Here is a 144,179-nt window from a genome sequence, read left to right as displayed (position 1 = left end):
TGAAGAGTCATGGCCCATTTAGTGAAAGGTTAAAAAAGATGGCCTATTTTGGGCAAGGAGTGTTTGGCTACCAACCCACCACCATCATTAACAGAATATGGTAACCGTTGTAACAATTAATCAGATTATTTGATCTGAACATATTAACTATGTATTGATCCAGGATCAGGAGTAGCAACTCATTTTCTAGCATATGGCCAATAAAATCATACTTTTTTTAGTATCAGAGTAAAACTTAAAATCGAAATGGAATTAGAGGTCTGTAAAACATGTAAATAAGGTGTTTTTTGAATCATCTTTATCATGGTGGTGAGCGGTTGGTCCATCACTAACAGAAGTGGGGATCGAGGTTCTCTGATGTCCTTTTAACCAGTCAGTAGCAGGAAGCAATCCTTCGGAATAATGGTTTTATATTTTTTGCATTGTCAGCTGCTGCTGGCCTGTAAAGCTTACAACATATTTTGTGCCAGGATGTGTGGTCCTGCTGCATGGACTCTTCATCTGGGGGCTCAACATCTGGGTTGGGACTAGCTTCAGTTGCTTCAAGGCGGAAAATACCTGTGAATGCTCCTTCTCTACAACTGGCAACTGGGTTTGCATGAGAGAAACGTTTGTTATCAAATGTTACCTCAAGACACTTTCCAAAAGCACTTACAGATCTAGACCTGCTAATAAAATCTTATTTTATTGACAGAAACCCAACATTAAGACAAGATAAGAAGCCTGATCTCAACTTAACCCACCATGAGTTCAGAGCTCACGCAGAGACTCACATTAGACAGACATCTGCTCAGACTGTGTTGGGGTTAGTGAGAGATAGAGGCAAGAGTAATAGAAATATTGACAGAAACACAGAGAGACACAGACACAGTCAGTAGTTCAGCATTGTAGTGACGATTATTGTGAATCTGTAAAAAGCCATAGCAGCTGACAGGTCTACATCAACAGGGCCATTTACAGCAACAATCCAGAGGAACCTACAAAACAAACTCAGAGCCTCTCTGAGAGGTGTATGGTCAGTAACTATAACATGACATTAAGACTAGAAGTTAGACAGTCAGATAAAGAGGGAAACAGGAGCCCTGAGTGTCAGTTTCCCCCTGGCAGTCTAAACTTGTAGCAGCAGAATTGAGAGCTGGTTCAGACCTGATCCAGCTCTAACTGTAAGCTTTATCAAAAAAGGAAAGTTTGAAGTCTACTATTAAAGGTTGAGGCTGTGTCCGCTCCCGGGACCGGTAAGTTATTCCAATGAAGAGGAGCCTGATAAGTAAAGGCTCAACCTCCCACACTACTTTTAGAGACCCTAGGTACTACGAGCAGACCTCAAGCTGAGAACGCAGTGACCTAGACGGATAATACGGAACCATTAACTCTGTAAGATAAGATGGCCCTATGCCACTGAGAGCTTTGTAAGTCAGAAGAAGAAAAATTTTAAACTCTATCCTATATTTTGAATGTAACCAGTGTAGAGATGCTAACACTGGAGAGATGTGCTCTCTCCTCCCAGTCCAAGTCAGTACCCGAGCTGCAGGGTTCTGAACCAGCTGAAGAGTCCTAGTAGACTTATTGGGACAGCCGGATCAAAGAGAGCTGCAGTAGTTAAACCTGGAGGAAACCAAAGCATGGACTAGTTTCTCGGGGACAAAATGCGTCTGATTTTCTTGATATTATGAAGATGAAAAAATGCCAACCATGAGACCTGTTGGATGTGAGAGTTAAAAGGCAGGTCCTGGTTCAAATTTGCTATTTCATATTTTTCCTATTACTATTTTAATTTGGTACTGTGTGGGGAATCAAATATTGTTCAAATATTGTGGTTTTGAATATTATGGTTTGGCAAAAATCAAAGATGGCTGCCCATTTTCAAATTGAATCTATTAATTAATACAGTACCACTGCTACACTGAGGAAGATTTTGTCTCATTTAGTTCCTAGCTTTGTACTGTTTCCTGAGCATTGCAAGTAAGGGAAATTGTTTATCATTTATTGTATTTTGTGTACAATATTTTGGTTTAATGTGTGTTAAGAAGATTCTATAAACGTACAAAAACTCCATGTTGTGTGCCTCATTCACAAACTTCAATCAGTCCATGCAGGAAGAGTAGAAAATGTGTTTATCAGTGAAGCCAGAAGAAATGAGACGCTTATCTAAACTTGAAACATGCCTCAATGATATAAGGACCTGGATGACCAGAAACTCAGAGAAGACTGAAGTCATTGTTCCTGGACTTGAACACCTCAGAGAGACTTTCGCTGACCAGATCACCACATTGGACCACATCAGCCTGGCACCTAGCACCACTGTCAGGAACTTAGGAGCTCTTTTAAAAATTAGGACCTTCTTTTTAAAAATCATAGTTTCAATTGTGACCATTTTGGAAAATGGGCCAAAAAACTTTTTTTCTATCTGGTTTCTTGACCCTCAGACCAATTTTTTTCTAAAGACCCTTATCTTCAATTTGGAGCCGAAAACAAAACTTGCATTCATCTGAAATGACTGAGTGCCTAGGCATCCCACTCCTTGCCTCCCAATGGAAAAAAAAAAAACCAACAGCCTGTATAAGCCAATCAGATTGAAGCAAGGCTCATCGTTTAATGGTTAGTGCATCGCCCAAAAAATCTTGAGGACTGTGAACTGTTACAATAAACACTCACACTACACAACTGACCCACCCTAATTTGCAAGCCAACGCAGCAACTTAGCTAGTAGGTCAGAGAATGATCGGAGACAGGATCCTTTCAAGTAAAAAAATGACTTAAAAACTTTGTTTTGTTCAACTAAAAATAAAACAGGATGGTAGGCCGACTCCAAAGCTCAAAAACTCAGGGAAGAGCTAAGGGATGAAATCATTTTTTGATATCTAGATATTGTCATAAATGGGGTATGATTGCAATTATGTGTTGAACGTTCTGCTGTAATGAAGCCACGAGACATTTACCAGCTTTGCATTGACTTTTTCTACCTTCACACAGGTTCCTGTGTGCCATAGCCCTAAGGACACACACAACCTGAAGCACGCCCACGACCACAGCTCACCCTTGCACTTTCCCTAAACACAAGCATGCCATCAGGCATACGCTCGTCATATTGACACCTGATGCGACTCTCAGGCTTACTGCCTCTCAAAAACAGTAATTTTTTGCATAAAAATAACATTTTAACACTGAATCAAATTTGTTGTTCGCTCTGGCTTCCTCAGTAATTTTCGTCAAAGGCCACCACAGCTGGGAGGAGACGGTCCCTGACACAGCTGTGCAAGAGAGGGTTTCATTTTCCTCTCAGGCAGGCTGACAACTCCACAGATTGGGTGGTGTTTAGTGTCAGCTGTTCGCCGTGCTGTCAGCATTCAGTGTCTTCCACAGTATGTGCCAGGCGTGTCATCCTGACAAGGAGCTGACGTGCCACAGGTACATCTCTCCAGCTCGAGGCCGCTCAGGGATCGCTTCCATCAAAACTGCAATCAGAGCGATGTGGAGCGCAGGTGCTCTTCTACTGTCATCAGTGACCTCACCGGTGGATTGTCATATTCACAATATCACCTGACCCCAGGGGTCATCCCCGGTACATATGAAATATGTGATTTAGTGTAGAGATGGTCTCTGCAAGGTGTACATATCCAAGCCACTCTGAATGAGCGTACACCTGCCCACTGTAGACGTCAGATAAGTCAGGAAAGCTGTCAGGTACTTTCTGTTATGTGTGCTCACTATGTCCAACTTCTGCAGTGTTTTTCCTTAAAGTGATACTCCAGGATGGAACAAGTTGGGTTCTATCACAAGGTTTAGGGCAGAAATTACCCCTACAGCAGTGATTTTGTGCAGCAGAAGCCCAGGGCGCACGCACCAAACACCCCCTCCCTGCTCCTCTGCAGGTTTCCTCTGCACTCAGACGGGGCCATATTTCACTTGACCAAAAACACAAATAAACGGACTCCCACCGAAAAAAATCTGATATCGGTCTGCATTCATGCTTTATTCAGAGAATTTTCAGTGCGTTACTTTCACACCAAAACACTGCTAAATAAGGCTCTAGTTCTCATTGTGTCTCTTCGTCCTGGCAGACTACCTGCGTTTGTTTGTATATCTGGCACGCCGTGGACTGATACACTAAGTGGCGAGCGCCTCGTAGCCAGCTGTGGCTTTGCAGCGGAGGTAGCACCGTTTTACTACACGATGAGAACTAGAGCTTTATTTAGCGGTGTTTTTGTGTGAAAGTAACGCGCTGAAAATTCTCTTAATAAAGCGTGAATGCAGACCGAAATCAGAGTTTTTTGGTGGGAGTCCGTTTATTTGTGTTTTTAGTTAAGTAAAATATGGCCCTGTCTGAGTGCAGAGGAAACCGGCAGAGGATCAGGGAGGGGGTGTTTGGTGCCAGCACTCTGGGCTTCTGCAGCACAAAAACACTGCTGTAGGGGTAATTTCTGCCCTAAACCTTGTGATAGGACCCAACTTGTTCCATCCTAGAGTATCACTTTAAGGAGTCATCCGTCAGCTACAGGATTCATTAAAACTTACTAAGTTTCTCCTAATAATAGTGAAAGTTTAGTTTCAGGCCTCAGCCATGTGGATACAGTCAGGAACAGATGTAGAGGGAGACTTTTGTACTGAACAGCCTGGAGAATGCCACAAGGAGACAGATGAATACTAGTTTCATGAAGGGATCTGCATTCTGCATAGATGCTGCACAAAGTCAAAACTCAACTTACGACTTTGAACTCCATCTTATACCAGAGGAGCACTTTGGCTCCAGACAGGGCGTGTTGGGACATGTACTATCTGTTGAAACATATGTTTACTCCAGTCAGGGAGGTGCAATGACCTTAAAACATCCCAAAAAGTGCCCACAGCAGAAGACATGCTATCTGTGGAGAGGATGAGATTCAGTTGGTGTGAGTGGCGGTTTATTTACACTGCCAGGGGGGACAGGTATTTTTGGGGAGCACCTGCCCTCCAGCTTTCCCACCTGACATGTCTGACACTCCACTGAACTGAAGCCCACACATAATTGAGCATCCAGCTGCACCAGCTCCAATACCTCCACTGTTTTACAGGCAATGCCAGAAGATGTCATATCATGTGCTGTAACAAATCCAACAGCTCTTCGTATCTCATAATAGGCGTCAGTCTGTACATGCAGCTCTGCTTTGATTTTTCACAGGGGTGGGGACACTGCAGTTTTTAAGAGGTCAGTTTGAATGTGGGGTCTGATCATTTTTTCCCACTGATAACCTGGAAGCTCATCAAGGTATTGTTTTTTCTCAAGATCATGTTCACAAAGCAGTTCTACGACTCAGTTAAGTTTCCTCTGTCCAGGCTTTCTGTTTCTTTCCTGTGATGGTGCAGTGAAATCTGTCGTTTCATCCATAAAAGCAAAAATACTCCTGTGTAACTTTTGTGATTTGATGATGCATGATGTTGCCTCTACCAGCCTTGTGTTTCTCCATAAAACCAGCAGTAGTATGTGTTTATTGGTTTTGTGTTTTCCTTGATATAAGTCTTAAAGTGGAAGTAGGACGGGTAAAAAACTATGTCCAGTTTGATGTTATTAAAGTGTACTGGTTTTACCCATAGACTGTATATAAAGTGGACAGCGTGGCTCCACCATTTATCATTCTACAGTTTTGCTACCAAAATACCGCCGTCTCAGGCGCCACCATTGGTAGCAGTTGTGCAGCCAGAGTCTGTGCAGTAGAGACGATGAGGGATTCTGGGAGAATCTGAGTGGAGCTGGGTGACAAAAATAATAATAATTTTTTTCTTTTGAGAGTCTAATCACTTCCTGACTCTACCTCCCGACATATTTTACGGTCCCCCCCAAAAATACACGAGAACAGAAGCTGTTAATCATCGTTTAACGTTACCTAAAGCCCCATTTTTTAACCTCTTATAACTAATGAAAACAAATCTTTTCAAAAAAAAAAGCAGGACCTGAATACAAGACAGTCAAATAATATCTTCAAATCACCACAACAGTATGACGTGAGAAACATTTCTACGAGGTGTATTAATTTTCTAAAGTTTGACCACAGCCCATCTGAAATGACTGGAAAGCCATATTTTTAAACCTATACTGCAGCCAGCCACCAGGGGGAGCAGTTTTTGTGGAGACCTCACTTTGGGTCGAGCAAGTGGACGTCCATTTTTTTTTTACAGTCTATGGTCTTACCACTTAGCAGAATTAGTCCTCTTCCTCTTGAACTTCCCCTTGGTGTCTCCAAATTTACCCTCAGTAGCCCATTGTTCCAGTGGAGTCTGTGGAGGAATCTATAGATCATCCTTCTCAGATGTAAACCCTGAGTCCGCCTGGATGGTGGAGCTACAACACTGCAGACCGCTGATTGGTTAAAAGAATCATCACTTACCATGCAACAGCGGCTGCTGTATTTCTCCTGGTGGCACACAGTCTTCTCTGAAACAAAAATGGATTGTGCTTTTTAACAAAAAGCCACATGCCAATCACAGAGAGGTTGAATTGCTGGATATCTCCCATATTCACACTTTTTTTTTACTGTGTTGTGTTTTTCTTCTTCGTTGGATTTATTTGTGTTGTAAACTGTGTTGCGCTGCTATGGCATCACACTGTCATGTTACTGATGCTGCTGTTGGCATCCGGCTGCCTACCACGAGGGAACACAAGCCAACCCGTACCAAACTGTACTGATCTAAACCGGACTGCTAGACGGAAACAGTGCTTTAGTCGTCTTAGTCTTAGTCTTCACTTAGAGTGAAGATGTAATCAAAAAGTTTGAGTGTCACTTAAAATTGTTCCGTAAACTACAAAGGCCCTTAATATTGTTACTGCTGGTCCACCAATCACAGAGCTGAAAGCAGAGAAAATTCAGATAAACTGACAAACAGGCTTATTTTGTAACACAGTCTGAAATGACAGGTTTTACAAATTGATTTTTATTTGAAATTTTTTAACTGATTTTTTTCAATGCTCAGACCCTCTGTTATGAGATCCCTTTAATAAGAATTCAGAGAAGGTTTCCATTGTGCACTACTTGTATTCACTCAGACACAGCCTGACCCCTGGGAGCAGTTCAGGGGCATTGCAGTGTGTCTGCAGCTGCAGTGGGAGCTGCTGTGCTCATCGCTCCATTATTTTTTATATATCTGTTGGTGTTGGTCTCTGGAACCATAAATTGAAATACACCTGGTGTTTGCAATAAAAGTAACACAGTGTCATCCTGATAACACCATAGGATTAATAAAACAAAACTACCTCACCTGTAGTTTTACATCTTTCTCCCACATTGTTGACAGTGCTGCAAAGTGCTGCAACGTGTGTTCAGTGTAAGTCCGGACATTTTCCAAGAAACCCATCAATTTTATCATTATTTAGCTTCAATAAATGTACTCTTTGCTAAAGGTCACATCATTGCTGTGCCTGTAAATACCCATTATTCATGACAGGAACTGTGAGGAAGAGTGTTTGTTGCTGTTAGCCCGCTCCTGTTCAACACAACAACATCCACATTACCATAATCACAGCTTGTTTGGTGCCATGCACATCCTGCATTCAGACTACTCTGTTTTTTTCCCACAGGTAATTGCTCCACCCGCTGTCTCTTGATCATCCGTGATCCTGGTCCATGATGAGAGAGGTGAGGAGTGGATGAGGTGTGGGTCTGGCAAGGTGAGAGGGTGTGTTCACTCATTCACAGCTTGGGAAGTCAAATATCTGGCCTGAGCCAAACTCAGTATAACAGAACATAGACATCAGTCTATTAAAGGTGTAGAGAGGACAGCGGTAGGGAAAGGTCAGCTTCTGCCATTAGGAAAAATAAACACTATGTGGGTTTGAAAAGTGAGCCCTTTGAAAGATCACCAGTTAATGCACTGTGTTCATATGTTGCTTCCTCTAGTCTTCACACCACTCAAAGTGCTCTTACATTTCAAGACACACTTACCCATTTATATGGTGACGCAAGAGGCTGCTATGCACTTATCAGACTGATCCAATCCACACACTGATGGAACAGCCAGTACAGAAGGTTTGGGGCTCAGTATCTTCCTGTAGGACACTTGGTTATATGGACAACAATCTAAGATATATACATCCTAGTTTAATTTTCATTTACTGTATACATATAAAAAAATCTTGTCACATTCAGTGAAAATCTCAAACTGTAGAGAAGGATGCATCTTGCTGAAAGTCATCAATCAACAAGGTCTTAATGCCTCCTTTCAAGTTTCAACTCAATGAATCCATTTGCAGTGTAACAAAGCACAGTAGGAACCAGATCTGGACACACACAAGAGCTCTCAAAGGGGTTCTCCTGCTGATGAGAAGAGAAACAATGAGCAGAAAGCTGCTGACCGCCCTGACACCAGTGAAAATGAGGACCATTCTCCCAGTCCACTCACGCCCAAGAGGAAGATTTCCTCCCTTGCTGTCCTCCTCAGGCAGACATTCAAGGCCACCACGGCACCCCTGGTGTCCCTTACTCCCACAGCTGAAAAAGAGATCAGACAAGATGCTCCACCTCCACTGCTGATAGATGATCCCCGTGTGTGTGGGGGGAAGATCTCTGTGTCCCCACTCCTCACTAGGCTGGCTCAGAGCTGTCTGTGTTTCCAGGGACGAGCGTGTCTTTTGAGCTGCTGCTGATATAATCACTGCTCTGAGAGGTGTGCTCACCTCTGAGTGTGACGCTCTGCTGAGGATTCAGTTAGACTCTTTCTGATCCTACATAACTAAAAACTTTGTAAGCACTGGCTAACTATGCGTTGCATGATATTTGTCCAGCAGCCTTGGTTTTGGGTCATCCTAATCATAAAAAAACATCTTCAAAAGCCAACTTTGATTTATGACATTGAAAAAATTGATGGGATAGATTGACACTAACTTTATAGGGCTATAACCATTTTATGAGTTTAACTGTATAAGACTGAAATTTTAATCAATTTTCCTTCTTGAAACAGAATTCACTCTAAATGTTATTTTGTATTTTAATTCAGAAAAATATTGGTACATAAATGTAATAAAGAAAGTAAGTAAGACAAAAAGACTTAAAACTCACGGTCACACATTATGAAATATTAGATACTCTGTTGGCATCTACACACTTTCAATGTATCCTAACCTAAAAAGCTCTAATTCTACCAAGAAAGGGTTTCTATGATACACTGATGTTGTTTTTGAAGGCTACCTAGAATCCCAACTTCTGTGAAGATTTGAGGTTTTATCTGTTGTGATTTTAGTGTTTTGTTTGTTTTGTTTTAGTAGGTGGCTCAAAAGCACCACCTGCTGGATGTTCTTCTTCCTGGGCATTACCCACAGGCCACAAGTTGACTAAAAAACTATTTACTTCTTCATGCATCTGTTTCACGTCCAGTGAGGGCTTGATCCTGAAACATGTCTACGTGTGTTTTTAAGGTTAACAAGAACATAGCAATCATTTAATTGCTTTCCAAATGTTCCTTATAGAGATTCAAGGATTTTTTTCTTAGATTTCTAAGACTGCACCTAAAAAGTCAATTTTTTTTAGTCCAGGAGGAGCTCTCTCTCCTCTCTTTCTTTGATTATACAAACGTGGACAGTTTTTAAAGAACAATAACAAAAAATCCATAGTAGTGTCACTGATTACCTTGATGTCAGTTAATATAAATGGGATATGCTTTCTGCTTCCTGGTGAATTATCCTGGTACAGCATGCATCTCAAAAAATGTAAGATTTCAAAACTTGGGAAAAAAATAAAAACTTATTTCGTTTTTTGTTTGCGATCAAAATTTTTAAGAATTGCTGATAAAATATCTTGAATTACTCTACAGGGCTTTTAACATAAGCTGAGATTTGTTCAACAAGAAATTTAATTTCAACTCTATATAATCCTTTAATACAAAAATACAAAATCCAATTTCAATTCAGCATGGCACGACCACTGCATTATCTACATCTGCGAGGAAGAGTACTTACATTTTGAATTTTTGAACTTAGGGAATAAAGAGTTGAATTTATGATCAAGTTTAATAAAATTTCAAAGCAAATAAATTTAAATTCAAAACATCAACTTTGAGTTTCAGATCATGCTCTTCATAGTCAATATAACATTTCTAATTCTGTTTCTAGTGGCACAAATCTCAGCCCATATTTTAAAGTGGTTCTCTACTTTTAATGAGCTGTGGAGTGTTCTTCCATCATAACTGATAGTTTTAAGCTGTTCACATCCATGATATGGTAAACGCACAGTTCTGGATCATTGCAACTTGTTGGAAATAAAATATCTCACAGGTTGAGGGTACAAGCAACAACATTTGAAAATAAGTATGACTGTCAACAAAAAACTGGACAGGGCACCTTAGGTCAAACTCCCTAAAAAACAGATTCTGTTTGGATATACTGTTCATAACATGCCTTCAGTATACCAACACACACAGCAGAGGCTCGATCACAGAGATCAGTACACAAATTCGGCTTTATTGACAGGGATAGTAGTGCTAATACAAGGCAGCAGCTAGGGGGGGAAGCTATAAACAGTGCACAACTTTAATACCAAAAAAGAAGAAAAGAAGATTTAAAGATTAGCTTTTCACTGGGTTTGTAGTTTGAATGATCCCTTTGCTCGATACATTAAAAGATGGAATAAAAAAGTTAAGTTCAAAAATGGAAAAGACTAAAGCCCCCCTGATGAGAGCCTAACATGTAAACTTCTTTTTTATTTTCTTATTTTCTTCATATGCAGTACAAAACATGCATCCCATGTTACTCACCAACTATCAGTCTTACATTGTACACTGATTGCACTTAATCAAATCAAAGATCAAATATAAAACCATAGTAAAACAAAAGAATACACTAGCTGTACACACCTGACACAGATGCTACACTCAGGACAAACTTGGCTAATCCTACTTCTCTGACACTTTAAAACATCTCCGAGCTACCGGTACCTTAGACACCACACACTGTGCTCCGACTACTGGGCTATTGTCAAACAGCCTGAGGTATGCTTTAGCACATGAGACATATCTCAATTTGAAAGGCTAAAAAATAAATAAATAAAGTGTGATTTGATGCCATCAATGCTTGAATATCCACCATTACAAGACAAAAGAATATATTTTTATATGCCCAGTGTTGCACAGTTTGACACAAAGTGCCCAAGAACTTCTGATCCCCTTATCTGACTCCGTGTCTCTTGTTCCAATGACTTACACAAGCAACCGTAATATAATGCACCACAACTCAACAACTGATTACAATGAAAAAAGGCAAAAAACTTAAAGGCAAAAAGACCACTCAGTGTTCCCTTTTCTGCTTCCGGCCAACGTCGACCTCGTCCAGCCCCGTGGCCGATCGAGACTGCTGCATTTCTCGGAGCTGAGCGTGTGTGAGAGGCGGCTGCTTTTTGAGTTTCTCTAGATGAACGTCGATGGGGTCGAGTTCAGGCTCTTGGGCAGGGACTGGCAGGTAGCCTCCATCCCTCGGCAGACACATACACCAGCCCGCCCCTGCCAGGTCCAGCTCGCTGTAATTAACCTCAGACTTCTTCAGCTTGAAGTCGACCATGTCGGCCGACTCGCTCATGTCCACCAGTAGATTCCAGAAGACGCAGCTCAGGATGATGCCCAGTAGCTGCACCAAGGGACAGGACAGAGTTACTCTTTTTAAGCTGACACTTAGAGGAGTTAAACATGCTGTGAGGAGGATCTGTTTTAATCAGACTGCCTTGCCAACATCTGGCATAGAGTCTCATGCACACTGTCGTGAAGACGTGACTTTTGGCAAGGCGTGTGTTTGTTTTGGAATTAAATGGAGATCAGATTGAAACAAATTTTCTTCGTTCAAGACAACTTTTTACTGGATACAATGCGCAGATGTGAGGTATTTATCAGTACAGTTACGCAGGGCTTCGGTTCGAAACAAGCAAACTTTGTTTGCTGTATGTGGATTGGAATGAACACAATCACAAACAGTTTAGCTCATGTTTTAGTCTTTAGCTCCATCACTCTACCGTATAGCTTTCCTCTGCTCTTCTGTTGTAATGTGCGGCTTGAAACTGAAATATTGATTCTTTTAACGCCAGCTCTTTGTGCCCTTGAAGTGGTTCTCAGATCAAAATATCCATACTTTTGATACTTCAGTATCAAAAGTTCAGAGGTCCTGCAAATTATTAACAGGAACACAGTGAAAAGTCACCAAACAGTTGTGAATGTATCTAAATGATACGCCGTTAAGTGGGAACTAGTTTTTCTTCCACCCTGGTAAGAGTGTAATGCATAAGCGCACCTGCATGCTGTTCAGTCTGCAGTTTGTACAGGACAGACTGGCAGATAGCAAAAAATGTTGTTTGGAGCTATTTTAGCACCACAAGCATCCAAGATGCTGTTTGTGATATATGCAGAGCACTGCTGCTGTTGGAGTTGAATTGATATGTTAATGAAATAAGTAACATAATAATACATGCTTCAATAAACAGCTGCACGAGTTTGTATGAAGTAATAATATGTGTTAAGGAGAAAAGGCAAAAAGTCTATATTTATTCAAGTAAGGTTTCACAAGGAATAGATCATTTGAAGTGGATTACAAACACCAGGTGTCATCAAATTACAAAGAACTATTACAATAAAACAGTCATGGTGAGTTAAGAAAAATATATTTTTTTAAAGATGAATAAAAAATGATATTTAATCTATATAAAATGTATCCATTATGATTTACAACCTGTCTAACTTGCTTTAACTGTTCAATAGATAATTCAAAATGTGGGTACTGACAAACATTGTCAGTGCAACTATTGTGACATTTATTTATTAAATCAAATATTGTATTGGCAATTTCAATTTAGTGATACGATTCCAAGTGCACTCATTTCTCTAGATATACTTGACACATTACATGTTTTTATACAAAGTATCGGATCAGATCAGGATTACTGATACCAGCCTCAATTTTACTCAGTATTGGATCATGAAGGAAATTGGTGGTATCGAACATCACTACTCTTCTCTGTCCTTTTTCTGTCTGATAGTTAGGCTCCTGTGTCCACCATCACTACAAAATTAATCACAGAAATCTTTTTGAGTAAAGAAAACCACAGATCTCTTTTTTTACTTCTAAGCTTTGTCAGCTGGCGTGGTGCTGTCATGGAGACTTTAACGAGCCATAAATCTATCTGGTCCTGATGCTGATAATCTCATTTTAAAGTCTGGATTACAGACAAATATCTCGTAGGGAGTCTTTTTCACATTGACTTTGAAATTCCTCACAGCCCTTTTAATTGCACAACGAAGATACTTTTCAAAACTCTTGTAACAGCTATGTATGTACTATTAGTTGTTACGCCATGTATTTCAATTTGTGCAAGATGTCTTGGCTTATGTTTGTATGTGTGGCTGCTGCCTGTCTTGGCCAGGGCACTCTTGAAATTTCACTCTCAATGAGCTGTTTAAACAAAGAAATAAATAAAAACATTAGATAATTAGCCAGATGGTTAGTTCCTCCTCCAAATGTTATACTGTTTACTCAAAGCAGCATGAAATTTCCAATTACAAACCAAAAACTTTAATCACATTTTCTACCGCAGGTACAAAATCAACACAATACTCAGAAATCAAGTCATCCCTTAAAAACACAGGCATGTTTTCCATCCAAAGAGGAAAATTCAATCCATCACCAGCACATCTCTCAAATTACTGGCAGCTGATTGCTTTGCAATGCCTTCAATCTTTTCAATTCTGCCATATAACAGAATAAATGACACTGATTTCTTTTGTAGCTTAGATATTTTAACTGCTCTACATCTCTAACTGAGCATGTAATGTGTTCATTGACAGATAAATACTGCTCTCTGTGTAGAAAGGAAACTACTCTGGGATGGTTGATGCTCCAGTTTGTGGCTGCCTTGGGTTGGTGAAATGCCAAATTGTCACGAATATCTTCATTTTTCAATAACTGCTTCTCTCTGTTGTTTATTCACACCCATACCCTCTTATTTGAGTAATATGTAATTATATATTTATTCTGTGAAAACAACATTTCTCTGAATGCTTTGGTTCACCACAGAGAAACGTGCACACACAGAGAAAAGTAGGAATTTGAATTCATTCAGTAGAAAACTCGCTGACTGTGATGTGTTGGAGGTAAATTCCTCTTACACTAAGAACAAGCAGAAATTCAAGTTTCTAAAACTTATTTTAGTGACTCAGTTTAAACATTGGTGTTACAACACAATCCAGTTTGGGGTTATTCTGCAGAGGTCAGAGCTGAAACAGTGAAAATCAAAACATGGACACTAAAGCTACAGTGAGTTTCTTACCTGGGGCAGCCCGATGGCGCAGCAGAGAGCAACAGTTATTCCGATGTTGTCGCTCATCCAGAGGTTGACTGCGTGGATGCAGCCTCGCACGTGGATCAGTTCCTGGAGAGTTTCACGCTGACACACAGACAGACGAAAACAAAAAAACAGGAATATGATTTTAACTTCAAATAATCAGCCATGGACACAAAAATAATGGCAACACCAAATTTTTCTTTTGTCATTTGTTCACTTTTGATGTCTCTCATTAGATCAGACGAAAAAGTGAGTAGAAGTGATGAGGAAGCATGCTTTCAGAATTATTAGAGTATCATTGATATGAAATCAAAAATACATATTGGATGAGAGGAAAATGTATCAGATGATAAAGCTTTTAAAAAGATAAAATACTGTGAGAAGGGATAGATGTCAAATACTGTACATCATGCAGTAGATCATACCTTTATTGATATACCATTGTTTTTCTAGGTTAAGAAAATATGGGTTGTTTTTAACTTGTATCATGAAAAGAAATAAAAAGTTAAATGCAAACCCCAGGGAGAGAATCAAGGGAACAATTTGTCAAGTTCAACTCATTGCTTTTCCCCCTCACCTGCTGACTCAGAGTGTTGTAGCCACACAGGGTGTTGATGACCTCTCCGACCTGTAAAACCAAGAACATGAAAGTCAGAAATGAAATCTTTAGCCAAGCCAAGATGTCACAATGTGACTGGGTCAAAAAAGGTCTTCCAGAAGGGCTGGAAATCTGGAGGTGTGTCAGGTGTTAATGGGAAGTCTCCAGGGGGTTTTAGATATTAGATTGTAGTATGCACAGACAATAGATTTTGTCACTGTATATCAATCAACCACTACTTTATTTAACTCAGGACATATTTTTTACACTGTATGATCATAGACTGTAAAAAAAAAAAAAGGGATTGGCTCGAAGTGAGACCTCCACAAAAACTGCTCCCCCTGGTGACTGGCTGTAGTATAGGTCAAAAAATCTGTCTCTCCAGTCATTCCAGATGGGCTGTGGTCAAACTTAAAAAAAATAATACACTTTGTAGAAATGTTTCTCACGTCTGATTGTTGTGGTGATTTGAAGATATCATTTGGCTGCCTTGTATTCAAGTCCTCTCTTTTCTAAATGGCTCATTTTGATGAGTTAAAAGCGGTTAAAAATGAGGCTTTACGTCACATTTAACAATGACTGACAGCTGTCGTTCTTGTGTAGTTTTTGGGAGGGATTGTAAAATATGTGAGGAGGTAGAGCCAAGAAGAGATTAGACTCTAGAAAGAAATAAATTAGTATTATTGTTGTGGCTGCACAACTACTGCCAATGGCCGCACCTGCGACAGGGGTATTTCACAATGTGAAATGCATTGTTAACATTTATTTACAACATGTCCAACACCTCACTGCTGGTTAAGCATCACATGACAAGGAAGAAAAGTAAGGTTTAGGCGCAGGGATGTCAAACTCGTGCCATGGAGGGCCAAGAGGCTGCAGGTTTTCTTTCCAACCAAAAACTTCACCAGCTGGTTTCACTGATCAGTCCCTGCTCTCTGCTTGAAGGTGAGGTAATCAGTGAAATCAGCTGGTGGAGTTCTTGGTTGGAAAGAAAACCTGCAGCCTCTTGGCCCTCCATGGCACGAGTTTGAGATCCCTGGTTTAGGGCATAAAGGGACTGCATCATGTCCCTGGAGTCTCCAAAGGTGCATAAAAACAAAATTCAAACCAAACAGAGTTTCCTCTATGACTCCATCCAAAGCAATGCTAAACTAAAAGGCTTAGATTACAGAAATCAGTAGACAGGACTCCAGCTTCATGACCTATCCATTCATGTTTATCCATCACACCACTTTATTCATACTTCCTGTTTCTCTTATACGGCATTATGAGTGTGTAGGTAAATTTCATGTTTGTGACCCACAAAAAATGAATGTCCAGCCGGCATTTAATGCATTTAAATAGATTCAAAGCATCAAAGAGAGCTTGGTGTAGGTGTGACCAGCTGTTTTTGACCAATTAATTGCACGGGTTGATGTCTCTCTGACAGAAAGGTGTAAAGGTGACTATCACCTCTGTCATCACCAGCACACTCAGAGCTGAAAGCTGTATCATGATGGCATCTCACTGTCCAGATGATACAGCTTTCAGAAGACAGGAAAATACTGCAACAATAAAGTTGCCCACCATAGGTGTTGCTATCAGCAACCAATATGAAACCGTCTTCCCTCTGCTGTTATTTGTGACAAATCACATTTTTTTATTGAGGAAAAATTCAAACAGGATACAGGATCATTTTACCCCCATGTTTGCTTTGTTTGAGCAGAACTCACCTTACGGCGAACACAGCAGGTATAAGGTACCCCACAGGCCAGCGGACCTGTACCATTGCAGAAGTGGTACTGGTTAACGCCCCAGTCCTTATAATCGTCCCCTCCACAGCATGAAAACTGGAAAACAAAAGAGTTTGATCACAAAACAATGAGGACACAAGCATGTAAAAACAATCATCTCCAAAACAAATCCTTAATCTCTCAGTAAAGCCGGGCATACACTGTGCGATATTTTAAATAGTTTGACACAGCTCCATCTCAAACTGCACGACTAGATCGCAAAGTTCAAAAGTTCGCAGCCCATGAATCATGTTCTCACACTACACGACCAGATGCTCTGATGCGACTTCACTGCTCACACAATACGTCTGTACACCACACGTCGGACTCCATATCATTCTTCTTTTATGGTGTTTTGACCGCAACGTCAAATATAGGCAGGAGAAGAAGAAGACGCACCCGGAAGTGGGATACGCATATGGAAGATGCACGACAAAAACAAACGCGTTGCCTTGGCAATTTGTACCATTCTGTGCGCAGAGACGACCACAAAAAAAAGAGTATAGTAGTACGGTCTGTCAATTCTTCAGCGGAAACTGGAGGTAAGCAGTGACAGCTACATAGCACTTTAGTCCAATACTATCTACACATAACTTTTTACACTCCTTCTTCATCTGTGCATTGCCCATACTCTGTGTGAGAGGTTGAGGCAAGTCGGCTCGTAGCACTGCTTCTACAATTATAGCCATGTTTTGTGAATTATATTTTTTTATGAGTAACACTATTTACACCACGTGACATTTATCAGTTTCACCAACTGACCATGTCTTTCAACCAATCATTTCTTTGCAACATCAGTTTAATGTCACAGTAGTTTTAGTGACAAACTTGCTGCACTTTTTGTTTTCAAGTTAAGTGTTTGTATGAAACTCTGCATCTGACTTTCATTATTTCAAACAATAAAACAGAAAAGTTGTTTTCATTCAAAGAGTTAACCGTGTAGAATATCACAATAATGTGTAATCGTGATAGTATCGTACTGTGATCCAAGTATCATGATGCATATCGTACTGTGAGGTTCTTGCTAATACTCACCCCTACTTTGCAAGCCTCATATTGGTAGACAAGCTCTGCTACACCCTGCCTTCCTGGGATAAAAAAAACACATTTTGGGTCCACAGACGCAGTCAATGGTTGTAATTGAATTGACGCCCATAGATATCAATGACAGCCAGCTTTTAGCAGTTTCTGTCTGATTTTCTCATTAGGTACAGTATTTGAAGGCTGCCAGGAATAAGAATGAGAGATTTTTTTTCCAACAGAGTTTCAAAGCACTTTGTATGAAGTGAAACTCAAAGGTTTATCTTTCTCTTCTGGATCAATCAGGTCATGGTATAAAGGTGTCACAGCATGCGTTTTCCGTGCATGTAAAGGGCAAAGTGCTCCCACTTAGAGAATTTCTCTATAGGTGCTTCTGAATGCAGAGACTAGGGTCTAAATTTAGTTCTGGGAAAACTGAGCCACCTCTTTAAACAGACCTGACTGGGGTTAAGAGGTCCAGGTTTTATTTATTTTTTATTTATTTTTATTTTTTTTTGGGGGGGGGGGGGGGGGGGGGGCCTTCAAGCTGAACATCTCTAATTGGTGCAGCACCCACAGTGTTTTTCCCCCTCCCTCCATCCACAATAAGATGACCTCCAGCTGTGATTGACTTGGTTCAATAACTCCTGTAATAACAATGGTCTTCTTTGAGGCTGATTAGGGATGTGTATTGATAAGACTGATACCAATGCCCTTATCGATTCCGATCCAAATTTTTCATCGAGTGCAGTCAAACAGAAAACTCCGGTCTAAGAATATGAGTCAATGCGGAAGTGCTAAAATCTGCTGTTTCTCGCGTGTCCGCTTGAGGCTGGCTCCGGAAGTAGCGGAAGTCACATACACACCAAGCCAAAAAAAAAGCAGTTTTCAAGGCAGAAATTAACCTATCTACAGCCTGGTTCAAAAACCGTCTCCTGTCTGAGTAGCTTATTTTACTATTGGCACACACTGAATGGGGAGTAAATTTTTTCCTAACTCGGCCATTCAGGGGATATTAAGATTGTGAGCTCACTCAATCAGAGGCCCAGCTCAAGTCACGTGACCAACAGGCGCCCTATAGCTGTAAGCGAAGCCCTTGCCACTACCAATACTGCTGTGATTCCCATAGGGCTGGGGGTAAAAGATTATTTTTAAAACGATTAATCGGGCGATTATTTTATCGATTAGTCGACTAATCTATCAATTAATTGGACGATTCGTCTAACGATTATTTTTCTGTTATTCAATTATTTCAAAACCATAATGTATCCCAAATAAATGCCAAAACGATCTCTCTCATAACAGAGTTTATTAAAAAACACAGTTTTGCACAGCAAAATGCAAAATATAGAATAAAATTATAAAAAATAAAAAGGCCAGTCTGTTTACTCTTACAGTCCAATAGGGCTGCAACTAACGATTATTTTTAAAGTCGTCTTATCTATCGATTATTTTTTCGATTAGACGACTAATCACGGTTATTTTGTGTTTCAACCTAATTTGGCCTTCAAAATGTGCAGACGTTAATAATTCAACCTGTGTGTTGCATTTTCACTGCATATACTAAGGCTGGACAATTAATCGGATTTTAATTGTGATTTTAATTTTGCCATTTGACAATCATAAAAACAATATAATCGAAGAAAAACAATTAATATACCGCACAGTGTAGATGTATGCCAGTTCCTGTGCTTCATAGCTCTTCTGTGTTCCATGTGCAGCCACAGCGAGTGTGTGTGACTTATGTGTATCAGTAATACTGTATGTGCCACTTACTGGTTCTTAAAAGTTCTGTTTAAATCAGTACTGAAGTTTTTGAATAAATGAATCATTGTGTATATTGATCGGGATTTCAATATCACTTAAAATAATAGGGATTCTTATTTTTACCATAATCGCCCAGCCCTAGCATATACCCAGAGTTAGGTTCTCACCTCTGATTGGTCAGCCCTGTGTCATGTTTGTTTGTTTGTTTGTCTTTATTTCATTCATGATGACATGAAAAAATATAAGTAGCCTATTATACAAAATAATAAATCTCAAATGAATGAAGCAGGTAACAGGGAAATGAAGTTGTATGCAGTGTTGGACAGAGCGCTTATTAGTGACTTTGGGCTTATTTTCTAATGTTTATTTGCTTATTGGGGCTTGCTTTGCTCTCTGTATGATCCCGTCTGACTCTCTCCCAGCTCTCCATGACAACGCGTTTAGTTTTGTTTCTCTACATGCGCTACTTCCACTTCGCTCATGTGCACTCCGCCCCTCCTCCTTCCCGCTGAGTGTTACCGCAGCAGTGTGAGCTTGAGAGTGATAAGTGTCCTCTCTTTTCAAAAGTTAGGGGAGTTTTGACACTAGTTTGTGACTCAGATCCTGAAAAAATGTCTGTAACAAAGAGTAAAGGAGACTCTCTAAATCACGTTATCAGACGCTAAACACCGGGAGCTGTTAGGCTGTTTAAGCTGGAGATGCAGAGCCTTCGTCAGCGCACAGAGCTTTCTGGGAGTGGAGAATTTTCCTCATCAATATTCCTCACGTATGAACTTAGTGATCTTTTCCCATAAAAGTATCCAGAAACACAGCACCTCATGCTGTGAACTGAAGTTACAAATGAGTGTTACCCCCTGGTATTTGATTTCACCATGTGACAACGACAATAAAAACAATAATATGACGCGTCAACTATTAAAATTTGCATCCATGAATTTTTACCATCGACATAGTCAATTATGTCGACTAATCATTGCAGCCCTAGATTCCCAATTTGCTTCATTTTCTGTTTCAGAAACAGACAGGTGACATCGGGGAGACTAAGTCCATATTTTATACAGTCTATGGGTGCAACTCAAGACGTACTGTTACAACAAAGGAATAATCTACCAAACACAGGTAACAGCATCAGATAGGTTTAAATGACAGTCTAAAGCCGTTTGAGGAAGATGCATCCTGCTTAAAGTATTCAATCAACAGAATCACGCTTTAAGCTGAAATGTTTCATAGGTCGAAGTGAAAAAAGGCTTTGCTGGAACTTCAAGCCCTAAATTGAAACCCAACAATAGTTCCCAGGAACCATTTCACTCCTGGAAGAGCAGGAACTTTTAGTTCTGGGAACTTCTGGTTGAAAAGCATGAACTTAAGATCAACTGCCAGTCATTTGTGCCTTCTACCTCTCTCTACCTCATGATGAGAACAGACTTGCCAGAATACATTGGTTGTTAACAAGATGTAGATGCTGGGTGTGAAACTAGCAATGCGGTGCACTCTGTCATGAACACGATGTCAGAAAAAAGTCTCCATGTGAGAAAAAGCACACAGAGTCTTCCAGAAGTCCCATTCCCCATTAGTCCATATTTCCTGTATAAGGGGTTATAATACCTTTTGTTGAACATAGTCCAGGATGTTTTTGAAGTCCAGATCATCGTAGTAGTGTTTAATTCCTTCTCTTATGCTGCTCTGGAACAGGGAAGACGTCTAACAAAGGAAGAGGGAGGGGGAACAGAGAAGAGCAGGTCATAAAGATGATGCTGAAATAAAAGTGACGATATGGTGTACTTACTGAGGCTTACAGGAAAGTAATGAAATGTAAGAACATGTAATAGGATTTACCTTCTTTTCAAAGACGAGTGCTGTGGTGAGCGCTATCGCCTGGAGAAGCAGCAACACACAGAGGACACAGAGGAACTGGGGAGGGGGAAAGGATAACACATTAAACAGCTTTAACTTTGTGACTGATGACTGTAGAGCATGCATTCGTCAACACAGAGAAAACTTTTAGACTGCACCTGAAAAAAACAATCTATAACTGATAAATTCATGATGTAAAGTGTCATAGTTTTAAACCAGAACCTCCAGCATTTAAACAAATTAGCTTGTTAGAAACAAAGCCTGTGAATTAAACCAACTTTTCTGACCTAACACTGCTTTGAATTGAATTCTGGTTTGCTCGTGTTTAATCTCTTTGAGGCTTAAATTAATTTCTGTGTAATATTATGCGATCAAACCTCATCAAAATTTCAAGACCAGTTGAAAAATTAAACAAAATTACATTTTGCTGTGTTGTATCTTCAAAAGGTTCTAAGTTGAGCTTTAAAATGCAAAAAGAGGAAGTGGGATTGAGACAAAAAAGTTGAGTAAGCTATTTACTGCAAACAACAATTTTAGTGAAATAGTCTGTTCATCAGCGGATCAAAAGTTCAAGACTACACCCTTTTAAAGACAAGATCTGCACAAAAGTGTGGATTCAATGTTGTTTTCTGTCAGTTATTCACGCTGTCATGACCTCCTGTTGGTAAAGGCTAAAAGGCTTTCTTCCTGTGAATGTGGTCGGATTGTCGAGCTGCATCAGCAAGGCCCCTCACAACGCGCCATCACTGCTGACCGCCATTTTGACTTTCTTCAAAGATCCTGAGGGTTATGGGACAAAAAAAGTGAAGTGGTAGACCCAAACAAATTTCTCAGGCACTTAGCCAGAGGATCTGATTGGCTGTACGTTCGTCAAGTCACGCGACAATTCCTCGACCCAATGTAAGTATGTTACCGGAGCTGACTGCAGACAGCATCTGAGTGAGAGGAGCTTTAAGAATAGGGGCGTTAAACGGCAGCTGGCTCTGTGGAGATGTAGCAGGGGGCCTCCTTTATGACTGAGGGCCCTGGTCTGTGTGGTAATAACTGTTTTTTTCAACAGGACAAAGGACTTCTTCCAGAGGAATCAGCTCACTCTTTGGACCATCCTGATGTTCCCCTGATCTAAATCACTGTGAGAACATTTGGGGATGGATGGAGAGGGACGTTTACAGAAATGGACATCAGGTCCAGACAGTGGACGATCCTCCATTGAGCCACTTTCACCACTTAGAAAAATGGATTACGGAACAAATTCTTATTTCTATTTCAGGTTTTTGAGCTGTGGTCTTCAACTTTTGATTACCAGATAAACAGCCTACTTTATTTTGATTGTTGTTTGCAATAAATTGCTTGCACAAACTTTTTTCGTCTCATCCCCATTATTTTTTAATTCTGAAGCTCTACTAGGAAACTTTTTCAGATCCAACAGAGCAAAATGTAAATTTTTACAATTTTTCTACTGGTCTTAAAATTCTGATCAGGGCTGCATATGAATATGAAGGTTTTCTTTGGCACTCCTGTTTTGGCTTTTTATTTTCAAACCAGAAATTGGTTGTCATACATAAATTAAACAGCTATCTTTTGCAAGTTTAATCCTCAGCGAATGCCCTGTTGTAAAACTGAATTAAAATCTCATTCAATGCTTAGCTTTAATAAAAAGTCGTGCACACAAATGTCTCTAACCCCTACCATGTGTAGCAGCGTCTTGTTGTCCCTTAGGGATCCCACCATGCCCACCACTGACACTGTAAACATCACCAGGCCCAGCAGGATGAGAACTACAGCAGGGGCCAGGAAAAGGCCCTCCAGGGTTCGATTCTTCTGCCTCTCCACTTCAGCGTAGACCCCCACACATAGTACACAAAGGCCCATTAGCTAGAGACAGAGAGAAAAAGGGGTTCAGTGTCTCCTCCTTTGAACCTTACATCATCAAGACTGCTGAGATACATTTGGTGTTATGGATGAAATACCTGAAAATATAAACAAAAAAACAGATAATGCAGCAGACAATGACAACACCCCAAACAAAGATTCAGTGAGTTACTGACTACTGTGTAATCTCTATAAGATCGCTGTCCACAATAAATGAATAAACAACCTCCCCTCGCTCATAACTGTTGTGGATGGAAACTAATTATTAGCCCTGCAGGTGACTGAGAGAAACAACTCTCAGCACGTCCTTCGTGTCAATGCAATGATTTTGTCCGACACCAGTGTTATATATTGATAAACTCATTTAGCTGTTTTCATGGTGTTATGCATTCATATAATGAAGTTTTGTATTGCCACTGAAATTCAAAAACAAAAGGTGAGTAATTGGATGTCTTCATAAAATTATTAAAAACTCACAGACTATTGTGTGTGAGAAGCAGAGCAGAGACACATCGCTGCTGTGTGTATTAAAAGATGAGAGGTGCAGGTATCAGCAGGCAGATTCAGGAGATAGCTAGCTTTTCTGTCAGTGCTTAAGTCTCTGGACTGTCCAATTAGCTAGATTGCTTTGACACCTTTCACCAGAATTGGAGTGATTCTAAAATAAGGGGATACATTCAAGGTATACAAAAAAGTAAAACAATATATGTGCCTTTCTTTGCTTTATATTCTATTTGTTTGCAAATGATTCACCTGAAATATACTAAATTCATTAGTTGGCAAGCTTAAGATGTAATGAATTCTTAAATATTTAAGTGATAAAAATACATTTGGGGCATAATTTTATCAACTGTGATATGAACAAAAGTTGGGACTATTTTTCAACATAAATCCATATTATACTGAATTAAGTTATTCAACATTTCTATGCAAGACTACTCTCCCTGGAAATGTCCTTCATCATTTACTGTATATGGCAGTAATAATTTAAAAGGTTAATTTAATTTAAAAGAATTATAGCGCAAACATCACATTTAACCATATTTCTGTGCATTTTCTTCACAGTTTGGTCTTAATAACATCTATAGTATGAAAAGACCAGAAAATGTTGATAACACAGTTGACGAACAGTTAATGTGCCCCATGTACAGACAATCATTTTGATGAAATATTGATGAGGAGGAGTTAAAATATGCAACTTTTTCAATAGTTCCCACCAACAAGGGTGTGACTTCAATTGATTTGGGTCATGTGACTTTGGAGCAAACCATAGCTGATTTTAAGGTCTTTTTTCAATGGGTAACACAGTAGACACAAATTTCTCAGACACAGACAAAGTTAATTATTTTATCTAAAATAATTGTTTTAATATTTTTAAAACACTTTTGTGATGTTTTAATGATTATTTTGGAGGGACTCTTGGTCTATGTGTTATAAACTTATCCCTGTTCTCCTGGGAAAATCTGACCACAGATACTGAGAAAAGTCACTTAGAAATAATCAGTTTTGGCACTTACAATCTAATTTTAAATTGTGAATTATGAGCAGGCAAAGTTAGACTATTTCAGAACAACTTTTAGTGGTGGCCAAACCTACCGAACACCTGACAGATCTGGAAGTACTGAGCTTTTTTATTTTTATTTCTATTATTTTGGGCCTCTTTATCATGAAACATGCTGATGTTTGCTCAGGTCACAATAAATGTCAGATGAAGTTGATCCTTCTGTTTTTTTTTATCTGCTTTGAACTTTAATATTTGGTTTGTCCACCTTTTACAGCAGTTACAGCAGCAGTTGCTGTCATACTGTCAATATATTTCCTGAGAACTTTAACACTCATATTATCCCATGCCTTCTGCACCTCACACCAAAGGCTTCCTTCAAATGTCCAATGGCTCTGTCCAGTTTATTTTACAACTCACCCAGTTTGTTGGATAGGGTTGAGGTCTGGACTTCAAGAGGGCCAGTTCATTTTTAATGTTCCTTTCTATAAAGACAACAACCTAGATCTCTGTATGATAGCTCTATTCTATGGTATATAGAACATGATGATGACTTTGTAGATATTTAATTCATTTTATTAGTATTTTAACAGCCAGCTCAATAAAAACAACTGAAGCCTTTTAAATACTACTATTACTAATACAGGAAAGAAGGTTCTGCCCATCTGTTGCCCCTGTGTTGTATTACTTTTTAAAGTTGGAAAATATCAGATAAGAAAAACATATAAATGACACTTTAAACTGATAGTGGTTGAGCTCTAACTTTATATTTAAATATTCCACAACCAAATTTAAAACAAGGTAAGTTGTTTTTTCTTAGCCTAAAACCTTTCATGTTTACTCATATGGGGTTTTACAACATGGCTGATCCGTGGAAACCAAATATATACCTATTTATCAGATGATAATCAAAATACAAATGACATCTAATTGATAAATAACTCCAATCACTGTTATGAACAAATAAACAACAAAGCGCCTCCAAGTGCTGTAATTTTCTGTCGGGGATAGAATATACGCTCACTGCTGCCCCTTTAACTGGATCCAACGCCCTGCACCATCACCGTGGTGTTTGTGAGCTACTGACCGCTTTGTGGGCTCCAATGAAAATAAAATGCAATCACAAATTTCACAATGATGTTTCATAACATCTCCTACAGTATCTGCATAAACAGTGGTTTTCAATGTAGATATTACAATGCTGTATTAATCTGGAGGGGTAATGTCGGTCGGAAGCTAACCATTAACCAGCTAGCTTGAATGCAGACATCCCGACCAAACCCCCATAAGAAAATACAGCAGGTTACTGGCCAATTAAAATGGGCTGCTGATCAATAAATAGAAGTCAAAATCACGATATTATGGGAGCAGTTTAACGAATGATATATTTTTCTGTTGCACATGAAAGGCTTTACCTGATACTTCAATAATATCTCACGAATTATAAGCTACGGGCTGTAACGCTATTGAACAGGAATACAGCTAGCATTACATGCTAATTTTGACTTAAAATGAGAATTTTAAATATAACGAGGCCTTTCCATTATTTTGTGTCACAGCCGTAAACAACATTTAATCGTATAAATTGGTAATATGCCTCTTTAAAAGTTCTGAGAGGTTGGTACACGCCTGTAGACAGGGATAAATAAAAATTGATACATTTCCAAGTCACGTTCAGTAACAGGCATTACTGATGCTTCTGGTCGCGTCCACTGCCATTAGCAAACATTGAAAAGGCTCAAATATATCGATACTAGCGCATGGTATACCGGTGTCAAGAAATCTTCCAGGAACTTACCGAAAACAGCATTGAGTATATGTTTAAGGTAAATTTGATGAAGTAGTAGAAGTAGTTGGTTTTCCTCAATTCAGAGTAGGGCGGCATGGCTGCTTGTATGCGTAGAGCCACAACAGGCACGCTAGCTTGGTTCGGTGTAGTAAAACAGATGTGGATATATTTTAAATTTACATTTAATTACAGTTAACAAATATCAAAAATCCTTTTCTATAGAGCTACCCGAATTTTAAATGTGTAGCTGCCCTCATTTCTGATATACTATTGTGGGCAGCTTTCGATACTGAAGCACTTCCGTGCGGCCGGCTGGTCCACGCTTTGTTTTGACTACATTCTTAAAGGGGCAGTGCACACAACCTCAAGATACAGCTGTGCAGTCCATCCTGTTCATTACATAAGTCATTTTGTGCTGAGATTTAACAGCTTTTTAAAAAAAAATTTTTTTTAAAAAGTATAAACCCTAATGCATTCGGAGAAAATGACTATTGAATAGTTGTTCAGTATAGTGACCACTGTGGACCAAAAATGAGTTTAAGTATTTTATTAAAGAGTGCAGCATAGGCCTTTACAACCCTGATTCTACATAGTTAGGATGTTGTCAAATGTGAATAAAAACAGGATTCAATGTTTTGCAGATCACATTAACCCAAGTCTTATTCACAATGGGCATCATATTAGATGTTCAGATTACAAAATTGCACCAAACTTGCAGTCCAAACCTTTCACATTTGGTGAATCACAAAACAAAAAGTCTGACAAAGAAGACCCACGGCAGAATTCTTACAGCAGACATGAATGGGAAACACTCCCCTCTCAAAAAATATCCATAAACTGGCCTCCTCAGTCCCCAAAAATGAACACACTGCCATTCAAAAAGAGGATGCTACAAAGAAGTTAACATGGCGTTATCGTGACTTATTTCATAGGTGTTGATGCCATTCTATTCAAAATGAGCCAGCATTTTGTATGAAAAACTAAAATGTCTTACTTCAAACATCGAATATGTTCTATTGTAAATGACATATGGGTTTATGAGATTTGCAAATCATTTTATTCTGTTTTTATTTTCACATTACACAACATCCCAACATAATTAAAATTGGGTTATATATTTTAACAAGGAGTAACACCAAGGTCCTAGAGAGTGTACCATAACCTAGCTGTTATTGTTTACTTCACCAATGGACAGTCTGTTGTAGTATGTTGCCGAAAGTAGCATCATCAATGAGCCCAATAAGTCATCTGGTTACATTAAATCAATACCTGGAGTCCTTCACTGGACGTTATCCTCTGGTGTAAAATTTCCTCTGATTATGTCTCCTTGAGCAAGGTCTAGAAGCAGATTAAACCCTGACCTTAGGATTGGGGCAAAAACACAAAAGGTCATTTCTGATTGGTCTTTTCAGGACGTGATGTTTTAAAACATTATGTTTGTCTGATAACTTCCTGGAAAGATTCACACAGCTAAACATGAAGTTTCTACAAGCCTCTGATTAACTGACAGATGTAATGATCACAAAACATGGAAAATATTTGATATGTTAACAAAGTATGCAGCATTTTTGCCAAACGAAAGTGACTGTATTCTGGTAAAATCCAGTTTTTGCTCTCTGTTTTCACAATATGCCCATTTACTGCCTATCTACTAAGGGAAGCCTAACTCTGTTCCACACATCTGAAATATATTGAGGTAATACTTTTATGCATGGATCAGATTATGTCTCATAGAAATGTTAATTGAATTCTTCTTAATCATGCCCACATGTAAAGAGTATGAGTTGCTTTTGTTGAGTCCAACTCATGCTGGTGCATGTAATCATTAATTTTGAACCACCCATGCTGTTTTTGTTTGAAAGGCTACACAAGCACTAACACATACTGTGTGACAGAAAAATAAGGTGATTGTACTGAGCAGATGTGGAGCCAGACTTTATTGGCCAGGGTGGCCTTACAGACCCCTGAAAGTCTCAACTGCAAGTTTTAAGGGATCTCTCAAGAATTTCTGATAACATAATTTTTTCAATTGCTATTGTCACTAAAATGCCTCTTGAAAGCGTGCCATTTAATAAAGTTGTTAATATTTTATTCACCCATAAGGTAAAGTGGCCAGTAGGTGTCAGCTGATTTGCAAAAGCTACAACACAAATGCAATAGCTATACCACGAATGCATAAGCAAAAGCACGAATGCAAAAGCCATAACGCAACAGAAGAACAGCCACTATGGAAGTTAAGAGGACAGTTATCCTAACAGACACAGAAAAGTTGTCAAGTAAGTTAATGATTGTTTTCTTTTTTTTCTTGAGCCATGAAAAATATAGCTGAAATGCTAACGTTATTGATTAATAAAGCTAAATATAAGATGACATATCTTTCTGGTAAATAAAGAAATATAAGTACTATGAATGATATTACAAGGTGAGACCTCTACAAAGCTTTATTTATTATAGATAAAGTTAAGGAAGATAATCATTTATTTACTTTCGCAACTTTTTTATGTCCGTTAGGATAACTAACCTTTTTAATTTCAGTTGTGTTGCATTTTTGTTGTCATTTTTTGCATTCCTGGTTTTGCTCTTGCATTCATATTGTGGCTTTTTCAAATCATCTGACACCTGCCAGACACCACACCAGATGAATACTGTCTCTGATAAAGCTCATAGCACATATGCCTGTATGACTGAGGGATGTTTGTTTTAAGTGTGTATTACATATGGTCTTCTGTACGGCATGCTATGTAAGACTTCAGTCATACTGGAGCACAAGTTAGGATGGACACCCCAACTGTTGCCAGTTTTTTGTACACTGGGCCCAGGCTTTTCTTTTAGAGGAGGCAGGTGTGATAAACATTTAGAGTTAGTAATTTTATGTTTCAGCTTTTCATTTTACCCAAAATAGGATAGATATTTGTCTACTGTCACCATATGAACTGAACCACATTGTAATGCACAAAAGCTACTCAGTCTAGTGAAACACAATCTAGTTTCAAGATAAGTGCCGTAAGAAAATAAATAAATAATGAAAAAAAAAAGTTTCAATGTATAAAAAAAGAGAGCAGTATCATTTTCCATTTGAGAAAAGTCATGTGGCAGCAGGATATTTGAGTTGACCCAGACATTGTATTCTCCAACGTATTAATCCTAGGCATTTCCAGGGCAGACAGGGTTAATTATCCCCCCAGCGAGTTCTGGGTTTGGAGTCTGAAGCCATTATTGGTTTTCTGTAACATTTTGAGAACTTAAAGTGGATAAACAAAAACAGTCATGGTGCAGTGGTGCTAGAGAAAAAACTATGAAAAGCACAAAGCTGGGGTCTTCATCTGACATTAAACATACCTTAACACCTCTGCTTTTGCAGATGTTCCAGTCTGAACACAGACCACAGCTGACTAACTAAAAATGTTCCTCCCTGGGGTCACACCATGAGTGTAACTTCAAATGTCATTAAACTTTTCCCTCCTAATCTAAGTGTACACAAGAGTCCAGTGTCCTGGAGGTTGTGATGTACCACATCGCTGCTTTTGGCAGATATCAACATTTGAGCTTTTCACTGTAAATGTTGAACAAACTGTACTGATATAACCCCTTCTCCAGTCTTAAGACCGCTCAAAGCGCTTCTTCACTGCCGGTCACATTCACACAATGACGGCAGAAGCTGCTGTGTAAAGCATCCATCAGTTTAAACTAGTGTCATTCACACACCACTGGCTCATTGCCCGGGTGCAGTATTGTGGTTTGGTGTTTTGCCCAAGGACTCTTCAGTGTGTGGACAGTGAGACCTTGGATCAAAACCCCCAACTGTCTGATTGAGACATGACAACTGGGCCATAGTCCACTGCTCTAACTTAAAAACAACAGTTGTGGGGGTTAAGTTCTGCTTGTTTTGCAGATGTACAGGACAGGATGAAAAGCCATGGCTGTCTCTGCATGGCAGGTTGACTTTGTCTCATTTCAATTAAAAAATAGAAAAATATCTCACTTGGTCTATTTTTCCCCCTCAGAGTTTAAAGATGCTCTGAGGGGGATCTGTTTTAATTGAACTGCCCCGCTAATTTGGCCTGGAGTCTGACGCACACTTATGCAAATGACTTTTAGTAAGGCGTGTGTTTGCTTTGGAATAAAATGAAGATTGGATTAAAACAACTTAGTAGTGGATATCAGTACAGTTATGAAACGCTATGGTTTGAAATGTGACATCAAGCAAACGTTGCAGTAGCTGGTTATATGTAGTGCTATCGGCAGCCCGGTGCTTTGACGTATCTGAAGGCTAACATGACAGCAGGTAAACACTGTCAGTTTGTAAGTAGTTAAGTTGCCATTTATATTAAGCTCAGCTGGCAGTCCAGTGCTCTTAGACATGTCTGTAATGTGTAACGTTAGTGAATCCTGGTTAGCTGCCAGTCATCTACCAAGCAGAGCTAACGTAACCTCACTCTTCATTTTATTGATAGACTCTCAAGTTTGAACAGACCACTGCAAAATGACTGCTGACTGTTGGTTGGAATGAACTTTAGCACAAACAACTTAGCTCCTGTGTTAGCCTTTAGCTCGGGCTATATCACTCTTCCATTTAGCTTTCTTCTGCTCTTCTGTCCTTTTTCTGTCCGACAGTTAGGCTCCTGTGTCCACCATCACTACAAAATTATTCACAGAAATCATTTTCAGCAGAGAAAAACACAGATCTCTTTTCTCACAACTAAACTTTGTCAGCTGGTGTGGCGTTGTCATAGAGACGTAGATCAAGCAATCTGGTCATGCTCAATTTGATCAGGAAGCTACAAAGTAGCATTTCAAAATAACCTATATTGGCTCTGGTAACATAATTTCAAAGTGTCGATTACAATCAGGCATAAATCTGGATGGGAGACATTTTCAAGATCCCTTAGAAACTTCCTTGAATGTAGGAATGACTATTGGAAGATATTTTGTTGAGTAATTTACACAAGAGTAAAAAATGTAACAACCAACCCTGTTCCCCCCTAAACCAGGTACTGGAGAGCAGTTTATCACAGGGTTAGGATTTATACAGAAGGAAAGTGCTAGAAACCAGAAGCAGGTTCCATCACAGCCATTGACCTTTGATCCCAATGTGTTCACTTTCTATGAAGAGCTGATCTCCAATTACAGTCCAGAACAGAGTCTACGTGAGGGGACACTGAGTGGGTGGTCAGGGATGCTCAAACAGTGAGGCAACCTCAACCTTAACCCCATAAAATGACACAATCAGTGAAATTTCAGTATAAGTATAGAAACTACAACCATTGAGCGGTTATAAATGGTAATCATTATTATTAGCCTGCAAAGGAAGTATAAGGAAACCCCATTAAATTCTTCTACACACTGCGCTTACTGTCAGTACGCACGCGGCGGCACGTGCCACAGCTGCTGTGAGTCCGCTCCGCTCAGGCAGGAGAGGAGAGACGGTCACAGAGCTGCTGGAGGAGGGAGCTCAGAGCACAGAGCGCAGGTTCGTCTAACAAGTGAGAGGACCACGGACCTGTGGATTTCCCACGCATTTTTTTTTTCTCGAAAAGTGTTTAGATTTCTCGGAAGACAACACATTGTCATTGAAACTCGTGGCACGGCGGAATTCCAAATTAACAAGTCATAGGTTTCAAGTGTGCACTCCGCGTACTGTTCCAGCTGAGCGCATTGAGGAGAATTTTCCACACACTTTGGGTTGTTGTCTGCGCGCCCTGCTCCGAATTTGGTGCGCAATGAAATAATTTGATAACCAGTCGTTTGGAGTGACATCTGTATTCTCGCAGCAGGATGGATCCTTTATTCAACACCACCGGCGCGCCAGGTTTGACCGCCGGCTCCAACGAGACCAAGAACGGGACCGTGTACCTGAACCAGTTTGTGCAGCCAGCCTGGAGAATTGCTCTCTGGGCCATTGCTTACAGCTCTATAGTCATCGTGTCCGTGGTGGGAAACATTGTAGTGATTTGGATAATCATGGCGCACAAACGCATGAGGACAGTGACCAACTATTTTCTGCTGAACCTTGCCTTCGCCGAAGCCTCCATGTCCGCCTTCAACACGGTCATCAACTTCACTTACGCCGTGCACAACGAGTGGTACTTTGGACTGGTCTACTGCCGCTTCCACAACTTCTTTCCGATCGCAGCCGTCTTTGCCAGCATCTACTCAATGACTGCCATCGCCATGGACAGGTAAGCTGCGCGTTCACAGTCTGCTGTGGAAACTCATAAAGCAACATAAAAATCCTCTTGGGCTTTGTGAAGGCGATGACAACCCCCGGGTTATGCATTTATTGTTGTACATGGAGGAGTTACACAATTTACGCTAATATTATGAAGATGCAGAATGAGTCTAACAGCGTCTTTAGTGGGTGATGGCAAAATAAAGCTTTAATGAAATGTTCCAGTGGTGTGATAAAAAAACAGTAACTGGTTTCAAATTGGCACCAGTTCACAGGGAACTTGATATGATTTCCCTGAATAAATTTCAGATAATCAATAACGTGTTTAAAAATGTGTATCCTTAATTTGTCAGACACACCAGGGTAAAGAAAAACACGATCAAGTCTTTATTTTAAAGCACATCTCTGTACCAAGCTGTATACTTCTCTAAACTGAAAGTTTAGGTCATTAATTGTGCCATCCACTGTGCACTGATTTTCCCCACAATGAACATGTGGATTAACTCTTATTACTGGAATAACCAAGAAAATGATCCAAACATGCAGCTCTGTGTGAGTGTGAGCTCTGTCATTTATGTTTTTTTTTGCGGTTTAAATCATGCAGCCTTAACTTTGATAAATGACAAAAAAGGAAAAGCAGCAGCAAGGACTGTATTTCCTTTATAGCAGCGTGCAGGATGTGTATTATTAACAATGACATGTGAAGGCTGTGGTAACTGAATGCAGCTTGTCCTCCTAATCAAAATGGAAATAGTCAGAAAGTGTTAAACGCTGTGTGAAGTCCTTTGGAGAAAATGTAAGCGTATGATTATTTATGAATGCATGTCTGTTCTCTGAATGTGTAATGTGAAGGCCTGCTTCACATGTTGACACTGTGTCATTGTTATCTCAGACTGAGCACCAACCCTCGGTCAACACGACTAGTAATCAAGTGTCTTCTGGGAGCAAGTCTTAAACTTCCTTTTAAGATTGAAGCTTTTTTTAAAAAGAAACCAGCTGATTAGTGATTCAGACTACAATAAAAAGAATAGATGTCTGATTTGGATGATAATATGTATATTGTGCTAAGGTTTCCACGATGAACCAAAGTTATAATTTTTAAGCCCAGTTGTGCTTCTCATTCTCCAGTAGACCTCTAATCCCTATGATCCTTATGTCAAACCCACAGTAATCAATCTGAGAGTGAAAATGGACTGTGATTTTAAAACAGATAAACAGATAAACTCTGTATTAAAGCTGAGCTTCTTCAGCTGAAGCAACAGTCTAAGGTGAAGCCTTATCTTCCTTTAATGACTTTGAGAAGTAGCCAAGACTTCCGATGGTGTTAGCCAGGCCTTCCTGTCTCGTCTGCAGCTAGTCTAAAATGCTGCTGCTCGCCTCCCAACGGGAACTCGTAAGTGAGAGCATATCACTCCCGTCCTGGCCTCGCTTCATTGGCTTCCTGTCAATTTTAGGATTAATCTTGAGATTTTATTGTTTGCTTACAAAGCATTAAATGGGCTGGCTCCATCCTACCTCTCTGACCTTTTACAGCCTGTCACAGTCACTGAGGTCTGCAGATCAGGCACATCTGATTGCACGTAATGCTAGGCTGCAGAGCAGAGGAGACCAGGCCTTTGCTACTGTAGCCCCTGAACTCTGGAACCAGCTGCCCCCACAGGTCAGGCTGGCTCCCACGCTGCCCGTGTTTAAATCCCACTTCAAAACTCACCAGCATGCACTGGAAGAAGAGTTTGTTTGTTTCTATTATTTTATTATTTTGTTCATTTGTCTTTGCTTCTCAGTTTGTTATTTTTGTTTGTGTTTGTGTATATAAAGCACATTGGTGAACTCTGTTGTATTTTAAATGTGCTCCATAAAGTTGGGTTGAATTTGAGGATTTACTGAGTTTGAACAAACACCAAACAATTGAGTCTACTTTTTTTTTTTGGTTTGGAAAAGTTAACAGGGCTCTGGAGTTTGGTTAAACTCAAACCACAAGGTTGTGGAGTTGAATTGGGTTGTCTTTATCACAGGCTCATTCAGAGAACCATCCTTGTTTAGTCCACGTGTGTCAAACTCAAGGCCCGCGGGTCAAATGTGACCCGCCGTGCATTGTTGTTTTAATTGATGACTATTGTTTGCTTAATGATATACACAATTTAGTGGGCCAAAAAGGCAAATAAATAAAAAAAATGTCCTCAATCTTTTCACCTGCAGGTCAAACAGTTCACCTGCCTATCTACTATCTATATATGTACTGTCTGTAGCAGCTAATGCTAATGTTAGATTAACCCTTGTGCACTGCTAAAGTATACTGTACGCTCGTACTGTTAAGGCTGTTTTCAGCCACTAACTTCCAACTGCTCCAAAAACCCGTCCAATCAGTATTTTTTTCTACTTTTTTCACACAAATCTCTTAATCCACTTCTGCCCTGCTCAAAACTACCAAGCATTGAAAAATAATCTACAAATTTTAATACCTTAAGGGCAATTAAACTGATAGAACATCACTGATTATGGGAGGGTTAAAGACGACATGACCTATATTCTATATAAAAAGCCATCAGAAACCAGAGATTTTTTACGTGACATCATAGTCTTAGATATGTCAAAAATTTGTCGCATCATTGATTTTTAATCATTTCTCATTTTTTTGTAGCATCAATTTTTTTTCGAAAAGTAACGCTGGTGCTGTTATGGCTGTTTTCAGCCACTAACTTTTAACTACGCCAAAAACTCATCCCATCAGTATTTTTTTCTACTTTTTTTTGCTAAAATCTCTTAATTCACTTCTGTCCTTGTCAAAATTACCAAGCATTAAAAAATTAATAAATTTGTTTTACCCCTATTCTAAACGAGATTCTTTTCTGTGTGTGGTTTTTCTCTCATCCCCTTTCGGTACCATTACATGGCAGTAATGCACCAATTCGCCATTTTCTTTTTCTGTGTGTGTGTGTGTGTGTGTGTGTGTGTTCTGTGTTCTGCCATTATTCCTGTGTTCACCTGTTTCCCTCACCTGCCAGCTCGGCTTCTGCTCCGTCACACTGATCTGTTTACATGTGATGCATACAGCCCCACAGCCCAGGTAATCTACACTTCAGTCAAGTAGGTGGCGGTAATGCACCTTCAGCTAGTTGCCAACAGCTAAATAATCTGACAAAAAGAAGGAAGACAAATCAACTGAAGAGAAACTAACACAGTAATTACCCAGCACAGTGCATCAATTATAGAAAAATGTCAACGCTTTTACAAATCGATTTTTTTCAATTTTATCGATTTGTCGTTGCAGCCCTAGTTTCAAGAAAGATGGAAAGGTGAAAAGATGTTAGTGCTTCAAGGAGAAATGCCGATATGTTTTTGTGCCATAAGGCTGTGGCGGTTGTCAAAGAGAACAATCTTTGTCGGCATTTTGACATCAAACACGGAGCTAAGTATGCCTAAGTGAGCCTTCAAGAAAAACAACAAATGGTGCAAGATTAAAAATGCAAATTGCAATCAGAGCAGGAAGTGTTTAAGAAAGCCACAACCAAAAACAACGTGGCAGTGAAAGCTAGCTTTATTGTGGCTGAAGAAATTGCCCGCGCTGCAAAGCATTTTTCAGAGGGTCCATTTTTGAAGCAGTCGTTGCATTTATTTAACATTACATAGTTACATTTTATGTGTCTTCCAGTTACATCTAACCCTTTGAGGGCTGCCATTATGCTGATGTGGCCCTCAGTGAAAATGAGTTAGACACCCCTGGTTTAGTCCATCATAAGAGTTCCCACAAACCAAACAAACAAACAGACAAAAGCATTATAAATAAGCTCATGGATAGCAGTCATAGTACAGTTCAAAGTTCAAGTTCACCTTTATTATCAAAATAACAGACAATGATCCTTACTTGGATCAATTTTCCTTTCTATGTTGTACAAACCAAATCTCTTCATAAAAACAGCTAATTTAGTTTGGATTGAATTCATTTTAGGTTTAATTTTACTCTCAATAAACATAATGAATCACAGTTTCCTTTTTAGAGTTTCCACACGTTATTACACACAGAATTTATCCCCCTCAAATTATCACCAATAATAACAATAAAAATAGATGAGACCATTGTCCCTTTGATGGGAACACTTAACCTTAGATTAAGTGGATTTGGTTCAAGTGCCATTTAGAGAAATGGGTCCTGACAATCAACAGTGTGTGACAGCACAGCACAGACTACACAAATATTTAGAGCCATTTGCTGTATTTAATTTTGGGTGTGTGAGTTTGTAAAGCTGTACTATTTGTGCCTGTCCTGTGCCACAGCAGGTGGCGTGAGCTCTCATGTGTGCATATAGATGGAGGAAGACACAGTTAGTGGCAGTTGTGTGTAGAAGCACACAGTATTTGACCGTTGTATTTACTGTCTTCATTGTTGTTTACTTTCGCTGTAGTTTTTTTTCTTGACCTTATTTTTAGTAAAAGGACAAAATAAACAAATGAGACGTTTCCTTCAATGAACTGATTGTATGTACGCTGGGAAAGCAAGATGTGTCAACTGGATATCTTGCTACAAACACCTCAGTGGGGGGTAGAGTGGATCGTCTCTCAGGCCCTGTTTAGACGACGTTTCATCCAAAAACGCTAACATGCAGTGAAAAAAAAATCTGTTTTTACACAGAAACGCTGAGGGACTGAAAAGGCTGTAGTGAGCATGCCAGGCCTGCAGTTGGAACTGTAACTGTCTTGACCAGAAGCGGCTTTTGGGAGATCTCCACTGAAGTAGAGTTGGGCAGATCATCTGGGCTGTTTCCCAAAGCCCAGGTACCTTGCCTTGCCTTAGTCTGATGTGGGCGTGGGGTGGGCGTGGGCAGGCATCCACATCATGAGTCGTTGCCCAAGTGCTGTTCCAATGTTCATGTCCTCCAGAGGCATATGTCCTCCGTTTGGTTAGCATGTGGCTAATTGACCAAGGATACACAAGTGTATCCTTCGCTGCCTTGCCATGGCTTTAAATACCCAACATGCAATGCGTGAATCTACAAAAAAGGAAAAAAATGGAAGGAAAAGACGCACCAGCGGAGGCGCGTGGTAAATTCCAATTTAAATGTAAGTAACAAAATACACCTCTGAAAATAACAACTTATACCATGTCCAACACTTAACTCTTTTGTGTGTCACTCACGTAACTATAATTACTGAGAAGCTGCACCTGCAGAGTGTCAATGATGTGACAATAAAAAAGCAAAAAGTGTAGAAAAGTGGCAAGCTATGACAATATTTGTAGCTGTCTGAGCTCCTCCCAAAATATGCCTTTGTAGGCTGTTCCATTAGCATCTCCTTTTGAGCAGAGGCAGGACACTTGCCTTGGATTGGAAGGAAGTGGCTTCGGAGGCACTGCCTTCAAAGGCAAGGCAAGGCAAGGTACCTTGGCTTTGGGAAACAGCCCTGGTGTACTGGCCAACATTAAGTGCAGAAGTTTGCGTTTTGTAGAAAGACAGTCAGCAGATTCAGCAGATTGAGCAGCACAAACACGACATGGTAGTCCACGATGAGCGCAACAACGGTACGGTTGTACTGTTGTACTGTTGTATGAGCTTGTGTGAAGCAGAGCGCAACATCATTGTTTCCACTGATAATGCTGGCTTTTATTGTGTACATGGCAACGGCTTCAGCAGTGTTTCAGAAAAATTTCACTCTGGAGGCATTTTCAAAAGTTTCTGTTTTAGGGCGGCTATAACACCATTTTCCATGTTTTAGCCGTCGTCGTGGTCTATGATGTTGTGCTTTTGCTGCTGAATCTGCTGACTCTCTTTTAACAAAATGTGAATCTGTTGCTCCACTTCTGTACTTCAGTCAGGACCACTTTGTCAAAATAATCTTTATTAACTTGCACAGTTTTATTTGGCGGTATGGTTCTGTTCTGGGACTACCTGCTCTTCCACGTGCTTGCGTGGAAAGCCTGAGGCTGGAAGAGCACACCTTCCTGCCCATCCCGAGCCATCATAAACGGCATAAGAAGGGAGCACAGCAGCAAAATAAAAACCCAGACAAAGCAGAGCAATAAAAATGAATACATTGACAGGAGGAGGTGGGGTGGAGGTGGGTTGCAAAATGCCAGCAGAGGGAGCAGGAAAGAGGCTGGGCTAGAGCTGTTTAAATAGCCTGCTCTGAATGCAATTTTCCAATAGGAAGTGGACACAGGAGTCAGCCGAGCAATCAGCTGATCTGCACCGATGATGACAGCTAAGCTGTTAGAGCTTGGCGTCATGGCCTGCCTGAACTAACGCTACGCTTGATTTAGTAATCCCCAATACACCAGATGATTGGCTCTACTCTAAATCGGTGGAGATCTACCAAAAGCCTCTTCTGGACAAGAGATTGTCCAGATCTGCCATGCTTCCTGCAGCGTTTTCAGTCCCTCAGCGTTGTCGTCTAAACACAGATTTTTTTCACTGTGTTTTAGCCTTGCTTCTGCAAGACTGAACCCTAGCTATGGTCCTTCACTGTAATAGCTTTTACCATCAGTGTGTAAGTCTGGTGTTAGAGAAGTTAAGTACAAGTCCATTTACCATTCACTTACACCTCACTGCTGTTGGAGCTATAACCCTCACTTACAGCATTTAGCAGCACTTTAAACCAACTGCTCCGTCTCAAAAAACAAAAACGAATGTGAGCTCTGCAGAGTAACTGCACCGCCGACAGTGTGAGTGAAAGTTTTACCGGACGAGAAGTTGGAGTAGAGGGGTTTCAGAGAAAAACAAGTGAAAGAAAAGAGACTCATTCTAACAACTCTGAGCTTCAAAATGTCACTCTCTGCATTTATCACTGGCTTCAGGCTGGAAGCATGTTGGCTCCGTGACGGCTCCAATTCATGATGACATTCACTCAAGCTTCTGTTGGCTGGATGAGTTCGCTGCTGTCAGTCTCTGCCACAAGTCTAACCCAAAATAAGTCCATAAACCCATGATTAAAATGTCTTTGAATGTCATCATGGTGGATTCTTTCCAGGAAGGATGAGGACAACTGATCTCCTACAGACTGTGATTTACACAAGTAATTTGGTAGTACCTTTATACCATTAGGGCTAAGCTGTTAGAAAATGATAAAAATTATATTGAAGACAGGTTTTCTTTAGCTATGAATGAAATACATGTAGCTATGAGCTTAAACAGAGAGAAGAAAACATTGCTCAGGAACAAATCTTGAGTAACCTGTTGTGCTTAAAGACTACATCTTTGTTTGATGTATGACTCTCACATTGGTGGATGCTGTTTTAACGCGTTTAGGGTCGATTTTATTTCAGAAAACAATCCATGCACTTTATTTATACACAGAGGCCAGCTGAGCAGAGAGAAGGGCAGACAGGTAGGGGCGCAGAAACATTTTCTGTGACTCGATGTTATTTAATAATCAACACAGCTTATCGACTGCAGCCAGTGTTGGTTACAACAACTCTTTTCTGTAAATAAAAGTTCAGCAGGGATATGGAGCTGTGTAAAAGATTCAGCCACAGAATAACTCCTGGAAAAAAGTATGTGGAAACAAGAGAAGTCTCTCAGAGGAAGTAAATATTGATAAGCCTTAAAAAGCTTCTTGAGTACCCTAACTCATCAATTCCCTGGTGATGTTGGTCGAGATCCAGATGCAGCTCAGGAGGAAGTCTTTAATTGACAAAGGGAATCTTAAAGAGTATATTGCAGGTTAAGTTTTCTTTGTAAATTTACACTTGAAATTCGCTGATAATGGCTGTGGAATAAGTCAGTTTTTATTTATTTTTCTTTTTTTTTCCAACATGGCGTCATTTGACGTTGCAAAGGGGACTCTTTGGTGCTCTTGACTAGGCATAATAGGTGGTAGTGAGTGAAAGCAGGCGTTTTGGGTTGTGTGTATTGTGTTAGTTCCTGTGTATTACTCTGTTAAATTACACTAACTGTAAACAAGTTATTATTTGCTCTGTGGAAATCCTCTGTTATGTTCTCTTGTGGGCGCGTGATGGTCACAGGACAATGTGTGTAGGCTTTTAAGACAGTGTTGGTAAACAAACAGTAACAGGAACAAAAGCTTTTTGTCTCTCAGGCCTCTGTCCCATTAAAACACAATTCCATTGTATCAGGAAATGCACTGATTAAACTGTGGAGTATGTGCACTGTTATGCATCCTGTGTGTGTGTGTGTACATGTTGTCAAGTTATATTCTACTCTCAATTTCAGGAGCATATTGCCCCATTGACTTTAAACATTAATTTGCTTTTTAAAAAACATGAGCACTAGGCTGCAACAGGAATACAATACAAAGACACTGGTGCTGCATTCACACCTATAGCTCTTTTTCTTTTACATTCATAGACTATGTATAAAAAATGGATGTCATCTTGCTTGTCTTGTGGTGAGGGCACCAGAAAAACTGCTCCCCCTGGTGACTGGGTAACCAGGTAAAACCCAGGTAAAAAAAAAAATCTGGCTCTCCAGTCATTCCAGATGGGCTGTGGTCAAACTTAAAAAGAAATAATACACCTCATAGAAATGTTTGTCACGTCCGATTGTTGTGGTGATTTGAAGATATTCATTGGCTGCCTTGTGTTCAGGTCCTCTGTTTTCTGAAGAGTTTCATTTTCATTAGAATAGAATAAAACTTTATTGTCATTGTAACAAGTACAACAAAATTGAAGTCACAGCAGCAATCAAGAAAACATCAGGCCTTACACCAGTGTATAGAAAGTGCAAAAAGGTCCATTAGAAAATAGATGATGACAGCTTGTCCATCATTGTCTAGTTCAGCCAGCCTCCACCTCCACAGAGTCCAGGACTGAGCTTCTTCAGCAGTCTGTTCAGTCTCTGTCTCCTGGATCCTGTCTGCTCACAGCAGGTGAAGCTCTTCCAATGTGGCGTTGGTGTCTGATGTTAGCTCTGTTAGCCATGTCTGTGAATAGCATGATGCTACTCTGCCTTCTAGTATTCCCTCTGTTGCTGGGTTAGCATGGCTAGCTCGTCCATCTTATTGGAGATAGATCTTACGTTCCCAATAACGATGGATGGAAGGACAGGTCCATGTCGTCACTTCTTAGCTCACACCTGAGAACCAGCACGCCGTCCTCACCTCCTTCTCCTCACCTTGTGGGAAGACATCAGGCCTTACACCAGTTAGCATTGACATGCTACGGCTGCTAATAGCGTTTAGTTTAAAGAGGTTAAAAATAAGGTTTTACAACACATATAACAATGATTGACCGCTGCCGTTCTTGTGTTTTTTTTCGGAGATTGTAAAATGTGTCAGGAGGTAGAGTCAAGAAGTGACTAGACTCTAAAAAGAAAAAAAAAACATTATTTTTGTCACCCGGCTCCACTCAGATTTTCCCAGAATCCCTCACAGTCTCTGCTGCACAGACTCTGGCTGCACAACTGCTGCCAATGACTGCACCTGCAATAGGGGTATTTTGGCTTCAAAACTGTACAGTGGTAAATGGCGGAGCCACGCTGTCCACTCTTTATACAGTCCATGCTCACACGCACATACACACACAACGAGGTAAAACATACTTCAGGTTTGGTGTTTTTACAATTAAATGGTTTATATTCAGCACTTACACTCACTACTTCTTTTTGAAGTCAGTGTATCTGATTCCATACTTTAAATACGCTGATGTGAAATCAACATTAGGCCACACATCACTGGCTAACAGCACTCACTCACAGGGACACGTGCTCTGTTCTCCTCTGGTCTCCTCACACCACAACTCCTCTGCTCTCCTACGGATTTTATTTCTCCTAATCCTTTCCTGATCCTGGTCTCCAACTCTCCTAACAGGCTCATTATTATAACCCTGAGGACCATCATATGGATAGGAAAACAGATTTTCATCTCTTCATTGACAGGAGTAATAGTGGGATCCATGTTTATTATGTTAAGTAGAGGCAGAATCAGCGAGACCCCCCTCTGTGACACCGTGTTCAAATGCCAATTTTTAATGCGACATTTAATGCAGGAGTGAATGCAAACAGACTAAAATGTCACCAGGAGATCCTGTGGTTTAATTTCAAAATCTCTTTCAAACATTATTTTTAAACTATTTTCCTATGAATTGTTGTATTTAGCCTGTTATATGCCCTTTAACAGTCTGATCTGCCAACATCCACTCTCTCAAACTTTACAGACAGCAGTGCCAGAGACTGGTAACCCCCAGGACATTTCAAAAACAGAAACCAACAAAAAAGGCCAAAAATTCTAAACTTAGTCGAACAGTAGCTAAATTTGTGCACATATTGCTGTTTCCTAAATTAATCTGCCTCGACCGACACCGTTGTTCTCCTGGTTCAGTAGCTGGGAGTCTTCAACAAAGAAATGTGAAAAACAGATCAAACATTATCTGTGTGCAGGGTTTTATAAAAAAAAAATACTCTTTTTGTTTATATTTTCCAACAATTGGTGAAATTTGCCATTTCAAATAGTTGATGATTTTGACTTTGATAGGCATTGCGGGACCTTGAGGGTCCCGGTCTCCACTTTGGGAAGATGGAGCCAACACATCCACAATGAAACAGGCCTTGGGACAGGGTGACGTACACTTCATGAACAGCATCAATTAAATTGATTTTTCAGACGCTCGTTAGACTAGAGCGACCCTTGATTGTACTAACTAAACAGGAAAAGTTCAGATTAGCATTTCTCATGAATATGCAGCGCATGCAAATAAGCAAAGTGTCATCGGCCACGTTTAAGCCATTAACTCTGAGCCAATGTTGAAACTGAAGTGACAGCGCTGCTGCTTGGCGTAACTAGAAGCCTCTGTCTCATTTCCACCAACCTGTAGATGTACCAGCACCCTCTCTGGTCTGTGAAGAGGAACAACAGCTGGAGGCTATCTGTAGCACCCATAGTCCTGCCAAGAGAAGACATCATCTGTTTAATGACACAGATAACAGCAGTCAGTGAATCAAGACAGATGATGAGGGGTAAACACACACGCGTGCACGAAAACATTCAGCTGAAGACCACACCTGATCCGGTTCCCCTCCGTCTCCACTCAGTCACAGCACCAGGTCTGAAGAGTTTCAGCTCTAGCCAGTGTGTTAGGGTGCAGTTGTTGCACAGACACGCTTCAGCAGGACAGCTGCATGCATATGCAAACACACACACAACCACACACACTGATTTTCTGTTCTGGCTCATGCCTGAGATAATGAGTGAGTAATAAAAAGTGATTGGTTGATACTGGAGCAGGCCAGCTGAACTTTTGCAGTGCTAGACCATGAAAAATCACAGAGGCTGGAGCACTAAAACCAGCCAAACATGACTGTGGCAGAAGACTGTACAGCTTACGATGGCCATCTCTCAACTCCTTCCTCCAATTTCCACTTCCCTCTCTGCCGCCTCCACAGGTTAGCCCCCTGGGAACCATGATAGGAAGTTATTCTGGTCTCTGCTGTTTTTCCTGGCTCTGTATGCTCTGTATGTTCTGTACATTCAAATATTTCCCCAGTATCAAAGGATTTTGCTACATTAAACTGCCTGCAGGTTGAAATGTAACAGAGAAGTAAACACAACCCCCGTGCCCTAAGAGTTGTGCGTAAACGCTATACAAAATAAAAAAAAGAATAGAAGAAAAAAAGTTTTGTAAAGGAACATTGTGTGTATGTAAAAGGTTGGTAATGTAACAGTTTTAAAAAGAGCATTCTCAGATGTAAAGATGGAAAGACTTTCACCTCATTCCACTGAGTGAGGACATAGTTTATTGTCTCCAGAGAGTATTTCTAAGCACAAACTGCAAAGATTTTGAGGATTTTATTATCTACATTTTATTATGTCATTAGAAGACTCAAAATCTGGAGAAACCTTTAAACTCAAGAGACAAAGCCCGAAACATCCATGAACAGGCCTTCAGATGGCACTGAATTTAAAGAGAAGCATGGCTCTGTAGTAGAATTCACTGCATGAGCTCAGAATCATATTTAAAATCACAGATTCAACAGCACCCTGCTGGCCTCTTTGTATCCATGCTTATCATAAACCAGGGGTCATCAACTTCATTTGGCATTTTGTTTTTTCGGCAGATGCTGTGAGGGCCAGATTCTCTCATGAAATAAATAAAACTAGTATTGTATCCTCAGTATTATTGTATACATTAATTTTCATTCCAAATTTATGTTATTGTTTAGTTTTTGTCAGTGTCAGCCACCAGAGGGTGATTGCAATATTTTGGGTTTCATATTTTTGAGGCTGTTGAGCTGCCCATCAATATCAAATGCAGTGTCATAGGTGGGGATAGGTACTTTTTACATTTGAAATGATACCACTGTGGGTATTCAACGGTACTAATTTTTTGGTACTTTTGTGTGTTAATGTTGTAATAAATATTAATATTAATTTAATCAATGGCTTTGTTGATGTGTGTGCACATGTGCACCTGTCACCAAATTAAAGCTGTGGAGGGTGCACTCTGCTTTGCGCCGAGGATAGACCAGGTTGGAGCTGGCGAGCTTTCAGCGCACTTTCTGCACTGTTTTTGGCACGAAATCGTCCCTGCGGCAACATGAATCTGCCGACACCTCCCCCAGGTGCGCCGTCAACTCCCCCTGGCGCGCAGTCACACCCATCTCTGCACAGACGGTCTACCAAATTGTCAAATTGGCAGCGCACGGTGGTGCGCCACACGAAATTAACACTGTGCGAGGTGCGCCAGGCTTTAGAGCCCTTTGACTTTAAAACCTTAACACTGCCATAAAGAGGAGTTACTGAACCCAACTACAACTGAAGAAGAGAGGGACACAAGTGTGTCTCTGCATGCAGCAAGTTTGTGGTTATTTTTGACTTAGGCTGTGGCACATGATACTTTTCAGAAGGTGTTTGCTTCATTTGATTAAAAAAATGAACTAACAATTAGTTCTTCTCACCGGGTGTTTTTCAGTAATACTCTTCTGGGAGCCAGACTGTCATGTGTCATCCGTCATGTTAAGTTTCCACTTTTTATTCTTTTCTTTCATGTTGACACATCTGCTTTTATTTCATGGTCATGTCTCTCTTCCTGTTTCAGGTAACTTCACTTACTGCCCCTCATTGTTTCCCCCTGTGCTCTGTTACCTCTCATAATAAGCCTGTGTGCCTCCCTTTGTCTCGAGCTGGATTGTCATGCTTCATTCCTGTCTTCCATGTACCTTGTGCCCTTCTTTCGGAGTTTGTGATTCCTTTAGTTGTAAAATTCTAGTAGAAACTGTGTTTTTTTGTTACTTCTTAGTTATTCAAGTTTTGTCCAGCTTAGATGTGATTTTCAGTTTATCCAATGTGTGGAAAGTGGAAAATTGTCTGTTTTTAATTGTACTTTTTCTGTGCTGCTTAAGATTACATTTGAAATTCACTTTCAAGTCATGTCTGAATTTCTCTCTCAGTTCTTTATGTTCTGAAATCTTGGAGGATATCTAGAGAGCCATTTGAGTATGTTCCCTGGAAACTTCTTATAGTAGAGCCCAATTCATTCCCTGCACAAAGACTCAATTCTACGTGGAGGTGGCTCTTTGGTGGCCTTCATGTCCTGGCCTAATGTGGAGCGACATAATACCTCTCTGTCTCATTGTGCAACTACAATGTAGCCAGAAATTCTCTCCCTCTTGTCATCAGGTACATTTTTTAGGTGGCTCAAGAGATTTGGTGCAGAAGAAGACTTTAGTGTTTTGACTTTGAGAACTCGTTAACCAATGAGTGATAAGGTTTCATTACATTTCGAATGGCAGACAGTGATTTGATAACTAACTTCATCCATGCTCTCACTGTTTTTTTTCTGAAGCAGGATTAATGTATGGTAATTATAATAAACTCAACAACAGTTTTTAAGACTGTGTGTGGTGCAGGAGCATTTAGCTTAGAGAGCGTGTGGACAGCATGTTTTTCATGCCTGAGTCCTCGGTCAGGCCTTGTTGGGTTTGAAGTATCAGGCTGTTCAGCTGTTTCTCTGTCACTGTGGATTGGATGTAAGTCTTAAAATGATGGAGACTTGAGAAACTCCTCTCAGCTCCAGCACAGAGAGGTACAGACGCAGTAACTTGCCCACTTCCCTAGAAGTACCTGCCACTGCCAAATCTGCTGCAGCGGCCAGGAAATAAACAACTGTTATGGTTTTTGGTGAAGGCTGTAGAGCTGAGCAGGGAGATATGGGACATTTGAAGGTTTGGGAGCTTTTACAACGCTATCTGGAGTCTCCCCACGTCCACATCTCTCTCCTGTGCACTGAACTGCGATGTCTTTTGAGAGTGTGACTACACCATTTGAGCTCTCTTTGTTATAAAAAAATAGTTTTCCAGGCTGAAATATGCAAGGCTGCAGTAATCACATCATAAAGTACATGCATATGTAACAGAGTGATATGGAGGAAAAGCAAAAGTGAAAGAAGGAATAATGAGAAACAGTCTGTGGTAACTTCAGCACCACGGACAGCGCTGCAGCTCCATCAGTACACAGCTCAGTGAGGCTGTCTGTGTGTCAGAGCTACGTTTACCAAGAGACGTCCTGTTCAGTCAGATCTGAACTGAATAGGGCTGACGTAGTAAGCTTGTAACTGTTGAACTTTCTTTTGATTCTTCGATTTTAATGGAAAAGTGGACACTTTAAGAACAATTCCGGTCTTAGCAGTAGATTTATGTGATTTTTTTCAGTTTAGGCTCTGAACGGGATGCAGGTTTTAGTTCTTTTCTGTGAGCCATTCTTGGGAACGATAATAGATTACAGATTAATTAATACCAAAGCTGTAACTTGATATTTAACAGCTACGGATCATGTAAACCAAGGTTAGGCAACCTTTTCCATAACTTGAGCTACTTTAAAATACACTCATGCCCAAAGTGCCACAACTTACTTCTTTCATAAAATCATTTGCAAATTATCTGTTTCTACAGTGTTTTTGCCATATTTAATAGTGCTGGGACAATGTGCTGTTTTCTTGCAAGTCTATAGTCTTCAATATTTACGTTTTTGTGACTTTAAACGCCAGACTATGTAAAAAAGTTAAACGCTGATGATAAATTCTACAGACTACACCAGGAGCCATATTTTCCCATAAAATGCACATCACCTGAGCCAGAGAGAAACATTTCGTCTTCTGCTGGTGAAAAGTGCACTGTAAAAATGAAAACTTAAAATTGTTGGCCTGACAATGTTTTTTAGTCAGGCAAACATGAAATGTTTTGTTGTGTTGAAAACAAGGTAAAAGCAATTTCAACTACCTTTTATAAGTTTGTTGTGTAAAGTTGGTCTCATATAAAAACTTAGGTTGACAGAACTTAAAATTGTAGGTTTGAGGCTATGACTAAATTCTTTGAGTTGGCTCAGAAAGAACAGGGTTTCCAACTCAAGACTGCAGGGGTTTTTCACTGCACTTTCAAGTTCCCACATGTTCTGCCATTTTGTCTTTGCACTTGCACTGGGTGGATGTCGTCCCCATAAAGGTGAGTATTTTATTTGAGTATTTATTAAAATCCAGCTTTGCAGTTGGTAAGTAATTTTAACTTGATTGCCGATTAATGAAACCTTATTTATTGTTAGTTTAAGACGGCATGGTTAATACAGATATGTTAGCCACCTTGAACATTAATTAGCTACCATGCTAGTGGTTGACTGTGCTGTAATGAGGTGCTGCTTCACCAAACCACTAACCCGGGTGAGGAGGTGTCTTTAAAGTGATACTCCGGGATGGAACAAGTTGGGTCCTATCACAAGGTTTAGAGCAGAAATTACCCCTACAGCAGTGTTTTTGTGCAGCAGAAGCCCAGGGCGCACGCACCAAACACCCCCTCCCTGCTCATTAGCTGGTTTCCTCTGCACTCAGACAGGGCCATTTTTTACTTGACCAAAAACACAAATAAATGGACTCCCAAAAAATCTGATATCGGTCTGCATTCACGCTTTATTTAGAGAATTTTCAGCGCGTTACTTTCACAAATAATTAAATTAATTAAACTAATTTTGACATTTGTGTGGCACAATTAAGTCGGTGGAGCAGTTGGATAGTGTGCTTGGTTAAAATTCATGAGATTATAAGTTCAAATCCAGCTCTGGGCAATACATGGTGACTTGTAACAACTTTTTTTTTTGTGTGTGTGCAACTCATAATTTTAAGTTACGTTACTCATTAATAAGTTATCTCAACAAAAACTAATATGTTCATTCAAACTTAATATTTCTAGTTGGACTCAAAACTCAAAAATTCTGTGGAGACTGTTGCCTTGAAATTTTAAGTTGACACAACTTTTTTATTTTTACAGTGTGGTAACTTGTTTCCAATCCAGTTTACAAACAAAGACTGAAAGGAAGAATTTGAATTTTAAAAAAAGTTGATTCTTTGACAAATAATTACGATTTTGATAGTGTCAAACAAAAAATCCTGATATATCCATTTTCAGTTTTTTCTCCCACCCCTAGTATTTAGACACGTTCACAGCAGAGTTCCTCCCTCATCTGTCTTCCATCATTAAAACTCTGGACATCGTTGACGTTCTTTGCTTTCACCAACAACCACGCTAAAATCCTGAGAAAGTTTTAGACTAACACTCAAACTAACAAGCCTTTCCACAGCTCTGGCTGAAAGAGGCATTGTTTTGATTCTGGACATATTTGTGTCTTCATTTGACAGTCCATCAAATAAGACATCAGCAGTTGATAGGAAAGTCTTCCCATATGTATCCTCCATTAGTGAATGTTTTTTCATTCCACTCATGCTTTGCTGTGCAGTGAGGACTGGTATGACTTACCTTCGTTGCCTGGTTTTTAACAGTACAGAACCTTTTGAGCGTGTTGCTCTCTTTGGCAAACTTTGCCAATGCTGTTTTTACTGACTCTAATTTATTTCTGATTTCTGTTATCTTATTTGTATTATCTGATATTGTTTTTTTGTGTTTGCACACTTGATGTCAAACATATCACATATTCACAGCACTCCATCTCCTCTGGCAATAAATCCACACTCCCTTGTGCAACTTTGTTGGAAAGGATGACTGGAACTTGGTTTGCTTGCCATGATATCACCACCAAATGGATACGATTGTGAGCTAGCAGACTTAGCTCCCCTGAGTTTTATATTAATTCTTTAAATTAGTTTTCCATATATGTTTTGTACAATCACAATTATATAATCACAGTTGTGCTCAATTCTCCAAAAACAGGTAGACATCATATATACAAAAACATCCAAGGCAGATTATAAGTAAAAAAAAAAAAAAAAAAAAGTGAGACATTATATTAACAGGAGGAGGCCCATGTAGCAACTTTTGATGATAAATATACCAATGTTATTGCCGCCAGCCAATTTATAACTCCCCTGAGATTTGCAGTGATGCAATTATAACACACATTCCCACACTTATAACGTCATGATTTACATTTTTTATTTTCAACATTATTTGTTAAATTTTACACAAGAACGTTTATAGTGTGCTCAATATCTTGTGAAGTATTTAAAAGAATATAATACAAGAGTTTTGTTAGTTTTTTGTTAGTTTTCATTTATTTTTTCCTCTGCTTCATTGTGTCTATTCTCTGCATGCCAACATAAACAGCCTCACGTTGACCACCTCACCATGCCACCCTAGGTTGCCTGATTTCAACACTTCATTTTAACACTGAAAATCAACATGCAGAGCAGACTAAAGAAGATTAAGATAATCTGTGAAGACATATCCTCACACAGAGCAAGGCTCAAACAACTGAAAGTAGATTTTCTGTAACAAGAGAACCAAACAGAAACACATTCATTGTCCAGTTTTCTCCCTCCTCACTGGTATTGAGAAAAATAAGCCTGTCCTCATGGTCAGATGTCTGTCAGGGACACAACCAGGTCATAATCAGTGATGCAGAAGAAAACAGGCTCAGGCAGTCTGGTGTTTCTAGTCTGCATACGTATGAGCATTCAGCAACAACTGTGCCACCCACTCCTCTGTACTTTGCATCATGACAGTCAGTGACAAAATGTAAGTTATACACTGCTGAGGTATAGTTTGTTTTTTGGTAGACGAAAGGAAGATTTTATTTTCTATGGACAGGTTGTAATATTAAGGAGTCATAAGAGGTTGTTGCACACTGGTAATGTCTGGGGTTCAATCCCAACTCTAAAAATCACATGCTAAAGTACTCTAACTGGTTCCCGTACATGTTCAGTAGACTGTGAGTGTTTGTGGGTGACGCTGAAGCCTTGAGAGGTCAGTGTGACAAAAGAGTGCAAACAAACTCTCAATAATACAGTCCATTATAATTAATAAGGGATTGTGCTTTTTTTTCAGATGAGCCAACATGTGTTTAGAAATATTCTTCTCTCTTGTCGAGCTAAAATTAACAATACAAAATGAAACAAATTAGAAATTGTTGCTTTTATTCAGTATATTTCAATTAATAACGTTTCTCTGGAAGTTTTCAAGTATCTTAATCTAAAATGTAGAGCTGGGCGATACTGGGAAGTTTGGTATTGGTCCGATTCCAAGTAAATACAGGGCCAGTATTGCAGATACTGATACTTTTTGATATTTAAGGTTGATGTATCATCTAACTGCTGACCTTGAGGTGTTTTTGTGATTTTTCTCTTTTAATTATGTTGTGAAAACCTAGGAAAGAATTTGGGCAAAGTTTAAAAGGTGACTACAAACTACTTGAGTGTCATTATAACCATTTATGTTTGTAAACAATACAACAGTGACAAAACAAATTTTCCCCAAAACATTGTTGTGTGGAATTCTTTTCATAAGAAAACAAAAAGTTATAACTTTAAGGTGAAATTAAAACATTTTTTTTGGATGTACAGAGTTGAAGACTTCAATACAAATAAATAAATAAAAGTTTTCCCATTATTGCACTCATTTTTTTTTTTTTTCAAAAGTGAAGTTTAAAGAATTACCACACCAGAACAAATGTTGTAAAAAAAAAATTCAAACAAAATTTTTTTTTTGGAGTTTGCTTGCTTGTTTCCTTGGTGCCACTGAGCCATGTGACGGTGCATCATCAGCAATCAGGATATCATTGATATTTGGATCGATCTGCCCACCTCTACTAAAATCAGCATTTTCTTCTTCTTTTATCACTTGGGAATACTTCTTTAGGCCCACTTGTGTCGAGATTTAAAAAAAAAAATCTTATTTCAAGATTTGAAAAATTCTTATTTCAAGATTTTTTTCACATAAAATTATCTTGCTACATGGACAGCAAGACATTTTCTCATCAAAGTTAGTGTTTTTGTCTTACTTTTAGGCTCCCCTTCTTTGCAGAGCAGCTGAAGCCTCCAGGTGAGCGTCTCAGCTGTGCTCAACACCTTTTGTGAGCTGATTCACGTTAAAACTAAAACACCTCCCTGTTAAATGGATGTGGTACTAGATCACGTTGTATTTAAAGTATTGGAGTAAGTTAACAACCAGTTAATCCAGACTCAATTTGGGTTTTTATTTTAAACCCTTTTAAAGCAGGTTGAGATCTCTCTTGAGTGCATGTGTCTCCATGTGTATATCAGAGATTTCCTTATCATGTAATATGGCTTTTAGGTGAAGCCCTTTGTGTTGCCTTGTGCATGAAATGTGCTGTTTAAATAAAGTTTGAGTTGGCTTAAGTCTTTGCATACAGGTCTGTTTAAACTCAGTTGTTGATTGAAGCCAGATGGACAGATCTTGTTAGTGACAGGAGATGTGAAGTGGGCTAATTAAACCTCCTGGAAACTCCAGATGTAAACGCACCTGAAAGAGGTTTGCCAGTGACATGGGACAGCCCCATTGTGAAGGCTGCTTGGTGGTAGATACAAAATAAAGCAGTGGATCAGTGCCTCCTTCTGCGTGTCCTCATATATTCACTGAAAGAATGCACTGAGCTGAAGTGTATGAGAGAGAGCATGCTCTGTGGATTTCTTCCTTTTCTGAAGGACTCATACTGCCCCTCTCGAGACATCTGAGGTAAAGGTCATCCGTGTCTTTACTACGTGGGCTTTCCTCACTGCCTCCTGTAGCTCGAGCTCTGATTATTTCATTTAATATGTGAATCACGGCCTCAGAGCTTGGCCAGCAGGGAACTCAGTGTTGCTGTTCTGCAGGTCCAACGTGTGCAACGTCCAAACACCTTTTCAGAGGTGTCCAGCGTTTGTGGTTAAACTATCACGCAAAACAGACAGAGCTCAGCCAGGCTGACACAGTGTAGGAAAACAGCTTTTGGGTTTTCATCCTTGATTCTGTTGTTTTCCTCTACAGCATGAAGGCATTGTTAAACTTCTGACCTTGCATCTGCATGAACCGAGGCCGCTCTGGCAAAGGATTTCTTCAATTATACCTGATATAGATTTTGTGTCAATATGAGGGCAGTTGTGCATCCAAATGAAATCCTTGCGCCGTCTTTGGAGACCCTGTGAATGGAAACAGAAAACCCACTCTCCGTAGTTCCCTTCACCCCAGATGGTGACCAGGGTTTTGCAACAAACATCACATGCTCTCTATAATTCCATGAAAGTCTGACCCTTATGCCCCCTGATGTCTAGTCCTTGACAAAAAGACTCCTCCTGCTGGGCAAAACTGCACACATGATGTCTCAGAAGCTTTCACGACCGCAGAGAAAAAGCAGGTACCTGGTGGTTCATCACTCTGGGTTGCAGCAGCGCTTCCTCTCGCTGTAATTCCTGGTCCCAGTCTGAGCTGGCCTGTCATCCGCAGCAGCATGTGGCGACACATATTGTAGCCACAGTGGCATCTGTAACCCCAACTGCTGTCCCATTATCCTCCCTCTGTCTCTGTCAGAGCTGTTTTAAAAGGTGCACTCTCTTATCAACATAACATCTGGCAGATCCACTGACAAGGACACTTTGAGCCTTTTCTTCAGGAAAGTGGCTCATCCTGACAGTCATAAACTCAGCTTATTTAAACCTTCTTATCTTAAAGTGCAGTTTGCAGGTTTAAAGCCCCAGCCAATCACTGAGTAGGACCATCATGTCAAACAATGTTATTAATCAGAATTTATGAATCTTAAGTAGCTTCAGGGGTCAGTTTTACAAGTTCAACTTTACTTTTCCATTATGGAGAGGCGTAGGGAGTCCAGCTGGTTAAGCTCATATTTAACGTTGAATCATATTTATTAGAAGATAATGTTTAAGAGCAAATGACGCATCTCAAGCTTTTAATGAGACTCAACACCTGACAAGTCCAGAAAGATGCCTTTTTCAAGGTATTTAAAGACAAAAATGGAGCTTGAATGCCTTGTAAAGAGGAAAAAAAATCTACCAATGGCGTAAGAAAAATGACCTTGTTAAGTTTCTTCTTATGTTGAGAAAATTGAAAAGCATTTTTTCTTACCAGATTGTCAGATTTTTTTTCTCTCTTCAAGCAATTCAGGGATCGTTTTTGTCTTTTGTTTTCTCGAAATAATCTGACTTCATGTGAACTGAAAGTTATCTGAACTTGTCAGGTGAATTTGGCTCAAAAGGTGACTTGAAATTAGTACTTGCTTTGATATAGTTTTTTTTTAAGTTTTTTATTCTTTACAGTTCTTTTCAAAGTTTATCACATTTCAAGGGTTTGCGTTCAAAAATGTTATTACAAAATGCAGCAGATTATTATGAAATTCGGTATTAATTCACAATGAAGGCAAAATTTGTTAAATCACTGTCATAATATGGCGTTACAATGCGTTTTGGATAAAAACCTGTCCAATGAAGTCAGTTTGGTCCTCGCTTTCAGAATCTTTCTATAATGAGTTTCCTTAAAGGGGCTGAGAAGAGTTTGAAAGTTATCTTGAAGAAGTCTCCCTTCTAAATATATGCCAGATACTTATCCACAATTTAAAATGAGATTATCAGCACCAATATTACAGGTTACAGGTTATTCCTTCTTTTCACTTCTTAGCTTCCCGATTGGGTCGTGTATGACCAGATTGATTACGTCTAAGACAACACCACGCCAGCTAACAAAGTTAAATAGAGAGAAGAGAGATGTGTTTTTCTCAGCCGAAAATGATTTCTGTGATTAATTTTGTAGTGATGGTGGACACATGAGCCTAACTGTCAGACAGAAACAGGACAGAAGAGCAGAAGAAAGATAAACAGGAGAGAGATAGAGTGACACAGGCTAAAGGCTAACACAGGAGCTAAACTTTTTGTGCTAATGTTGATTCCAACCCACAGTCAGCAGTTATTCTGCAGTGGTCTGTTCAAACTTGAGAGTCTATCAATAAATGAAGAGTGAGGTTACGTTAGCTCTGCTTGGTAGATGACTGGCAGGACATAGCTAACCAGGATTCACTAATGTTACACATTACAGACATGTCTTAGAGCACCAGACTGCCAGCTGTGCTAAGTATAAACAGCTAATAAACTACTCACAAACTGACAGTGTTTGCTTGTTGTCACATTAGTCCACAGAAATGGAGCACCAGGGTGACGATAGCACTACATATAGCCGGCTATTACAACGTTTGCTTGTTGACGCGTTTCAAACTGCAGCACTACATAAATGTTCTGATAAATACCTTATCTCACCTAACGTAAAGCTGCTTTCATGCATTGGAGGAAACATCAGAAAAACACGTGGAAAAAACATTCGCTAAAGTTGGAATAACCACCATTAATGAATCATCATCATTTATCGTTGTCCTCACAAAGTGCCCAAGACTCGTTTCAATAGTTATTTATGAACACTGTTTTGGTACCTACCCTTAAAAAGAAGTCAGGTGAGATAGTTTAAGTAATGTTTTAGAATAAAAAGGGCCGGTAAGAATTCTACTTGATTTCACTGTATTAAATCAAACAATTAGATGTCTTTAGACTTGACTTTCCTAATTGAAACTATGTGAATGAACCATTCAGAGATAAAGCACAGCACTGCAGCCTGATACAATGAGGTGAGAGGATATAACATGGATCTGTCTAATTTTTATTTTCATGGTTTGTTTTTAACTCAGTCAGAGGCTCGATCCCCCAACATGGTCTGTGTCTCTTCATACTATAATCTTTAACCATCTATGAATGTAAGATACAGCTATTTACGGTGTTAACCTGTATGTTTATCATACAGATCATTATAACCAGAGACCTGTCTGTGCAGTGTCTCACTGATTAATAGAAAAGCTGTGGAGGAATCATGGTGACGAACAAAGTTTTATTTCACTTTGTCTCTTCAGCTTTTAATTAGCCTCCATGCTGCATCTCAAGCCCCTCTCCCTGTGTGCGCCTGTCTCTCTGTCTTCTTTCCATGTTTATTTTTGGCTGATAAAGGCAAAGTGAGAAAAAGAAACAGACAAAAAGAAATACAGAGACAGAAAGAGAGACTGAATATGTTGAAATCCCTTGGACTGAAAAGTCAGCCTCTACTTCCAGCCACCTACACTTCTCATTGTGCGAAGGCGGACAGGGAGCACCAGAGTCCCTGATGTGATTTAAAAATGATGGGCTGTTGGAAAAAATGTTTGAGTAAATAAGAAGAATTAAACAAAAAACAAAACAGCCACTAAATCTTCAAAGTCTTTGGGGCTTGTGAAACGTCGGAAACACAATTAATTTTCTCTGCAGTTATTTTAAGAATTAAGGCTGTAAAATATCTGAACAGCAGCTGCCATTTATTTTATTTTATTTCTTTTTTTATTCATTTTGTCATCCCTCTTCTGAAATAAATATTGAAATTATTCTTTTATCAATACGGACATTTTAACTGCATTTACATAGCTTGTTTGAAAAGTCTGAAACCTCCTCTCTCTGTTAAAAGGGATGCTTTAATACTCATTGTACAGCCTTTCATGGCACAAGCATGAAAACACGAGTTTGGTAAATATTTATAATGACATGATTTTTTTAAGCCCATATACGCTGACCAAATGTTTGCATCAAGATCCTTGGTTGTAGTTTCACTTTCAGTGTTCCTTTGACTAAGCACATCCTCAGTGCAAGAATCTCCTCTGGAGCTGATCTGATGTTTTTATGGCTCTAATTTCGTGGCGCAGCGCAGGGGGCTCAGTGCTAATTTCGTGTGGCGCACCACCGTGCGCTGCCAATTTGACAATGTGGTAGACCATGTGCGTAGAGATGGGTGTGGCGGCGCACCAGGGGGAGGTGTCAGCAGATTCATGTTGGCGCAGTGACAATTTCGTGCCAAAAAAATGCGCTGAAAGCTCGCCAGCTCCAACCTGGTCTATTCTCGGCGCAAAGCAGAGTGCACCCTCCGCAGCTGTAATTTGGTGACAGGCGCACGCATGCGCACATGTCAACAAAGCCTCAGAGGCAGGTTTCCAGAGTGTCAGGCACATTTTGATGCAGTAAACAATCACAGCAATCACTATTTAATGTAACCGTCTGAACCAGCATATACATTTATATCTATATTAACTGTCCCGTCACATCTGATGTCAGATTAAAGCCGTTTGTCATAATGGAAAGTTAACCTGACGGCAGCTGGAAGTTTGATGCACATCTTACAATTAAACAATAAACAGCCTTAACATCTGATACTGAGTATATATCTGGTTCTCTCATTTCATTTAATTCAAAGAAAAGAGGGAGAGAAAAGACGAAGAAAAAAGAGACAAAATAAATGTATGTCACTCAGGATTTACCCGTGATTTCCCATATTTCTCTGTTTTAGTCTTTATTTTTAACGTGATCTAAAAAGATAGTGTACATTATTGTAAGGAGGATGAGGTGGAGACACTGGGAGAGTATACAGTATATCACCAAAGGCTCTGCTATTTGGCGATGTCAAACCAGGAGTGCAGGTGGATCAAAAGTATTCTGAATGGATAAGCCAGCTGTGTAACTGTCTCTTAATTTTTACTCCTATTAATGACAAAGAAACAGATTACATCTGTCCCGGGAGCTGGCCCACATGGTGACGTGCTTCATGTCCTGCTGCAGGCACAGCGGCTCTGAGCGTCTCCACTACCAGCACTCTCTCCGCGGTGCTGGAGATCACTCAGACCAATCAGATGCTGCGCCTCGGCCGCAGGGCATTTAAAGGTGAGGAGAGGCGCTCATTTGATTGGTGAAAACAGCGCTCGGCTGTGTCAAACCCACTCACGGCTTTTCTCCTCCCTCTCTGCCATTTGTGCGGAGGGAGGTGTGGACACGCAGCTCTGCCCCCCTCTGCACTCCTCTGCACCTTGACTGTGCCTTGACTGCGCCTTGACTGCGCCTCTCTTGGCACTGCAGGAAATTTGCAAAGTGCGCTGGTCACGCCCTGTCCGCACGGCAAAGGCCGGCGCAGGGCAGGTGCGCCTGCGCTTGCGCCTGGTCTACAAAATTAGAGCCCTTTATGTCTATGTAGAGTAGCTTATGTGAAAGTGATAAAAACTGCAGTTCATTCACTCAATATTGAGTGCCCACTTAAGGCTGGCTACAGAAACACATTCAGTCTGGACTGAAGAAGATTTTACAGCCTGATTTGAAAACCAGTTTTTGGTCTGAGTACCTCTTTTCATTATTAGCACATTTTTTATGTTTTTTTTTTTAAATAACTCATTATTTTTTCAGTAGTTGCAGTCACAAGTTTTGCTCATATAAGGTCACAGCTGGCTTGACTGACAGGTGGTCACCCTGTAGCTGTCTATGAGGAGGCTAAAGACCTGCCTCTTTACCTTGACCTAACTCAAACAAAGCTAGGTTGAGCTCATCTCCAACATGACCCCTGTTAGCAATAGGCGTGGTATCAGAAACAAATGGTGATGTCACAGAGACTATGTTTGTTTATACAGTCTACTGTGCACATGATACTGCAATCATCTACAGTTAAATGTCTGCAAGGCAGTGATGCCAACTTAACAACTTTGCAACTTTGCTGCTTCAGACCCTTCTAGTGACTCTTTCCTAAAAGCAACTAGCCATATTACTAGCGATCTTTACCTGGAGTTTGGAGGCTCTGACATGAAGCATGTATCATTCTTACTCTTCTCAACAAGCAGCAGGTGCTTGTTGTGAAGAGCCCCTCCCCTGTCCCTAACCACTCACAGGTGGAGAAGTTCTCTTCTCTGCTCAGCAGTCTCTCCCAGCTGCAGCCAGAGCAGATGAATACATGCAAATGAATCATGCATGTACTCATGTCGTTTGGATCGTTTTTGGAGGTCCCGAGCTCATATATTGTTGACATTAATTAACAAAAACAAAAACATATAGTAGAATGTTCATTTGTAGTTATACAGTTAACATACTTACACTTTTTTACTCACTTTTTGTCTCTTCCACTGTCAGTTATACAAAAAAGGTGATGACAAGTTTATCAACTTTCAGGGACTTCTCAGACAGCTAGTAGTTACTTTCCTACTGAGGAGCTGGCAACAGTGCTGCTGATGTTAAGGTCAGTTGGACATATTTGAGAACAGTATGTGATTTCAGGATCACTGGATGACATGACAGGATTAATATATGTTTTTTAACTTTTAGCAACACAACCATACAAACATGTATGCTTTGACACTCTTAAAGTTACCTTAGTGAGGTCAGTATCCGTCTCTGGAAATCTACATTTATTAGTCATTGCTTACCCATGTGGGTAATTCTTTATTTTTTTTTCATGTAGTGTTTTTTTTTAGAAGTAAAACTTGTCTGGCATCTACTTGTAGCAATGATAGTGATGATAGATGTGTATTTTACCTTAATACATTATTTATTGGTGCTTTTTGTGCAAAACAGGAAATTTGACCTTTATTAAAAAATATATTGTGATTGCTTCATTTTGATAAAATGCCACATTTGTCATTAGGGAGGTCTGTTGTATATTAATATGCTTAAAAGTATGTTTCATAGTAATCTTTGGAAACTGAATGAAATGTGTTTTTTGGGGGAGAACAATTAAAAAAAACTTAATTGAACATGTGACAAATCCTGTCACTAAAGCAAGTGATGACCCATGGTGTTTGGTAAAAATGCCAACCCACAGTATCCAGTTTAACCCAGTAACTAATGGCACAATAATGACTGCTGCTAATTCCTCTATTGTTAGGCTGCAATCCACCTCTGTCCACTTTCCATCACCGTCTTTTTTTTCATGACAATAGAAAGCAGAATTAAACTTGCTTTGCTTGTTTCAGCCCACTGCACAACAGAAGATAAACATGGATGAACAAGTGGTAACAGTTTAGCACAGTTTCTGAAAACATGTATTTATTCAGCCCAGGCTTCCAGAGAGAAATGTGTTCCTGCTTGGCGAGCATTTTGACTTTACATTCGAAGATATCTCTGTGCTTTTCTCTTTTAAACACTCAAGTTGACTGTGGGAGTGAGGTTTAGATCGGTCTACTTTCTTACATAAACAAACTGAATGTATATAAACCCAGCATGCCCTTCTGCACTTCATGTCACATTAACATTATTCATACTTTAGTAGAAGAAGCCTCTGAGTCCTGTTCCCATCAGTTTTAAAGTCACTGCGAGGACTTCATCTGTGACCTTGAAAATGTCTCTCTATAGATAGTCTTTTATATTTTTGCCTGTTGATAATTGGCAATTTAAAATGAGCTTATCATCGATTTAATTAGTTATTTCCATTTCCCTTGGACATCATAAATCGATTTAAGGCAAGTGGACCCTTAAAGTCCCTTTGACGACACTATGTCATGTCCCCTCTGAAGGAAAGGTTAGAATTTAACTTTATAGAGACAGTTCACGATATAAAAACAGAGTCATTTATAGTAAATTAATACTGACAAATAAAAAAACATGTTGTTGTCAACAGCTTTGTGTCGCTGTTGAACACAAGCACGGTGTTCATATGGCAGAAGTGCGATCATCTTCCCTCTGGCTCTACTCGTACTTACCATCACTGGCTTGTGAGAGCAGTAAAGAGGAGATCAGCAGCGTTAAGGGATTAAGGGTTTTCAAACACATTACAGGGCTGTGTAACAGACTGTGTGTGTTGTATGTATCATCTACAGGCGAAAATGAGATGTGGGATTGAGTGGCTGGCATTTAAATGATCACTGTCGCACACATACACAACTTTGATGTGTTGGGAATGAGAGAAGAAAGCTGGAGCACTGTTCATTAAAAGAAACTAACATATTCATAATCACTATATTACTTCTGAGTGTAAGTCCCTGATTAAGACATGATTCTTAAAGAAACATGATTAACTTTTCATTTTTTCTTAAAGAAAGACCTGACTCAATCTGAAACACACAATGCAGAACGTTTTTAAGGGGAAATGAGGAAATGCCTGACTTTATATCATTCTTTTTCTTCCCCCTGTATTCTTGTTTATTTTATTCAGGGAGAATGGTTTGGTTGACACACGTTTTCAGACCACAGGCTGTTTAATGTATAAATGTGGTCTCCATGACATCACTATCAATTTCTGACACAGAGTTTTGAAGGCTATCATTGCCAGGTACTGTATCCAAAAATGTCGAATTAAAGAGGGGGTGCTCTGCTTTCCTCGTACTGTAAACATGGATACAAAGTAACAATGCTGGATTTTCAGACTAAATGTGCAGATTTTCAAACATCTACTTATTCATTTGCTGTAGAAATCCCCTAACCTGAACTGATCAAAATGATCTGTTCAAAATAGGGATTGGTACCTTTCACATTTGAAACAATACAGTACCAATGCCAGTTACCTGGCAATCGGTATCGGTACTCAACCATACTAACTTTCAGTACTATTGGGTTTTTATGTGGTTCTAAATATCAATTTGTTTAGCAAAGAAACAAAGTTTCAATTCAACATATTAGTCTTCAGTGTATAACTTTACAGTGCTGTGTTCATGTCCAGCATGGAAACTACAACTCTTCCACTTCCTCACAGACACAAGGATGACAGATAGAATTCAGTCAGTACCCACTAAAATACCAAATTTGGTACCCACCCTTAGGCCTAGGCTGATAACACATTTTACTGGACGATATGTTGTCCCACAATTATTGACCATAAAGGATATTATCCACAAAATTATTTTGAGACCAAATTAACTTCTAATACAAAGATATTTCATAATAATGCAGTACACCCTTTCAAATGCAATAAACTTTTATTTCTCGTGAGCATTTTTTTTACTAATATAATTGGAATTACAATAACGTTTTAAATATCCTAAAAAAACAAACAAAAAATAATAAAATGAGCTCTTGGACAAAAATTTAACTTCAATAAAAAACTGTATCAAAGTGCAGCATTTCTTTTTAAACTACACTTTCTGTGTCCATGTAAATTCTCATCATCCAGGTCAGAGTTATTCTGGACTGTTCAGAGTTAGTGAAGACGTTTCTCCTCTCATCCATCATCAGCCTTATCATCTTCCACCACAACAGTCCAGTTGTCTCTGTTTGAAGTGTTCAGAATACACTTTATGTGAGCACACATCATTTTGTGCTGCTCTGTTTTTTTTCAACTTGTCGATCAAACTCCTCAGTGAGTGTTGACAGTCGGGACGAAGGCTCAGCATCTGAAGGTGCAGTTTTTTTTCAGCTGGGAAAACTGGGTGGATGTGTTTCAGGTGGATAAGGATGGGGACCAATTAAGTGCTTCTAAAGGTACCGACCAAATTCAGTCAAAGTGACTGTGAGTTTACACAAGCCTGATGCTAGCAGCCTCAGAGACAAAGATTCTAGATGACTGACAAGAGGGTTCACTCTGTTCATTCAGCTACAGATCAAACTCGCCCAGGTGCTGAGAGCGATGCACAGAGTGAACCCTCTTGCCAGCCTGTTTGTAGGCAAGAGACGAGGAAAACAAACATGCATGCACATAGGGATATATTAAGCAAAAAAATCATTGAGTTCATTTAATTTATTGTGTGATTACTTGATTGATTGACTATCGTCCCAGGCCTACCTATCACATAAGGATCTCTGAACTGTTCCATGACATGTTAGAGAGGTGGGCCTCAAACACCAAGGTCTACCCATACCTCTGGCTAGGGATGGGTACTGATTTAGGTACATTTATAGGTACCGACCCAATTCTATCAAAAGTACCAGGTACCAGTTCACGTAAAATCAAAACGTACCATGTTTAGATATTTAAACTCATCCTTGTGACTGTGAGGGAGTGGAAGAGTAGGTTATTTTCCATGCTGGACATGAACACAGCATTGCAAGGTTATATATTAAATAATAAATATGTTGAATAAAAATAAATAAGCTTTAGTTTTAAACATATTGATATTTTTTACCACATAAACACAAAAAAGTACTGGAAATTGACACCGTTGAGTACCGTTACCGATTGCCAGGTATCCGGCATTGGTACCATATCGTTTTAAATGTGAAAGGTACCCATCCCTAGCTCTGGCCCCCGCAAACCTCAAGAGGCCTGGCCAATCAGAGAGAAGGGGATCTTTGGAACAGGGAGCCTTAAAGAGACAGCAGCTAAAACAGAGTGTTTTAGACGTGAGAGGCTGAAATAAGGGTTTTCTGAAACACAGTGAGAGAAAGAGAGGGATCCTTTGGAGCTGTGACTCATTGACTACCGGGGCAATAGAGGTATAAAATTATGACTAAATAAAAGTGCAGTACAAATATATTTAACATGTGATTGCTGGCTACACAAAAAAAGTCCCAAACTTTTCTTCTTTCTTTAAATCCAAGCTTTTTAACTGTTGAAAACTTCACTCACTTTTAGGTTGAAATAAGAACTCATGGTTACTTGCGAAATTGGGTTTATCTGAGGCACGCAGCAGCATATCTGTTTCTATTCGTTTATCTTTAAATGAAACCTTGTATTTCTCTTTGAGTCTTCGATTCAGTCCAGTTTTTTGAAAAAACACATTTATTTTCATCATTCCTGAAAAAAAAAAACAGAAGAAGGGCCTATGTCTGTGCCTCCTCTGTTTTCTGTGCTGCTGTCCACAGAGTATGAAATCTGAGTGCTTTTATATCAGCAGGGGAGATGATGATTTGGGTTTCTGAGTGCTGCTGTCATCTGCAGGTGTCTTTTTGATTCTGACATCAAGAGCCTGACCACGAGTCATCTACACAAAGAAACGCCACATGATTCCTGTCCTTTTTGAGGCTGAGCCAAAGTACACCACAGGCTGTGATCTCCCATTTGAAGCCCACTGTCCAGAGATTATGCTTTAGAAGGCTCTCGCTTTTTTCTGATGGGAGCAGAGGAAAAATAATCAATAAGGAATTTTTTTTTGAATGACAAGTTAAGCTTTCACAAAACCAATTAGAGAGAAACATCTAGAGATCTTTGGACGAAACCAGCTGCTGTCACTAATGCAAGACTCCAAGATGAGGTTTTACTTCCCTCAAGCTGCACTGAGAAATGTCCCTTCCCAGAAGTATCTACCAGACTGTGAATATTCTTCAAACCTCAAAATAACATCCAGCCAGAGGAACGGAAATTTATCATCAACATTTTCTGAGTTATTTTTTCCTTTTCTGTCGTTGTTTTCCTCGCTGTGTGCGCTCATGCTCTGTACTGTGTGTGGACCTGTCACTCTGAAGGCTGAAGCAACATGGAGGACTGAGTACTAATTGAGCAGCTCAAGCAGCTTGCTCCAAAGAAAAGGATCGAGCCTCAAGTGAAGACAACGCCATTAATTGAAGAGAGGGAAAAAAGTAAACACATGAGAAATCAGCAGTAGAGTTCCACCAATCTGTTTCAGCACATGGCTGGCACAGCAAAACCATGTTAGCGAATGCGAGCGGTGCCGGGCTCAAAAAGAAAGACAGAAACTGGCAAGCACCCAGCAACGAGAGCCTCCACATAGCGGCTGTGGATAACACATGCTACTACAAACACTACACAAGATGAAAGGGAAGAAAATGACAATTTTCCTCTGCATGCTGCTTGATGTTGCATCACTTGGTGCTGATGCCTCACAACAAGTTTTGATTCTGTGGCTGGAGCCTTTTCTGTGTGGAGTTTGCATGTTCTGTCTGTGCATGTGGTGGTTCTCTAAACTAAGCCCAGACCAGAGGGACCGAGCTGAACAATTTCGGAAAATAATCTAATTGCGATATTTTTTTTAAACTAATATTGCCATTGTGATTTAGCATGCTGTTGTGTTCAAGAGACGTTTATCTTCCACATTATTTATTTAACACTAGCAATAAACCGCTCTATGGTATGACCAACAAGACAAAGGGTACTGATAACTAGGGATGGGTACTGAATTAGGTATTTTTACAGGTACCGACCGAATTCTGTCAAAAGTATCGGGTATCGATTCATGTAAATTTAAAAGGCACCATGTTTAGGTACCTAAACGCATCCTTGTGACTATAAGGGAGTGGAAGAGTAGGTTATTTTCCATGCTGGACATGAACACAGCATTGCAAGGTTATATACTGAAGAATAAATATGTTAAATTGAAAAAAATCTGTACTTATAATTAAACAAACTGATATTTTTACCACATAAACACAAAAAAAGTATCGAAAATTGGTGCCCATTCTTACTGATAACATATAAACAATTCTTTCCTGTTGGCCAGGCCTACATGTTATGATGAAACGAGATGAATTGATGCATGAATTGATAAAAACAACATATCTTTATTTAACTTCTACAATCACAGCTGAATATTGACTGATTGATTAAACTTCAAGCCTTGTAGACATGTAAAAAATATATAAAATTATTATTAATTACCCAAAATAAAATCAGAGAAAGGAACAAAGCACTGCAGAACAACACACCTGGTATCAACAGAAATATAAAAAAATAAACATGAATCCTCTCTACTATGAATCTTACACAAAATTAAGTGAAGAAATAAGACCAAACCTCTGGTTAAACCATTGAAATATGTCAACATGTGAAGTGCACTTTTTAATAAAATGACAAAGAAACATGTGTGAACATATATATATTAAATCTTACTGATCTCTAATCTGTAACAAAACACAAACTAAAGCGTAGAAATAAAAATAAAATCAAATTCTCAGCTCAACCACTGAAATATGTAAACGTGTGGATTGCACATTTGCCCAGTCAGCTCAGGACCCCACAGACCATGAATGCTTTTGAGGGACATTCCTCTTTAAAGAGGTTTTTAACTTACACCAGCTCTTTTTGCCCAGTGCTTAAAAAAAGACTTTTTATTTTTTTTGTAGCACTTTGAGATTTCCAAGAAATGAAAAGTGCATAAAAATAAAATTTTCTACTTATTGTTAAATATAGTATTCTCTCCTGCTTCCTCCCACAGCCCAAAAACAGGCTCCTCAGGTTTCACTGGTCACTCTAAATTTACATCACTGCTCACTTCATATACTCTGATAACATAACCATAATTTCTCTTCTTAATGACGATGGCTGAATCTCAATATCCCTTTAAACCCTGAGCCCTGAGCCCTTTAGGTCTTCATTAGCATCAGGTGGAAAGTGATTGAGAGCAGGAGGCTGTGAGGGATCAAAATGGTATTACTAGGTATGGGACAATTTGCCACTTCTCACGTAACCTGCATGTCATTATGTAGCTCACCATAGTAGCTTTAGAAATTTTCAATGAACACTTCTTACTTTCTGAGGTCCTAAAGGGACCGACACCCTGATTTTCATATAATCAAGAATTACTTTATATCAGCCAATAAACTCTTTTTTTTTTGTTTTTGTCGAAAAGGTTCAACCACAAACTGAAAGAGAAAGGTTAAACTACACTTGTGGACATTCTTAAGCTACACATACACACATAGTTTTGTGTATAGATGTACGGATTTAGTTTATTAAAAGTAGGCACACTACATGGATAACATCCTACATCATATTTACCACCCCTCTCCTTTAGTATTTCTATGTGCAACTATCTTGCTCTAGTTGCAGGTTTCTCTGAGATCCTTGGTTTCACAACACATACAGTGGAGGAAATAAGTATTTGACCCCCCCCCCCCCCCCCCCCCCCCCCCCCGCTGATTTTGAAAGTCTTCATTCTAAGAAATAAATGAAGAGTGTCTGATTTTTATGGCAGCTTTATTTTAACAGTGTTAGAAAGAATATCAAGGAAAAAATTGAGCAAATTACTTGAAATGAAAAATTAAAAAAATTAATTTGCATTGCAATTAAGTCTGCTAAAATGACCACTCATGGAAAGGGTGCATAGAAGGTTTAAGAGGTCAGTGCTGGATCCCACATGCACTTTATGATTTGACAGTGGGACAACTTGAAGACCTCACAGACTTGTGCTGTGTTCTCGATAACTCAGAGGTTGGGATTTTCCCGAGTTGAATATTTCGACCATTGAGTCCAGAGCGTTCCAGATGTCATGAGTTGGACATAAAAACAAATAAATTGTCTGTAATGTTGTGGCTAGCGAAAACTTCAGCCTGGTATATGAAATGGAGTGAATGATGAGTGAAAGCTCTTCTGAAAGATTTAATGTCGGGTATTGTTTGCAATAACTTGCTGCTGAATGAAATTACTTACATATAAGCTAATCCAATAAGCTACATTCATAAACTCTACTTACATACAGGACCAGTTCTTCTGTATAACTGAATGGAAAAATGGAAAATGTCAATAAAAGGTAGGTTTTTTTTAAACATTTTACCATTCACTTTTGGCTTTTCTGTAGAGGCTGCGATTGTTGTGTGACGCAGGATGCACCAATATCAGTGAAGTTGGGATGGATTTGTTTTTCTCTGAGTTTCTGAGTCAGAGCTCTTGACTTGAACAGTGGGTGTTCCACTGCATTTTTTCAAGACTGAAGTTGGAAAATCTCAACGTCTGGGTTGTCTGGAATGCAGCACAAGAGGGGGCACGCCTCAAAGTCATCAAGCGTGGACATCGAGACTAGGCTGCTCCTGAAACACTCATAATATGAGCTGTGAAGATAGTGGAACAATTTAAGTGCCTTGGTTGATGAAGTAGTCACAGCAATAACATCCATGAAAGCTGCTGTTACATTCCACATTGATGATTTTGGGAGAAAGAAGAAATAAAAAAGAGACTAAGTGTTAGTAAAAGGTAATGGATTAATTTACAACAGTTGGGAATGATGAACACCTTCAAACAAGCCTAACTTTTAAAGAAACCTGATCATTGTTAGCCAAATAAACTGAAACTCAAAAATCAGAGGCCCAAGAAAACATGTTCCTTCTGGGTGAATCTCTAAGACACATCAAACACACAGCTTCTTTCTCTTGATTGTCAGTCAGGAACAGGTGAGCCCAGTCACCTGCTGCTGCTGCAGTGACTGGGCTCACCTGTTCCTGAAGGTATAGATCAGTGAGAGAAAAACTCACAACAAACCACGACACGCAACAGCTGCCAGCAGTCCTATCAGCTGTCTGCAAACTCTGAGCACTGTCTGCGGCCCCCCTGCCTTGGGCTGTCACTTTAAAAGACGATTACCCATTCCCATTCGCCCCTACTGCTCCCAGTCTAACTATAACATGATAACGGCCTCCAATAAAAACAAGCTCACATGCATCACAAACAGGGCCGTCGAATTATGCTCAGCCCCCACAGCAGAGCCTTCCCATGCAGAGCACGCACCATAACACTTGACCCCAGACACCCCCCGCTCTCATTCTTCACACTAATCCCATCTGGCTGCAGATACACATCCCAGGCCTGGAAACGAGCTCCGTTTGTCATTAGCTGTCCCCGCTGCTATTGCACTCCTAAACAAAAAAACACCCTGGGTGCTGTTTGTCTGTGTGTATATACGTGTGCTTTAATAATGAATGTGTAAGTAGACATGGACTTTATGGCTGTAATGTAGTTTTCTATTTTTTTAAGCTCTCTATCTATCTATCTATCTATCTATCTATCTATCTATCTATCTATCTATCTATCTATCTATCTATCTATCTATCTATCTATCTATCTATCTATCTATCTATCTATCTATCTATCTATCTACAAATTATCTATCTACCTTTGAAGTCCTCATTGACATGTTCACATAATGTTAAAAACAGCACTTAGAAACACACAGTTAAGGTTTAAGAAACCACAGATCACAGTCTTCACCCAGTTCTCCCTTTGCTTAAAGCAGCTACATGCTACAGGATAATCAGGCTGATTTTTGTCCCGATCTCCCCCTTATGGTCAAAGCCAGCACAGGCCTGATTGTCTGATGTCTGCATATGACATCATGTGTGATTTTCCTGTGGTGTGTGGTGTGTTAACAGTAATTTTTTCCAGTGAGAGCTGCTCAGAAGGCCTATGGGCTCTAATTTTGTGGCGCAGCGCAGGGGGCGCAAGCCTGGTGCAGCCTGCGCAGTGCTAATTTCGTGCGGCGCACCGCCGTGCGCTGCCAATTTGACAATTTGGTAGACCGTCTGCGCAGAGATGGGTGTGACGGCGCGCCAGGGGGAGTTGACGGCGCATCAGGGGGACGTGTCAGCAGATTCATGTTGGCGCAGTGACAATTTGGTGCCAGAAAAGTGCGCTGAAAGCTCGCCAGCTCCAACCTGGTCTAGTCTCGGCGCAAGGCGGAGCGCACCCTCCGCAGCTGTAATTTGAGGCGCTCATTTGAATGGTGAAAACAGCGCTCGGCTGTGTTAAACCCACTCACGGCTTTTCTCCTCCCTCTCTGCCATTTGCGCGGAGGGAGGCGTGGACGAGCAGCTCTGCGCTCATGTGCGCCTGTACTGCGCCTCTCTTGGCACTGCAGGAAACTTGCAAAGTGCGCTGGTCACGCCCTGTGCGCATGGCGAAGGCAGGTGTAGGGCAGGTGCGCCTGCGCCTGCGCCTGGTCTACGAAATTAGAGCCCTATGACTGAGAGATCATAGATAATGAACATGTTTAATATTTGTGACTAAAAATCCTGTAGTGTTTGGGGCCGAGCAGGTACAGCATGTAATGTCACTTGTACCAGAGCAAAGCCAATCAAGATGCGAGCTGACTCAGCTGACTGACCGAAGAGGAAGTAAGAAATCTATCTGTAAAACTTCTGACGATTACTCACCACCAACTCGCATTGTTATTCATACAGCCCATGTTCCCTTGGTCTCTACAACTTTTTCTACAATTGTTTTCATTTTGTAGCTGTTTTTTTTCTTTTTGAAATTTAACAGGCTGATAACAACTATCTTTGCTTTTTCCCTTTCGTCCATTCACCATGTCTGTTTACACTGAAGACACATTTTACTACCAGACATTTGGAATACTGAGCGTGAAGAAGCTGAAGCTCTGCTGAAGAATCTGTTAGTGTGTGGTGTCCTTGGAGTGCAGACCACACACTGTAAGATCAGGAGAGAGAAATCTGGTGTGATCTGTCTTTTGTTATTATAAAGTGTGTGCTCTCTAAATGTGTGAAGGTTTGAAGAACCCTGTAATGTGTGCCAGCTTTTAGGTGATTTACTGCATGCAGGTGGCGTAATGAAAAGGAGGAGTGGCTGCCATAACTACTGCTAAGTTGAATCAGTGTGCCAAATGTAAACATAAAGTTCGCACTGCTTAAGGAAAAGGTCTTTTTTTATCTTTCCTTGTCAGGAATTAACTTCTAAACGCAGCATCGGTCTCTACTCAGAGTCTAAAATGGGACTGGATCCCATTCAGTCTTGATGTTGGGTCTTAGTCATCAATATTACATAGAGTACAGGCTTGACCCTCTTTAGGTACCATTTATGTGCTTTTTTGACCACAGGATTTGGGATTGTAATCTCCAAATGTTGGATAACTTTAAGAAAAAAAGGCAGGGGCGTTGTGGTAGTGGGAGGGGGTTGTAGGATGGACTACAAAGGACCCCATTGTGGACTGGGGCCCTTCATGGGCCTGAAATTAAATGTGTTCTTCACCACACTTTCTCTTTGTTTTGTGTTGTAACTGCAATAATATAACTATAATTATCTGAACAAATAAAAACTGGATTGATCTTTCAGCACAGTTGCCAGGTCTGCTTATTATTAACGACTTTGGGCTTGCTTTTCTGTAAAGTGACTTGCCAGTTATTTTTTGGGTTTTTTTATTAAGTGTAGTTGCTTATTCACTTATTTTTATTTGTTTTGCTGACCGTATGATACCTGCCTGATTGTCTTCCAGCTACATGACAAAGAGAAACAGAAACACAAGTTTCATTTTTCATAGAAATCATACCCATAAGGCGAAGAGTTTCCCTGTCTTCGTTCATTCATTCATGTTCTGACCCGCCGTGAAGCATCAACAACGTGTGTGGCTAGTTTGAATAACAGCATTTATCTGGCTCATGTACCAGTGTGCGCTATATGGACAACATGTGCAGTTTTTTCAGGAGTCCTGGCATGTCTTAAGACTGTATTTTCATGAGTAGAGTCCAGCATCTGACCGATGTGCTCTTCTGCCCAGATTTCAATAAGGCATTTTATTTCCTCACTTTTCCATGTGAGCCCACAACTTATTTTTTCTGTTCTTCAGGCTTCTGTACTTCTTCTGCCATTGTTGATTCTTCTACTCATTCTTCTTCTACTGTTTTGACTGTGCAGTTGTCATTACTGCCCCCATTCGAGCTACAGGGCTTGAATAGAAGCGAGCCGAGACCACCTGTTTTTAGCGATGTCAACCCTCTTGTTTTGTCCCACATTCGAGCGTGATTGCTGTTTTTACACATGCCCAAACAAACCGGGGTTTTAGGGGGGGCTGCCCACTGTTTTGTAACAACTGCCCCAAACTTTCCAGGTGTGAATACACCCTTAGTTTACTTTTACAAACACGTCAAAGTGTTCTCTTCAGATGAATATTTACGCAATAAATAAATATTTTTGAGGGAGATGCATTCTGCTAAAAAGCGTTGCTCACCAAAACCACTAGTCAATCTCTACCGTCTTCATGTTTTAACCTGTTAACAGGCTTTGGCCCACCTGCGGTTCGCTTTGATGTCGATTTGAATATAAACCCTTTGAGATGCTGTGAGGTGTTTCAAATCTCAATAATTCAGTGTCAACTACATGTCCTTTTGATTGTCACCTCATTTGACCAAGTGGGTTAGTCTATGGTCTCTACAGAGCTAGAAATTTCCCTGAACATGAAATGATTCCATATGGGGCTGCATTAAAAAAGGAAAACATAAAACCCACAAGCCACTTGGGCTTATCCCCCTTCAAGTGTCAGTTCCGGCCCTGTTTACACGATAGTGTTTCATCTGAAAATGCTAAAACACTGTGAAATGCAGTGAAAAAAATCTGCGTTTACATGGAAACGTAGAGGTACTGAAAACGCTGTAGTGAGCATGCCAGGCCTGTAGGTGGTGCTATAACTGTCTTGTCTAGAGGAAACTTCGGGGAGATCTCCACAGAAGTAGAGATTTACCGGTCATCTGGTGTATGGGGGAATGCTAAGGGCAAAAGTGGAGCAACAGATGCACATTTTGTTGAAAGTCAGCAGATTCAGCAGATTCGAGCAGCACAAGCACAACACAGTACTTGCAGATGATCGTACCAACTGTACTGTTGTCCTGTTGTTTGCATGAAGCGTTTACTCTTTACACGGCAACGGTGTCGGCAGCATTTCAGAAAAATCCCACTCTAGAGGCCGTTTTCAAAAGTTTGCATTTTAGGTCAGCTAAAACACCGTTTTCGTGTAAACGCGAGGCTAAAACACAACAAAACTTTTGCGTTTCACCCTAAAATCGTTGTTGTGTAAACGGCCCCTCAATCAGCACATTTAAAACCAGCGCAGGCTGAATCCCCTCCATGCTAACAGGCTAAATATAGTGTTGCACATAACAACACTGCAAAAAAAACTGAAATCCTATCAAGTGTTTTTATCTTTTTAGGATTGAGTCACATTGGTATGACATACCTAGTAAAATGCCTTATTTCAAGTTATTTAAAGACAGAAATGAGGTGTGAATTGCTTGTAACAAGTAAAATAAAAATCTGCCGATGGAACAAGAGAAAATTGATTTGTATTAAGACAATATTCTTGTTTTAAGAAAATTTTTGAGCAAATTTTCTTGTTCCATTGGCAGATTTTTTCCTCAGCACCCATTTTTTTTAACCTGACACGCCAGACGGACAGTTTCATATATCCGAGACAGAAATATTTCTCTTGTCCGTCTGGGTAGCAGCTGTTCTGATTTGTTTTCAGAGGCGGGACTTAAAAAAAAATCCGCAGCTGGTGATTGGACGACCGTTCTGATTAACACACTCACCACGGACCAATCCACATCAAGCCACAGTATGACGTAGCTTATGTGAGCCGAAGAAACAATAGATGAACAACTACTGAATCACGAGAAACAGCTGTGAAAAAGGCGTTAGACAGTTTTATAAATTTAACTTAAGAATCAAAGGAACGCTGACAAGCATGGAAGTCTGCTGACGTCACGTCTGCTCCCACAGCTCCCGCCTCTCTTCCCTGATTGGGCCGGTCAGAATTTAGCCGAGCGAAATCGTTGGTCATTGGAGCCTGGCAAGATGGACCTGCAGGAGTTCAGAAACTGAATCAGGCAGGTCCGTCTGCTCTACAAGGTTACATTTTTGTCTTTAAATTAATAAAAAAACAAGACATTTTTCTTAACTGATCAGTTGGATGTGGCTCATGTTGAGTATACAAGACAATTTGTACTTAAAATAAAACAAAAACACTTGATAAGATTTCAGATTTTTGTATTGATTGCTAGTTGGCCTGTTTCCTTCTCTGGTGCCGTCTTTGCAGAATGGACTTTGTTGTCTTACTTCCCTCTACTGGTCTGGTGGGGTAGTGCAGTTACTTTTATTTTTTTGCTTCCTTCCTCACTGGCCTGATTTGCATAATTTTCCTAGAACTTCAGGGTGCTGAGGAAACACAGACAAACAATAGGGCACAGGAACCATTTAGTTCCCAGATGAATAGTTCAGGAACTAACTTGTCTCAATAAGTTGACCAGTACACGTTTTGAAAGTTAAAAATGTTTTGCTTGTTTTTACTACACAGCTTGGAATCAGAACATAAAACAAACAGCCCATACAGTTTCTTCACCTCCTCTCCTTCCCTGTATCTGTCACCTTCTCCTCTCTTGCTCCATTTCTGGCTGATATCTCTCCATCATTTCCCGCTCTTAATCATATAACATCTGTTGTTCTTCCTTCTGAGCCCACATAGTCACACGCTGTGTGATCACACTGTAACAGCGCTGCATTTATATGATCTGGAGACCGTCATCCATTGCCGTCACTGGTTCCTCTAATTTCCTCTCTTTTCCTCCTCTGTAATAATTGCAGTGTGAGTAGCTGCTGCTGACCATCTACCAGCACCAACTCTGACGTAGTACGTATTCAGTCGCCATGGTTTCCTCCACATAAACAATCAGAGAGCACAGTGGAGACCTGAAACTGGAAATCACACTGTCGAGTAGCATTCAGACACATTGCTGCAGAGATCCAAAGAACAGTGACACACAAAGGCTCAGCACAGGACTATGAAGCAGGTCTGATCAAAAGAGGATGGGGGTTGGATCCTTCAAATATTCCTGAGGTAATGAGCCAAGATATGTATGGATGAGAGGAAAAATGTTTTCAGCCTTGATGTAAAGTATACACGAGTCACATAATATACGTTATTTGGTTGATTTTCCCCAGACAGGTCTTTTTTGACACATCACTCCTGAAGACGTTTCAATGGCTAGCCTCTGCTGTGCCCCTCATCCCAGTTTGTTAAACCAGTTACTGTCATTCTTGTCCCTGTCAAGTCTCTCCTGCTGCATTGAAAGTTGAGAAATTATAAAATCTTCTGAACAATTGCCATTAGTCAACAAATACATTCTCTTTCTGAGTAAATGAATCTGCTCAACTGTTTGGTAGAGCACATTTTGAGTCACTATATCTCATATAGAACTGAACTGAACTGAATTTCACCTGACTGAATCATCTTAACAGCTAAAAAACATTGATTTTTGTGCTTTCTAATTTTAGTGCTACAACAATATATATATACAAAAAAAACTTTAAAAAAAAAGCCTTCAGAGAACGCAGACCTCCACCGAGCATATTGTGATTGTCACCAACACTTGAGTCTTACTTTAATGTTATACTTTCTTTCAGCAGACTGTCTGCTACAATTTGGTGTTAGTTGCAGGTTTGTACGATAATTTGTTTCCTGACAGTGTTGAAAATTATGATGACCCAGTACATATTTCATATTCCAGATCTTAGTATCCAGAATATTTCCAGGATCTGGATCATATCGGTCAGAAATGATGGTGACCTTGTCTTGTATTGTTGCGCAAAGTCAGCCCGACCATTTAACGTGGAGTTATATACACATATGGTGAAAACAGCCCTATCCCACAATGATAAAGAATCCTTTAAAGAAATCCTGGATCCAGACGGTGATCCAGATCACCTCCACAATTTAATCACTTCTTCCTTAGACAATTTTGAACATTTCCTGAAAATTTCATCAAGATCCGTTTTTACTTTTTGAGTTATGCTGTTCACAGACAAACATGCAAACTCTCCCAAAAACAAAACCTACTTAGCAGAGGTAATAGACACCAAAAAATTGACCTTTGTTTTCAGTGAACATTAGCGTGCCAGAGGGGTAATGATTCCATACTTCTAATGTATAGAGGTATTATTGTTTTTTTGCACTGTGCAAACCTGACAGTGCCAAAGGTTTTGTCTCGAGGCTGCAGGTAACACAAGAGGTGGAGGACTCAGGAGTAGACTAACTCAAAATGACTTTCATATATCCAAACTCAGGAATCTGAAAACACAGAAAAGAAATCCAAAAATCCCAAACTGTTACAAAATCTACAAAGACACCAGAAACACTCACAAGGACCTGGAGACACCGATGAACGGCGACCATGACACATGACAATAAACTGACAAAAAAACAAGGAAATACAGAGGTCATATAGACAGAGGTATTAAAACATAGATGTGAAATAAGACACAAGTGAAACACGAGAGGGACAACCAAACAGGAGGTAACTACAAGGCCAAGAGAAAAATCTAAACCAAACACAGGGAGCAACAAAGTGAACAGGAAACAAGGGAAAACACAACAAGAATAACTAAGATTAACTCATGGGTGCTTGAGAGGAACAAGATAACTCAAAAAACAAAAAATAAATAAGTAAATGTAACAAAAAGTCGACACATGACAGAACCACAACAGAGCCACAAGAAACAAGAACTTAGACTAAAACAGGAAGCAGTGAAATACAAGACAAGAATCACAAAGAATAATAACAAAGAAACTCCAAAACACAAGAACACAAGGAAACCCAAACCCAGAATTCAACAAAAAAGCAAACTAAAAACCAAATCATAACAGGGTTAGAAAAAAAATATATAATTGATGTTTTGGTTGGCGGATAAACATTGGCTTTTTCAGTTGAATAACAAAGTGAGTTTGGATTAAGACTTCTCAGGGAGTTTTAAAGAGACAGCTGCTATAATGAAAGGAGGAAATAAAGACACATCAGCCTTTCAGCTGATAACAGCTGAGCCTATGATTCCTTCATCCTGCATGACTTACACAAACTGCAGTTCCATTAACTTTGAACAAATCCTTCACACCTGCTTCACACTTTTCAACCTTTCCTCAAGATGAATCCTTATGTTTCAGTTATTTGTTTATAAGAGGTTATGACCCATACGTGTTTTTTCAAGGTCAGCGCTCATCACTTTATCCTCTCCTCTTTACCCCGAAAGGTATGTGGCCATCATCCACCCCCTGCAGCAGCGCATGTCGTCCACAGAGACCAAGGTGGTGGTGGGAGTGATCTGGATGCTGGCTTTGCTCCTGGCCTTTCCTCAGTACTACTACTCCACCACAGACCAGCTTCCTGACCGCGTGGTGTGCTACATCGACTGGCCTGAATTCACCGTGTGCGACTTCAAAAAGATGTGAGTTCATCCCATAAAGCTGTGCTGCAAACGTCACCAAATGATGTTAATTACATTTGAATCGACAGTAAATGTGGGAGGATGGGGTTTGTATTCAGTGTCAATAAGAGAGGGCTGTGAAAAAGCATGGGAGCTTTCTCTGCTTTGTGCTGGATGAATTGAAGGCACATCACAGGGAATGCGTTCTTTCACCGCTGAAAGGCAGACAAATCGAGTTGGAGCGAGGAAAAGCAATTAGACTAAAGGCTTACTCTCCTAGTCATTTTCCTACACGGGATTTTATTACAGCTTCCTCAATAGGTTACATACCATAAACCAGAAACCAGAAAAACAGCTTGTGAATCAATTTTTGGGAAAGAGAGAGCAGGTAAAAATGTGGATGTTTGTGTTTAGAAATGAATTTTACAAGCAAAATAAATGGAAAAATTACAGAAACAGTAACACTTTACTTTTACCCCTGAAATTTCATGATAATTTGGTGAAAATTAGCTCATAACTTCTGGCCAGATTCTGTTTTGCAGTGCGCCTGTACTCACAGTGTCTATCACAATTGGGTAAGACCAATTTACAACCCCACTCTTGGTGAAAATCACATCTGAAGCCTTCAGTTTTATCATGTAAAACATTACAGGCCTAATCATAAAGGTTTATAATTTTGCATCTGATCTCAATTATGCATATCAACAAACTGGGTACTAAAGAACTTGGTGAAATTAAATCACAAACAGCAAACTATCAACTGCTTATTGGTAAACTGAATTATTCACTTAACATTTCAAAGGTAATTATCAGAGGAAACAATGAACCTAACTTCTATTTTCAAGAACTGAACAGCTAATTATCAGCTGCTTCTCTGGAAATAGCAGAAATGTTGGGATACTTCTAAAAACATTTTGTGGTGGGTTGTGATTTACTCTCAAATTAATTATTTACTAATCGTCACCTACTTACCTTGCAATTTGAAATAAATTTCAAAGAAACTGGAAAAAAAACAGTAACCAACCAATTGTGACTTGCAACAACAAAGTTGGACACAATTTTAAAGACGTTATGTGCTAATTTAAAAGATATAAGAAAAAACTTTCTCTAATTATTACCTAAGTGTGATGAAAATTGCGGACTTCTAAAGTAAAGTGTTACCAAAAAAACACAAATTCAGTTCAAATGATTCTTTTTAAATCTTATTCTCCCTTTTATTGCAGTTCTTCAGCTTTCTAACAGGAATATTTAAATGTGAGGTTTCATATATTTTTGGTGTGACAGGAAGAAGAAGCGTTATTCACCTTGGCTCTTCCAGTTCCACCTGATTCAGTGTAAGCTGTGCTTTTTGTCACAGGGCAGATCAGAGACTCAGGCACAAACAGAGAGACAAGACAGACCAGCAGATACTCCAAAAAAGTTTATTTACAAACTCAATAATACCTAAAGACGGCTATGGCAGGAAGAGGAAACTAAGAACGAGAGCTGCACTTATAAACTAAAACTAATAACCCCTGAACGAAACAAATTACCATTAGGGAGACAACAACTGAAAGACTGCAGCAACCTAAAAACACTCATACTAACTTTTAGGGATGGGTACCTTTCACATTTGAAACTATGGGCTCTAATTTTGTGGCGCAGCGCAGGGGGCGCAAGCCTGGCGCAGCCTGCGCAGTGCTAATTTCATGCAGCGCACCACCGTGCGCTGCCAATTTGACAATTTGGTAGACCGTTTGCGCAGAGGTGGGTGTGACGGCGCGCCAGGGGGAGGTGTCAGCAGATTCATGTTGGCGCAGTGACAATTTCGTGCCAAAACAGTGCGCTGAAAGCTCGCCAGCTCCAACCTGGTCTATCCTCAGCGCACCCAGCGCACCCAGCGCACCCAGCGCACCCAGCGCACCCAGCGCACCCAGCGCACCCAGCGCACCCAGCGCACCCAGCGCAGCTGTAATTTGGTGACAGGTGCACATGTGCGCACATGTCATCAAAGCCTCAGAGGCAGGTTTCCAGAGTGTCAGGCACATTTTAATGCAATAAACAATTACAGCAATCACTATTTAATGTAACCGTCTGAACCAGCATATACATTTATATCTATAATAACTGTCCCGTCACATCTGATGTCAGATTAAAGCCGTTTGTCATAATGGAAAGTTAACCTGACGGCAGCTGGAAGTTTGATGCACATCTTACAATTAAACAATAAACAGCTTTAACATCTGATACTGAGTATATCTGGTTCTCTCATTTCATTTAATTCAAAGAAAAGAGGGAATAGAATAGAATAGAATAGAATAGAAAATACTTTATTTATCCCCGAGGGGAAATTCAGGAGTCACCGCAGCAATCAAGAAAACAAAAGTAAGAAAGAATATAGAAAGTGCAAAAAACGTCCATAAGAAATTAGATGACGACATCCCGTCCACCACTCGTCCACCACTCTCCAGCCCAGCCAGTCTCCACCTCCACAGGGTCCAGGACTGAGCCTCCCCAGAAGTCTGTTCAGTCTCTGTCTCCTGGATCCTGTCTGCTCACAGCAGGCGAAGCTCCTCCAATGTGGCGCCGGCGTCCGATGTCAGCTCCGTCAGCCACTACCGTGAACAGCACGATGCCGCTGGGTTAGCACAGCTAGCACGTCCATCCCCCGGGGCTAGATCCCACGTTCCCAACAACGATGGATGGAAGGAAAGGTCCACGTCGTCACCTCCCAGCTCACATCCGAGAACCAGCACGTCATCCTCACCTCCTCCTCCTCAGCTCGAGGGAAATCATCAAGCCTTACACTAGTTAGCATTGACATGCTACAGGCTTCTAACAGCTAATTTTGCATGTAAACAATGCAGCCATGGTTACATGTAGGATCTCCAGACAAACACAGGAGAAAAGTAGTAAAAAATATTGCCGAAGCCACAAAAAGTTTGGTGTCCGTGACCGACAATGAACCACACAAAGTGATGATCCACTCCAAATACAAAGATTACGAAAAAGAGACAAAAAAATTACAAGAAACGGACAAAGACGAGAGAGCTGCTGCAACAGGCAGCTACTTGGGTAGCGCCTAGCAACCTAGACAAGGGAGAGACAAGACAAAGAAAAAAGAGACAAAATAAATGTGTGTCACTCAGGATTTACCCGTGATTTCTCATATTTCTCTGTTTTAGTCTTTATTTTTAACGTGATCTAAAAAGATGGAGTACATTGTTGTAAAGAGGATGAGGTGGAGACACTGGGAGAGTATTCAGTATATCACCAAAGGTTCTGCTAATTGGCGATGACAAACCAGGAGTGCAGGTGGATCAAAAGTATTCTGAATGGATAAGCCAGCTGTGTAACTGCCTCTTCATTTTGTACTCCTATTAATGACAAAGGAACAGATTAAATCTGTCCCAGGACCTGGCCCACAAGGTGACGCGCTTCGTGTCCTCCGATGTGTCCCGCTGTCCATTCTCCTGCTGCAGGGACAGCAGCTCTGACCGTCTCCACTGCCGGCTCTTTCCAGCACACTCTCCGCGGTGCTGAGGATCAGTCAGACCAATCAGACGCTGCACCTTGGCCGCAAGTTCTGTTGATTGTTAACTACCTGAACCTGCCTGCTCTCCACACACCTCACTCACACCCTGAGGAAAAAAGGAAAAAAGGAAAAAAGGGAGAGGCTGCCACTCAACAGAACTGGAGGTCCTGACACTTTTATCAATCACTGCTCCTCGAGGAGTCAAACCTGATTCCACAGATTACAGCTCTTCACAGACTTGTTGGCCCACTAATCAATATCTACAACCTTCAGGTTTTTTTTTAATCAGACACATTGATAAAACATGAAATGGAGGGAACCTGGGTGACTTGGAAACAATGTGGTGGTGTAAACAGTGTGTACTGATTTGGTCAAAGTTCGTAGACCTCCAGTGAGTTGGCCAATCAGATGGCAGGAGGGTTTGTGGAGTGAGTAGTCTTAAAGCGACAGCATTTCAGACAGGGACTGAAACAAGAAGGGTCCAGCTGGAGACCTCCACTCTCAGTGGACTCTCTTGGCGGCTCCACTCCTCCACTGTCTGCAGGAAGTGACGTCAGGATGTGTCATTTTGAAGTTATTTATTTAGTATCCTGACATCACTTCCCTCTGACAGTGGAGGAGTGAAGCATCTGTGAGAGTTGTCTGAGAGTGGAGGTCTGCAGGTGGACTGGCTTGGGGGGAAATAAGGGTTTTCTAAAACACCAGTGAGAGAAAAATTGGGATTTTCTTTCAGCTGCAAATTATGTTAAGCTACAACAGAGGCACACAGAGAGAATAAAGCCTAAAATACAACAATACCCCTCTTTAAAAACAAGCAGGGGAACATAATGAAGATGGTAATGTTGAAGATGTTTCTAAAGAAATACTGTGCCAGCTGATTCAGAGAGTGTCTCTGCACAGACTGTGCTGCAGTTGAATTTGTGGAGAGCAGCCTTGAGGTCAGCGTGGTTGAGATTTCTAGCAGCAATGAAAACACCGTGCAGACAGGCTCCAATTTATGCTGCCATGCTGCTAGCCTGGAGTCGGCGTATAGAGGATGGTCACAGCGCAGATATGGAGGATAATGTATTCCTTCAGAAGAGCCTCCATTTACACAGCGTGAATTCCAGGTCAGCAGCACAGCGTTGATGATGATGGAGGTGTTTTTGCACTAAAAGTTGTTTGTGTGGATTATGGAGTGCTGCTGATCTTATCAGCCAGCTGTGATACTGACTCAGTGGCCCGTGCAGCCTTAAAGTTCACACAACCTGGAGTAGTGCTGTCCAGATTCATCGCTGCAGCAATCAAATAAAGTCCTCCTGGTTGTACTTCAAAGTCAGATTCTATCCATCTTGATCTGATCTTCAGCTCCTGTGTCCACCAGTACAACAAAATGAATCCAAGAAATCTTTTTCAGTAGAGAAAAACACAGATCTCTCTTCTTTCTGCTGAGCTTTGTTGGCTGATGTGGTGTCATAGGGACTTCTATTGTTCTGATTGATCAGGTGCTTTTTTGGAAAAGGGTGTGAGTAAAAAACTGTTAAAGGTGGTTTATTGGGCTTTATGTTATTCTGGGGTTTTAAAAACAACAATGTACACAGAACCAAACTGAAAACCGTGACCACAAAACCTTGATAAGATCTGAACTGTGGATTTTATAAACTGTTCCATCCTTAGTCCAAATACGATGACACATGCACAAATGACCACAGCCATTTGTGGGTAACGCTGTGCCACTTTGCGCCTGCCTTTCAAACATGCAAAATACAGGCTCAAAAACAGCAACCACAATTAGTTTGAGGCTTGACAAATCAAGGGAAAGCTTCTTCGCACATCTATTTTTCGGGACAGGTGATTTGGAGGGTCAGGAATCCGGCAAACAATTCCAAGTTTAACATCCGCACACAACTGGAAAATAGTATAAATATTTTTTTTACGTGTTGTTACTAGACCCTTCATTAGGCAAACAATTTGATTAAGGGGCGGAGCATGTTAAACAGGAGGTGGTGGCCTCACACCCGCATACACTTTCGTAAAAACGACGTAAAAAAAGTCAAAACAGACAATAAGGGATAAGTTACCTGACTGAAAGAGTGACTATGAAGAAAAGGAACTAGAAATACAGTTTACATCCCACAAATGCATTCAGAACAATATTAAGAGGTTAAAAATTCCAGAAAAATAAATCAAGGGGCTGCACAGTGGCGCTGCAGCCTCACAGCAAGAAGGTCACCGGTTTGATTTCCACCTCAGCTGGTGGGTCTTTCTGTGTGGAGTTTGCATGTTCTCCCCGTGCATGCTTGGGTTCTCTCCGGCTTCTCCGGCTTCCTCCCACAGTCCAAAAACATGCTCACCAGGTTAACTGAGCACTCTAAATTGCCCCTAGGTGTGAGTGTGTGAATGGTTGTCTGTCTCTGTGTCAGCCCTGCGATTGACTAGAGACCAGTCCAGGGTTTACCCCGCCTCTCGCCCAACGACAGCTGGGATAGGCTCCAGCCACCCGGGACCCTGAATAGGATAAGAGGTTCAGAAAATGGATAAATGAAAATAAAGCAGAACATCTCAAAAGGAGTGAAAATAGTCTGAGTTGTCTGAGTTAGTTCTACATTCAAATTTTCATCCTGGTCATAAAAATGTGTGTATTTAACTCAACATGTTTCATATGATGTACTCCCTTTGAAAGTCTGTTTCTGGTGCTACTTTTATGGCCAGGATGAAAATTTGAATGTAGAAATAACTCTGACAACTCTAACTTTTTAAAAAATCTTTTGAGTTGTTCTGGTTTATTTCCCTGGGATTTTCATCCCCTTAATATTATTCTGAACGCATTTATAGGATGTAAACTGTATTTCTGGATCTTTTCTTTGCACATTCACTCTCTCAGCCAGGTAACTTAATCCATATCTGTTTTGATCAACTTTTTTTGTTTATGTCATGCTGAGAGAGGGTCTGCAGGTGTTAGGCCACGACCTCCTGGTTAACATCCTGCGTCCCTTGATCAAAGTGTTTGCCTGATGAAGGTCTAGCACCAATATATTTATTCTGTTTGCAAGTTGGACGGTGTGCGGGTGTTTATCTTGGAATTAGGTTTGATAAATTACACTGCGGGTGCTAAATTATTATGTTTGCATCTCCTCCTCCCACTATTTTTCCAATAATCGGCCATATTCTGCATATTCATGGATGCAAACACGCTGAGTGGATAAAGCATGCTATTTTTCTTGTTTGACAGATGCAATCATTGTTGCACCCGGCTAGTAAATCAGCTTTGTGCCCGTTATCAAGTTTCCACATGTTTTTATACACGCAAACCTCAGGCCCTTGTTTTCTACCGTGGTTTAGTTATTGACCATATTTAGACGTTTCTGTAACTTATAATGTTAGTTCCCTATCTCTCTCTACTGTTTATCTTTTGTCTGCTCTTTTGTCCTTTATATTCTAATGGTTCAGCACCAGTGTCCACCTTCACTACAAATTAAATCCAAGACATCCTTTTCAGCGGAGAAAAACACAGATCTCATTTTTCTCTGCTGAACTTTGTCGGCAGGCGTGGTGTTGTCATAGAAACTTCTATTGTGCAGTAAATCAGTCCCTCCTGGATGACCTGACCAGATACTGAGAAATATCATTTAGAGACAACATACTTGAGCACTGATGATCTTACCCTAAAAAGTGGATAAAGATCAGGTATAAATCTAGAAGTGAGGCCTTTTCTAGATCACATAGAAAGTCCATACCATCCTGGTTTTATCTGATTCCATTAGCAGCCATGTGGGAGGCTCGTTCTTCATTCACAGTATTTTGCCTCTCATGTCTCTCCATTTGCGGGCTGATGAAAGGTCAGTCCTGCGGCTGGCTGCTGCTGTCGTATCCTGCGGTGTGGCTGCTCCTGTGAGTTCCTGCTGTGACGGGCTCATTGTAAAGGGTCAGGGTTAGTAGGGTTTCCTTTTATTCAAACTCACTTTCAGACTTTTCTCTCTGCTCTAAAATGATTTCCTGCGGCCTTTTGAGCGGGGGAAGTTCTCGCCATCTTTTAACTCAAATAAGGAGCTGGAAGTGCAAAGCTATTCATTTCTTGCACTGCACCCTGAGATTGCGTTTGATTCAGAGTGCAAGACACGTGTTCAATGTGCTGGAGTGTGAGTGTGACCTGGTGTCACGCCGCAGGAAATGTAACAATGTTAAAACCTTGAGCAGAAAGATGAATTCACACATGCTCATTCTCCTTACTTCTATTAAACCTTGACTTTATATTTAATACAGGCCTGCAGTGTAAAGTCAATGACGTTAAGTTTCTCTTTGTGTTTTCTTCTCATATAATGAGCCAAAAAAAAAAAAATGACGAAATTAACCTTTTTTTTCTTCTAGTAATCACTGAAATCTGTCTTATGGGTGTTTGAATACCTTAACAACTTTAAAGGAGACTCATTATACTCACCGTGACTGTGCTATGATGCCAGTCTGGGACACTGAGAGTAGCTTGGCATGATTTGCAGCTCCAAAAACTCCTCATCTTTCTAATAGTAGCGTCCATGAAAAGCCTTTTTTCAGCAGCCCTCAGCCTCTGACTGAAACACGTTTTCTGTCTGCTTTTCCACGGATGTGGAGTTAGACACAGCTCATCAGTGAAACTTCTCACACAGCTTTGTCATCATGTAAAATCAAAAAGCTTCTGCCCCGGGAAAACTTCTGTTAGCGCCAATTATACATGAACTTTTGTTACATCACCTGCTGTTATAATGTTAATTACAGCTTATGTCAGAGCCCTAATGGAGAGTTTTATTTTTGGAACAGCTCGGTAACATTTGAGACCATTGACTTTATAATAAATGGACGTAGTCTCTGAGACGTGTTTCTAAAACAGAGACACGTTTGACGTCAGAGTTGTGAAGCCCATTGTTAGAAAACAGTGACTCATACTGACTTTCAAATAAAGCAATTCACAAGAAATACCTTTAAGGACCCAACAAAAATTGTGTTTATTGAAGCAAAAAGTAAGAACAAAAAACCCACAGTAATCTCTGACAAAATTAATCAAACAAAACCTCAACAATGCTGGGAAACTGTGCTCAAAGGTAACAAAAACACAGGAAACCTGACTTATAATTAACAAGAGAACAAGCTTGTCTTGCACAGTGCCTGGTTTTAGAGAAAAACACACCACTTCTGCACTGGCTTCATATTTTAAGACCTGAGGTTGCTTCTTGGTTGATGAAATTCCAGTCGACAAAGGAGTCAAATTAAAGCAGTTTTAGTCAGATTGATTGGATTACTTTTACCATCCAGACCAGCGCAGCATCTTTAGACCGACTTTTTGCAGAGTAAAATAAGAATAATATCTCCCAGTGTTTACTTTTCTCTCTTCAATCTGGCATTATCAGCTTCCAGCAGGTAGCACCCTGAGATGAGGACAAATAGATGTTCTGAGTAAAGCTGAGAGCATCAGCCTCAGACCTGCTAAAGTCTCTGAGTCGAACAGCTTTTTACCTCTGTCAGAAACATAGAGGCAAGCCAAGGAGCTGCTGGACCCTAAACTCACCACATTTGTCTCATTTACTGTCTGTCATGCTGTGTATGATAAAACTGTCCATCCATAAAAAAATGTACCTTCAGGTGAAAAATTGAGAGTAACAGGCTCGGCTGAAAGAGGAGGTATCATGTTTCCCCATATTTTGAACATGGATATGATTTCACAGTGCTGGATGTTCAGACCCAACGTGTGCAGATTTTCTAACCTCTACTTACTGAGTTGTTGTTGGAATCCCTGAATCTGTCTCTAAACTGAAATGCTGAGGTCATCACACAAGGATCTCTTAACTCTTGTGTGGTATTAGTATTGTTGTTACTTAGCCAGTGTTTATGGGTCTATCTATGGGATAGTGTACGAGAAAAAAAAAGTTTGGTTCCCGCAAGACAAAAGGGGAAAATATGCAGGAATGTTAGAGTAGTTGATGTATGTTGAATTTTCAACAATGTTTTAACTTTCAAGCATGCACGCACAAATACACACAGACACACAGACACACAGACACACAGACACAGACACAGACACAGACACACACACACACACACACACACACACACACACACACACACACACACACACACACACACACACACACACACACACACACACACACACCTTGTGCAGGAACAGGAGGGCAGAAAACACTATCAGGAGGCTCAGAAAGGAGGAAGACAGAGTGGGGGTACACAGGACCTACACGTTAGCCCCGGGTCCAGTGGAACCGAACACCATATATGTAATATAAATGCGTAGGGTGGGTGTATAGTATGTGGTCAGAGAAAATGTGTTTTGATTTATGTTCTTCACAGAAAATAAGCAAAAGTCAATGAATTTCAGGTTGAAAAAATAATTAATTGTTGCATTTTTCTTTCGATGAAAACAGTTCCACAGACCCGAATACCATACAAGGGTTAACTAGTTGATGACACACTGGAGGAATGGGGCCTCAAACACCAAGGTCTGCCCATACTCTACCTCTAACAGGCCTCCAGAGAGCTGACCAATCAGAGGGAAGGAGGTTCATGGAGTAGGTAGCCATAAAGAGACAGCAGCTAAAAGAAAGTGTTTCAGGCAAAAACTGAAATAAGAGTTTTTATAAAACACCGGTGTGACATTGGACATTTTAACTAAGTAGAACAAAATAAATTAATTGCAATGAATTTTGAAAAATTAAAACTTAAAAAGGCTCAGAGAGTCTAAATGACAAACACTGCCTTACTGGTGATACATGTGTAACAATTCTTAAGGAGTGTCACCTTAATACAAGATTAACTCATTGTCTGCCAGACATTTTCAGAGCATCTTGACTGATCTTTCAAGACCCAAATGATATTGTTTTCTATGACTGTGTAAACACCAAAGGTACTTAAGAAAAGTGGATTCTCGTCTTTTACTTCTCTGATCCAAAAAACAGAGAAAACATTTATTTTTTAAAAATGCGTTCATCTCGGGCCCTCCATCCTTTGATCCTCTCCATGATTTCTGTCGTCTTTTGTCACGATGGCGCCGCTCTTTCTCTCTAAACTACTCCGACACATCCTCAGTCTGAGCGTGAGCTGCCTGAACTTTTCTGACTTGCAGCGTCTCGCTGTGACTGTCATCTCACATCTTCTCATATCCATGCTGATAGCTCATCCAAAGAGCACACCGCTCTCACCCACAGTGGTTAACGAGCATGATTTTGATTGACAAGCTCTCACAGACCCCGCCCCCTCCCCACGCTGAAAAACACAATTTACTTCTATAGACGCAGCAAACGGTTGCAATTGAATTGAAAAAATGTGGATTTCCAAGTCTTCTCTTCTTCTTGTATTCATTTGATTAGTCATGCACGACAATTTTGTAATTTTGCAGAATTCAAATTCTTTTTTGGGGGACCTTAGACAGATATGAGATTAAAATGGGATTTATTAGATTAATTAATTACAAAGTATATTTTAAATTAATTATTTTAATCGCCTGTCCCCCACTATTTTTTTTAATTCAAGGCCACATATGGAAGGAAAGCAGGAGGCATAGTTAATCTAACCTATATATCTAACCTATGTCATATCATTGTAAATTTATATCCAGTTTTATATCCAGTCGATTATCTTTAAATCTTGAACATCACGTTAAAATAAAGTTTCATTGCAGCGCTCTTTTGAGCTCTCACCAGCAGTTATCTCATATCTCAGCCATACAGTTTAATTCAAAGGTGGTAGTTTAATCAATTTATTACAACATTAGCTGACAGGAATGACAGAGCGACCTCATCGGTTGTTCAAACTGATAAATTCTTAATGAAGAGAAGAAGTGTGTGAAGGCTGCTTTCTTCTGCATGTCTGCTTCTGGTCTGTTCCAAGAGGAGAGGGGGGCTGGACTCTGCAGACAGGGTCCACTTTCAGCAAACACAGAGTGTGACACCAGGCCTCAGGATGACAGCCACGATACATTCAGGGCCAGTGGAGCTGACCTCACACTCGTCAGATTCACAGATGACTATAATTCACATTTTGGCTCTGACTGACTCCACCGTGACGCCAGCGTTTTGGCTCTGACCACACACTGCTCTCAAAGATGTGTCTTTATTCAACACTAAACCTTAAAAAATGTTATCTCAAGGTTTTACTGAAAGAAAAGTATCCACTGTATTATTTAAAAAGACCCAGCATACTTTCCTCGTCTTATCCTTCACCTTTTTCACCGTGAACAAAGCACTTATCAGCATCAGCAGTAACTGTGGCATCATTGGTCCCTAAATCTCTCAGGTTTGATCACTAAAAAGCCTCATAAAGTCTCAACAGCTGAGAGCCATTGGACTGTCTCATTCTAATATATGGCCCTCCTGTTAAAGAGGCAGCTCATGCAGACTGTGGGGTCTGATATTTATGAGGACTATCTTGCCAAAGTAAAGGAGCTTTATCCATTCTGGAGGAGTGCCACATTTTTTTAAGAGTCTCCTGACGTTAATTACAGCGCTGCAGATTCAGTGTTATACCACAGAGATAACCTCTGTCATCTAATAATCATCTCTTCAGAATGAGCAATCAAATCAAGAGTAATCCTCAGCTGACAACAGGGACTTTCTTCAGTACAACTTCTTTTTATTGTGTTCAGGCAAAGCAGCTGCTTCTTTGAATATGGTCACTGCACAACCAGACAAAGTTTGAGTGAAACACGTTTTTAAAGTAGTAAATTCTGGTTGGAAAATATTTTGAAAAAGTGACTTAACAGTGGATTGATGTTAATGGATTCTTGTGGGAACTGTTAAGTTTTTGAAGGCTGTTTGATAAAACTAGGTTGAGGCTGTGGTTAAAGTCACTTTGAAGACTTTAAAAGTAATCTTGAGAAAGTCTCACTTCTAGGGCTCTAATTTCATAGACCAGGCGCAAGCGCAAGCGCAGGCGCAGGCGCAGGCGCAAGCGCAAGCGCAGGCGCAGGCGCAAGCGCAAGCGCAAGCGCAAGCGCAGGCGCAGGCGCAGGCGCAGGCGCAGGCGCAGGCGCAGGCGCAGGGCTTCGCCGCCCAGACAGGGGGTGACCGGCGCACTATGCAAGTTTCCTGCAGTGCCAAGAGAGGCGCACTCAAGGCGCAGAAAGTTACAGAGGAGCGCGTCCACACCTCCCTCCGCGCAAATGAGAGGCGTGAGAGGGAGGAGAAAAGCCGTGAGTGGGTTTAACACAGCTGAGCGCTGTTTTCACCAATCAAATGAGTGCCTCTCCTCGCCTTTAAATGCCCTGCAGCCGAGGCGCAGCATCTGATTGGTCTGACTGATCCCTGCCACCGCTGTCCCTGCAGCAGGAGAATGGACAGCGGGTCGCATCGGAGGACACAAAGAGCGTCACCGTGTGGGCCAGCTCCCGGGACAGATTTAATCTGTTCCTTTGTCATTAATAGGAGTACAAAATGAAGAGACAGTTACACAGCTGGCTTATCCATTCAGAATACTTTTGATCCACCTGCACTCCTGGTTTGTCATCGCCAAATAGCAGAACCTTTGGTGATACACTGTATACTCTCCCAGTGTCTCCACCTCATCCTCCTCACGATAATGTACTCCATCTTTTTAGATCACGTTAAAAATAAAGACTAAAACAGAGAAATATGAGAAATCACGGGTAAATCCTGAGTGACATACATTTATTTTGTCTCTTTTTTCTTCATCTTTTCTCTCCCTCTTTTCTTTGAATTAAATGAAATGAGAGAACCAGATATACTCAGTATCAGATGTTAAGGCTGTTTATTGTTTAATTGTAAGATGTGCATCAAACTTCCAGCTGCCGTCAGGTTAACTTTCCATTATGACAAACGGGTTTAATCTGACATCAGATGTGACGGGACAGTTAATATAGATATAAATGTATATGCTGGTTCAGACGGTTACATTAAATAGTGATTGCTGTGATTGTTTACTGCATCAAAATGTGCCTGACACTCTGGAAACCTGCCTCTGAGGCTTTGATGACATGTGCGCACATGTGCGCCTGTCACCAAATTACAGCTGCGCAGGGTGCGCTTTGCGCCGAGACTAGACCAGGTTGGAGCTGGCGAGCTTTCAGCGCACTTTTTTGGCACGAAATTGTCACTGCGCCCACATGAATCTGCTGACACCTCCCCCTGGTGCACCGTCAACTCCCCCTGGCGCGCCGTCACACCTATCTCTGCGCAGACGGTCTACCAAATTGTCAAATTGGCAGTGCACAGTGGTACACTGCACGAAATTAACACTGCACGGGGTGCGCCAGGCTTGCGCCCCCTGCGCTGCGCCACGAAATCAGAGCCCCCAGACATACGCCTGATTGACATTATAAAATAAGATTATCGGCACCAACCAGCGACACTCTGGTTACAAACCCAAGTCCCTATGGACTGGGTTACTGCTGCCTCCCATACTTTCAAAGAACGTGTTTACAAAGACACACAGAGACCAGATCACAGGCTGCACACCTTCTCCTCTGATCTCTTTCCCTAAATTGGTGTTTCCTCAACAGGAGCATGTGGTCACTGACAGTGAGGTAGAGTAAGAAATCACTTTCATCCGCTTGAAGGTTGAGTCAAGGAAGCAGCTGTTCTCCTACTTACACACACACACACACACACACACACACACACACACACCGACACACACACACACACGTTCATTAATTATGTATACTGATACACACTCCCATTTAAAACAGTGGGCTGACACTCATTCAGATTCTGTGTACTAACCTGTTAATCTTTCACATGAGCTGAGCTTTATGGTTCACATGATATGAAATAAATGAAAACACAGTCCATTATAAATGAACAAGGAGCGTACAGCCAGAGCCCAGCTCTCTCTCTGTGGTCATGCATTAAATATTAGCCTGGCGTGTTTGCATTTTCTTCATATATTAAAAGGAGAAAGACAATTAAAGCATGTTTTTTTTCAAAGAGGAAGAGGAAAGACAGCTGTCACAGAAAATCAGCTACAATAAACATCTTAAGGTTGTGGTTGGAGAGGTTGCAGAGAATAATTTATCAGCAGGTCTGTGGTGTGATCCAGTTTGTATAACATGAAGGTGACAAAGCACAGCTTCTGTTGTTTGAGGTTTCATCCATCAAATTAGCTGCCTCTTATTTGTTAGGAAGCTATCCATCCATGTGATGCAGTAATGGTAAATTAGAATTAGTTAATAGAATTACTGTACATTTATATTAACAGTAACAAAGGATGTTTTGTACTTTTATGACAGTCTGTGCCTGTAGAGACAAGTGTGCTGGATAAACATTAAGTTTACTGCACCCTTAAAGAAGGGGTATTGTTTCTTTTTTACAGTCCCTCTGTAGCTTAAGGTATTTAAAGAAAAATCATATTTTTCTCACTCTGTTTTTTAAAAAAACAAACAAAAAAAACAACCCTTATACACTGCCTGACCAAAAAAAAGTTGCCACCAAAGAAAAAGCTCACACACTCTAATATATCGATGGACTGCCTTTAGCTTTGATTACGGCATGCATAGACACTGTGGCATTGTTTCGATAAGCTTCTGTAGTGTCGCAAGATTTGTTTCCATCCAGTGTTGCATTAATCTTTCACCAAGATCTTCATTGATGATGGTAGAGCCTGACCGCTGCACAAAGCCTTCTCCAGCACCCCTGAAGATCCTCTATGGGGTTAAGGTCTGGACTCTGTAGAGGCCACTCCATGTGTGAAAATGATGTCTCATGCTCCGTGAACCACTCTTTCACAATTTGAGCCCGATTAATCCTGGCATTGTTATCTTGGAATATGTCCGTGCCATCAGGAAAGAGAAACCCCATTGATGGACTAACCTGGTCATTCAGTATATTCAGGTAGTCAGCTGACCTCATTCTTTGAGCACAGACTGTTGCTGAACCTAGACCTGACCAACTGCAGCAACCCCAGATCATAGACTTCCCCCATAGGCTTGGACAGTAGGCACTAAGCATGATGGGTGATCATTTCATCTGCCTCTCTTCTTACCCCGATGGCCCATCACTCTGGAACAGGGTCAATCTGGACTCATCAGACAACATGACCTTCTTCCATTGCTCCCTAGCAAATTCAAGCCCTTTTTTTTCAGTTAGCCTCACTGATTGCTGACTGACAGTGGTCAGACTCTACCGTTATCGATGAAGATTTTGGTAAAAAGTTAATGCAACACTGGATAGAAATAAGTCTTGTGACATTGCAGAAGCTTATCCAAAAATTCCACAGCAAGTGCGTGCCACAATCAAAGCTGAAGGTGGTCCAATAAAACATCAGAGTGTTTGACATTTTATTTTGGGTGGCGACTTTTTTTTCGGCCAGACAGTGTATCAGCATTGGTCTTTGTTTTACTGCTGCGTCTTTAAGGCTCCCCACTCCACAAACCCCCTTCCTTCTGATTGGCCAACCCTCTGGCGGCCTATTGGTGTTTGAGGCCCAGCCCTTCAACGTGTCATGAACCAGTTAGAAGACCTCAATGTGATAACCTCATCTCGTGAAGATTTTGTGCCGTTCTTAGTACGGTGCATTTTGAGCAGTTTATAGGGGGACAAGAATTTAATATCTGAACATGTAGCAGTTTGAAATCTGCACATTTTAATTTATTTTAAACATCCAGCATTGCTACCCTACTGTATATCGATGTTCAAAACATGGGAAGCAGAATACCTCCTCTTTACTGTGTTGTAATTTTCTTCGATTTAGAGTTTATCTAATCTGTGGACTGTCTCACTTAATTTGCTCCCTAATATTTCCCCCAACTCAGAGAAACAGAGGCTTTGACAAAGAGATGCTGAAGTTGTTGGGGTAGTGTGACATTGCCACTGACATGCATGAGGAAAACTCATCAGTGAAAATGTGAAAGATGCATTTTGGCAGTGACAGTTTGTTCCCTTTGGGACAGCTGTTGTGGATGAGTGACAAAACTAACTCTGCACCCCTCAGCTGTCCCAGAATGCACTGCTCACTATTTAATAGAACATAAAGTGGGAGAAATATGAACACTTTTTTTATTCTTTATTTATGGTTTTTTATATATAATCACGTAAAATTGACAGACAAAAAAAAAGAGAAACTGCCAACACCAACGAATGAAAGAATGTATACAGAATCATAAATAGGCATGTCAGCCCATTAATTAACACAAGAGTACTGAAGAGGGCTGTGTAGTCAGAAATAGAGTTCATGAGGCTGAGATCAAGAGAGGTCAAGGAGGGCTGAAGTACGGTCGTTCAAAGCTCCAGGTGTTGAGTATAATACAAGGGGATACAGTTCAGTGCAGTTAAGTCCTGAGGTTGCTGCCTGTTCCTCTAGATATAATCAATAAAGGGGCCCTAAATGTCCAGGAACCTGTGGTGAGTGTCCGACAGAGTATACTGGATCTCCTCCAAATATATACAAAAACCATGTCATTCAACCTTCGTTTCTAACATGGGGGGGAAAACGATTTCCACTCTCTCAAAATAACCAGTTTAGCCTCAACCATATCAAACATAAAGGGCTTGTTGAAGTGGTAAGAGAAGGATGAGGGAAAAATTTGAGCTGCCAAATATTTTAAGAAGACTGTCAGGAATCAGCTGCATAGCACATAAATCACTGTATAGAAGAAAAATGTTATCTCAAAAAGTCCTAAGCTTAGGGCAGGACCAAAAGAGGTGCCCCAAGGTCCCGTCAGCAGATCTACATTTCTCACAAGTAGGAGAGGAGGAGGGAAAAATTCTATTCAGTTTGGTCTTGGAAAAGTGTAGCCAGTGAACAACTTCGCATGGCAGCCAATCACATGGCAGCAACTCAATGCATTTAGGCATGTAGACATGGTCAAGACAATCTACTGCAGTTCAAACCGAGCATCAGAATGGGGAAGAAAGGTAATTTGAGGGACTTTGAACGTGGCATGGTTGTTGGTCTGAGTATTTCAGAAACTGCTGATCTGGATTTCTGCTCCACATTCAGATGGCAGGGTCAGAATTTGGCGTCAACAACATGAAAGCATGGATCCATCCTGCCTTGTATCAATGGTTCAGGCTGCTGCTGGTGGTGTGATGGTGTGGGGGATATTTTCTTGGCTCACTTTGGGCCCCTTAGTACCAACTGAGCATGGTTTTAAGTCCACAGCCTACCTGAGTATTGTTGCTGACCATGTCCATCCCTTTATGAGCACAGTGTACCCATCTTCTGATGGCTACTTCCAGCAGGATAACGCTCCATGTCATAAAGCTGGAATCATCTCAGACTGCTTTCTTCAACATGACAATGAGTTCCCTGTACTCAAATGTCCTCCACAGTCCCCAGATCTCAATCCAATAGAGCACCTTTGGGATGTGGTGGAACGGGAGATTCTCATCATGGATGTTCAGCCGACAAATCTGCAGCAACTGTTTGATGCTATCATGTCAATATGGACCAAACTATCTGAGGAATGTTTCCAGCACCTTGTTGAATCTATGCCACCAAGGATTAAGGCAGTTCTGAAGGCAAAAGGGGGTCCAACCCAGTACTAGCGAGGTGTACCTAATAAAGTGGCCGTTGAGTGTATCTGAGAAAGCATCACCTATCCGTTACCCAGGCGTCTTTAATATACAGAGAAGGGTTTGCCAAGCTGAAAAGATCAGCAAATTGAGAGATCAATTGTTTAGAAGTAAGAGGTTTTGTCTTAAAATGAAAAAACTTGTTTAGAGAAGGATTCAAGGATTGTGTCAGATAGGAGTGTGTCTAGGAGGTACATTCAGTTTGGTGTATAAGATAGCTTCTAGAGAGGCACTGGCAAGTTGTGACGCAGTTTGAGCATATATTGGAGGCCAACTGGGAAAAAGAAATATAAAAACTTTTGTGTGAGATGGTCCACTATTTAATATTCATTGCTGTTACTTACGTCTGATTACTTGAGATGCTCTCACGGCACAAATCACCGACACCTTCCCCCACGCATTTACACACTGATGGCTGCAGCAGGATTTAGTGGCTCATATACATGAAGACTGCAGGACCTTCATTGGACTGATGCCTCACTCTGTCTCTGAGCCACAGTGGCCCAAGCAATGGCCACTTACATCCTACATGTGAGTTTTTTAATGAGACAGGCCTGAAATAAATCCTGATTACATGAAGAGGCTTCCGTTTGTCTGACTCTTCAGCCCCTGTGTTTTTACAGAGAACATGCCAGCTTCATTAACAGTGATTGTACGTCTTGTTCCAGGTACTTCGTGAGCGTGACCATCCTGCTCTACTTCCTGCCACTGATGGTGATGGGCTGTGCTTATCTGGTGGTGGGATTGACCCTCTGGGCCAGTGAGATCCCCGGAGACTCCTCTGACCGCTACAAGGAGCAGCTCAATGCCAAACGCAAGGTAACCTCTGTTGGGATGGCATCTGATGGATCACCAGTCTTAGTGAGCTGCAGCCCTGATCAGGACACAACTGTTCTGTCTGCTTTGATTTGTTTATCCACTTATGGGATATCAAGAATGATGATATTAAAGACTAAATGTTTCTGTTATTTTGCACCAGGTGGTGAAAATGATGATCGTAGTGGTTTGCACTTTTGCAATCTGCTGGCTGCCCTTCCACGTGTACTTTCTGCTGTACCAGTTTTTCCCCGACATGTTTCAAGAAAGGTTCATCCAGCAGATTTACCTGGCCATCATGTGGCTCGCCATGAGCTCCACCATGTACAACCCGATCATCTACTGCTGCCTTAACGACAGGTAGGCCTCATCCCTCTCAGTATGTTTGACTTTAAGCTGTTTGAGCTGTGAGAACTAGTTTTAGATCCCACAGTGACTTGATGCAAAGAAGCTACTACTCCCCCAGTCATCATCCCCTGTTAAATGTAAGATCGGTAAATTAACTGTGGCGACTCAAGCATGGAATGTTAATTCTCCGAACTCATTCCTCATTAGTGCTTTTGCGCATTAATTCATTTGCTGTAGCTGGTGCAAAGAAGTCACGAAAGCTGATAGCCCCTCAGAGAAAACTGCAGGCCAAACCTGGTGTGGTATGGTGGTGAATTCGCTTTCCTAATTAATGATAAATTATTTATCCTTCCTGCCAGTACTATGCGAGTCTCCTTTCCAATGTTTCTCTGAGACAGATAGTTTGGGTATGTTTTTTTTTATTCTTTAAAAAGAAATCAATGTAAAAGTGTTTCTTGCAGCTTTTGTTTATTGAACCTGACAGCCTGTCAGCTGTTTTCTGCTGCGCAGGGACTGGATCAGACTATGAGGCCGATTAGGCACCAGGACAAAAAACAGTAATGACAATGAAAGAGCCCGAACAGTCCATAGATCCAGTGCCTCACCTCCCTACACACAGAGCATGTGCAGTGTGTAAGGCCCAACAGTCCATAGGAGCCCCATTTTTCACAAGGGGCGCATTATCTGCAAATGTGCAGGAGGACACAAAAAGTGGATGGAACACACATGTTGAGGCAATGATTGACGGCATGCAGCATCTGACCAATTAGCGGTCAGATGTGCCACAGGCAGTTGGACGCAGGCGGAGAGATGGCATCTGTGGTTCCCTCCAAACACAGACACAAGTGGCTTTCCCTATTCTGATTTATTTGCAGCTTTATCTGCAAACACATTGTAAAAATGTGTAAGCTGCTATCTACAAGTGATCCCAATCTTCACACTTCTCATATGCAAGCACTGTCTCTCTTTTTGCTCCTCGCAGTGCTATAAGTGAAGGCAATTTCACAATAGGAGTGTCTTCTTCAAAATAAAACTGCTTACAACCATAGACTATAAAAAAAAATTGACATCATCTTGCTCCGTTTGAAGTGAAGTCGCCACAAAAACTGCTCCCCCTGGTGGCTGGCTGCAGTATAAAAATCAGGCTCTCTAGTCATTCCAGATGAACTGTGGTCAAACTTTAAAAAATTAATACACCTTGTAGAAATGTTTCTCACGTCCAATTGTTGTGGTGATGTGAAGATATCATTTGGCTGTCTTGTATTTAAGTCCTTTTTTTCTGAAAAGTTTTGTTTTCATTAGTTATAAGAGGTTAAAAACAGAGTTTCACATCACGTTTAACGATGATTGACAGCCCGAGCTTTTTTTATTTTTTTTCGGGGATTGTAAAATAGAAATAGAAATAGAAATAGAAAATACTTTATTTACTCCCGAGGGGAAATTCAGGAGTCACCGCAGCATTTAAGAAAAAAAAAACTGAGAAAAAGTATAGAAAGTGCAAAAAGGTCCATAAGAAAATAGATGACGACAGCCCGTCCACCACTCGTCCACCACTCTCCAGCCCAGCCAGTCTCCACCTCCACAGGGTCCAGGACTGAGCCTCCCCAGCAGTCTGTTCAGTCTCTGTCTCCTGGATCCTGTCTGCTCACAGCAGGCGAAGCTCCTCCAATGTGGGGCCGGCGTCCGATGTCAGCTCAGTCAGCCACGTCCGTGAACAGCACGATGCCGCTGGGTTAGCACAGCTAGCTCGTCCATCCCCCGGAGCTAGATCCCACGTTCCCGACAACGATCGATGGAAGGACAGGTCCACCTCGTCACCTCCCAGCTCACATCCGAGAACCAGCATGTCGTCCTCACCTCCTCCTCCTCAGCTCAAGGGAAATCATCAAGCCTTACAATAGTTAGCATTGACATGCTACAGGCTGCTAACTGCTAATTTCGCATGTAAACAATGCAGCCATGGTTACATGTAGGATCTCCAGACAAACACAGGGGAAAAGTAGTAAAAAATATCGCTGAAGCCACAAAAAGTTTGGTGTCCATGACCAACAATGAACCATACAAAGTGATGATCCACTCCAAATACAAAGATTACGAAAAAGAGACAAAAAATTACAAGAAACGGACAAAGACGAGAGAGCTGCTGCAACAGGCAGCTACTTGGGCAGCGCCGAAATATGTCAGGGGGTAGAGTCAAGAAGTGATTAGACTCTTGGAAGAGAAAAAAATATTTGTTATTTTTGTCACCCGGCTCCACACAGATTTTCCCAGAATCCCTCATCGTCTTTACTGCACAGACTCTGGCTGCACAACAGCTACCAATGGCGGTGCCTGTGACGGGGGAATTTTGGCTTCAAAACAAACAGCAACCTCCGGTCTAAGAATATGAGACAATGTTGAAGTGCTAAAATCTGCTGTTTCTCGAGTGTTCACTTGAGACTGGCTCCAGAAGTACCTGAAGTCACATACACACCAAGCCAAAAAGGCTGTTTTCAAAGCAGAAATTAACTTATTTACAGCCTGGTTTAAAAAACGTCTCCTGTCTGAGACGCTAATTTTGCTATTGGCACATATTGAATTTTTTTTAACTCGGCCGTTCAGAGGATATTAAGATCGCAAGCTCCCCCAATAAGAGGCACGGCTCAAGGTCATGTGACCGACAGGCACCCTATGGCTGTAGGCGAAGCCCTTGCCACTATAAATACGGCTGCTATAGCCGATGTGCTTCACTTTCCATTTCAGAAACAGACAGGTGACGTCGGGGAGGCAACGTCCATGTTTTATACAGTTTATGCTTCAAAACTGTACAATGGTAAATGGTTGAGCTATGCTGTCCGCTCTGTATACAGTCTATGGTTACAACGCATCATATACAACACAAATATAACTCAAATATCAAACTTAAAACTTAGATATAAAAAAAGGTTGGCTAATCCATCACAGTCATATAAGAGTAGATGATAAAAAATAAGATATTACTTTAATTGACCGAGAATGAAGAAGTTTTAAGTAGGGATGCACGATATTGGATTTTTGCCGATATATCGAAACCCCTTTTGGCCGATACTGCTACCGATAATCACAAGCTTGTTTGTTTTTTTCACTGTAAAGAAAGCTAAGTCTATCCTGTACTGGAATTTATATGTTACTGTTATTGTGATGGTCTTTTTTGTTTTAGAAACACACATAAAACAAGACAAAAAACATTTGATTTTACCATAAATAAGAAATGTATTATTTTTTCAAACTCAAGACATTCAGTATTGAAATACAGAAAAATAATTTCTTTAGATCACATGAACTTTAAATGTACAATGCATTTTTAAACATGACCAAGTTGCATTTGATTATTTTAGAGCTACTGTAACAACCTGGTGACAGACACAGAGCTCTGCTGCGCAAATAAATGAAGTGCTACATTTTATTTAAGGAGCTTATTTTTCAGATGGAAAATAATAATAATCCTAACTGAATAGCACCTTATCGGCTGTGCATATCGGCAGAAATGTTCATATCTGCCGATACCGATAAACGTGTTTTTTAGCTTTTATCAGCCAATACCGATATTGTGCTGATAATATCGTACATCCCTAGTTTTAAGTGTTGCAGCAGCAAACAGAAGTATAGGAATATAGAAACTTGCCTAAAAAAGTAAAAATAATCACAAAATAATCATCAAATCATTTCCTAATGGTTATTTTTAGTAGTAGTCACATTTGCATTAATTGCAATTTATTTTTTGTGAGGCTAGTATTAACATTGATGACTTTGCATCAAGAAATTGCAGATGTGTTTATTTGTTAAAGGCTTGTTCCAACGTTGAAAGAGGCTGTTCATTTGATCTGCTCTTATTGGTAAAGGTTGTACATCCAAATGGCATTTTGTGATACAGTCATTTTGTTATAGGAAGAGGGGTCTCAAGATAAAATTCTGCTTCAGGCCCCATTTTGGCCAGGCATGGCCCTGCATTGATTCCCTACTAAAGTCATCTTAAATACCAGTCGTTGGTATTATGACACTAATCCAACATGTTCTTTTTGCATTGTGCTACAAATCTTGGGAGTAACAGATACGTGTGAGAGTGAAGGAATGCTCCTTCGTCTGGTTTATTCTTCTGCACGGACTCTCCACCACAGGGGCTGGAGACATCATGAGCACTGTGTGGTAGTGCATTAGAGTGTCCACAGTCTAAATGCTTCGACCACAGTGCAGCTCTTATACCGGTCAGATCCCCTGTAATGACTTTGAGCATAATATAATCAATAGGAGCTCACTCTACTGCATCTATTACACAGAAACAGGAGAGAAGATGGCGGAGGACATGGGATGTACAGCTGATGGATGTGTTGTTGATGGATGGTCCAGTCGGTCAATGTAGAGTCAGCGTGCAGCCCATTTATGGTGGATGTGTGCTCCATTTCCATTTGAGGCAGGATACATGACGGTGGTTGTTGGATACACAGAGCTGTCCATGGTGCTGATGCAACTGTCATGATGCCACCACGTTCATTTGTCCAAGTGACGTTTTTTTTTGGCACTTTTTTTTTTTTGTTACCCAATAACATCTTATTATTTTTCTTTCACAGACGCTTGTCTAACTCTGTGACAAGCTGTCACATATTCTGCTGACAGCTGAACAGCTAACAAACTCATACTAACTGTACAGCAGCAAGCCACTAGGGGCCAATTGAAGTATTTTAGGTTTTATATTTGTGAGGCTGTCAAGCTGTCCATCACTGCCAAATGCAGTGTGGTAGGTTGTGTCAGGGGAAAGGCCTCTGTGAGGTGTTTCAAATCTCAAAACTACAGTGTCAACATTGTAGTCCTTTTGATTGACACCTTATTTGACCAAATGCGTTGATCTATGGTCTCTCAAGAGCCGATGATCTCCCTAAGTGTGACGTGGTCTGAACAGACACCTGCACACGCTCAATAAGTTTGACTGCTGAGGATGAAAGTTCAGAGTGTTACCTTAACAGAGAGATCAGACTTTTGCATTGCATCTTATTTTGCATCTTATTTAATTTGGTAGGCCTTTTACAGTCTTTTTTGGCAATTTGGGGGGATGACTAAGAGGTTAAAGCTTGGAAAATATCTCTCTCTAAAAACTTTAAAGGAAAAGTTGATGTGTTCATAGTGCCATCTTGTAGAAATGCTGTACCCGTGAGCCCTGTTTCTAAACAAAAACCGTCTCTGCTGTAAAAGAAAATAATCTGAGGCATCACCACAACACAAAGCATGCAAGCTTCAAAGAGTCATATCCTGAACAGTCAGCGACCCTTCAGCCAGAGAAACATTTCGACTTTATATCCACAATATTCCCATGAAGAAGAGTTATTGATCTAACTATAACTGAACAAGAGAGGGAAACAAGTGCAGCTCTGCATGCAACCAGCACAAGATACTTTTTCAGAGGGTGTTTTTTTTTCATTTGATTTAAAAATAAATTCAAAAAGTATCATATTTTGTTATCCTCCACCAGTTGATGTTTATGGCTTTTAAGGCCTACCTGAACCATTTGAATCCAGTCTAAAGCTCACAGTGCAAAGTGAACTGGGGCTACTTAGATAACATTCTACTCATTGTGGTGCATGACTTTATACTTAACTTGTTTTCCAGGTATGTTTTTGTTTTTTTAAAGAGCTGAGGATTTTAATTCACTTCTGTAATAAATTCACACTTTGCTCCAAAACCAGATAAAAAAAACAACTAATCTGTAACCGTTTCAGAAATAATATTCAGCTCCTTTTTTAATTTAAAGTTTCTATTCAGAAGAGTCAAAAATAAAGCATAACAATAGCAGCAAAAAAAGCTTTGGCACGGATCAAATTTCACTCAAGAAAGATTATTAATGTGCTGACAAATGAGCAAGAATGTCTTGTCTCTTCTGCATTTAATGGCCTTTTTAAAATCTTCTAATCTTTCTTTCAAAATTTTCCTAAAAACCATATGAAGTTATGCCTTCCTTTCAGAATGTTCTGGACATTTGAGGGTTGAACCCTTTGTACTTCACTTCGCTTCACTTTAACAGTGACATGCTTTCAAACACTAACTTGGGAGTACATTTCTTTCCTTTTTAGAGAACATGGGTGCAGGGTGTAAAATAGCACAATGGAAACCAAGATGCTTTGTGCTGGGTCTAAGTTAAAGCCTTTGTCTTGTCATACTGACTGACTGAGTCGTCAGAGGGTTGGGCATCAACTGTAGCATCTAATATTATTGAGAGATGACAAAGGCTACTTTGACATTCTTGTATAATAGGAAGCACTGCCAGGTTTGTCACCATGCTGGAATGATTAACTCGTTGGGGCTCGTTCACTCTGAACATTTCACTGAAAGGTGTTGCTATAATAAAAAGTCCTAAAACTGGCTTGTAATGTCTGGACCGGCCCATAATAATTGAATGCCAGGCAGGTCACTTGCCTCTGGCGCTGGAAATGCAGCAGGCTGTTTTGATGAGAAGACTTTTTGTGTCTTGGAAAAAAAACAGCAAGTTAGCCATGTCTACACACTCTCCTAACTACTCCTGTCAAACGAAGGGAGCTAATGTGCTAAGTTATTTCCTTAAAACTCCACTTCCAACACAACCAAGGTCATGCCAACCAAAATAGCCAAGAAGTTGCCAGAACAACAAGAGCAAACATAAGACACGTTTTTATTCATCCTTTTCTGATTTTTTTTCTTTAAAGACAACTTTTTTTTCAGGCTTTTATGCCTTTTAATCAGAGAGGATAGAGCAGAAAACAGGGCAAGTGGCCAAAGGCTGGACTGGAACTTGGGCCTCATGGGGCACGCAACCTAGACCACTAGGCTATATGGGCACCCCAAGACTATAAATATTGTCATAGCAAGGAAGTATTGTGCTTTTTTGGCTTTATCATGTCTCTCTTGAACCCCAAAGTAGGTTTACATGATTTACAGTTTAACCCTCCCAAGCACTTTCTGTGCTTTACGTTTTTGGCTTTTGTCATATTTTTACTCACTGTGGTCTCATTTTTCTCCGTAAAGCGAAGTCCGGCACCTTCAGAGATTCAGCAATGTAACAGAACCAGAATGCAAGAAACTATCCAAAAAAGACACGTGCACATTGACATTTTCAGAATATTTACCCTCAAACAATGAAAACTGTGAATAACTATGTACAAAACACTTCATTCAAGTCTTGGATCAAAGTAGAGGGAAGTTTTTTCATTTTTAAAAGCTCTGAACACACAAACTGTTGCTCATTGGTGCAGAGCCCTAAGCTTAAACATGAGGATAGGGAGATGGAAGACAAATTTCAAAGAATTCTTTAGATTTAAACACAAGACATATATTGATCATTAAGGGCTTGTTCAAAGCAGTAAAAGGTGTAGAATTATCTGTTTTTTACAGAATTGAGCTAGAGCAAATGGTTGATTTTCTGCAGATTTTCAAAAAGTATGTGTGGATAAACGAGATGTGGACAGCAGATTCACAAAAATCACCCTCCTTTCCCGTCGGTTTTCAGTATGTTGCCGTCATCACGTGTGATACCTTCAGGAGCCGTCGGAAATTTGAGAATCTGACCATAACTCCACTTTTTACAGCTTTTGAATTGGACAAACAGTTTGAGATGACCTCAGCAAGTCTTGTGAATATCTTATGATCAAACTGGGAGATTGCTGTGTTACTGCAGCAGTTACCAGAGCAAGTAGAAAATGAATATACACAAGCACTCTAATTAAAACAAGTAGGATTGTAAGACTTATATACACCAAGACTTAAATTAAAACACCTACTGGTTTTAAAATGGAAAATTAAATACAGCATTAACTTAACTAAGAAATGTCAGCTGAAATAATGCCTTTTCATCAGTTTACAGACAGCTTGTTACAGACATTTTTACAGAACATGAATATATAGCGGTTTGAACGCCTGCACACCTTTAGTGGGAAAATTGAGCATTTTTATTTCATATCAAAGCTGAATACCTCATTTTTATGGCACAATCACAGCCTTGTAAAACGTTTCCCTGCTGCTTTAGAGACAGGCTGTTTGAAACCCCGTCCCAGCGGACAGATTATTCACCGTCACGTCTCATATCTCTGGTACAGAAATTATCTTTGGAACACACTCACTGTGAACATAAACAGTTTACCGTCAAGCTGTGTCAAAATTATTCTCTACTTTTACAGAAATGTTATTGTCTGATGAATTAAAACTAAGAAGGCCTGTGCAGCTCTTAAATCAATGATTTCCTGCAGTCTTCCTCTGTATTTGTGTATTGTCTTTATGCTGTTAGAGTCAGGGGATTCACCCTGCAGTGTTTTCACCTCTAAAGTCAAAGTGTGAATGAGGCTGCTGTGAGACAGGCTTTGGTTATCCCCCTGTACAGGACGTCAGGTTGCTTTTGTTTCTTACTTTTTCCTCTTGGGGCCTGTGAGATGCCAACAGCTCATTAGCACATTTCTCATTGATGTTACCTCTCCTCCAAACACCAAGTATAAAACCATGGTAGCATCTGTTTCTATTTCAATGGACTCAACTTGCAGCTTTTGCTATTTAACAGTAAGTAAATACCGTGATACTTTCATGTAATACTATTTGCACTGTACAACCTTCCGTTGGATACAGATGCACTAACTTCTGACCCTTTAGGTTTAAGAAAACAACACGTGTTAACTAGACCACCACAGAAAATCTCCAGAGAAACCAGAATGCATCTCCCTCGAGAGGCAGTAAGGATGTATGATAATGGAAGAGGGATGGTTAGATGAGCTCTCTGCATTGTTATATCCTCTGAGATTTGATCTGTTGAGGCTTGACGTGTTTCAGATTGCATGACCCATGAAAGCCTCTGTCACTGCATGGAGTAATAAACAGAGTATGATGCTGTGCTATGTGTGCAGATGTGCTTGGGTATGATTAAAACACATTGCAACACACACATAGAAAACGCCACATGACACTCAGCTAAGCCATACAATAAAGATTACAAGATCTTCTCGAGATCTTTCCAACGTGTCCTCATAAGGCTTGCTTGGTCATCGCATCGGGACCTCATAACTGGTTCATGACACATTGAAAGGGGCAGGCCTCAAACACTAAGTTCCTCCCCTAACAAGCCTCTGGAGGGCTGGCCAATCAGACTGAAGGGGGATTGTGAAGCAGGGAGCCATAGGCCCCGTTTACACAACGTTTCATCTGAAAATGCTAAAACGTAAGGAAAAAAAAAAATGTGCGTTTACATGGAAACACCAAGGGACAGTTTGCATTTTAGGTCGGCTGAAACGCTGTTAACGTGTGAATGTGAAGCTGAAACACAACAAAATGTTTGCATTTCAGCCTAAAACTGTTAACGGGAAATGGCCCCTTAAAGAGAGGGCAGCTAAACAAAGTGTTTGAGACAGACCAGTAGAAAGCTTTGGTTTCATAATAGACTATTTTGTGTTTTTGTTTTCTGTTTTTTTTTTTTTTTTTAATCTTTTCATCATGCAAAGCTACTGAAGGTGTATCGGAGAGACAGCATGCACATTTTTAAATGAGTATTCAATGTACTTAAGGGACAATACCATGACTTTTTTTTTACCTTTCATTTTGTTAATTTTGAAACATGGCACTCACAGGGGCTGGATACTTAATACGTAATGGGAAACAGAGTCATAATCCCAGAAAAAACCCTTGTTTTAACAGGTTTTCCTCACATCCCATTTAAACACATTAAATCAACACAGAGAACCTCTGTCACAACACAGACGTGTGTTGTCAGTGTTAATGTTAAAGTAATCAAGTGCTCAAGACAAAGTAGAAGAAACAGACAAACCTCAGTTTTCTTTTTTTCATGTGGCTGCAAAACTTTTTGTAAAGGTCACAACATCCTTAAACCACTGAGTGTTAGAAGGCAATTTAGAGCTTCCAGTGAAAATGGAGATCTCCCAGTGAAGAAACTTTTCTTTTTGAATTAAACTCCTGAAGATAAACTTGGATTAACCTTTTCACTATACTGCAATTCATAGATAGATGTTTTCCATGGGTTAAACAGAAACTGCAGATGAAAGTACAACAGTGTTCTTTGAATAATGTCAAATTAGAGATTGGAGAGTAAAAGCACTTTGCTATATATTTATTTGATTTATTTTGAATATTCTTAGAAAAACTTTAGAATTAAGTACCACTGTTCCTAAACTTCATGGGTCACTCACACTGAAATGTAATGACCTAACTGCTTTCCTCAAAATGTTAATAACATGATTTCCTTCCTCTGCCATTTCTTAACCTCTCACTCCTCTCCTCCTGCTTCCTCCTCCCTCCTTCCTCCACTCACTCCCAGTCATCTACATGTTTTTGAAAGAAGTTCTGAATAGAATAGAATAGAATAGAATAGAATAGAATAGAATAGAATAGAATAGAAAATACTTTATTTATCCCCGAGGGGAAATTCAGGAGTCACAGCAGCATTAAAGAAAACAAAAGTAAGAAAGAGTATAGAAAGTGCAAAAAGGTCCATAAGAAATTAGATGACGACATCCCGTCCACCACTGGTCCACCACTCAGTCCCAGCCCCGTCAGTCTCCACCTCCACAGGGTCCAGGACTGAGCTTCTTCAGCAGTCTGTTCAGTCTCTGTCTCCTGGATCCTGTCTGCTCACAGCAGGCGAAGTTCCTCCAATGTGGCGCCGGCATCCAATGTCAGCTCCGTCAGCCACATCCGTGAACAGCACGATGCCACTGGGCTAGCACGGCTAGCTAGTCCATCTCACCAGAGATAGATCCCTCGTTCCCAACAACGATGGATGGAAGGACAGGTCCACATCGTCACCTCCCAGCTCACACCTGAGAACCAGCACGTTGTCCTCACCTCCTCCTCCTCACCTCGAGGGAAATCATCAAGCCTTACACTAGTTAGCATTGGCATGCTGCAGGCTGCTAACAGCTAATTTCACATGTAAACAATGCAGCCATGGTTACATGTTGGATCTCCAGACAAACGCAGGAGAAAAATAGTAAAAACATCGCCGAAGCCACAAAAAGTTTGGTGTCCATGACCAACAATGAACCATACAAAGTCATGATCCACTCCAAATACAAAGATGACGAAAAAGAGACGAAAAAAAATACAAGAAATGGACAAAGAAGAGAGAGCTACTGCAACAGGCAGCTACTTGGGCAGCGCCTAGCAACGGAAAAAAAAAAGAGAGGGATTCATGGTTGTTCTGTATTAAGATATCTTGCATGGATGATAACAGGAGTGATAGGTCAGCAGACTGAAGTGAGTTGAATTCACTTTGGAGAAGTTGTTGTGTCAAGTGGCAGGAATTAATCTAAGGATCACTGCAGCATGTTGTCAGGCTTTGATTTGTGAGAGCTGAGAGTCTGTAAGTGGAGAGTCTGCTGGGAGTTGTGTGGTATAGACTCATTCACAGGGACTATCACATACTTCACACCTCTTTATGGGATTCTTGCGTGTGTTTCCGGCAAATGTGCCAAAACAGAAACTGTTTGCCAAATCAAAGAGCAGTCCAAATTGACTGATTTGTTGTCAAGCAAAGTTATACGTAGGAGTGTGTTTTTTTTGCCCAGGAACAGGACAGTTATATTCACACCACACGTCAGAACTGATACTAACCAAAGCATCTCCTGAACAGGTTTCGCGCTGGTTTCAAACAAGCCTTCCACTGCTGCCCCTGCATCCCTCGAGGCTCCTATGAAGGCCTGGAGCTAAAGTCCACTCGCTATCTTCAGACCCAGACGAGTGTCTACAAGGCCAGCCGGATGGAGACAACCGTGTCCACTGTCCTCCAGGTCGGAGAGGACATGGAGCAGCCCAAGGACAAGGTGACGGGAACTACAGGGTCAGGTGAAGCTTTGATTGACTGGAGGAGATTGGAGCCAGACCTCATAGCTCCTCTCTAGATCTCACCTCAGACAACTTGTCATCCAGGAGCATCTCCAAAAGCAGTGAGAGAGCTGTCCACTTTCTACTCCAGCAATAACCTGCAGGAATAGACTCCAAACACAGGCTGCATTTTGACAGGAGCAGGTGGAGAGGAGGCAGACTGTTTGCTTAGCTGCTTTTACCTTCATGCATACGTAAAAAAGTTCAGTATGAATCTGTGAGAAAACTTATAAATCATTTGATGATGTGATTAATTGACTGGAAGATTATAACAGATCATTGGTTGCATCATCACCCATGAGTTATCTCGATTGACACATATGACAGGTTTGCTTTGTGCCAAATATAGAGGAGAAACAAGCAGCGCTTCAGCAGCATCCTCTTGCAACTCCTGTCAGCCTCTGCTCATCTCACCAGTTTCTTCTCAGCACAGAGTTGGAGTTCACACCTCATTCACACAAAATGTGTATTTTCACAGTTTTTTTTAGACAGCAAACCTCTGTGGTGTCGACACAATTGATGTCTTCAGGTTTCAAGTAGTTCTCCTCACCCAAGGAAGGGGACACACAGCTTTATTAGGAGCTCTCTTACAAAATATAGCTACTTGTCAAATTACAGGTATTAGAGATGAGATGAGATGAGATGAGATGAGATGAGATGAGATGAGATGAGATGAGATGAGATGAGATAAAAAATTAATTTGTCCCACAACAGACCCTAATTCCCCGGTCAGTCACCAACTCCACAGGGTTCTCCCACAGAAGGTGAAACTCCAATGTGGTGTTTGTATCTGGTGTTAGCTCTGGTGCTGGGTTAGCATCGCTAGCTCATCCATCTTATTGGAGATATATTAAATTCCTCATAACAATAGATGGAAGGACAGGTTGATGCTATATCCTTGCACTGCAATGCCCCTTCTCCTCAACTTGTGAGGAACATCAGGCCTAGCACCATTTAGCATAGACGTGCTACAGGCCGCTACGAGCTGATTACATGTGTTAACAATGCCCCTTTTGCCTAAAAATGTGCCATACAAAGTAATAAAAGCCACCAGATACGCAGATAATCAAAAGACAGGAAGAAAAAGCAAGGATTGAAGTAATAACTGCTGCAGCAAGCTAAAACAAAAAAAAAAAAGCTAACTGTATCTCCTTATGTATGATTTTCTTTAAAATGTCACAAAGAAGAGGATTATCAGCCAATGATAGCCTTTTAGTGTTGTGTAAAACTCCTTGTGGACATGTGCAAAATGTTAAAATTTTCAAAGAAAGTGCCTCAAAAGAAAAAAGAAAAAAATGACAAGGCAGCAGCTAACCTTTGGTGAAAATTTATTTAAATCATAAACGTTGAGTGGTGCTGAATTAAACTCTCTCCAGTTTCCCCTACCATCAAAGCGCTCAGCACTGCATGTCACAAACATTTGGCAGAGTTAGCATGTTAGCTTCTGACCCGACGACCACGGGACCTCTTGCATTCGTTCACAAACACCATAGCATCACCTCGACGAGGCACTTCATGGTTTAGTTTGTAGATTTAACATTTTCACACAAAAAAAAACCTGCTTGAGAGACAATATGTGTTTGAATTTGATCTGAATTACAGGCGTATTTTTTCAGAGTGTAAAACATTTATCCAGCTTTTACTTATCAAGCTTGCATACTTATAAACAGGACAAGCTTTTTTTCACAACACAGTTAAATTCTCTGATTTATGTGACTTCTCTGTCTTAAATCAACACTTTGAATGTGCTGTTGCTCCATCAGTTATTTATACTGACTGGCGATATCATCTTTATTGTTGATCTTCATTTATGTTACGGCCTAAAACAAACACAGGCAGCCTGTTTGTTGTTGCCCCTCATTGTGAAGTGGTGTGCCTTGCTGAGCAGCATAATGTCTGTAAAAGGGCGACGGAGGCAAAGAAAGCTCACTCTGCTGGGTTCCAGGAAATGAAGGAGAAGGTAACGGGCTGTAGAAGGCCATAAGAACAAAGTGGGTTCACCTCCCACGAGGGTAGAGTCACACACAGACAAACACACGCACATGTGTTAACCGTAAGAGGAAGTATTAAGCTTGGTGAGACATTTTTAACAAAGGAAGGAAAACACCTTGATCTCATAGTACTCTATTTTATCAAATTTTTATTCTGATCATATTAAACATAATTTTCCTTGCACTCACTAAACCTTGGCAACAGACTTCAGCTGGCATATTTATTGTCAAACATCCTGTCCTATTATCTCACAAAGGAATTCATGTTAATCAAAGAAAGACAGTTTTTGGAACAGATTAACCAAAAAAGGAAGACCATACACTGCCAAAAATGAAATCTTACCAATTGTTTTTGCCTTATTTGCAGTACAAAGTGTCTTTTTAGACTTAATATGAGCCACATTCACCTGAACAGTCCAGAAAAATGTTTTAATTCAAGTTTTTTTAAAACAAAAAGTGAGGTCTGAATGGCTTGTAACAAGTGAAAAAAAAATCTGCCAATGAGATAAGTAAGAAGTTAAGTGTATTAAGAAATTATTCTTTAAATAACTTGAAACAAGACATCTTCTGGACTGGTCAGATGAATGTGGCTCATATCATGCATAATAAGACTTTTTTTTTTACTAAAAATAAGACATAAACACTCAATAGGATTCCAGTTTTTTTTTTTTGCAGTGAAAGAAAATAATTGAACTACTATTTTCATGTCACTCTGAGTTGTGCTTGCAATGTGCTCAGCTGCTTTAATGAGACACTGCTGGGAGAAACAGCACGCAGGCTTGGCTTCAGTTTCCTGCAGACCGGGCCAGTTCTGACACTTAATTTAAAGTTTAAGAGACTCTGACCCGAGCACTCATCTCACTGTGAGACAAGTCTGGACTGAGGAATTACTGTGATCTACAGCAAGAAAGCCGTCTGCTCTTTGACTTATTTACTGATACAGCTGAGACGTGCTCTTCCCCTGTGTACACTGATCAGCTGTACTGTCCGCAGGCTTCAGAGATTAAACATAATGTTTGCTGCAGACATGACAAGAACATCTTTAGGAGCCAAAATTTGCAAAGGGAGAATGGGCCCCTGGTGGTGCAAGTGTGAACTGTGAACTAATGCAGACCACAGCTGAAAAATGGTAACATCAGTACCTCTGGACCTTTGGGAATCAAAGTAAACCAGCAGTTCACAAACAGCTGCAGTCTGAGAAGCTCAACAACAAGAGTCCACTGCTGTGCGTCAAAGTTTGTGATCAACTTTCTTCAATGTTCAGAGGTTAAATTGAAAAACCAGAGAAGTCGGATGGCAGGTCATCTTCAGAGTAAGTGTTCAGCTCTAAGTCATTTTTCTTTTATTGCATAGAGACACAACCCACAGTCCACACCATAGGTTTATATAATCAAAATACACTGTTAGCTGAGGGGTCTAAAGGGTCTAAAAACACGAGGTAATGCAGAAGTGCTAAAATCTGCAGTACCTTAAGTGTCCACTTGAGGATGGCTCCAGAAGTACCAGAAACCAAATACACACCAAGCCCAAAAGAAAGAATGAAAGAAAGAAAGAAAAAAGACTATCTAATTTTCACTACAGAGTACAGCACACTCTGTACTGGGGTTAATGTATGCTTAGTAGATATCAAAACCAAGACTTTACCCAATCAGAGGCACAGCTCAGCTGATCGACAGGCAGGCACCCTTTTTTTTAGCGAGGAGGTTCAAAGCTCGTCCTATTTTCAATGTGGCCGCTGTAGAGGATTTACTTCCAAATTCTGTTTCAGAAACACACACATCCACTCATTAGGCAGTCTATTAGAAACATCCATGCTAACCACTAAAGATCCCAAGTTACCTGGTGGTGCAGGTGTGTGAACTGTAACTTAAGTGGCATCATCTCTGTGTCCGGACTTTTAGGATTTAAAATAAACCAGAAGTTTAACCATTTTATATTAGCAATTAAATGTTCCATATTTTAGCAAGCTGAAAGTCAGAAGTACAGTTCACGGTTTATCAGTGGCTCGCGCATCATGGACTGAATTGCTGGATATAGTGCAGGAACATTAATGTGGTGCATCAGAGATTATACATAAAATGATTAGGCTTTTAGACAAAAGGGTAAAGGAGGTAAAAAATCAAATTAAAGTATTCTTACTCTGTAAATAGTACATTTGTTTAAGTTTTGTTTGATTTACTGTGTGGTGGACCTGGACTCATCTGTAGCTTCAAACCCTGACAGGTTTCTCAACGAAGAGGTCAAGCTGACCGACGTCAACTGTGGCTAAACACTTATTATTAACAGGTACACTACAAAAACTGAAATCTCAGCAAGTGTTTATTATCTTACTTTTAGTTTAAAAAAAAACTTTTTTAGTTAATATGAGCCACATTGACCTGACAAGTCCAGAAAATGTTTTATTTCAAAACATTTTCAGGCATTACAAATGAACTGTTTTAAAGAGTGAAAAAACCCACTAACAAGATAACAAATAAATAAATCAATAATTTCTGGACTTTTCTGATGAATGTGGCTCATGTGAAGTCTAACAAAACAATTTTTAACTCTTGTTTATTTTTTATTTTTTTTGTTGTGTATTCCAAACAACCCAATTCTAAAAACATACAAAAAATTCATTGAAAGTCTAACATATCTTTCAGTTTTTACCTTAAATAAATGAAATGCTCTTTCTTTTCTCCACACTATCCTTTGTTTGTGGTGGGAGAGCGATCACTCTCCTCAATCATTAACTACATGACAGAACGGATATTTTTAGCTGTCTGCATAAACAACAGATGCAGGGACCTGTCACCCGTTGACACCATCTTTCACATTCACACAGTCCCTGTATGCAACACAGCTTTATTCTCTAGATGCTGTGTTATAATTAATGTGAATAAATCTCAGTTTGTTTCAAACAGTGACACGAGAGAACTTTGAGATGCCACTTTAAAATTTTCTCCTCACCCTCCCACCACGATGACGAGACTGAACGTTCAGAAGGTCCCAAAACAGTCACCGAGGTTCATTCAGAGAGTAGTTTAGAGAAGATCAGGTGCTCTCCTTGTAATTAGTTCAAGACTTTAGCCTCACCTCGGGCTCAAACACTTCTTATATTCAGTTTTGATTAATAATCTGACTGTAAGGTGGTCTGGTGACACAGTGAGCTCCTGCAGTAGGTTTAGTGTCTTTTTTGATCAGATTGTCAGGAGACACTTCTGCACAGGCCTTTTCGATATGATCACAATATGTCAGCACATGTAGAGATGGTGTTTTTCGTTTCAAATAACATGAACTTAAGACATTTTGTTCCCTATATAAACAGCCAATGAGTGAATCAGTCACAGTGTTTTGTTGTGGGCCCGTTATCTGCATTCTCAGGCCTGTTTGTATGAATGAAGGAAAATTCTCTCACCTTGTTAAAACACAACATCAAAACACATTTTTATTTCAGTTGAACCTTTATTTAACCAGGAAGAGGCTTTTTGAGATTAAAAATCTCTTTTCAGACAGACAGCCATGCTTACACTGTGATCTCTTGATGTGTTGGTTCACACTACAGAGCTGCCTAACGTGTGTGTGTGTAAGATGAAACACTATGATATGCAGTGGATTAGTTAAACTGATGTAGAATTACAATCAGATTCTCTGACTTCATCCTAGCAGTAAACCTCCTCTACACAATCAGACTGAATCAGATAAATCTGAATTTGCAAAGACATCCAAACCTTTATCCCATTGTGGATTTCCATGCATTCAAAGATATAATGGAGCCTAAAGCATATTGTAAAAGTAGCTGCTGTGTAATTAAAGTGGAAAAGAGGGAAAGGCAGCAGAGCAGCTCAGTATCTTACATCGCAAAGCCCAAAAGAGTGATTCTGGGAGAAGAGGAGCATTAGTCTGATGTCATTAGAGCATAGTTATCTGATTACAGTATAATCGAGACCTGCTCCCTTGATGTCTCCTGCCTTGATATGATGATTTGGAGACGGTGAGCTGGGTAGGAAAATGCTCCGTGTCTGCTTGGACTCCTGCTTGTAAATTAGCTTATACAGTGAGACAAGCAGAGTGTAAATGAGTTTGCTCGGGGTGATGCTTCCTAATGAGGACCTACAGACATGTATAGGGTGAAAGAGAGGCTTAAGCACTATACTCTGCTAAATTAGCCTTTTACATGTCACACAGCATGTGTTTAGTGATATAACATCAGTAATATGTCAAAGCTGTTCAAATTAAAAATAGCCAGGATCTATACTTTGGCTTATTTGCATTGACATAGAAGCTACTAGTCCCTCTTTAGTGTCTGAGGAAAGTCTGGAGAGTCATTAAACTTTCACCCTGCTGCTAAGATAAGTGGACAGAAGAAGAGTGTTCACATTAAAAACACCACAAAGGCTTCGATTCATCTTTGACACTCATTCTGCTTTATTTAAGGATTCTCAGCGTACTTCATTTGTGTTTTGATTTGTTATTTGTTTTGCAAAAAACTGAAATCCCAACAAGTTTTTTTCTGTTGTTTGTAGTAAAAATGCCTTTTAAGACTTGATGTGAGCCACATTCCTCTGACCAGTCCAGAAAAATGTCTTATGTCAAGTTATTTAAAGAGAAAAATGAGGTCTAAACTGCCTGTAACAAGTAAAAATTGTGCATGAATTAAGACATTATTCTCAACTTGACAAGCACATTTCTCTTACCCCACTTGCAGATTTTTTTCTTAATTGTTACAGGCAATTTAGACCTCATTTTCTCTTTAAATAGCTTGAAATAAGACATTTTCTGGACTAGTCAGGCAAATGTGACTCATATCAAGTCTAAAAAGACATTTTGACTGAAAATAAGACAAAAACACTTGATAAGATTTCATTTTTTTGCAGTGTAAAACGTTCATTTATCAAAGTATAGGTTGAACCATTTATAGTGAAATGACTCTGGGTGAATTTTCAACATACAAAATCACTGCCAAACTTTGCACTTTTGATGAGAAGGCTGAATGATGGGCTTTCATCATTGTGAGTATCTACAAGATTCATTTAGTGGGTGGAAGACCTGATAAATGATAAATGTCCGTTAGTGTTACCAATGTTTCTCATTAAAAAAAAAAAATCAGATATTATGCAAAAAAAGTTACTCTGAAGATGACTTTATCAGTTGACTACGCCGTAAAAATAAAATTTGAAAATAAAATTTGACAATATTTTAAACCAACTGACACAGAAATGGGGAGTCAAAAAGTACTGGCACAACTTCACCAACTTCCAAGGTGCTTGAAGAGAAAGAGTCTTGAAGAGGTCAAAAAAGCTCCAGCAACACTTGTAGTTTAGGAAACAACTTTATTTGACCAACGCGTTTCGGCTTGTGGCCTTCATCAGGGTCAACAGAAATGGTGAGAAAACATTGATGTCTACAGCAAACTGATATTCCATAAAATCCATATTATCAAGTTGAGAAATGAAATGTTTTAAATATACTTTGAGATGATCTTTCAAAAGAAATAACTTATTTCATCAGTACACTTGCATAACTTCTATAAAGGTGAGTTATTTAATCCCTGTCATGCTTTAGTGGTTACACCATTTAACAGTTTGATGTGACTGATTCTATAATTGGTTAAAAATTAGGGCTGGGATGATATGCTAATATTGCAATTTTTACCTTTTTTTTTAACACCAGACCAAGTGAAAAGTTAAATGATGATAATGTCTACAGACTATATCAGGAGCCATATTTTTCCATAAAATGCACATCACGTGAGTCAGAGAGAAACATTTCACCCTCTGCTGGAGAAAAGTGGTAACTTTTTTCCAGTCCAGATTATAAACTAAGACTGAAATGAAGAATTTGAATTTAAAGGTCCCGTATTCTGCTCCTTTTCTGCAGTTTAATATGGATCATTGATGTCTTCATAAAATGGTAGTAACATGTTTTGGTCCAAAAAGACAATAAATCAAGCACAGCAGCATTGTTTTCAGGCTCTCATAGCCCCTCTGTTCAGAACGCTCTGATTTAGTGGGCGTGACCTTCATATGTTAATGAGCCACCGCTGATACCGCTCTACTCTTCCGCGTCTCTGAGAGCGGCGCCACACCGAGGGGAGTGGGCGGGTATCTGCTTCGGTGGACCAATCAGGTCAGACTTGCTCCTGATTGGTCAAAAAAGAGAATCGCTGACGTCGGCAAATCCCTGAAATTCCAACCAGCTTGTTTCAGGTCAGAATTTTACATTCACAAGCACTACTAAGTAAAGGTTTTTGTTATTAAATATCACATTTTGTGGGCTGAGAGGAAAGCCAAAGACCCACAAATTTCACTAAAATACTTAATAAAGGGATTTCTGCAAAATATAGGACCTTTAAAAAAATAGCAAAGAGTCACAATTCTGACATAGTCAAACAAAAAATCCTGATATATCTATTTTTGATTTTCTCTCCCACCCCTATTAAAATGTTACAAATGTTTTATAAAATACTGTGACACCAACAGAAATGCAAACTTCACATTTAAACAAACATAAAAATGTTGTTTTAACAAGTTCAAAGCATCGCATTCGTCACTGTTTCCAGCAGAAAGTCAAAACTTCCGTTCACTGTGGATTAAGAGGAGTTAAGAACAAACACTCTAAAGGGATCTTGTATACCTCCAGAATCTTCTTCCTCGGTTGCTTCACTCGAGTCCAGCAGGAAGTCAGGAGTCACCCACACCTTGCTTTGAGCTGTTTCCTTATCCGCCCATCACTTGGAGGGGTCAAGTGGAGTCTATATGGGACAGGCTGGAGCTTAAATGAATATATAATCATCTTTGGTCAATGAACGCTCCTTCAAATGAGCATGTGGCAGACTCCCTTTTTTCCCAGGCAAACACACACACACACACACACACACACACACACACACACACACACACACACACACACACACACACACACACACACACACACACACACACACACACACACACACACACACAGACACTTACAGACTTGGCTGATGAGAGCTGTTGCGATGGAGACAAAAGATACCCGATCGTTGCTGAGGAGAGGCAGCGAGCAGACTACACAGCAGGGTGATTTGCCTCATCATCTCTTCCCGTGTCACAATCCATCTCTCACTCTCCAATCATACTAATTACAGCAGAGATGCACAGAGAGCAACCAGCCTGGAACAGAGCTACACATACATCTGATCCAACATGAACAACTCCAAAAACACTGATACCAAGTGATTTACAAGCTCCAAATATAAACAAAATGAGGCTTTAAGTTTATAAAAAATCCTAGAAAAAAATTATCAGTTTTAATAACTTTTTTTGTTGCCACACCACCCCCAGTGTGACAAAACCAGGATAAAGATGGTGTCAGTAGAGGAGGATTAATTTAGGAAAATCAGCAGTATGAGCACAAAGGTAGTGATTTTAAACACATTGGCTGAATTTACTATCACATTTTTGTCTGGCCTATTTGTGTATTACCTCTGCAGGAGGTCTCTGGTCTTTGGCACTGCTATTTATTGAGCAAAAGTTTGGGAGCCCCTGCTGGAGATAACAGACATCACAAGCTTCAGTACAAAAGAAAGGAGTTTTTAGTTGTCAGGGTTTAAACCAAACACCCTGCAAATATTTGATATTTTTTTCCCTTTAGTTTTCTCGAGGCATACGACTGAACCACTGGGCAAAAATGAAAGAATCAAATAGATTAGAATAAATATTGTTTTCCCCTAATGTGAAAAAACTATCACCACCTTCAAAGAAAAAACACACAAACAAGACAATATTCAAAATGGCAAAACATTAAAGAGGATTTTTTTTTTTTCTCATAGTCTGAAAACAGACTAAAAATAGTCACTATTTAGAAATGGCTCTGAAAATAGCACAAGATCTCATTCAGGCTTGCTGTAATGATAGGATGATTTTAAAACGGTCTTCTAGCTGATTCATGACACATTTCAGGGGTGGGCCTCAAACACTAAGGTCAGCTCAAAGCTCCACTACTAACCGGCCTCCAGGGGGCTGACCAATCAGAGGAAAGGGGGTTTGTGGAGTGGTGAGCCTCAAAAGAGACAGCAGCTAAAATACAGCAGAGGCTGACTTGTTTTCTAAAAAAAAAAAAAAACAAGGTTGAAAAAATAGGGAGACACCAGAGATACAGTATAAAGAGAACAGGAAAAAGCACAATACCCCTCTTTAAAGTCAGACCCAAAGTGTTGCTTTGAGAGTTTTCTTTTAGCCTTTTGTTTTTTTTTCATATTGAATTGATGCCAGTGTCTCTGGTGGTCTGTTTTGAAAACTCCCTGTACAGTCTTTTTTTTTTCCAGTGGCTAAAAAAAGGAAGTCACCCTGAGCAGCAAAATTGAATTTCCTGTACCTGTGTTGTGTTGTAAAGTTAAGTGTTTCAAGTTGCTTTTTGCAGTCTCAAACATAGAGCTTTGTGTGTGCGCGTACTTGGAGAAAATTGAGTGAGCTCTTGAGGTGAGCTGCCAGCTGTGTGCCAATATCAGATTCTTTCTTTATAACCAGTGCCTGCCGCAAAGTGTCACATATCTCACTCACACTTTCTTGTATCTGGAAACAGAAACATACTGCCACTGTAGATGTGTCACTTTCACCATGAAGCTGTGACAGCTCTGTGTCCTACACTGAAACAGACTGTTCTCTTTCTTTAACCATAAGAAAAGGAACAAGAACAACATTTGTTGTTACTTCTGACTCCCAGCTTCAAGTAAAGAGTGTTTAAATTCATTCACAGTCATTACTCTGCCTTAATTTAGAGAGGACAGGACAGTGGTTAGAGCAGGAAAAAGGGTGATAGTGGACAGTGACAGAAATGGGAAAAGGCTGAAGGTTGGATTTGTACTCAGCCGGTTGAGTCGAGGTCAAACTTCATGAGGGGGTTCACCTGAGCCCTCACTGCTACCTGAGTGTTGAGCCTTTTAAGGGTGTATTCTTTCATCAAAGCTTCAAATACAGCGGTGCCTTGACTTAGGAGTTTGATTCATTCTGTGGTGGGGCTTGTAACTCAAATTACTGGTGTCCCAAATCAGTTTTCCCCATTGAAATGAATTGAAATGCCATTAATCTGTTACGAGCCCAACGGTCATATCTTGGAGATCAGACAGCTTGAAGATGCTGATGGGAGCGGAGGAGAAAGGCTGAATCGTATTCATTGATTTTTGCCCTTTTCACCACACTTTCCTCACTTTCATCTGCAGGTCTGTAGCACCACATTATGTCATAATGAAATAAATGTTCACTTCATTATGTAATAATGCTGCATTTTGTTATAATATGACGTATTTTGTAACAAAATTCTTTAATGCAATATGTAATAAGTAATTACACATGGCAAGTTTATTACACGTTGTGTTCAATAGTTTTAGTACAAAATGTGGAACATTATAACGAAATGCAGTGTTATTACATAATGAAGTAAACATTTATTACATTATTAAATAATGTGGCATTACAAGGTGTTTTGGATATAAACCTGTCCAATGAAGTCTGTTTTGTCCTCCCTTTCAAAATCTTTTAAAATCCAAATCCAAATCCAAATCCACTTTATTTATATAGCACATTTTAAAAACAGACCAACGTCTCCAAAGTGCTGTACAAAAGCAAAAACCATAAAATAAATAAAACATTAAAAAAAATAAAAACATGAATTAAAATGATAAATAAGATAAAATAAATTAAAAGACACAGAGGACCACACAACTCACGCGGTGTTAAAAGCCAGAGAATAAAAGTGGGCCTTAAGACGAGACTTAAAACAGTTCACTGTGGGGGCCATTCGGATGTGGAGGGGCAAAGCGTTCCAGAGTTTGGGACCGACCACAGAGAAGGCCCTGTCCCCTCTGGTTTTAAGTCTCGTCTTAGGCACCACGAGCTGGGACTGGCCCTCAGACCTCAGAGCGCGCGCCGGGATGTAAATTTGGAGGCAGTCTGTAATGTATTGAGGGGCCAGTCCATTCAAAGCTTTAAAAACAAACAAAAGGATCTTAAAATCAATCAAATTAATCAATTCTCAAATAAACAGGCAGCCAGTGCAAAGAAGCTAAAACTGGGGTGATATGTTCGTGCTTTCTGGCCCCTGTTAAAAGTCGTGCCGCAGAGTTCTGGTCTAACTGCAGCCGCGAGAACGCATTTTTGCCTATCCCCGTGTAAAGCGCATTGCAGTAGTCCAGGCGAGAAGAGATAAAAGCATGCACGACCTGTTCAAGAAGATTAAAAGATAAAAAAGGTTTTACCTTTGATAAAAGACGAAGGTGATAAAAACTCAATCTTAAAACCGCATTGACCTGCTTATCCAGTTTAAAATCGTTGTCTTTGGTGACGCCAAAAATGAGCGAGGCAAGTTTCATTAAAGGGGCTATGAGGAGTTTGAAAGTGATCTTGAAAAAGTCTTCCCTCTAGATATATGCCTGATCGTAATCCACAGTTTAAAATGAGATTATCAGACCAATATTACTGGTTACAGGTTATTTTAAATAGCTACCTTTCCAATCAGGTCGAGCAGGACTGGATTGATTTACGGCACGCCTAAGTCTCTACACCAGGGGTCCCCAAACTTTTTCCTGTCAGGGCCAAACAACTTTTCCCTTCTCTGATGGGGGGCCAGGGTCCGTTTGTTCAAAAAAAAAAAAAAAAACGTGTGACGATCGCAGAGGTGTCCAAACGTTAATATTTATTGTTTCCCAAAAAGCCACGCATAACCAAATATTAATAAACCCCTTTCTGGGATCTTGACAGGAAAAAAATCAGAAAATAAATAATAACACTGTTAATGAAATATATAACACCATTTATGAAATAAATAATAACTAAATAACCCTTTTCAGGTTTTTCACAGAAAAAAAGACCATCAAATGTTAACTTTCTTGTAAACACCACTGTTTGCAGCCCTCTCTTATTAACTTCACTGTGAAAACCAGAAAGCAAGCAAGCTAAGAAACTGAACTAAGTGATACAACACCTACAAGCAAATACATTTCACTACCAGTATGGTTGTATAACAGGTTTTTCTTTTTTTAACGGAGGGGTTTCAGATATGGCACAAACTGCAGAAGGGTGGAATAGAAAGTTACGTTCTATGCATGTGTAAGTCTCGATCACATGGCCAGACTGAAAAAAAAGAATCATAATTTGCCTCTGGTATTGTTCAGGGGGCCGGCAAAATGTGGAGGCGGGCCATATCTGGCCCCCGGGCCATAGTTTGGGGACCACTGCTCTACACCAACACCACGATGGCTGATGAGGTTTAGTAGTGAGAAGAGATAAAACACAGGGATCTGTGTTTTTCTTTGCTCTCAAAGATTTCTGTGACTAAATTGGTAGTGATGGTGGACACTGGAGCCTGACTGTCAGACAGAAAAAGGACAGAAGAGCAGAAGAAAGATAAACAGGAGAGAGATACAGCTTTGGCTAAAGGCTAATTAGCCTTTAACTTGGGCTGTATCACTCTATAACACAGGGGCTGAACTGTTTGTGCTAATGTTGATTCCAACCCACAGTCAGCAGTTATTCTGCAGTGGTCTGTTCAAACTTAAGAGTCTGTCAATAAAATGAAGAGTGAGGTTATGTTAGCGCTGCTTGGTAGATGACTGGCAGGACATAACCAGGATTTACTAACGTTACACATTACAGACATGTCTTAGAGCACAAGGCTGTCAGCTGCGCTAAATATAAATGGCTACTAAACAACATAAAAATGTCAGTGTTTACTTGTCACATTAGCCTACAGAGCATCGGGCTGACAATAGCACTACATATAGCTGGCTACTACAACGTTCACTTGATGACATGTTTTAAACAGTAGTGCTACGTAACTGTACTGATAAATACCTTACCTCGGTGCGTTGTCTGGAACAAAGGAATTTTGTTTGGTTACGCTTAGTGCTGTCAGGCGATTAAAAAAATTAATCTAATTAATTACAGGATTTGTAATTAATTAATCGAATTAATCGCATTTTAATCTCATATCTGCTTAAGGTCCTAAAATAAAGAATTTGAATTCCAGGACATTAAAATTACATTAAAAGACATTAAAAAACATTTAAAAATAAGGTGGGAATATATACAACACATTTTAGGTACCCTGAGGCATAAGGAACAAATGAAAAAAGTTTTATGGTTCTATCTTTACAAAATCCACACAGTCCTGCACCTAAGGTAAGCTGATTTGATTTTTAGGACGTTTTTTTGGCTCTGTTCACATTTTTACTCGATGTGGACTTAATTTTCACTGTAATATGAACTTCTATACTGCTATGAGGTCAGGAGAACCAGGGCTAAAGACTAAAAACTGTGAGGAACAATATACAAAACACTTAATTTAAGTCTTGGATCAAAGAAAAGTGAAGTATTTTCAGTGTAACATGCTCTGAACACACAAACTGTTGCTCATTGGTGCAGAGCAGCCCCAAGCTGAAACATGACACCAGGAAGATGGAAGGAAATTTTCAAAGAATTCTTTAGATTTAAATACAAGACATTTTTTTAGTCATTCAGGGCTTGTTTGATGCAGTAAAGAGTGTAAAATTACCTGTTTTTTACAGAATTGAGCAGAATTGAGATTTTCTGTAGATTTTCAAAAAGGACGTGTGAATAAACGAGATGTGGACCCACTCTCTCTTCCCCCGGTTCAAGCATGTTGCTAGGTGTGATACATTCAGGGACCGTTGGAAATTTGAAAATCTGACGAGAACAACACTTTTTTTCATGTAGGACAAACGGTTTGTAAATGCTAGACATTTGAAAATAAATGCTTCTTTGAACGCCTCGCGGGTTTGGGATCCAGATCAATCTGCATTAATTTTTATGACGCGTTAATTTGCGGTGTAATTAATTAATCTAATTAACACGTTAAAATGACAGCCCTAGTTAGCTCTGCTAGGTAGATGACTTGCAGGACAACGCTAACCAGGATTCATTAATGCTACACATTACAGACATATCTTAGAGCACCAGGCTGCCAGCTGTGCTATATAAAAAATGAATATAAACAGTGTAACTTGTTGTCATGTTAGCCTACATCTGAGCACCGGGCTGCCGATAGCACTACATATAACAGGCTACTACAATGTTTGATTGATATCAACAGGGCTCTCAAGTTTTAAATGCAGACCAGAGTATATGTAAGCTACTGTTGATTCCTGAGTCAGTAAAGCCCTGAAGCACTGTCATTCCCTTGTCCCATACACACTTTACACACCTGCACCACCAGGTAACCTGAGATCTCCTCTGCTCCTCCCTTCAGATCAGTGTCTGATCCGTTTATGATCTGTCATGTAGTCAACTCACGCTGGCTCCACTCTGTTGTGTTCTGGCTACGTCTCAGGTCTGGAAGGTTGGGGCCCTCTGGATCAAACACACAAGACCTCTTTATTTTTTCTGGATGCTGAAGCAGCGATGCATCAATTAACACTGAGCAGGTGGAGCAGGACAGGAAGTCAAGCATCAAAACAACATTTAAACATCTGTCAAAATATTTAAATGTTAAAAATAAGGTTTCATTTACTTTACAACAACAAACTGACAAAATTAGCAGAGCCTGGCCTGGACGGAATACTTACAGTCACTTGATCCCAGCTGTCCATGGCTTTGTCCTGCATTCTAACAGGTGTGTGTTGACAGATGAGGGGCTGAATCGCATCAGATCGGAGAAACACTTGACATGGTTCATGTTCATGTCCAAGCCCAGGAGTTTCTCCTCTCTCTGATTCAGTCTCATTCACTGCATCTTGTTTTCTGTTTTCAAAGCCTGCAGACCCAAACAGCTGATTATTGCCCATCAGAAGAACTCAAACATCTGTGAAATACTGCAAAGACAAATGTGTGTTCAGATGGCACAGATAAGTACAGATGAGATGTCTAACCGAAACATTAACATCAGTTTAATTATGTGTGGTGGAGATGACCCCGTCTGCAGCAGTTAAAAGCCCAGCCATGACGGTTCTTTAGCTGGTTGTTTAACAGCAAGGCCAAGCTGAGCGGGGCCCTGTTACTCTGACTCCTGAGTGCCTCATTAAACCCCACTTTAAAATGAACCATCCCTCCTACTATACATCTCTCTCCAAATTATGAATCTTAATTACTTTTCTGTGCAAAAATTGTTTCATGATGATATATATATGACTGAATACTGCTCATTTCTGAGAGATTCGTTCAGCTGCTCTGTACTTATGAGATTGTTTGTTTATTAAAGGGATATTCCAGTTTTTTTTTAATGGGGTCGAACTGCTGATCATTGCACTAAAGGCTGAAGAGAAGTGTTGCAGCTGACTTACAGTTGTTCAGCTGCTGGGTGAAGCTTTTCCTTTTGTGACACGTCCAAAAAAGTTCAATAAAAGTCCAGAGATCAGTTTAAAGGGTTTGTCGTGCAAAAATCCAAAATCCAAAATGAGCCAATAAGTAATTAAGGCAAAAATGTGAAAATAATACTCGAAATAATACTCGAAAAACAAATAATGATGGTGGAACTGAGGTGAAAAAGATGAAGATGACCAAAAGTGACGATGAAAAAGTGACGGTCAACAAAAACATCTGAGCTCCAGACTCTGAGATTCTGCTCTACCTTCGTTTTAATTCCCGCCACCATACAAGATAAGTAGAAAAAAAGAATAACCACACCTATGGATGGATACAGGGCAATGACGTCATCGAAGAGACAACATCATTTAAACTGCAAAGTGAAAGAAACCGGCTAAACTTATTTTAGTTTCTGTAGTGCATCTGCAAATAATGCAAACAATGCAAATAAACAGGCTTTCTGATGGCAAAGAAAAGTGCTGATAAGGTTCCTAGCATATTGTCAAAGTCTCTTAAAATAAGCTGAATTACATGGAAGGCTCGAAGCTGCTAGTGTCATTTTACTCATACAACTGTTAAAAAAAAGTGAAATATCCCTTTAACCTTGCTGTACGTGTTGGTCTAAATCTTGTGCTGTGATGGTGTTTCGCTTGCTTTATAATGCTTCTGCTCTTGTGAAAACTGTGGATGAGAACAGCTCTGGTTTCTATTCAATGCTCTTGTGGTTAATCAGTGAAAATGTAGCTAAGCCTGTGGCTCTTTCCCTCACATCTGTAAAATCCTGTATGTTCTTGCTGTCGCTGTTTTTACTTGACATTTGTCCGTATTATTTTCTTTAAAGTGGGTTTTATTATCTGTGGTCTGTACACAGGAGTGACTTGTCCAAATCAAACCTCTTCTATTAAAGTGAAACAGTCATGGCAGTGTGTGCAGTGTTTGAATCGATTTCCCCACATCAGACTGAGACCAAACAAGAATGGAACCATCCGGCACAGAAAGCGCCACACAGCTTCAGTAATGAAAACGCCCAAAACAACAGAATACTGAGCAGATGCTGAGGCACGGTCCTGCCTGTCTCTTTGAATCCTAAACTGCAGTGGGGCTGCATATAGATACTCCAGTTAAGAGTCAGAGGAGAGGCAGCAAAGGCAAGAGGTTTACTCTGAGTATGTTTTACTATGGATGCATGCGTGTGTGATTGCACATGTCTGTAGTGTTAAACAGGGGAAATAACACATGGTGTGTATCTTGTGGATGTCATATTCAGACGTGTGCCTCACGGGTCCTCAAGGCAGAGACTCATACATACTAAACAAAAACTAAGCTGACTGAATGTGCAGTGATTACAATCCAAGGATGAAATGTACGGTGGCCGGTGAGTGTCAGACGATTTGCTAAAGCTACAACAGGAATGCAAGAGCAAAAACCATAAACGCAAAAACCACAACACAAATGCAAAAGTGACAAAAAAATTGAACTGCAGCCACAAACAGAAGCTAAAAGAGTTTACATATCAAAAAGAACATAGAAAAGTCAGCACAGAACAGACCAGAGTGACCCCCCCCCCCATCACAACAACATTTTGCCTTGAAAAGACAAATTTTCAGGTTAAAATTTCAATAGCTCTCTCATTTTTAAATTTATTGAAACCAAATCACCTCTTGTGTGTCCTGGACGTCCTCTCACAACTTTTGCATCTCTTAGTTTGTTTATAAACGTTCATAAAAAAAAACCCCACTGAGACCATAATCAGGGGCCAGTTGCTATAAATGCGCTTTTTTTCAACTTGGAATTTCAGTGGCTTTGTCTTTTTTTTAACTGATGGACAAGAAATCACCTTGAATGTGTCCTGGACATCCTCTCACAACTTTTACAGAAAAAAAGGTGGACGTTAAAAATGAAACTGTCTTCACAAACAAACTGTATAAACAATACGTGATGCAGGATACCTCAGGTTGAACTTATCATTTCAGTGAGTGACTAAAAACAGTTTTCTGTCGGCATCTTGACTCCCACCAGCACAGGGTGCGCGCCCTCAGATATTCACACGTACATCGGCTGCACTGTTAAGTGACATTACTGTCAGACAACAAGGGTAACAGCCACATGTTAAAGGGAAGATATTGAGCCTATAGTCCACAGAGCGGATCGTGGCGGCATCCGATGTAGTAATGTGTGGGACCGCCAGACGTGCGTCATATCTATGATGCGCCATAGCTGATCAGACATTTCATAGTTTTCCTAATGTTTATACGCCAGGAAAAGAGAGGTCATAATGATTGTTCATGAGTCCAAGTCAAGTCTTAAGTCTCTATTCGTGACACTAGGAAAACTGTCCTCTTAACTTCTACTGTGGCTTTTTGTTGTGTTGTCTTTTGCATTACTGTTGTTGCTTTTGCACATCAGCTGACACCTATTGGCCACTGTAAAAAAAGTGGTCCAGTGCTGCAAACAGTGGGTAAAGAATCACCAGTTTTATGTGTTGCTAAAAGCAGGGATGGAAGAAGTTACATACATTGACTCTAGTCCCTGTACTTAAGTTGCTTTTGTGTACTTATACTTTTTTAAGAAGAGTTTTTAAAGCCAGCTCTTTTACCTGAGTGGTTTTGAGGGAAGTGTTTTACTTTTCTACACATTACATTTCATTAGTTACTAAGGACACAGTCACACTGGCCATCCAACCATGCCGTGCTTAGGCACAATTGCCCCCCCAGCGGAGCTGTTCCCCAGCTGGAGAGTACGGCCAGCAGTCACACTACCCCAGTATGAACCAGACTTTAGCGGGTATCACACACTCATGGCCCTCCCACGTCATTGTGAATTGTCTGTTTACATGAAGTGTGATCTCATCAGTCAGCACAATGAGACACAGAGAGCACTGCTACAACTTTAGAGACTTTTAGACTAATGGTAAGTTGTTTTGGCCCGACACAGCCCTCCAACACCCAGCTTCTTTTAAAATAATTTTCAAGAGATGCGCTCGCGGTGATCTTACATCATGGATCACACGCGCTGTCTGCAGGCCTGTGCTCGTGCATGAAGTAAACCGTGCCGAAGCCCACCTCTCTGAAGCGTGCCAAAGTGAAGAAGAGAAGTGAATAGTCTCAAGCACGGCACAGTTGCGGTCACACTGGCCATTCAAATGGCGCTTCAGGGCTGAAGCCTGCTTAAGCACGGCATGGTTTGCCAGTGTGACTGCGTCCTAAGTAAAAAAATCAGAAAGGATCCAAGCCGTCCTGCAATCCAGACACTTTAGGGACTGTCTCCGAGGTGCAGAACATAAACAGTGAGGAAACTCAAATATTCAGGAACTTCAACCCTTAATGTGTGTTGTTGTAACATCAATCCTCTCCTGTTGGTTAGACTTTAACTATCAGCACAGGAAGAAATGTTCTGACTGTATTTAGACCTCAAATCTTACTGACATTCTTTTAGCTCCCCTCTTTCCACACCTCGTGATTCCTGTATCCTTCGTTAGTTTGGAGAAAGAACTTCTTATTTTTAACAAAGCAGGTTTGTGCACTGCTACTTATACCTGCACTTCAGTAAAATATCATCAGAGTAACTTTACTTGTCCTTAAGTCAAATATTTTAGTACTCTTTACAGCACTGATTAAACAGACTGTGGTTGACTTGTATGAAGAGCTGCAGCTCTGCAGCTCGTGTCACTCAGCACTCAGGAGGGGGTATGACTGAACCTTTTGTCATCAGCACGACACAAATCTGTGCCTCTGAAACTTGACACACGGATGAAGCACTATGATGTCTTTGGATAAAAAGTTGTTTGTTTCCTACCATTTGTAAGAAAGAGCACAGGATAAAGCCTGAAGCTTGAAGAACTCTGTGTCCTTTCGTCTGAGCAGAAACTGAAGAAGGACAGAACCTGATCCAGGTAAGAACAGACCAGCAATGAAACGATCTCACTTGTTCTCAGCTCAAAACTGTTGAGGAACTGATCAAACCAAAAAGATTCTTGTCAGATGTCAGTGTGACTTTTTTTGATACCTTCAGAGTGTCTGTTATCCATGTTTTCCTTCTTTAAGCTAAGCCACGTTCGGTTTTGGTTTCACATTAATCATACACAATATTGAGTGCTAAAGTGGTATTGGTTCCCATCTGCTCTAAAGTCGATGCCCCCTGCCTGAAATCTCAAATAAACAATTTAACCTGTAACACATACACGCCTCATTGAGCTACCTGATTCTGCAGAGCTTCATCGATTTCCAGCCAGGAGCAGAAACATCTGTTTGTTAGAAACACAGGGAGGAGTGAGGCTTTGGCTCCTCTTGGCCCTCTGCTCCTCTGAGCTGATTCTTTTTCTGCTTAACTTACCAGCTGTTGGCTTCAGCTGCCATTGGGTAGTGAATGTCTCTCCTGGGACAAAGCAGCTCCATAGATCAATGACAGATGTAATAATTGAATGAAATAATGGCCAGCCACATAGAACAGAAAAACGCTGCCATCTCTGATCAGATGAGAGATCACCTACAGCATATCTCTGATTATTAACACAAGGTTATATCAACCAGATCTGATCTCAGTCCTGCACAGCACCAAATCTGATTCCAAGTATTTTTTAGAGCTGCAGGTCTGCAGTAATCATACTGTCCATCTGGTACCTCAGCAGTAGTTTTACGTGATTTACAGCTAAAAAAAAAAAAAAAGAAAGAAAAAAAAAACACTTTTGGCCTCACACTAGTGTTCTATAAAAACTCTTAATTCAGACTTTTTTTTTAGATGCTGTCTCTTTAAGGCCCCCGTTTACACGTAATCTCACTCTGGAGGCCGTTTTCAAAAGATTACATTTGGGTCGGCTGACATGCTGTTTCTGTGCAACAATACTTTTGCGTTTTACCCTAAAACCGTTGCCGTGTGAATGGCCACTAAGGCCTCGTCCACACGTATTTTCAAAAACCAGTATTCCCCCGTTTGTTTTTAAAAATACTTCTGTCTACATGCAGCAGGTAAAACTGCTGATGAGTGGGGCTCTAAGCATGCCAAACCCATGCCCCATGTAGTGAAGCTGTGACGTTTAAGACCCGAAAACTCTGTTTACTGGCGACCGCACAAAGCCATGAAACCAGACTCTCCTAAAATCACTTTGGCCAGAGTTAAAAAAAACAACCTTTTTTTTAGTGACGCAAAACTGAGGTTTCGTTTGGACGGCAGGTGTAAACATATAAAAATATTTCCCAAATACCCAGCTACGTGTGGACATGATTTTAGGCTCCTTGCCCCACAAACCTCAAAATTTTAGAAATTGTCTTTAAACCCATCAAATCAGGTTAAAAATCTGGGCGCCATCTTTGACGCTGAGCTCAATTTTATTCCACATATAAAAAACATAACTCAAACAGGATTTTATCATTTAAAGAACATAGCCAGAGTCCGCCCGTTTCTCTCCCGGGCTAACACAGAGACGCTAATGCATGCTTTTATCTCCAGTCGTATTGATTATTGTAACGCCCTGCTTTCTGGTCTTCCAAAAAGACACATTTCAGGTCTACAACTTTTACAAAACTCAGCAGCACGTGTGCTGACAAAGACCAGGAGGCGGGCACATATTACACCGGTTTTAAAATCGCTACATTGGCTCCAGGTGTGTTTTAGGATTGATTTTAAGGACCTTTTAATGGTTTTTAAATGTCTTTGGGGTCTTGGGCCTTCTTATCTTTCAGAACTGCTTTTACCATATGAACCCTCGCGGACCCTGAGATCCTCTGGCACTGGCCTTTTGGTAATACCCAAAGCTAGAACACGAACCTTCGGTGAGGCATCTTTCCAGCACTATGGCCCCCGTTTGTGGAACAGCCTGCCAGAGGACCTGAGGGCCGCAGAGAATGTTCATATTTTTAAAAGCAGACTCAAGACCCACTTATTTCACTTAGCTTTTAACTAAAATGTGATTATATTTATTCATTTAGATATCTATTTGGTTATTTATTTAATTTATTTCATTTTACTGTTTAATAGATTAATTTATTCATTTTATCTATTTATTTATTGAATTATTGAATTATATTTTTAGCACTTTTTATATCTATTTATTTTCTTAGTTAATATGTTTATACATCTTATCTTATAGTGTTATGTTTTGTTTTGATGTTTTTATCTCCTGTCTCCAGTGTTTCCTCAGCAGGGGGCCCTCTGCACTGGGGGCTGTGATTGGCTCTGGCTGGGATACTTCTGTCTAGTTGTGACCATTGACTTGGTCAGGTGGGGGGTTTGCAGCAGTGCTTTGCTCCTGTGGGCCCCTCACAGGACCTGTAGCTCGGTGGGTGCCTGGGTGGAGGTGTCCTGGCCTTTGAGCCGTTAGCAGCGCCCGGTGCAGATGACCTCCTAGGTGCGTTTCCTGACCTGGCTCCTCTGCTCTCAGCCACATATTTCTAAAATATATTAACCTTGTGTGTGTGTGTGTGTGTGTGTGTGTGTGTGTGTGTGTGTGTGTGTGTGTGTGTGTGAATGAATGTGTTTTTGTGAGCTTGGGGCCTGGGTGGGTTGGGGGGTGGGAATGGGCAAGGGCTGTTTTTTTAATCATGTAAAGCACTTTGTGCTACATTTGTAATGTATGAAAAGTGGGTTATAAATAAAATTTGATTTGATTTGATTTGAAACCTCCTTCCCTCTGATTGGCCAGCCTCTGGAGGCCCGTGAGGGGTGGAGCTATCTGTAGACTTTGGTGTTTGGAGACCCAAAAGTAAGGAGCTCCTTATGTGATGACCTCATCATTTCAGCAGGTCTCATGAGGATCTAATGAGGGTCTTGAAAAGATCTCGTTGTGAGGTTTGATACAGATGTGCTTTTACTAACTTGGTTGTACATGTGCTTATTGTTGGGGTATGTATTGCAGGACACTTGAGGGGGGCTGGGGATTCCTGGGATTTTATGGAGCAAGTAGAGAGTGACCACAAGTGAAGTTAATGTTTATTCCCAATAATAAAAAGAAGTAACTGTGTAACACTAATAACGCAAGTCAGCAATTACTTTTTTAGAGTCGAGGTGTTTCAGTCGAAGTGAGGAAGGTAAACAATTAAAGGAAGGAAGGAAGGAAGCGAGATTTGTGTTTCTAACAGTTTCTCTACAGATAAGTGAAGGGGGGCTGATCACCCACTTGATGAATGCCAGTCACAGACAGAGACAGAAGACGGCCAGCAGCCAATCAGAGGGGGACAACACCTGGAGAGCCAATAAGAAGATGACTCAACCTACATTCCTTAGAGAAACTCTGTTAGTGACTATATATTGGTGCTGAGAGAGAGAGTCAGGGTCAGTCTCATGAACTGTCTCTGCAACATGTAGGGAACAGGGAAATGAGGCTGCACCAGAGATCTCTGTAAATGCATATTCTTGACCTATTGTTAATAAATTTGTGTTCAACTGAGAACCAGGACGTCTCCTGATCCTTCCCCATCAGCGAACTGCGCGGAAAGAGGTGAGAGGAGAATGGAGTCAGATTGATCATTTTAAGGTATTTTGGTCAGATTGATAGCATCACATTTCCAACAAGAAGTAATTTAAGTATTTGGGGAAGTCAGAACGAAGACATCATTTTGAGTGACAAACGATATCTGTGAGGTACCCTTCATGGTTTGAAAAGCAGCAGCGTGGGAAAATGGCTGAACCTACAGTGAAGAGTACCCTGTCAGGATAGCAGTGTGGGAAAATGACTGAGCGCACAGTTAAAAGGTACCCTGCAAGGCAGTGTGGGAACAGTAGCGGAGTTTACAGTTGCATTGTACACTGTTCCTGTTCCTTCTAACGGACATTGAAGTGTGGGAAAACAGTGGAATTGACACTTAGATGGATGCCGCACACCTCACCTCATTTCCAACAGGTTGCAATTCAAAATTGGACCCAAAAGCAGGGAAGCAGTTTAGAGGTTGTTTAATTGAGCGCATAAGGTAAGTCCAGTTGCTGAGAGGGGCAGTGAATGAGTGTTTGGGCTGCTGGCAGGGGGGTCAAGAAGGAAAAGAGACCAGGGTAAGTCCACGGAAAAATCCAACAAAAAGAAATACTCTCAAAATACGAAGCAGAGTCGGCCACAATATCCCTTAGAGAGCAGAAATACACTTCAACAACATCTGAATACGTAGAAGTTTGGAAATCTATGCACATTCAGAAAGGGAGGGCAAGTTTATTTTTAAAAAATATGAAAAAAGCAGATAAAAAACAATATTTTAAAAATGACATTGCAAAAAAGAGAAGATGTTTAAAACAGAATAAAAGCAAAAAAGTCTCAACGCAGAGTTGTGCATTTAAAAAAAAAAAAAATCTTTTGCATGATCATATTGCAGCACAGCGTTGTTTCTTTACATCCAAGTCTAAAATATAAGACAGAAGAACACCCCTCTTTAAATGTAAATTGATACTGGTATCCTCAGCATTTACTAATGTTTCATTCATACCCAGTTAATCTTGATTAGTGCATCAGCAGCGCATCAATAATGGATATCACATCACCAAGCCATGAAAAGTCTGTATGATTAGCAGACTGGGAGATTCATCAATTGTTATAATTAAATCTGCAAACATTGATTGATTTCCTATGATTACTGCTAATTTGTGTGTTGATAACCACATGAAGACAAAGCCTTGGACTTCAGCTGAGACGTCCTATACTTTATGATGAGTTCAAAAAGTGGAGATTAATCCCATTTCTCATTTCACTTTAAGCCAACGGACACTAGCAGCAAGATCACAGCAAGTTCAGCTCCCCATTCACAATCACACTGAGGTAGAAAGCTGCACATCATTCATAAACTGAGGAGTGATTTCATGTTGTCGTTTCTAAATAATGATGTTTATATGAAAATAAATATTTTTCTTTTTTTGTGTTGCGGTGAGGTTGGGTATTCAGGTTGGCTCCACTATTTCAAATCTGTGGCTCATTCAACCAGAAGATGTTGAAGTTAGTCAACAAGAAACACAACTCCTCAGCAGCTTTGACGCATGATTTCTAATAAGATCAAATAATCAGAGGGATCAGAGTGTGAGTGCTTCAGACGAAGGTTCATGGAGTGCTCAGCAATTAGAAAACAAAAAATCTTCAGTTATGAGTAAAGCTGCGTTTCCACCAAGCAGTTCGGGTCGGTTCAGTATGGTTTGGGACGGTTTGGGACAGTTAAGTCTGATCCCGTTTGCGTTTCCACAGCAAACTGTGCCGTCTCGTGGTGGGCGGCGTGTAAGCCGGACGCTGGAAGCCGCAGCTGGTAAACAATAGTGCGACGCCGTAGCAGTTTACCCCGCTAATAAATCCAACAAAGAAGAAAACGTGACACAGTAAACAAAGGGCATAGATGGAAGACATGCAGCATTTCGTCCTCTCTGTGATTTTCATGTAACTCTCTGTTACAAAGTGCAATCAAGCTTCGTTTCAGAGAAGTCTGTGAGCCGCAAGGAGAAATGCAGCCGCTGTCGGGGTGAGTGACGATTCTTTTGACCAATCAACCGTCTGCAGTGTGTTGCTCCACCTCCCGAGAGCGGATCGGTTCAGTCTGGCACCCATACAAAAGGGTCCTAAAAAAGTGGGATGGCTCGTCTCGGTTTTTAGGGATCCGTCCCGGGATGAGTCTGTGGAAACGCCGCTAAAAGCGCACCGTACCGAGACGAACCGACCCGGACTGCTTAGTGGAAACGCGGCTTAAGACTGTGGTTGGAGACTTGATTTATTTTGCTAGAGTGCCTTTTACAAATGACAAAAGGTACAATCATCACAACCACGTTATCAGGTGCTCATTGTTGGCTCCAGGTTCACCCCCATGCCTCCAGAGCTGTCTCAGTTCTGCCCGTCTCGGAGAGTTTGGTCCATATTGACATGACAGCATCACGCAGTTGCTGCAGATTTGTCGTCTGATCATCCATGATGAGAATCTCCCGTTCCACCACATCCCAAAGGTGCTCTATTGGATTGAGATCTGGGGACTGTGGAGGACATTTGAGTACAGGGAACTCATTGTCATGTTGAAGAAAGCAGTCTGAGATGATTCCAGCTTTATGACATGGAGCGTTATCCTGCTGGAAGTAGCCATCAGAAGATGGGTACACTGTGCTCATAAAGGGATGGACATGGTCAGCAACAATACTCAGGTAGGCTGTGGACTTTAAACCATGCTCAGTTGGTACTAAGGGGCCCAAAGTGAGCCAAGAAAATATCCCCCACACCATTACACCAGCAGCAGCAGCCTGAACCGTTGATACAAGGCAGGATGGATCCATGCTTTCATGTTGTTGACACCAAATTCTGCAGACCTCGGTTGTAACCAGTGGTTATTTGAGTTACTGTTGCCTTTCTATCAGCTCCAACCAGTCTGTCCATTCTCCTCTGACCTCTAGCATCAACAAGGCAGTTTGTCCCACAGAGCTGCTGCTCACTGGATATTTTCTCTTTCTGTGACCATTCTCTGTAAACCCCAGAGATGATTGTACGTGAAAATCCCAGTAGATCAGCAGTTTGTCGAACACTCACACCAGCCTGTCTGGCACTTTGGCAGGTCGTCCTCACCATGCCTACAGGTCTAAATGTTTGTAGATACGGTCTTAAGACTTGAGGAGCTGGAAACGAGGGGTGCGAAAGCACAAGGTGACAGGGTGTGTGAGAGAAAAGGTGTGGAGAGCTGTGGAGGAAAGGACCATGAAGAGGAAAGAAGTAGCTTAAGTAAAGGACAAATTCACAATTGATTGTAGCTGCTGGGTCTGCTGGATGTAACCGTGGATTGCATGACGCTGTCTGCTTCACTGGAGCCACAGAGCTGTTACACACTGCATCAGTTTCCCAGCTCACAGCCATTTGCTTTGGTTTTATACTGTTTGTGGACATTAGTGTTCAGCACCTCCTCTCTTTGCTGCAAGTCCATTTTAAAGCCTAGTGTGCTCAATTCTGTCCACATGTGGATGATGAGCTCTAAAGCCCAGAGTTGAAACATGTGTTGGCTTCTTTCTTGGAGACAGCCAATAGGAGCAGCGTGTCCAGAATAACAAACTGATCTTATCCCTGAAAAAGCTGCAGGCTGTCCCAACACATCTGAAAGAGTCAGACTCATCTGCTGGGATGGAGACCCACTTAGCCGCAGACCAATTTATCCGTTGAGTGTGGGGAAAAGAGGTGCAAAGGCTATCACAGTCACAGAGTCGTTAGAGCTCTCATGAATAAATGAATGAACAAACAAGCAAATAAATGAAATAATGAGCCTCAGGTATCACAGTCTATCATAAACATAAACAATAAATATTTGTCACTAATGAGAAAAACTGTTTCCAATTCCAAAGAAAAAATGATACAAAAAGACAATTTAAAGTAGCTGTGAGGAGTTTCTAAGTGTCATTGAAAAAGTCTCCCATCTCAACATATGCCTGATCTTAATCCACACTTCATAATGAGATTACCAGCCACAATATACAGGTTACATGTTAGTTAGATATGCTACTTCTTAGCCTCCTGATAAGGCTGTGCAGGACTAGATTCATTTATGGCACGTCTAGGTCTCTATGACAATATCACGCTGGGTGATGAGGTTTAGTAGAGAGAAGAGATAAAACACAGAGATCTGTGTTTTTCTCAGCTGAAAACAATTTCTGTGATTAATTCTGTAGTGATGGTGGACATTGGTAACCTTGCAGAGCAGACGGACCTGCCTGATTCAGTTTCTGAACTCCTGCAGGTCCATCTTGCCAGGCTCCAATGACCAACGATTTCGCTCGGCTAAATTCTGACAGGCCCAATCAGGGAAGAGAGGCGGGAGCTGTGGGTCAGACGTGACGTCAGCAGACTTTCGTACTTGTCAGTGTTCCTTTGATTCTTAAGTTAGATTTATAAAAACGGAAACTGTTGTCTAACACCTTTTTCACAGCTGTTTCTCGTGATTCAGTAGTTGTTCATCCATTGTTTCTTAGAAGCATCGGCTCACATAAACTACGTCATACCGTGGCTTGATGTGGATTGGTCCTTGGTGAGTGTGTTAATCAGAACGGCCGTCCAATCACCAGCTGCAGATTTTTTTTAAAGTCCTGCCTCTGAAAACAGATCAGAAGAGCTGCTACCCAGATGGACTTGTGAAATAATTCTGTGGCGGATATATGAAACTGTTCGTCTGGTGTGTCAGGTTAGAACACAGGAGCCTAACTGTCAGACAGAAAAAGGACAGAAGAGCAGAAGAAAGCTAAACAGGAGAGAGATACAGCTTGAGCTAAAGGCTAATTAGCCTTTAGCTCGAGCTGTATCACTCCATAACACAGGAGCTAAACTGTTTGTGCTAATGTCCATTCCAACCCACAGTCAGCAGTTATTCTGCAGTGGTCTGTTCAAACTTGAGAGTCTATCGATAAATGAAGAGTGAGGCTATGTTAGCTCTGCTTGGTAGATGACTGGCAGGACATAACCAGGATTCGACAACGTTACACATTACAGACATGTCTTGAAGCATTGAGCTGCCAAAAACACTAAATATAAACGGCTACTTACCCATTTACAAACTGACAGTGTTCACTTGTTGTCATGCTGGCCTACAGATATGCCAGTGCACCGGGCTGCAGAAAGCTACAAATAGCTGTCATAAAGCTATACAACGTTAGTTCAATTCATGTACAACACTGTGTGTAAAACTCTGGGCCAAAAGGCGGTGTGGGAGTCAAATTAAAACAGATTCACCTCATAACATCTTTAAGGATATTTTTGGATATTACAGGGGGGCTATTCTGCTTTCTCATCATTGAAACATTTATATAAAGGGATAATTATGGATGTTCAAACTTAACATGCAGATTTTCAAACATCTTCACATTTATATGTTGTAGAAATCCCTTAATCGGTCTGTAACATTGTCTGTTTTGGGTATAGCATGTAATCTTCACCAGACTTGGTGAAATGATGAGGTCGTCGCATAGGGATCTGGTTCAAGACAAGTTAGAGGGACAGGCCTTGAAACCAAGGTCTGCCCATACTAGGTCTCCAGAGGGTTGGCCAATCAGAAAGAAGGAGGGTTGTGAAGCAGGGAGCCTTAAAGAGACAGCAGCTATAATGAAGTACTTCACTCAGAGGCTGAAGAAAGAGTTTTCTAAAACACCAGTGGGAGATCATGGAAATCATAAAAAGCTACTAAAGGGATAGCAGATGGACAGTGAGTCACTTTCTTGTTAAATAGTTGTAATAAGCCAGATCGTGTGCAGTCAGTAACTAACCCAATTTTATGTATCAAGCATTCCTCTAATCTACAAATTCAACCATAATCTGCCCACAACTCTACAGTTATGAAAAGTTTATCTGAAGACATCTCATTCAAAATAATAATTCACCCTCACTCTTCCTTTGTGTTCTTAACTTCATCAGCTCTCTTAGAGCTCGGATGATGAACTATGACCAAACCCAAATGTAGCAAACCAGGCTGAGACGGCAAACAACATTTTCTGCCTCATTGAATCACTCCTAAAAATGGTTTCAGTGAATGTGAAGCTTGCTGAGAGGTCCTCAGCAGGGCACCTTTTGCCCATTTTGTCCTTGAATTAGCCTGCTCCCTCTGCTTTCTTCCTCCTCTTCATTTGGACGGCGACTGCTGTCCCTGCTGCAATGAGCAGGGTGTTTACTTTACAGGTTCAGACAGCACTGAGGGTAACAGCACTGATTTTGATCACAGGTATAAGGTGTGACTTTGAGATTTTCTTTCTGGCAAACACACAATCATATTTTTCATTGACTGGCTGATTCACTTTAAAAAACTGAGGTTTTCCTCTTCTGTGGTCTGAAGAGGTAATTTTAAGATCTGAGGCTGGTGCTCTGCCCCAGTGGGATTCTGAAGTTATTCATTTCATGTGCCTACTGACAAACCACTCAATTAACAAAAACATTTGTGGTCATAGAAATAAAAGTGCTTTTCATGGCAATAGTTCTAAAGAACCTGGGTGTTGCACTACAAGATGTCTCAGAAAATGAAGGCTAGAATGAGTTGTAGCATTATTATTAAGCGCACGAGGATATATATATATATATATATATATATATATATATATATATATATATATATATATATATATATATATATATATATATATATATATATATATATATATATATATATATATTGTAAGAGGCGATTAAAGGAGAATCCACACTGGTTAAAAAGTGATCAATACACCAATTTCTCAGTAACACAAACAGCATACTACATTATCCCAGCATGATAACTTTAGCTACCATCCAGAGGACTGAACCACCTCGTAAAGAGTCTGGTATCTTTAGCTGCAGTGGGAGTATCTATAACTTGAGATTTATAAAATGTTCACGTTTTAGTGGCTTGCTACCCTGCTGAACGCTCCCACTGTGACTTTATGATGAAACCAACAGCAGAGGCAGAGAGGAGGGATGAGTGATTTTTCCTGCATGTATTAATAAAGGAATATGTGCAACATAGATTTTATTGAGTACCCATGATTAAAGGGACTGTGAGAAACTTCCTAAGTGATCTTGAATAAGTCTCACTTCTAGATATATGCCTGATTGAAATCAGATAAAAATAGAAATGAGATCATCAGCGCCAAATGAGGTGATTTCTTGTTATTTCTCAGCTTCCTGGAAGGGCTGGACCAGATTGATTTACGGCACGTATAAGTCTCTATGACAACATCATGTCAGCCAACAAAGTTTAGCAGTGAGAAAAAAGATCTGTGTTTTTCTCTGCTGAAAGGGATTTCTTGGATTAACTCTAGAGTAATAGTGAACACAGCAGCTAGAGGCTAAAACACCACCTAAACTGTTTGTGATAATCTTCTTTGTTGCTAGGCGCCGCCCACTTGTGGCTGCCTGTCATGGCACCGCTCTCTTCTTTGTCCATTTCTTGTAATTTTTTTCATCTTTTTTTTTTTTTTTGTAATTTTTGTATTTGGATTAAATCCCAACTTTGTACACCGTTGTGTACACCAAACTTGTGTCTCCAATGATATTTTTACTATTTTTTCTCCTGTGTTTGTCTGGAGATCCTACATGTAACCATGTCTGCGGTGTTTCCATGTGAAATCAGCTGTTAGCAGCCTGTAGCATGTCAATGCTAACTGGTGCTAGGCCCGATGTTTGCCCACAAGGTGAGGAGAAGGAGGTGAGGATGACGTGCTGGTTCTCAGGTGTGAGCCAAGAAGTGACGACATGCACCTGTCCTTCCATCCATCGTTGTTGGGAAGGTAAAAATCTATCTATCTATCTCCAATAAGATGGACAAGCTAGCTGTGCTAACCCAGCAACAGAGGGAATACCAGAAGGCAGAGTAGCATCATGCTATTCACAGACATGGCTAACAGAGCTAACATCAGACACCAATGCCACATTGGAAGAGCTTCACCTGCTGTGAGCAGACAGGATCCAGGAGACAGAGACTGAACAGACTGCTGAAGAAGCTCAGTCCTGGACCCTGTGGAGGTGGAGGCTGGCTGAACTGGACAATGATGGACAAGCTGTCAGCATCTATTTTCTTATGGACCTTTTTGCACTTTCTATACACTTTCTTAATTTTTTTTTCTTGATTGCTGCTGTGACTCCTGAATTTCCCCTCGGGGATTAATAAAGTATTTTCTATTCTATTCTATTCTTCTATCACTTTGTTTCCCATAAAAAGTTGTCTTAAACAAAGAAAAGTAGTGCCAAAAAGAAGATCTGACCTCCAACCAAACATATGCCTTGCTAAGAGTCATGTTTTCACGATCTCAGTTGCAAGTGCTTACGGGAAACTGAGTCTTTATCTCAGAAAAACAAAACAAAACAAAAAAAAAAACACTAGCTTATCTAGATAGTCTTCACAGCCTCTTTAAATCAAACTGATATCAAGGATAAAAGATTAAAATATTTATTTTCTACCTTCTGAATTTTAAAGGTCTCATATTCTGCTCCTTTTCTGCAGTTTAATATGGATCATTGATGTCTTCATGAAATGGTAGTAACGTGTTTTGGTCCAAAAAGCCAATAAATCAAGCACAGCAGCATTGTTTCCAGACTCTCATTACCCCTCTGTTCAGAACGCTCTGATTTAGTGGGCGTGGCCTTCATATGTAAATGAGCCACCACTGATACTGACCCACTCTTCAGCATCACTGAGAGTGGTGCCACGAGCTCCGAGTGAACAAGGTTTAGAAAACAGCGAAGCTTGCTTACCCTAACATTACAGGCTAGAACAACAGGCTAACCGCAGCTAAAGTTAGCATCCTGAAGCTAACACAGAGACAGGAGGGACACTAAAGCTGCGTTTCCACCAAGCAGTCGGGGTCGGTTCAGTATGGTTTGGGGCGGTTTGGGACAGTTAAGTCTGATCCCGTTTGCGTTTCCACAGGAAACTGTGCCCTCTCGTGGTGGGCGGCGTGGAAGCTGGATGCTGGAAGCCGCAGCTGGTAAACAATAGCGCGACGCCGTAGCAGCTTACCCCGCTATTAAATCTAACAAAGAAGAAAAACCTGACACAGTAAACAAAGAGCATGGATGGAAGACATGCAGCATTCCGTCCTCTGTGATTTTCATGAAACTCTCTGTTACAAAGTGCAATCAAGATTCATTTCAGAGAAGTCTGTGTGCCGCCAGGAGAAATGCAGCCGCTGTCGGGGTAAGTGACGATTCTTTTGACCAATCAACCGTCTGCAGTGTGTTGCTCCACCTCCCGAGAGCGGATCGGTTCAGTCTGGCACCCATACGAAAGGGAAACACCCAGTGGCCACAGAAAGTCTTGTCCTAGTGTCTAAAACACTCTTATATGCATTATTAGGCAGACATATGGTGATAATGCGCAATTTGTCAGACTAAAACTCCATTTGCATGAAGACAAAAGACTAAATTTTATCAAAAATACCTGCCTATACATTAAAATGAACTGTCTCACAACATTTTGATAGATTGCCACACTATTAGCGCTAATCTTTAGATTCCTCCTTAAGTAAAATGTCGTTGAGCTCTTGACCTTTCCATTATCATCATCACATCATCATCATATTAGCATTCTGACGCTACCATTTCAGCAGCCAGGCTACAGACCTTTACTCTGTGATCAGTGTTTCTCATTTTATTTTATTCACCTCTACAGACCCATTTTTTACATCTGTTCGAGCCTTGGCTTGATTTGTATCCCCTCACAGCTCGGACTTCTCTGCACGTCACAGGCAGACCTTTCCTCAGTGTGCTACAATTGATGCTCAAGTGATTGTGTGTGCTGCGCTCTCCAGTGAAGTGTGTGTGCGTGATTGGAGTGTATGTGTTTGAGAGCTCAGGCAGGTGGTGGAGAGTGGAGCTGAGTCTTACACCACGGGTGACGTCCCTCTGGAGACAAAGAGAAGGACTGTTATTTCCCCGTCATCAGCATCGCTGCCTTCAGAAATCAAGAGCATAACCACCAGCCAAGTGCAACACTCCACTCTCTCCAGTGCGCATGTAGACACACTCTTACACGCACTTACACACCGCTGGTCCTCGCCCAGATGGTTCCAATACAATACTTAAAGAAAGGCTGATATAATGGCATATTTGAACATTATAAAGACAAGATTCATGTCAGCTGAAGTGGTTTGTTCTGTTGTCTGAAAGTAAGAAGACCACATCTATACATGTTAGCCTGTGATGGACTGATAACCAGTCCAGGGTGTATCCACACTGTGAAACTGAAATCTAAGCATGTTTTTATGTCTTGTTTCAGGTTAAAAAACGTATATTTAACTTAATTTTAGCCACATTCACCCAACAAGTCCAGAAAAGAAGTCTAATTTCAAAACATTTACAAAAATATGACACTTGAGTTGCTTGTAAAACGTTTTTTTTTCTGCTCATGGAAAAAGCAAATTTACTTGTGTACTGTCTTTTACATATAAAATTACTCTTATTTCCAAAACCTAGACAAAAAAAGGTTTCTTGATCCTAAAAAGCAATTCAGGAGTCATTTTTGTTGTTTGATATCTTAAAGTAAGACATTTTCCAAGACTTGTCTGGTAAATGTGGCTCAAATAAGTCTAATAAGAAAATTTAAATAAAAATAAACACTTGTTTATATCTCATTTTTGTGCAGTGTAACCTCTGTTAGATGACAGCTGGGATGGGCTCCAGTCCAGTTCAGACTTTGAATGCTGATGGAAGGAGTCCTTTATGTACACCTGCTGATGATCTGACTTCATTCGAGGCTCAGTTTTAGGCCCTCTTTTATTTAGTTTATGTGTTAATGATCTGCCACTTTTCTGTCCTGAAGTTGAGCCTAAACTGACGTAGATGACATGTTATTTCACATGTGTTTAGGACCGACAATCACTGGTGGGCAAATCAATTTCCAATTGGCTCTCTGAGGTTGTGTCTTAAATCACTCTCTCATTCCTGACCCCTACTCACTTTATAGTAAATTAGATGCTGCGGGCTATACAGCCCACTCACTCAGCAATACTATAATAACATTTCTGATTTTACTCACTCACTCAGCCAGCAGCTGACAGTGATCAGTTAAAAGAGCTCACACCCCTGTGTGCAGATAGTGGAGCAGCTATCAGAGGTGACTGCTTGTTGTATCACAGATCATCAACAGAGTTCAGGAAATCAGTCCTCTGTGCAAGAGCAACAGCTGCCAACAACTACTGGGAAGTGATTAAGGAGTAAATCAAAGAGCACTGCAGCTTTGCAGAGTTAGCTACTAAAGTAGGCTAAGTTTGCTGGAAGGAGGACACCTAGAGCCTAAACTACTAAGCTGCTTGGCACGGCCCTGTTGGCTATGGCTGCCTTTTGCAGCAGCTCTCTCTTCTTTGTCCGTTTCTTGTAATTTTTTTCATCTCTTTTATGTCATTTTTGCATTTGGAGTGTGTCATTACGTTGTATGGCTCATTTGTTGGTCATGGACACCAAACTTGTTTGTGTCTTCGGTGATATTTTTACTTTTTTGCTCTTGTATTTGTCTTTAGATCTATGGCTGCATTGTTTACATGTGAAATTAGCTGTTGCACAGGAGGTGAGAGCTGTGTCCAACGTGACGCCATCAGCTGTGACACTCTGGCCATTGTTGCGCACACAAAGCAGCTGGTCAGTGCTGTGTCTTGGCTGACAATGACCACCAATGCCCTGGCACAGCTGAGAGGTCATTCAGTGGTAGTGATCCCTCAGGCTGCCGGTAAACGAAGAAAGAGGTTCATCTCCTGTGCTCTCTGGATATCGCAGGAGTTGAGCGTTCATTACACACAGGTGGAGGCTGGCGCAGCTGATGAGAGCACGAAGCCCCAGTTAGAAAAATCAAAGCTCAGAAATGGCGTTGTCTGATAGACGATATGTCTCCATTACTGTTTTTCCCTGACAGTCTAAGTATGTTGATACGCACACGTTAGCTTCTCAGCTGTTACTGCACCCCTGTCTCCTTTGTAAGACTGCTCCATTTTGCACCTGCCTTTCAGACGTGCTAAATATAGACGCAGATACAGCGGGCGCTAACAGCTTCAGTGTTGATAAATTACTCTGTGGGTGTTAAATGATTATTTTTGAACCTCCTCCAAGAATTTGCGCGTCCAGATGATCTGCACGTATTCCACATATTCATTAAGGCACTTGCTATCTTGCTCATTTGACTGGTGCAATCCTCGATGCACCCGGTTAGTACATCAGCTTTGCATGCGCTGTCAAGTCAGCACGTGTTTTTATTCACGCAAACCTTTACTAGATCAGGCCCCAAGTGTCTGAGCACAAACAAGAGTGGTAGATGCAGCTATAAAAAGTGTTTGCTCTGTTAAAAAAGGATTGACAGACTTGTGCCAGGAGAACACCAGATGCATCTTAGGTCTGACTCTGATTCTGACTCTGTTGCATGTTGACTGTGAGCTCCTTCATCCACCACCTCAATTCAGCTGGAGTCTGGAGACAGAGGAGTTTCCTCAATTCCCACCCAAATGATGATCCTCTCCTTGATCGGTTTTTGACACCAGATCTTTTTTGGTACTTTCTGTGCACAACTTCCTGCCCTGCTCGATCTGCCCCACAATGAAATGACACATCACAGCTCTTGACATTCTACAAAAATAGGACACATGCATATTTGCTGTGGCTTGCTGGAGCAGGGATGCAGCCAAACCTTAATAGAGCAGATCCTGTGTGAGCTGACACACTGACTTGAATAGAGCTGATTTGGTGCTGTGATGGACCGGTGCCAGACCAGAGACTTGTCTGATGAACTTTAACTGTCAGACTCAGCAGACCAGACACAGCTCAGCAGTAGTAGTCAGCCATGGTTGTGATTAGCCTCCCTCTTGGTCACCCTAATCCTAGTGGGAATGTAGTGCACGTGGGAACACCAGAGGATCTGCATACCACTCATTTACATGGAGATTGATGGGGTTTTGTGTAAAAGTTTGAGGTTTAAGGTGCAGACCTTCTGTTCATTCAGGCAGAAAATTGTGTGTGTTCAGGAGCACAGCTTTTAATTTCCTCCAGTGACAGCTTCTTAGCTTGGCTTCTTCTTCTTCACTTTCCTGGACCCAGCTGATGATTGTTTATGATTTAGATTAGACTTGTTGTTCCCAGGGGGTAATACATTTTCAAAGCACTGCACAGTTTCGACAACAACAAAGACATCAACAAGTTACAGCACAAAAAACCACGTATACATTTAGCATGGCCTGTCATTCAGAGTGGCAATGGCTGCGGGGAGGAGACTCTTCCCAAGGCGAGCCTTATTGCACCTTATTGTTGAGGTACTGGTTGAGTGGGTGTGTAATGTCCTGTTCTATTGTGGTTGCAATGCGGTGGATGGC

At 40.5% G+C, this 144,179-nt stretch overlaps 2 protein-coding genes across 2 annotated transcripts; one reads left to right on the top strand and one right to left on the bottom strand.

The window, feature by feature from the left end:
• Window positions 1-10,083: 10,083 nt before the first annotated feature.
• On the bottom strand, window positions 10,084-26,803 carry LOC141789828 (tetraspanin-15). Its single transcript, XM_074669304.1, has 8 exons — window positions 26,462-26,803; window positions 22,980-23,165; window positions 21,273-21,347; window positions 21,042-21,137; window positions 16,590-16,706; window positions 14,857-14,907; window positions 14,265-14,381; window positions 10,084-11,581 (listed from the first exon to the last, which is right to left on the bottom strand). Exons 1-8 carry the CDS (start codon window positions 26,546-26,548, stop codon window positions 11,246-11,248), a joined length of 1,065 nt encoding a protein of 354 aa, XP_074525405.1. The 5' UTR covers window positions 26,549-26,803; the 3' UTR covers window positions 10,084-11,245.
• Window positions 26,804-32,086: 5,283 nt separating this feature from the next.
• On the top strand, window positions 32,087-107,735 carry tacr1a (tachykinin receptor 1a). The gene is given in 7 exon segments (XM_074670636.1): window positions 32,087-32,631; window positions 75,995-76,189; window positions 94,840-94,990; window positions 95,151-95,347; window positions 106,941-107,172; window positions 107,175-107,252; window positions 107,254-107,735. Coding segments are annotated over 7 exon segments (1,305 nt in total). The 5' UTR covers window positions 32,087-32,227; the 3' UTR covers window positions 107,302-107,735.
• Window positions 107,736-144,179: the final 36,444 nt, after the last annotated feature.

This window comes from Halichoeres trimaculatus, unplaced genomic scaffold, assembly GCF_033239565.1.
Source record: "Halichoeres trimaculatus isolate MK-OKI-2021-1 unplaced genomic scaffold, fHalTri1.1 fHalTri1_scaffold_5, whole genome shotgun sequence".
NCBI classification, from domain to species: Eukaryota; Metazoa; Chordata; class Actinopteri; order Labriformes; family Labridae; genus Halichoeres; species Halichoeres trimaculatus.
Note: the sequence above shows the minus strand (reverse complement) of the source record. Positions and strands in the feature narration are given on the sequence as shown.

Coding starts and splice junctions, on each gene's coding strand:
- LOC141789828 (XM_074669304.1), bottom strand. CDS start 26,548: ATGCCGCCCTACTCTGAATTGAGGAAAACCAACTACTTCTACTACTTC. Junction 21,348..22,979: donor ACAAGACGCTGCTACACATG/GTAGGGGTTAGA, acceptor CCCCCTCCCCAG/TTCCTCTGTGTCCTCTGTGT. Junction 14,908..16,589: donor CCTGCTGTGTTCGCCGTAAG/GTGAGTTCTGCT, acceptor TTGGTTTTACAG/GTCGGAGAGGTCATCAACAC.